This window comes from Salmo salar, chromosome 01 (genome assembly GCF_965601325.2).
Source record: "Salmo salar chromosome 01, fSalSal1, whole genome shotgun sequence".
NCBI lineage: Eukaryota > Metazoa > Chordata > Actinopteri > Salmoniformes > Salmonidae > Salmo > Salmo salar.
The window spans coordinates 140,280,080-140,423,846 of NC_138291.1; the positions used below are offsets into that span (position 1 = coordinate 140,280,080).

General features: G+C 43.2%; 7 protein-coding genes and 1 non-coding gene across 17 annotated transcripts; 5 read left to right on the forward strand and 3 right to left on the reverse strand.

The window, feature by feature from the left end:
- The first annotated feature begins 4,860 nt into the window (after positions 1–4,860).
- On the forward strand, positions 4,861–17,962 carry LOC106562309 (protein lin-54 homolog). Of its 2 annotated transcripts, none has more exons than XM_014127101.3 (14): positions 4,861–5,076; positions 7,323–8,090; positions 8,777–8,888; positions 9,118–9,230; positions 9,362–9,490; positions 10,170–10,362; positions 10,533–10,606; positions 10,743–10,931; positions 11,018–11,109; positions 12,154–12,225; positions 12,369–12,471; positions 12,676–12,813; positions 14,378–14,580; positions 16,659–17,962. In XM_014127101.3, exons 2-14 carry the CDS (start codon positions 7,356–7,358, stop codon positions 16,852–16,854), a joined length of 2,349 nt encoding a protein of 782 aa, XP_013982576.1. In that variant the 5' UTR covers positions 4,861–5,076; positions 7,323–7,355; the 3' UTR covers positions 16,855–17,962. The 2 variants fall into 2 exon arrangements, with proteins under 2 accessions (XP_013982576.1, XP_013982585.1); XM_014127110.3 differs by lacking the exon at positions 4,861–5,076 and adding an exon at positions 6,102–6,378.
- A 4,329-nt stretch (positions 17,963–22,291) lies between these two features.
- Positions 22,292–44,980, forward strand: LOC106562280 (protein transport protein Sec31A). 6 transcript variants are annotated; one of them, XM_014127057.3, is made up of 30 exons: positions 22,292–22,518; positions 23,210–23,289; positions 24,415–24,538; positions 25,059–25,257; positions 25,528–25,623; positions 25,804–25,944; positions 27,411–27,553; positions 27,918–28,017; positions 28,169–28,330; positions 28,549–28,701; positions 28,911–29,141; positions 29,224–29,298; positions 29,420–29,461; positions 30,121–30,582; positions 30,682–31,344; positions 31,823–31,913; positions 32,038–32,216; positions 32,489–32,615; positions 33,162–33,307; positions 33,425–33,598; positions 33,715–33,924; positions 35,965–36,069; positions 38,077–38,182; positions 38,948–39,250; positions 39,989–40,030; positions 40,976–41,034; positions 42,400–42,633; positions 42,827–42,946; positions 43,124–43,195; positions 43,347–44,980. In XM_014127057.3, exons 2-30 carry the CDS (start codon positions 23,211–23,213, stop codon positions 43,524–43,526), a joined length of 4,818 nt encoding a protein of 1,605 aa, XP_013982532.3. In that variant the 5' UTR covers positions 22,292–22,518; position 23,210; the 3' UTR covers positions 43,527–44,980. The 6 variants fall into 6 exon arrangements, with proteins under 6 accessions (XP_013982532.3, XP_013982541.3, XP_013982548.3 ...); XM_014127066.3 differs by lacking the exon at positions 39,989–40,030; XM_014127073.3 differs by lacking the exon at positions 35,965–36,069.
- Positions 44,981–45,519: 539 nt separating this feature from the next.
- On the forward strand, positions 45,520–49,583 carry LOC106562327 (stearoyl-CoA desaturase 5). Its single transcript, XM_014127132.3, has 5 exons — positions 45,520–45,766; positions 47,164–47,294; positions 48,054–48,259; positions 48,469–48,701; positions 48,934–49,583. Exons 1-5 carry the CDS (start codon positions 45,520–45,522, stop codon positions 49,155–49,157), a joined length of 1,041 nt encoding a protein of 346 aa, XP_013982607.1. The 3' UTR covers positions 49,158–49,583.
- A 10,877-nt stretch (positions 49,584–60,460) lies between these two features.
- LOC106562340 (transmembrane protein 150C) lies at positions 60,461–64,241 on the forward strand. 3 transcript variants are annotated; one of them, XM_045688808.2, is made up of 8 exons: positions 60,461–60,550; positions 61,510–61,591; positions 61,707–61,760; positions 61,846–61,878; positions 61,999–62,066; positions 62,402–62,529; positions 62,774–62,951; positions 63,195–64,241. In XM_045688808.2, exons 2-8 carry the CDS (start codon positions 61,518–61,520, stop codon positions 63,401–63,403), a joined length of 744 nt encoding a protein of 247 aa, XP_045544764.2. In that variant the 5' UTR covers positions 60,461–60,550; positions 61,510–61,517; the 3' UTR covers positions 63,404–64,241. The 3 variants fall into 3 exon arrangements, with proteins under 3 accessions (XP_045544764.2, XP_045544758.2, XP_045544756.2); XM_045688802.2 differs by having other exon boundaries at positions 60,491–60,746; XM_045688800.2 differs by lacking the exon at positions 60,461–60,550 and adding an exon at positions 60,837–61,327.
- A 156-nt stretch (positions 64,242–64,397) lies between these two features.
- On the reverse strand, positions 64,398–81,126 carry enoph (Enolase-phosphatase E1). Its single transcript, NM_001140080.1, is given in 6 exon segments — positions 64,398–65,300; positions 67,281–67,404; positions 68,799–68,931; positions 74,390–74,592; positions 76,608–76,709; positions 80,858–81,126. Coding segments are annotated over 6 exon segments (786 nt in total). The 5' UTR covers positions 80,942–81,126; the 3' UTR covers positions 64,398–65,160.
- A 4,575-nt stretch (positions 81,127–85,701) lies between these two features.
- LOC106562358 (heterogeneous nuclear ribonucleoprotein D-like) lies at positions 85,702–90,849 on the forward strand. 2 transcript variants are annotated; one of them, XR_001319017.3, is made up of 9 exons: positions 85,702–85,994; positions 86,727–86,895; positions 87,080–87,241; positions 87,455–87,586; positions 87,801–87,912; positions 88,134–88,295; positions 89,093–89,199; positions 89,634–89,737; positions 90,484–90,849. XR_001319017.3 is itself a non-coding variant. In XM_014127190.3 (8 exons), exons 1-7 carry the CDS (start codon positions 85,906–85,908, stop codon positions 89,161–89,163), a joined length of 897 nt encoding a protein of 298 aa, XP_013982665.1. In that variant the 5' UTR covers positions 85,705–85,905; the 3' UTR covers positions 89,164–89,199; positions 90,484–90,849. The 2 variants fall into 2 exon arrangements, 1 of the variants encoding a protein (XP_013982665.1); XM_014127190.3 differs by lacking the exon at positions 89,634–89,737 and having other exon boundaries at positions 85,705–85,994.
- Positions 90,850–99,443: 8,594 nt separating this feature from the next.
- On the reverse strand, positions 99,444–101,098 carry LOC123723736 (vesicle-associated membrane protein 8). Its single transcript, XM_014127231.2, has 3 exons — positions 100,885–101,098; positions 100,037–100,198; positions 99,444–99,838 (listed from the first exon to the last, which is right to left on the reverse strand). The coding sequence occupies exons 1-3, from the start codon at positions 100,885–100,887 to the stop codon at positions 99,695–99,697; spliced, it is 309 nt and encodes a 102-aa protein (XP_013982706.1). The 5' UTR covers positions 100,888–101,098; the 3' UTR covers positions 99,444–99,694.
- Positions 101,099–101,354: 256 nt separating this feature from the next.
- LOC106562364 (uncharacterized) lies at positions 101,355–102,711 on the reverse strand. The gene is made up of 5 exons (XR_014398439.1): positions 102,479–102,711; positions 102,202–102,343; positions 102,027–102,097; positions 101,850–101,946; positions 101,355–101,460 (listed from the first exon to the last, which is right to left on the reverse strand). It is a non-coding gene; the product is annotated as an uncharacterized LOC106562364 (transcript).
- Between the last annotated feature and the right edge of the window lie 41,056 nt (positions 102,712–143,767).

The window sequence follows — 143,767 nt, forward strand, 5'->3', positions numbered from 1 at the left end:
AACACTTAAATACACCATTTGCATAAGTATTCAGACCCTTTACTCAGTACTTTGTAGAAACACCTTTGGCAGCGATTATAGCATCAAGTCTTCTTGGGTATGGCACCACAAGCTTGGCACACCTTATTTGGGGAGTTTCTCCCATTCTTCTCTGCAGATCCTCTCGAGCTCGGTCAGGTAGGATGGGGAGTGTTGCTGCGCAGCTATTTTCAGGTTTCTCCAGAGATGTTCAATCGGGTTCAAGTCCGGGCTCTGGCTGGGCCACTCAAGGACATTCAGAGACTTGTCCCGAAGCCACTCCTGTGTGTCGTGGCTGTGTGCTTAGGTTGTTGTCCAGGTCTCTGGAGCAGGTTTTCATCAAGGATCTCTTAGTACTTTGCTCCGTTCCGCTTTGCCTCGATCCTGACTAGTCTCCCAGTCCCTGCTGTTGAAAAACATCCCGACAGCATGATGCTGCCACCACACTTCACCGTAGGGATGGTGCCAAGTTTCCTCCAGAAGTGACACTTGGCATTCATGCCAAAGAGTTCAATTTTAGCCCAGAGAATCTTGTTTCTCATGGTCTTAGAGTCTTTAGGTACCTTTTGGCAAACTCCAAGCGGGCTGTCATGTGCCTTTCACTGAGGAGTGACTTCTGTCTGGCCACACTACAATAAAGGCCTGATTGGTGGAGTGCTGAAGTGATGGTTGTCATTCTGGAAAGTTCTCCCATCTCCACAGAGGAACTCTATAGCTCTGTCAGAGTGAGCATCAGGGTCTTGGAGTCTTGGTGGTTCCAAACTTCTTCCATTTAAGAATGATGGAGGCCACTGTGTTCTTGGGGACCTTCAGTGCTGCAGAAATGTTTTGGTACCCTTCCCCAGATCGGTGCCTTGACACAATCCTGTCTCGGAGCTCTACGGACAATTCCTTCGACCTCATGGCTTGGTTTTTGCTCTGACATGCACTGTCAACTGTGGGATCTTATATAGACAGGTGTGTGCCTTTCCAAATCATGTCCAATTAATTGAATTTACCACAGGTGGACTCCAATCAAGTTGTAGAAACATCTCAATGGAAACAGGATGCACCTGAGCTCGAAAGGGTCTGAATACTTATGTAAATAAGGTTATTCTGTTTTTATTTTTTAGACATTTGCAAAAATGTCCAATTGCAATCCAACTCCACAACTGGGTTGGGAGAGACAAAGGTCGAGTCATACATCCTCTAAAACATTGCTTCATAACGCTTAACCCTGAAACTAACCGCACCAATGTGTCGGAGGAAACACCGTTCAACTGACTACCGAAGTCACCCTGCAGGCGCCGACCTGCCATAAGGAGTCGCTAGAGTGCGATGAGCCAAGTAAAGCCCCCCCGGCCAAACCCGGACGATGTTCGGCCAATTGCGCACTGCCCTATGGGACTTCCGGTCACAGCCGGTTGTAACACATCCTGGGATCGAAACCGGGTCTATAGTGACGCCTCAAGCACTGCCCTAGGCAAGACAGAAAAATGGCTGCCCCTACTAGAATAGTCCCAGTAAGCAAAATGACGTTGAAAAGACGTCTAAAATATGTATTTTTCCAGATGTTTAAGTCAGTGGAGGCTCCTGTGAGGAGGAAGGGGAGGACCATCCTCCTCAGTGAATTTCATAAATATAAAAACAGTAAAATATATAGAAAGTTATCCTTTTTAGATAAAACTATACCAAATATATTCACATGTCACCAAATAATTGATTAAAACACACTGTTTTGCAATAAAGGTCTACAGTAGCCTCAGCAGCACTCTGTAGGGTAGCACCATGGTGTAGCCGGAGGAAAGCTAGCTTCCTTCCTCCTCTGGGTAGATTGACTTCAATACAACAACAAAGAGACTCATGGTTCTCACCCCCTCCCATAAACGGAATGACTTCCGGAGGATGTCCTCCAACTTATCAAAGCTCATGCACTATGAAATTACATGTTGTCCACCCAATCAAAGGATCAGAGAATTAATCTAGGACTGAAAGCATAAGCTACAGCTAACTAGCACTGCACAGTGCATAAAATGTGGTGAGTAGTTGACTAAAAAAGAGAGAAAAACAACAGTTGAACAGATTTTAACCAATCAATTTCTTCAAAAATGAAGGAGAAGCAAGAAAGAGATGGAGCTTTGTAATTTTTTCTCTTTCATGTTCACTTACTTAGCTAGCAAATACAGCTAGCTAGTTTAGCCTACTCAAACACCTGGCTCAAACAGATGGATGCTATGTTAGCTAGCTGGCTATGACTATCCAACACAACACTGGAACTCTTCCAAGTCAAGGGAAGCTTTTGGTTTTACAAATGTATTGCCACTGGGGACTGCCAGTGTAACTGCTAAACTGCTTACTGACTGTACACTGTAACATTACTTCATGATTGTAGCGGGTTTACTAACGTGATAGTTCTGTTGGCTATGTTGACTATGACGTTACTTTAGCAAATATGGTGACAACGATGTAGGCTGTGTGCAGCGGTTATTATATGATTTGGCTTGGAAAGGTTTTTTCGCCTGGTCACATACAGCTGATGTATTTTGCATTGAAGTCCACAAGCTAAGGGAAAAGGTGAGAGGAGGATAGCGCATAGAGGCGAGAAGGAATACAACGTGGCTGCTATGAAAGTGAACTGTGTTTACGGGTGATCAGGGGAGTATTCATTCTGACGATTCTGTTGAAAAACGCTTATTAAACAGAACAAAATGGGGATAAACATACCAGAATTTTTCCAGTAGAAATGCTTGTTTGCAAATGTGGACTAATGATTACACCCTATATTAGCTAGATGCAGGCAGAGGGTGCACATTCAAGTGTTGAATGTGTCACTGTCTGTCCATGTGTCACTGTCTGTCACCTCTAAAAAAATTCTCGACCTGTGTGCACCTACGTTGTAAACTTTAATTCCTAGGCTAGGTTGTAGCAACCTCATGATGGGTATAGGGAAAATTTTAGTATCATGTAGTAGCCTAAACCTATCGATGTTAAATTGAACTGGGCGAATGGAATATGAATGACAGTCATCCAATATGCTGTAATAGAAATAAGGCCATGCTAATTAAAAAAAAAATCCTCCCTCATCTTAAACGTCAGTGACCGCCACTCGTTGAAGTTAAGTTCAGTTTAGGTTCTGAATGAAAGTTGCATTATTTTTATTTTCCAGACGTTGAAAATGCGTATTTTCCGGACCTTGAAATCAGGTTAATTTTCGGTTCTGAAAGAAAGTTGAAAAGACGTAATTGTTTGGGCCAAATCAAGACTGGTCCAAGCCAGACAAAATATTTTAAATGTTTTAATTTAATTTTAATCTCTTTTTTTTAACCCCGTTTTCTCCCCAATTTCGTGGCATCCAATTGGTAGTTACAGTGTTGTCTCATTGCTGCAACTCCCATACGGACTTGGGAGAGGTGAAGGTCGAGAGCCGTGCGTCCTCCGAAACACAACCGAACCAAGCCGCACTGCTTCTTGACACAGTGCCCACTTAACCCGGAAGCCAGCCGCACCAATGTGTCAGAGGAAACACTGTCTACCTGGCGACCGTGTCAGCATGCACTGCGCCCGGCCTGCCACAGGAGTCGCTAGTGCTCGATGGGGCAAGGACATCCCTGCCGGCCAAACCCTCTCCTAACCCAGACGATGGGGGGCAATTGTGTGCCGCACCATGGGTCTCGGATCGTTGCTGCGATGCGTCTCTCCAACAGCACCCTGGAGAGGCGCGCTGGGAATAGACGCACTAAATATGTTTGTGTCTCTGCCTTTAAATTGGGCACGGCTTATCACAGGACGTCATCAGCGGTCACCAAAAAACCCATATGCCACTGGTTGAAAGAAATTCTCATTGTTTTGGGGCAGAATTATGTGAGGTTTTATGTCTTGTTGGATGTGTGTCTTGGTCAATTTAGCTCAGAAAATCCGTCCTCGTCAATCTGCCGCCATAGGCGGCCGCCTAAACCTGCCTTATGAGCGGGCCGGCCCTGGGCCCATCTCTCTATCTCTGTCACAGGAGCAGTGTGGTACAAAGAGCCTGGAGGACCAACAGGGAAGAGAGGTCCCAGAGCCACAGTGTGAAATATGGGGTTATAGTGAATTCAGTGTTTGAGATTTAATGATTACATTAAGACTACTATATTTACATGTTGTCACATCAGCGGTTAAATGTGACCAAATACGTAATTGTTCCTTTATATTCCAAAATCTTTTATTTTTGTGCACTTGCTGAGGGTGTGTTCGTAAATTCACTTTAGAGTGACAGAGTGCGCTCAGAGTGCAGTCTGGGCATTCATAAATTCAGGGCATTGCCAAGATTGTACATTCCTAAATTCAGAGCGCTTCGCACACTGTACTCCCAAGCTGTCTAAAGTTGGCTAGCTTGCTAGCTACTTCCAGACACAAATAAATGAGAGAACACCTCACTCTGGCCATTTTACCAGGCCTAGGAGAGCTGGTTAGGCTGTTTTGATGTTATCCAGAGCGTTGGTTACCGTAACAGTGCTGCTGGCAACAATTTAATTAGCTTTTTTTGCCGACGTTTACCGACACCGGCTATATTCAACCGGTGTTCAGCGTTCATAAATGCATGTTATTCTGCGCTCTGGCACACTCAGACGACAGTTGTCTGAAATCGGAGTAGATGGCCACATTGAATTTACGAACACACCCTATAACGTTGGTGACTGTAAATGTGATGCTAGCAGCAATTGAATTACGTTTTTTGTCGACGTTTACTGAAACCCGTCATATTCAACGGGTATTGCGCATTCGTAAATTCATAAATGGCTCTGGCACACTCTGACAAGCGTGCTCAGGAATAGGAGTAGACAGCCAGAGTTAATTTACGAACGCACTCCTTTGTTGTAGCGCTATCGATGACGCGCGGTGTGGTTGTCAAGGAGGGCGTAACATTATTATGGGATGGTAGGGGTGAAATGGTGCTAGGCGCGGTATTTTGAACAATCGTCTACGTTTCTGTGGGTTTTACCGAGATGTTGCTCCGCCTGTACGGAACAGCGAAGGAGTGTGTGCGTTAACACGTTTCGTGTCACCAAAAGTGTTGCACCGAGGGGGAAAACAAGCCACGTAAGAATCTATTCGCTGTGTGAAAGGGGCAAAATAATGTTAGCCAACATGCTAATGAGTTAGCTGATGGCCAGGCTTGCTAGCTAACAGCTGATTATGTCCATTTGGCCAGTTAGCAGACAGCTAGCTAGCTGCATAGGAAGATACCTTATTCTAACTAGCTAACTTAGCATAGGACAACTGTTGTAGAAGCGATAGGAAGTTAGAAAACATGCATAGGCACATTATAACACATTTATTTACCATTCATTCAAATAAAGGTGACTATTATCAACGTTACATAGCTGCATTTGCTGATGTTTGAGAATGACATTGATTATTCAGACTAACTTTGTGTGATTTAATATTTAATGACATCACATGCATTACAAATGCAGCTTGTTTCCAGCACCCTGACAAATGGAGAGTAATGTTATGATTTCGTTCGCCCAGTTTGCAATTAGGGCTTAGCTTGCAGGGGGGTTTGCCACTGCAGTTATCCTGTCTATTCAATTTTGGCTAGCCGGAAAATACCCTCCTGGTCTGCTTACTGTCTGCTTGGTGAAATGGCTTGAAAGCAGCTGGGGCTTCGACTGTCAAATGGTCTGATTCTCGCCTCGGGCTTGGTTCCTCTAAGGTTGCTTTTTTCCCCAAGGAAGGTCATATCCCCCTTTTTATATAAAGGTTTCTGGGGTGTTGTTCTGTGACAAATGACTGTAAAAAGGGTTGTTCTACTGAAATTTGATTATTTTACATGTGAATATTTTTTTACCCAAAGCACAAAATAACAGTTCACCACAGATGATTACCATTGGACAATAATGTAGATGTATTATTCGTGTCGTTATTCACTGTGTAGTTTTACACAGAGTACCATGTAAATATTTACACGATAATATGGTTTGTAACGTTATGTGACAACGCGGAGTACTCTCTTAATATTAATGTGTTGCACTACCCGGTAATAATCAATTGCAAACGGTACCACCATTACTTCATTGGTAAACAAGATCCATGGCATGGGCGTTCATCTCCATTGCTATATCTTCCTCTCATCTCTTTAGTTAACTGATGACGAGGTGAAAATGGCGGATCTTTCGAAATCCAACCCCGGCCTGAAAATAGAAACGTAGCTAGCTAGCTGGTCGTTTTCATAGTGTTGCTCCTGTCACCAGTTTATGGTTTTGACAGGCTGCTTAGTTGAGAAAACAATAATCAGGCCCCAACATATATCTTATAGAAAATTGAGAAGATGAACATCGATACCCCGTAGTTTATCGACTTGTATAGTGTACCATCTGTCTTATTTGGAGTACGGCGGAGGTAGGACAAAGATTGTTATTCTCTTGGATGTCCGAAGCGGCCTAGCCAAGCTAGCTATGTTAGCTAGCTAACTAGCCATCAACACAATCGATGACATGTTAGTTAGATAGCTAGCTAAATTCTAATTTATAACGTTCGAAATCAGGTGGACTTTGTTGCAAAGTAAGCGTTTAATGTAGTATTGCAATCAAAGAGTTCGGGTCATAATGTCGTTACATAAACAAAAAAATGTGGTATTGTTCTTGGTGGCTGGCTACACTACCGCATTTAACTTAGCTATCCAACATTTCTAATGCTATTTAAACAGATAATTTATGATTATATATTTCTGTAACGTCAGATACTCGATGTTCCATTGCCTATGTGTGTACCAAACTTTTCATTTCTTATGAAATGCATCGCTGTCTTTTAAACTATTTGGTAGGATTTGCTCTTGAGTCTTGCGTTATTGATAGCAGATCTATGCATCTCAATATATTTACTGATGTCACGCACTACATGTTTTGGGTTGTATATGACAATGACATCCTTCAAATCAATAGTGATGGGTTTGCTCCTTCTCGTGTCGTTGTAGTAGTGTGTGTGTGCAACATCCACACCGTTATATGCAAACATCAACACATGTTCATATGCAGGAATTGGAAAAAGGTAATTCAGTTTTAGGCATCTCACTTTATTTAACTTTTTTTCTAGATATAAAATACTTTTGCAATTGTTCTTGGTTGCCTATCAATTGCTTCTTGGCACCAAGCAGGATCTAAAAACCTCTGGTTGGAAATGCATGTTTTGATTATATCCCAAAAGTTGCTGCAGCTATTTCTGTCGTTTTTTTTGTGTACTGGTACTTTCCTTGATATGAAAGGAAAGTACCAGAAAAGGTGTTTGATGCTTCTAATAAATTATTTGGACTGACATTCTAATGTACCCCGTTTTGTCTCCTGCAGCGACTGATTTGAGCTGAGTGTAAACCTGGAGACATGGATGTGGTGTCGCCAGAGCTGAACATCCTCCTCCCTGACGAGATAATGGACACCGAGGCCATCGTCATGGACGACGACCCCCCCGCCGAGTCCCCTACAGCCTCTGGCCAATCACAGCCCAGCGACGATGCACCAATCCCCATGGAAACAGATGTTCTCGCCGTCCCAGAGATCGTTAGCCTGTGTTCGGATGCCCCTCCGACCCAGCGGACCCAGGCCCTGACCACCTCCATCACCACAGACTCTACCCTCTGTAGCACCACCTCTGCCACTCAGCTCCTCCTCACCCCATCCATAGCTTCATCCTCCCCCCTTACCCTCCGAACCGCCACAGCCTCGACCCTCACCTCCACCACCAGCCCGGGCGGGGTCAGTCTCACCTCCGGGGGCTTACAGAAGCTCTCAGCCAGCCACCAGATCATTCTCAATAAGGTGGCCTCATCCCCGGGAGCAGACACCACCAGGTCCCCAGGCACCACCACTATCACTCCAGGGGGCCAGAAGTTCATGGTGACGGCCATAGGCAAGTCAGGCCAGTCTATTGTGCTGCAGCTGCCCCACACGGGCTCCAAGCCTGGCTCAGGTCAGGGGGAGGCCAAGGCCCACCCGCAGCATTTCAAGGTGCTGACAATAGGGGGGAGGACAGACCTGAAGCCAGTCATGGTGGGGCAGGCGGTCAGCTCGGCCAGTCAGGTGTCCACCCTGCAGGCCCAGCAGCTGAAGACTGTTCAGGTGAGACCTGACATTTTTGTAATTTTATTACATTTTTCTCCCCAATTTCGTGATATCCGATTGATAGTTAGTCTTGTTCCATCGCAGCAACTACTGTACGGACTTGGGAGAGGTGACGGTTGAGAGCCGTGCGTCATCCGGAACACGACCCTGCCAAGCCGCTCTGCTTCTCGACACAACGCTTGCTTAACCCGGAAGCCAGCCGCACCAATGTGTCGGAGGAAACGCCGTACACCTGGCAAGCGTGCACTGCGCTCGGCCCGCCACAGGAGTCACTAGAGCGCGATGGGACAAGGACAACCCGGCCGGCCAAACCCTCCCCTAACCCGGACGACGCTGGGCCAATTGTGCGCCGCCTCATGGGTCTCCCGGGTCGCGGCCGGCTGCGACACAGCCTGGGATCGAACCAGGATCTGTGGTGACACAGATTGCGATCCAGTGCCTTAGACCGCTGCGCCACTCGGGAGGCCCGAGGCCTGATTTGTTTACTTGTTTGTTGACCTGTTTACTTGTTTGTTGACCTGTTTGTCTGTGCTCAGCTGTGTACACATTTTGTATTGAGGAGATGAATTCAGCCACAGGTTACTTTTTTTGGAGGTTTGCTGGTGATTTGGCCAGCTTCATGTGTAGGTCTCTTCTTTGCTGTAGTTTGTACAGTGAAGGTCAATTAATGTATTTGCCAACAGATTGCAAAGAAAACGCAGGTGTCATCAGCTGGACCAATCAAGTTCATCATCACTAAAGCTGTCAACAACAAAGGTCTGACCGCCCAGACATCAGTATCCAATGTCATTACAGGTAATCACCATCACGTGTTTGTCGTATTGACCCCTTCATAGAGTTCATGCGTGGTTTGTAATGTGCCACACGCTCCGGGATAAGCTGTGTAATCATTGATTGTACAGCCCGAGTTATAACTGTGTCATAACCGCTTTGAGCCATAGAAATGTATGTAGAATTTCACCCCTGTCCCCGGTTCTGACCTCATCGTTGTGATTCTGTGCCCTCCCCCAACCCCACCTCCCAGGTCGAGTCCTGTCCACGAGCAGCCCAGTGACCTCCCCGCGGACCATCACTCTCTCTGAGACCCTCAGCTCCAGCAACAAGATTGCCATCTCCCCCCTCAAGTCACCTAGCAAAGTCAGACATGCTGCCACTCAATCCCTCTGACCCCACTTTGAGTGAGGGAGAGAGAAACCCATTGCAGTTTTCCCCATTTAGCATTTGGATTTCATGACTTAAACCGATACTGTTTTCTTTTTGTGTAACAGTTGACAGTGGTGTCGGTGGCCTCCCAGGTACCCAACTCCCCTCAGAAGTCAGTGTCTCTGCCGCTCAACATGGCCCACCTGGGACAGCAGATACTAGTACAACAGTCTACAGCCACCTCTCCAGCCAAGGTAGTCTCCAGCCATTCTACTGCATAGGTAAAACTAACCTCTCTAACAGTTTCTCTGGCCCTCTGGGACCCCAGCCTCAGGACTGCACATTTTTTTTGTTCTATTCAAGCACAGGATCACCTGATTCAACTAGCCAACTTATCACCGAAAAGTAGCCTTCCGGAACCGCTCATAGGAGCATGAGCCTAGTGTCCTGTCCATTACTCCCCCTGGACAGGACACTAGTCTATCGCAGGGCCATCTCCTTAATGCTGAGTGCCAAGCAGAGACGCATTGCTTCCTATCTTAACTTTGGTATGACTCGGGCCGGGGATCGTACTCCTAACCTTCCAATCTCAAGGTGGATACTCGCTACTATAACCTATTTATTGCCTTACCTGCTTACTCCGTTTGCACACACTGTATCTAGATTTTTCTATTGTGTTATTGACTGTACTTTTTGTTTATCCTATGTGTAACTCTTGTGTTGTTTTTTTTGTCGCACTGCTTTGCTTTATCTTGGCCAGGTCGCAGTTGTAAATGAGAACTTGTTCTCAACTGGCCTACCTGGTTAAATAAAGGTGAAATAAAAAAATACTCTAACCACAAGGCCGCCAAGTTAATCACCAAGCCCTTGATAATTTGAATCAGACATGCTGCTGCTGACCCTGACCATTTTTTCCCTCCTCTCTCCTCACAGCCCATGAAGCCGGTGCAGACTGTGACGGTGGGCGGCCCCCAGTTTAAGACCATCTTCCCCCTGTCCACCTCGTCCAACGTGCAGCAGATCCAGGTGCCAGGCAGCCGCTTCCACTACGTCAGGCTGGTCACTGCCACCACGGGCAGCAGCACGGGACAGGCCGGCAGCCACTGCACCAACTCATCCATGACCGGTAGGAGACAGACTCACCATCCATAGCATTTTGTGACATCTGTTGATGTAAAATTACGATTGATTGATTGACCATCCGTAGAGACTGGCAGAGGTAGTCTTTTAGGTCCAAACAGAGAAGCATTTACCATAGTGTGCTGGAATTTCATATGACCTCTCTTCCTTCCACAGCCAAGCCCATGGTGGTCAACACAGCCCAAGTCAGGATGTCTGTCCCCATCATCCCAGCACAGACCATGAAGCAGGTGAAACACACACATTACTTACAGATGGAATTGTTCCCCTACTCATTCATTCACTCGGCCACAACAGCTACAGACATGCACTCTCAATTAATGTAGTGTAATTTAACTAACCTTCATTACTCTCCCCCTCTCTCAGGTGGTGCCCAAGCCCCTGACGTCGTCGGGCCAGTTACTGACAACCCAGACCCAGCAGAGGTTGATCATGCCCGCCACGCCGCTGCCCCAGATCCAGCCCAACCTCACCAACCTACCCCCGGGCACCGTACTGGCGCCTGGGTCTGGGAACATGGGCTATGCTGTGCTGCCCGCACATTATGTCACGCAGGTATAGTGCTGGGTTGTATGTTAGAGGTATTTTAAACGTGTGTGTGTGTGTGTCCGTGTTCTCACGTCTCTCTTGCTTCCGTTCAGCTCCAACAGTCTGCGTATGTGACTTTGGCCAGCAGCTCTGGGTTCCCCACCCCTACAGGCATCCAGACTCAGGCCAGACTGCCTCTCAATGGGTGAGCACAGCAAAGCATCACAGTGGAAGTCTCCAACTGGATATGATCTGTGCTTTGATTGGAAAGAAGTCCTTGTCAGTAAAAATGCGGTTTGCGATCAAGCACCTTGTTTTAATGTTTGAAATGCTATGTTTATTTATTTACCGAGCTCCAAAAGTGAAATGACACTGACTATGAGGCTAAAATGTACTGTCAGCTTTAATTTGAGGGTATTTTCAAAATTACAATACTTTGTACCTAGTCCCTTCATTTTATGGGACCAAAGTATTGGGACAAATTCACTTATGTGCATTAAAGTAGTACAAAGTTCAGTATTTGTGGTCCCATATTCATAGCATGCAATGACTACATCAAGTGGGTGACTACAAATTTGTTAGATGCATTTGCTGTTTAATTTGGTTGTGTTCCAGATTTTTTTTTGGGCCCAATAGAAATGAATGGTAAATAATGTATTGTGCCATTTTGGAGTCACTTTTATTGGAAATAAGAGTAAAATGTTTCTAAACACTTCTACATGAATGTGGATGCTACCATGATTGCAGATAATCCTGAATGAATTGTGAATAATGATGATCATACCCACAACACATGCTAAACTCTCACCATTCCAATAACGGGAGATTGGCATATTTTTTGGGGGGGGTGTATGATTTTTGTGTGTAACTTTTTTGCTCTTCATTATTCAGGATTATCTGTAATCATGGTAGCATCCACATTCGTGTAGAAGTGTTTAGAAACATATTCTATTCTTACTTAGAATTTAGTCATTGTATCATTTCATATCCGAAGTGCTGGCGTACAGAGGCAAAACAACAACAGATTTGTCACTGTCCCAATACTTGTGGAGCTCACTGTATTTCATGTTTTGTTGTCACATACGCTGGATAGGTGCAGTGAAATGTTGTTTTACAGGGTCAGCCACAGTAGTACGGCGCCCCTGGAGCAAATTGGGCTTAAGTACCTTGCTCAAAGGCACATCGACAGATTGTTTGTCCACGTTGTTAATGCGCTGACTAATCATACGCGTATTCCTTCCTCCCACAGTTTATCAACATCAGACGCTGCCTCCAGACCACGGAAGCCCTGCAACTGCAACAAGTCGCAGTGTCTCAAACTGTATGTACTATAACTTACAGGGAACTCCAACCCACTCAACTGTGTAACAGAATTCCTGCTTTAAAAAAAGAAAAATCCTGTATTTAGAGTGTAGACGTCATGGAGATGGGCATAACCTCTGAATGTGGTCTTGCTCTCTGCAGGTACTGTGACTGCTTTGCCAACGGGGAGTTCTGTCAGAACTGTAACTGTACCAACTGCTTCAACAACCTGGAACACGAGACTGAGCGAGCTAAAGCCATCAAGGTGAGGAACGGGCCGCCACCACAAGACAAATCAGATTCGACTCTGTCACCTTATTTGTTTTGGTTTTTGTGTGGAGAAAAGCTTTGCGTGGCTAATGGGCCTTGATTAGTGTTATCATTTGGTCTTATGTTAAAAGTAACCATCAGTTGTATCTGACTACTTGTGTAAAGTGTTGTTTTAAAAGGGGTGTATTATTTCCCCCAGGCGTGTCTGGACCGTAACCCGGAGGCGTTCAAGCCGAAGATCGGTAAAGGTAAAGAGGGTGAGTCGGACCGCAGACACAGCAAAGGCTGCAACTGTAAACGCTCAGGATGCCTGAAGAACTACTGCGAGTGTTACGAGGTGGGCCTACATCTCTCTCTCTCTCACCAACACACATGTCCTTCTACGCGTGAATGTTAAAGTTGTATTCTCTACTGTTCTATTCCATCTTACTTTCACTTGTCCAATCTTTTGATATCACTGTAGATAAAAGGTAGGAAACGATGTGAAGACTAGGACTGTGGCGGTCATGACATTTTGTCAGCCTTTAACTGTCAAGCAAATAACTGCCGGTCTCACGGTAAATGACCGTTAATTAACATAAACACATTTAGCATCTCCTGGCTTCCACACATAGCCTAAAAGACACTGATGCAGACCTTTGGAACATCTACATTTTAAAAGTTGTAATGTTTTTTTTGGGGGGGGGGTCACATGAAAGGCATGCGCTCTGCTCTGTTTCTTGTGCAAGCTGCACACACTTCATCAGTCTCTCATTCACAATTTGACAAGCACTTGATAATATTCTCACCCATCAGACTATTCTTAATTGAATCTATTCTTATTTTTTAGTTAGAATTGTCCACAAAAAAAACATGGAGGTTGTTTTTAATATACCAGGTGGCTGTAAAGCAGATTTATGTGCTTAATTTTAAGAATTGAACAATAAATATAGCAGCACGAGAAAGCTGGGATCCTCTTTTAAATAGTGGCCAGTCAAAACTCTGTTTTCACACATAATTGCGCAATGGCTGCTTATAAGATCACATGTTTCACTAGGCTATGGGCTCTCCAACCCTGTTTCTGAGGTCCAGGTGATCCTATTCCGCTCAAACTGAATGCCAGGGCTCTCATGAAGTGTTTGGTTTGATTTTCGATGGCATTTGCATTGATGTCAGAGTGATTCGTTTTTTTAAATTTTTGTTTAACCTTTTATTGAACTAGGCAAGTCAGTTAAGAACAAATTCTTATTTACAATGACAGCCGATTCCGGCCAAACCTGGACGACGCTGGGCCAATTGTGTGCCGTCCAATGGGACTCCCAATCACGGCCAGATGTGATACAGCATGCTGTTTGCAACAAGGCACTTAAGTAATACTGCAAAAAAAGTGTCAAATAAATTAACATTTTGTCCTGAATACAAAGTGTTATTTTTGGGGTAAATCCAACAACACACTGCATATTTTCAAGCATGGTGGGTGGCTGCATCATTATGGGTATGCTTGTCATCGGCAAGGACTAGGTCGTTTTTAAGGATAAAAATGTGCGACGCCCTATGGGACTCCCAATCACGGCCGGATATGATATAGCCTGGGTAATGGAGTGATGAGTACCAGACCATTAGCAAGTTTGGTAGGCTACTAATGACCATCAGCGACATCAGTGCGCCTTGGAGAAGCCTGGTTATCGTGACTCAACGGTCACATGGAATTTGACTGTGACTCGTGACTGGCGATAACACGGTCACTGTAACAGGCCGGGTGAAAACCTTACTTGTCTGTGTGGGCGCATGACTTTTGTTCCAGCAAAGCAGTAAAACCAAGCTGTAACACACCTAATTCAGCTCATCGTTTTCGAGGGTAAGATTCCCCACCTGAAGTCATTGAGACACAGCCTTACTGTTTCTTCTTCTCTCTCTGCCAGGCCAAGATCATGTGCTCGTCTACCTGTAAGTGTGTTGGCTGTAAGAACTTTGAGGAGAGCCCTGAGAGGAAGACTCTGATGCACCTGGCCGACGCAGCTGAGGTCAGAGTTCAACAGCAGACGGCAGCCAAGACCAAGCTGTCGTCGCAGATCTCAGACCTGTTCACAAGGACCACCCCGGCCATCACCAGCGGAGGGGGGAGGTAAAGACTCCCTCTAGACTCACTCTCTCCAGCTTCACCTTTCTAGATTCACCCTCTCGCTTTCTAAGTTTACCAGTAAACTACCAGATTTTTGTTATCTTTCCAGGATTTTATGTAATCTATCGAAAAACAACATCTAGTGGCCCTTTTTGGTACTTCAGACTATCATAGTCTGTAATAGTCTCTGGCCCACTGTGTAGTTTTATCACATGTAAAATATATGAAATAAGATAATTACATACAGTACCAGTCAGAAGTTTGGACACATCTACTCATTCCATGTTTTTTTTCTTTGTTTTTACTATTTTCTACATTGTATAATAATAGTGAAGACATCAGAACTATGAAATAAGACAAATGGAATCATGTAGTAACCAAAAAAGTGTTAAACAAATCAAAATATATTTGAGATTCTTCAAATTAACCACCCTTTGCCTTGATGACAGCTTTGCACACGATTGGCATTCTCTCAACCAGCTTCATGAGGTAGTCACCTGGAATGCATTTAATTTAACAGGTGTGTCTTGTTAAAGTTTATTTGTGGAATTTCTTTCCTCCTTAATGGCTCAAGTGCAATCAGTTGTGTTGTGACAAGTTAGGGGTGGTATACAGAAAATAGCCCTATTTGGTAAAAGACCAAGTCCATATTATGGCAAGAACAGCTTGATTAAGCAAAGAGAAATAACAGTCCATCATTGCTTTAAGACATGAAGCTCAGTCAATCCGGAAAATGTCAAGAACTTTGAACGTTTCTTCAAGCGCAATCGTAAAAACCATCAAGTGCTATGATGAAACTGGCTCTCATGAGGACCGCCACAGGAAAGGAAGACAAGTTCATTAAATGACCAGCCTCAGAAATTGCAGCCCAAATAAATGCTTCACAGAGTTCAAGTAACAGACACATCTCAACATCAACTGTTCAGAGGAGACTGCGTGAATCAAGCCTTCATGGTCAAATTGCTGCAAAGAAACCACTACTAAAAGACACCAATAAGAAGAGACTTGCTTGGGCCAAGAAACACGAGCAATGGACATTAGACCGGTGGAAATCTGTCCTTTGGTCTGATGAGTCCAAATTTGAGATTTTGCTTCCAACCGCCGTGTCTTTGTGAGATGCAGAGTAGGTGAACGCATAATCTCCACATGTGTGGTTCCCACCGTGAAGCATGGAGGAGGAGGTGTGATGGTGCTTTGCTGGTGACACTGTCAGTGATTTTATTTAGAATTCAAGGCACACTTAACCAGCATGGCTACCACAGCATTCAGCGATATGCCATCCCATCTGGTTTGTGCTTAGTGGGACTATAATTTGCTTTTCAACAGGACATTGACCTAAAACACACCTCTAGGCTGTGTAAGGGCTATTTGACCAAGAAGGAGAGTGATGGAGTGCTGCATCAGATGACTTGGCCTCCACAATCACCCGACCTCCATCCAATTGAGATTGTTTGGGAGGAGTTGGACCACAGAGTGAAGGAAAAGTAGCCAGCAAGTGCTCAGCGTATGTGGGATCTCCTTCAAGACTGTTGGAAAAGCATTCCAGGTGACGCTGGTCGAGAGAATTCCAAAAGTGTGCAAATCTGTCATCAAGGCAAAGGGTGGCTACTTTGAAGAATATGAAATATATTTTAAAATGTTTAACACATTTTTGGTCACTCCATGATTCCATATGTGTTATTTCATCGTTTTGATGCCTTCACTATTATTCTACAATGTATAAAATAGTAAAGAAAAACCCTTGGAAGGAGTAGGTGTGTCCAAACTTTTGACTGGTACTGTGTGTGAAAATAATACTATATATGAATCCTTTTTTGGTTATTCCTGTATAAATTACCAAAGTTATTGCTATAGGTTTTCTCTTAATTTCCCAAATTACTGACGATTCTGGTAACTTTGGTAAATTACTGTTAGCTTTGCAACTTCTCACCCCCTCTCCTCCACCCATCCTCTCTAGATGTATTCTGTGTAGCCTCAACCCCTCTCGCCTCCCCCTCTTCAGCCTATCCTGCTTTGTACTCCCCCTTTATGTTGTGTATCTTGTGGTAGAACAGTGGCTGATATCATCCTCTCTCCACCAGGATGCCCTTTACATTTGTGACGAAGGAGGTGGCAGAGGCCACGTGTGAGTGTCTGCTGGAGCAGGCTGAGCAGGCAGAGCTGATCCAGCAGCCCCAGGCCACCGCAGAGAGGATGATCCTGGAGGAGTTTGGACGCTGCCTCATGAGGATCATCAGCTCAGCGGGCAAGACGGACTGTCCCTCCATCAACTGCTAGGCCAGGTCCATGGGTTCGCTGTCTGTATGTCTCTCACCCAGCCCAGTGAAAACTAGTGCTGGGAGACTAGAAGGGAATAGTGGCCTCCTCTCTCCCCCAGTTTGAGAGCTAAACATTAGGACTGGTGAGTGGTAGTGATCCTTGGTTTCTCTGCCTCCCGGGCTGGCTAGCTAGCCGCCCAGTCTCAGAGATGAGCAGTGGGTCTGGGAGATGAGGGGAGTCGGCCCTGGGCGCCATCTCTCTCGCCCACCCTCTGGGCAAAGCATTGGGAGAGGAGAGGACTGTCTGTCTGCTCCACTTACTGCTAGCCATGCCCATGTGCTTTCTCTCCCATCCCTATAGTGCTAGCATTGGATAGGGTGGAGAGTGGTGCACAGTCCCGTGTATTGTTAGCTAGCTAGACCCAGCCAGCACTAGGAGGCAAGGACAGTCCTGAGCACTGCTCACCGTTTACCCACCCTCATAGATCTAGTGTTGGGAGGACGTGAATTTCTCTGGAGCTGGTGCTTCTCCTTCACAGTTAGTGGGAATAGCCTTTGCATAGCCTTGGCTGAAGGAAGGGGCTGTCCCCATGCCCCCAGCCTCCATGAAAAAATAAGGATTGTGGGAGAGACTTGCCAGAGAAAGAGGTGCAAGGGGGAACAAACAAATGTTTGTTTTGGGAAGGGGTGTTGTTTTAGATAATAGGATTATTATTTTTTTTTTAATCTTTTTTTAATCAAATTTATTTTCTCCATCTTATTATGGCTCTGTTTGCATATGTCCCTTTCTTTCACCCTCTCCCTCTGTTTGAATCATTTCTGAGGGTTGTGGATGCAGACGAGGAAAGAAGGGTCACATTCTGCCTGCCTTCTACAGGTAGTAACCCAGGTTCTAATCATGATGGCCATCTCTCTACAGTAACTATCTTATTACTGTTACACACAATTTATTTTCCTCAACCTCTGTTTCAGCTTGTGCTCAGAGCTTTGCAAAATATCTAGGAACAACTAACACATTCCCACTGACTTTTATCACAGATTAGAATTCCATTTGCCATTTTTACATTTTTAAACAACTAAATAGTATGTATTTTGGTATGGGGGGGTTTGTTCAATCGGGGGGGGGGGGGGGGTACTGTTTCTGACACATTCATGTAGGGTAAGGTTTCACAATATCAAATCTAAGTTATTTGCGCTACTAAAGTGCTTATGGTACTCTAAATTAATTGTCAGGGTATGAAAGTTGTCCACTTTATTAGGGAAATATGAATATTGGATGCTAGGTGCCCCTATTATTATTTTTTTACTACTTTGTGAATATCAATTTGCCTCATTCCAAACGCATGGAGAACAGCCGCACGCACACGTTGGATAACCGTCAAGAACCAGCGGTAGATTGTTCGATTGGATAATTAATCTAGTCATAGTATGTCCGAAGCACTGCAACTATTTTAGCATTGCAGAGTGCCTTTATGCTACAGTAAGCTGTAGCTTTGTGCTTTACTAAGTCATCACGGATAACCAGGCAACACATGATTTGGCCTCTTGTGTGTCGCACTGTAACGCTACCCATCAAGTGTGTGTGTTCAACAGCCTTTGGGTAGTGTTTTGAATAAAGAAAGTGATGTTTTTAAGACCCTTTTGGGTCAGTTATTTCCCTACTCACAAAGCCAATCCCTTTCTATATGTGTTGAGTGTATTGGGACCGTGTGTTTTTAAAAATACTGTTATTAGTTATTGTAGCCTTATTTCCCCCCCAGGATACCTTTGCCTTACGTTCTCCACTCTGCTCAGGGCATTGAAGGACTTTTACTACGTTGTCTGTCTATTGTTCTTTCCTGCAATGTTATTGAAGACACACGTTTAAAAAAATAAAAAAATATATATATATATATGTACTTCCAAGCAGGCGTTTGACAAATGACCCTCGTCCAAACAGAGGGCCTTCATGTGTGTCATATTTTCCACCATAAGAGATGTTATACACCATCACACATGCTTTTCAAAGTTGTAATCATCCCTATGCACTGAAAACGTTGCTGGATGCTGAAGTATTACAAAATTGCTGTACAGCAGCATCAACAATTGGTCTGCGTGTTTGAATGACATGATGCATCCCAAATAGCTTTATTCATACTAGAAAATAAACATTTATCTGTGGCCTGTTCAGGTGGGTGCAATGTTACAGAACGTTCAGATAGAAATGGACCGTGTAGAAACGATACAATGGTATTTTAGGTAGAGGATTGGGATTCTATGCTCTGTTTTACATGTCTATCTGCAACATTTGTCTCACCTCATTGAATACACCCCTAGTGTCCGTTGTCATCCCACAAAGTGGGACATTTTCAAAGGGCTTCCAATAGAGGAGCACAACCAGAACCCTGTGATGGTGCTAAATTCACTACGTCAATCTGATGATGAAAGTTAGGGAATTATTTTTTTTAGATTGTCTTCTCACAAAGTGAGACATTTAACAGAATTAATCAATCAATAGCAATCAAGCTAAATTGTGCTCTGTTGGAAAACAGAAAAGTTTAACAAATCTAGATATTTCAGGAGAAACTTAATCTAACCCATGGAACTTGGTAGTAATAAATGTACACTAAACAAAACAATGGACCTTCTCATAATGTTTGCAATAACAGGCTTTTTTTTACTGAGGGAGTCTGTACTGAACTTAGTCTTTTTCGAGACTATACTGAAGTGATCTGTGTAAATCTGCACCTCCATGTTTCAAAGACCATTTGCAATGGCTCTGTAGTACTCTGCTGTATTCCGGGTTGGTTGATTGTATATGTTACGTGACCATTGCCTGTATTACTTTCTAGGTGAAATCAAGTTCATATTTTTTTATTTTTTTTACCGTTCTTGTAAACATCTTTCTGTCAAGAATGATTTATCTCACATTATCCTCATGATTATAACACAGTATCACACAGAATTAAAGTACTTTTTTATTTTCAGATTTAAAGATTTATATTCAGTAAAGCGTATGTAAGATGTTGACTGTAATGTAAGCGAAGTACGAAGCAAATTAAATTTATACATTTAAGTATGAATTTCTTTCTCAATTGGTACACTAAATTGCATTAATATTTTACAAACAAATGCATAAGCCTGTTGGATATTGTCAGATCTCTGATATATATATATATATATATATATACATTTTCTGATTTCAGATGTCAATGAAATCATTATTATTTATTTTTTACAGTGACATGAGGTTGATTTGCAAGCGATTTAAACCTACACATTAAAACTTCCTATACATTAACACTTTTGTAATTGAAACGCTATTATAGATGTCCATATTGTTGTCAGCAGACATCTTATTTAAGTCCTGCCTTTTCTCTTGTTTCTCCCACATTGCTTTGCGGTGTACATAAAAGGCGTGCGCAAATTACCACCACGAGGTCTGGTCATTTCACTTTGATTAATAGTACAGCGAAAATCTGGCAAGTCGTGTGACATCGATGAAAAAAATAAATTATATTGAAGAATGATTTGATAAAGAAATGACTTCGTCATTTGTTGGCGAGATGATGACTGGGTATTTGATGCAGATCTTGCAGTAAGTTGTCTTCAGTCCTCTAATAGTAAAGCTAGCTACTGCTAACATATGCTGATAGTAGCTCGCTATCTTTAGCCAGTGTTGACTATTGGCTATCAATATCAAAGATTCTTATCCCTTGTCCGATGATTTAAATCTTTGCTGTTCACATCATGAACCTCTGTGATTACATTTTTTTTTACAACTATGAGGACTCGTAACTAGCTTAAAATTGTTTAAGTCTAGACTGCACGTGGTCTGTAACTTGACCTATGCTTGACTCAAGAATGTTGTAACAATGTATCAATTTGTTGCCTTTTCTAGTGTCTTCCGATGCAATGTTGCAGGATGGATGACAAACTGATACGGGACACATGGTAAGATATCAAATTGGCTAGTCTGTCAAACAACTATAATTCTGAACAGTAATTTAAATTGCTTGAGGAAATCATGGAGTCCAACAGACCATTTTCCTTGTCCTATGATTCAAATCTGTATCTGCTGTTCACATCATGAACCAAAGTGATTATTATTACATTAATATGAGGACGTGCATGAGCCTATAATTGGTATTTTGACTAGCTTTGATTGTACTGTATTTTAAGCTTACATTTTGGTGCTGATCCAACAGAATACTGTTGGTGGTGGAAAGGATGTGACTTGGACCAGGAGGTCAGTTCAGTACTTTTCCCTGATACAACATGGAGGCCGTATAGATCATAGCAACTGTGGAGAGGCTCTTGATTTCTTCAGTGCTGTGCAGCAACTCACTCTGTGGGTATTGGCTGACAGCCGTGTTATAACAGAAGGTATACCAAAACTTTTATTTTTACCGCTCTAATTACGTTGGTAGCCAGTTTATAATAGCAATAAGGCACCTTGTGGGTTTGTGAGATATGGCCAATATACCAGTTACGGCTGTATCCAGGCACGTGGTATATTGGCCATATACCACACCCCCTTGTGATTTATTGCATAAGTATGATGCAGGTAATCCTATAGGGTAGATTATAATATGGATATGCGTTCACTCTGTTTTAATGATTACTACCAATCTGACCTAGTCTTCCAAGCCTGGGGGAGATTTTGTATTATTGAACTTGAATGAGGGTAGTGTCTTCAATGTTTCAGTTATATGGCCAGGTTATTGTGTCATTTTTATTTAGTATGCCGGCATGTTTAAAAATGGCTGTCAAAGGACATATCCCTATTCACACTAACCATGAGTTTCTGTTTTTCCCCAGGCTTCAGCAAGAAGAGTGCCCTGGAAGGTTTTGTGTTTTCCATGGTGACATTGTCTACAAAGATGGCACCTTGTGAAATTGCAGCACAAATTGATATAAGCATTTACTATCCCTTGTCCAATTCCAATAAATGTTTTGGGGGGAAAAACCCTACAAAGTATGTTCATTTGAATGACTGATCATTTCAGAAATGTGTGTGGTGTCTCACGTAGTGCTGTCTTGGCAATAGAACATTGAAATGACATTTTGAAGGTGAAGGTTACATGAACTCGATTGAAATGCATGTAGGGAAATTGATTAACCTGGTTGTTTTACTAGAATAGCTAAACCGTGGTAGCATGAAGTTGAGTGGTCAGGACCAAAGCTTGGATACCTAATGCTGTGCAATGAGAGGAAATTAAGATTCCATTACAATGATACTGAGGGATTTACTCACTTTATTCAGCGGTTGACATTTTGCCTGATGCAACAAAATGGAATGGGTTTTCAAATGTCAATGTATATCCTATAATGATGACACTTACGGCAGAGGGTGCACTCCCTAATGAAGTATGCAACCAATTTGTGTTCGCTACAAATAACATGTACAGTAGGGCTGCAATGAATTGAGTACATGTATGTGCTGTACGTAGGCCGTATGTACGACGTTCAAGCCGTTCACCGGAAGTGCCTGATGGAGGAGGAGATTATTGTGCCACGTTGATGGAGCCGAAGACCAGTGCGGACGTGGAATTTCATTGAATGTGCATTCTGCAGCGGAGAGCTGTCGGCTTGTTAATAAGTCTTGCACAGTAAGAAAAGGGAACTTGCACGAGTGATCAACGTTTTTGTCGCATATCGACTTGTGTATGTATGTGTTATAAGAGCGAACAGAACTGAGAAGGTAAGCACTTTTTGGATTAGCTAGATGTGTGACCCTGTTGGACAGTATTTCGCTTAGCTCTTCTAGCCATGTTGCTAGTTTCTAGCTGACGTATTACTCTATAAGTGTACTAGTTAGCTAGCTACTGAGTTCATTGTGTTAGGACATAAACCATTGATTTGCAGCTGTCGGTTTCCTTTTCTTACGAATCAAGTGCCACTATCAGAACCATAGTCTCCTTGAAAGGTACCGACGCATTTTTAGCATTAGCTTTGTGGCTTCTTTTAGCTAGCGTACCAGCAAAAAATGTAGGTTACTTTACTGCACAAACAACTTGTCTGTGTCATCTCCTTTGAATGGAAAGTTCCTTTTGTGTGACTTGGCTATCTATTCAGTAAAAATGGAACGGTAACTACACGAAATCCATTCAAAATGTCTGTTTCATTTGAATGCACCTTTGCCCTACCTACCCTATTTACAGCCATATAAATCTATACCCAGTTCAGATCCACCATATCCAGTCCCCTTATTCTGTATTTGTGCACGTTGATTATCAGACGTTAGCCTACACACCTGCTTCTGTATAAAGTGACTGTAGATGAAGAAGAGTGGTAAACTATTTTTAGGACCATTTCATTATCTATTGTGATCCATTGTTTCTGTGTGCTAGAAGCTTGATTAGTTCTTGCTTGGGTTGTTTTCTCCCCATCAGAATGAAGCTCAAAGAGATCAACCGCACGGCCATCCAGAGCTGGAGCCCAGCACAGCACCATCCTGTGTACCTGGCAGCAGGTATGTTTTCCTGTTTCGTACACTTCACTGAGAATCTCGGACATATTTAACAGTGGGAAGTAGGTATTTTCAGCATATGCGTTCTTTTGAAGGCCAAACTGGCCGCTCGTGTGCGTGGCCAAAGAGCTCTATTTTCATGTCATCCATAGCGCTGCCTGGAGTTTGCTAAACGGCATTGGCACTTGGATTGGAATCGGTGCAATAGTCATAAAAAAAAGGTATTTGGCCATGCACACCAGCGGTGTTCGACCTTCAAAGAACAATGCAGAAAATACCTAATCCCAACTGTAAAATATGGTGAAGGATCTTTGATATTATGGGGTTATTTTGCTTCCACTGGTCCTGGTGTCCTTGTTAAGGTCAACGGCATCATGAACTTGACCCAGTACCAGGACATTTTAGCCAAACACCTGGTTGCCTCTGCCAGAAGGCTGAAACTTGGCCTCACGTGAATCTTCCAGCAAGACAATACCCTAAGCACACAACAAAATCAACATTTTTCAATGGCCATCTGTCTCCGGGCTTAAACTCGATTGAAAACCTGTGGTTTGAATTCAAGAGGCCAGTCCATAAGCACAGACAAAGGATATGAAAGATCTGGAAAGATTCCATGTTGAGGAATGGTCTAAGATCCCTCCCACTGTTCTCCGATCTCATAAAACATTTTATAAAAAGGCACAGTATCGTTATCCTCGTAAGGGGAGGGTGCAGGAATATTGAAAACGGATCCAACCATTTTTAACCCTATTCCCCCCCCCCCCCCCCCAATTATTATTTGTTACACAAAATCAATTTCTCTGAGCAATTTTTTTACATCAAATATTATAATTTCCCAGAATGTCTTTGCATACAATATAGCTCAGTATTTGTGTTATTTATTTTAGACATTCTTTTTGGCTTATCATCAAGGGACCCCATAATTCAAGACCCCCAACTGTACATGTTGCACTGACATGGGGTCAATTCCCCAGATGAATTTCAGAAATGTTCGAGTCATAGTCTCGTCATGAGCTACAAAAGTTTTTGAATATCCTTGAAAACTGACTCGTTGAATATTTGTTGTTTGTACAGCTGTCCCGTTAGTGCGTCTACCTGTCTGTCTCACCTGTCTGTCTCTGTGTCCAGGTACGTCAGCCCAGCAGCTGGATGCCTCCTTCAGTACCTCCGCCTCTCTGGAGATCTTTGAGCTGGACCTGGCTGAGCCTTCTCTGGACATGAAGCTCCGCGGGGCATACTCCTCCTCTCACAGGTAGGGAAACCCTGCACTAGCCATAACCCAAACCCACTTTTATGTTTTATTTAACCTTTATTTAACTAGGCAAGTCAGTTAAGAACAAATTCTTATTTTCAATAACGGCCTAGGAACAGTGGGTTAACTGCCTTGTTCAGGGGCAGCTCGGGGATTCGATCTTGCAACCTTTCTGTTACTAGTCCAAGGCTCTAACCACTAGGCTACCTGCCGCCCCAAAAGATGCAGTGCCTTAGACCGCTGCGCCACTCGGGAGCCCCCATTCTTTCAACAGGATTCTTAGTAAATTATATTTCTTCAGATATCTCAGGTAGTATGGTAAACCCAGGCAGGGAATAGTAGTTGTGAAAACTGTAGTGGTTAAAATTCAAGTTACTGGAACAAACAACAAGTATAGTCAATCAACAAGGAGTGGTGAAGGGTTCTGACAAGGGTACAACAGCATCAGAGCAAGTCAACTCTTGGGTAGGTTTAGAAAACATACGTCATAGCTCAGACTGCTCTTATCACACCCAATCAGATACCACAAGCTGGCGTGGGGTCCCCACGGCATGGATGCACAGGGTCTCCCGTCTGGAGTGCTCATCGCAGGGGGAGAGAACGGCGACGTCATCCTTTACGACCCGGCCAAGATCATCGCTGGACACAGTGACGTTGTCATCGCTCAGAGTAACAAACACAGCGGGCCAGTCAGAGCCCTTGACGTCAACTCCTTCCAGGTAGGTACACCGTACTAACTGTAACTATGCTCTCACTAACCGCTTTGGCATTATACTGTTCTGTGCATAATATGCACGTTGAGATATTGCTCAACTCACTTGAGATCTTCTTTTGTTTTATTGGAATACTAACGTTTTCGTCTACTGCCCTTTGTTGACTGTTCCACCAACTTTGTCAAGTGTATCTCGTTGTGTTTGTTACTGTACTTACATTGTCACCCCATGTTAGCTAGTGATGATAATGCATTACTTCCATCTCCCCTTCCCCAGACCAACCTGGTGGCTTCAGGAGGTAATGAATCTGAGATCTACATCTGGGACCTGAACAACTTTGGCTCCCCGATGACACCAGGCCCTAAAACTCAGGTAAGACCCATAGCACCAAAACATGTCTCTGCATGGTTAACTAAGAAATCCATAAGTATTGACATTTTTACCTTTTTTTTTGGAGTGCTTTCCTTAAAAATGTTAATAGGTTATCTAGTCTACGAGGATCCAGCACCCAGGTAATTTGATAGAAGAGGAACATTTAAGTGTTTATTTCAGCCTCTAGAGGACATCAGCTGTGTGGCGTGGAACAGGCAGGTCCAACACATCCTGGCCTCGGCCAGCCCCAGCGGCCGCGCCTCTATCTGGGACCTCCGCAAGAATGACCTAATCATCAAAGTCAGCGACCATAGCAACAGGGTACGTACCGGAAAGCACGTCTGCTGTTTAGGGCTCAGTCTGCCACTTATGTACCCAGCAACAAGGTACCCAGCAACACACGTTTGTCCGTGTCTGGTCTGCTGTTAAAGCCTCAGTCTGTAATTTGTGACCACAAGAGATGGTACTCTCTATGCGTGTCTGTCTGCTGTTAAAGGCTTAGTCTGTCACTTTCATCTCCAGTTTAAAAGTCCTCTCCCGGGCCTGCAGCTTTCTGCAAACTGTTGGGGGGTGGGAAGTATTCCTAGCTCCTTCACTTAAAAGCTCGTCACTTTTTTGGGGGCGACAGACAGACAGACAGACAGACAGACAGACAGACAGACAGACAGACAGGATTGGCAACCGACTAGGTCTGAGGCTTTTGACATTAGTACAAACCAGGGGTTGGAAGAAATTATTTTCCAGAAATGTTATTTTTTTTCGTTTCGTTCCACTGTTTCCGACCAGCAAAATAAAGTTGTGAACTGGTTCCGATTTACATGGTTCCTTTTTTAAACCTCTGAAATATATAGATATTTATTTTTCCATTTACCTCGACATTTAAATGACTTCACCAATCAGTGTGGATAGAGAAGCTTGCTGTGGAGTGGGTAAGCGATTTTTAATCTCTATAGGAAAGTCGTTAAGAGCAAATTGTATTTTGCCATAACCGCATTGTTTAATAATAATGACAGACACACACACACACACACACTGTGCTGCCAGCCACAGTGTAGGGCGTGAGATGCAAAATACATTGAGGAGAAAGGATGGAGGAAGCTTGCCTTGAAGCGCTGAGAATCTTATTGAATCAGGCCCACTGAATTATACCTACGGAGGAGCAGCTTCTATGCAGGAACTTTGAATATCTTTCAACCTCAGCGTTTGTTTAACGTTGGACCAGAGCAAACGTTAGCTGACTAGCTTGTGTGTGCAGAGCAGCACTAGAATTAAAAACACTTTTTTTTTGTTGTAGTTAATAAATGCTGTGTGAAACGTGATAACTGTAGTATCCTTAACTAGCGTTGAAAAAGTAAATCCATTCTTCTCTAATTAAACACCTCTCCCTAATTTCTGAATTACGCTTGCAATGTCGTCAGTAGGCTACAGTAACCTGTGCTTCAGAGGGCAGGTGGCCTACATGTGCAGACACCGGCAAAGATTGGAATTCATTTCTGTGACAGTGAGGGCTTTGCATAGGAACTTTGTTGTGATTTTTGTGAAACTGAAAAAAAATGCCCGGATCATTGCTTTTAAATGAACGGTTCTGTTCCGGAACAGTATAGATCACTTTCGGTTCGGGTTCTGTTCCTCAAATCATAAATTTTTTTTCTGGTTTTCGGTTCTGTTCCCTGAACCGATTCCAACCCTTGGTACAAACATAGTATTAACACCACGTGACAGATGGGCAGAGAGAGAACCACACATTCATTATAATAAGTAAATTAATAGATAACTTGTGTGTTCAGATGCACTGCTCTGGGCTAGAGTGGAACCCTGAGGTAGCTACTCAGCTGGTGCTGGCCTCGGAGGATGACAGGATGCCAGTGATCCAGATCTGGGACCTGCGGTTTGCCACCTCCCCTCTCAAAGTCCTGGAGAACCACACACGGTAAATTACGACTTCAAATGAATCTGGTATCCAGTCTGGGGAAAAAGTCATGTCAAAACACTGACTGTCATGGTCCACACTTTTGTATTGAATGGAATCATGTTCAGCGGTTGAGGCTGAACTTTGTGAGAGAACCACGTAGGAATGTGGCTACGGTATGAATTTGTTCTTGGTTACTAGAGGTCTCTGGGAGATGGGGATGACGATCAGAGGAGTGATCATAACACGCTAATCTGGTGTGACGGCTAACAAAATAACGGCACACCCAAGACATGTCAGAACTAATTGCAAGTGTTCATTAGATCGAATGTGATCGGATTACATTATGCTAATTAAATCTGCGGGGGGTGTGTGTGTTCGTCAGGGGTGTCCTGGCCATCGCCTGGAGCTTGGCGGACCCTGAGCTGCTACTGAGCTGCGGGAAAGACAACAGAATCCTCTGCTGGAACCCCAACACCGCTGAGGTGAGTGTGTGTGGTCTCGCATACACAGAGCCGTTGTCTCTCTGCTATTCTTAGCATGGTCCCTAACTACAAACTACAGGACACTGCTAATAATTATCATTACGGAGACAGGAATGCCTTTCTGGTTACACGTCTGCTGTTTTACCTCCAGGTGCTGTATGAGCTGCCTACCAGTACCCAGTGGTGCTTTGACATCCAGTGGTGTCCCAGGAACCCAGCGGTGCTGTCGGCTGCAGCCTTCGACGGTCACATCAGCATCTACTCCATCATGGGGGGCAGCAGCCAGGCTTTCAGCCAGACACAGGCAGACACGGTGGGTAAACAGTTTCACATATGAACACTGTTGAGGTTGGAAACTGGCCTCCATGTTGGTTGTTTAGGGTTACATTCGCAGTTCCAACGAATTCTGAGATTTGGAGTAGAAACTCACTTCAATTTTAGCCCATCATTGGAGACACTTGATATGAATGAATACATAATCTGTAAAAAAAAGTGTTAATTTTGCCGCTCTGTGGCATGTCTATGTTCTAGATCAGCACGTCATTTGGCAATATGGATCCGTTTGGGATGGGACAGACCCTGCCCCCCCTGCAGCTTTCCCAGCCCTCGCCCGCCTCCACCACCATCACCCCCCTCAAAAAGCCCCCCAAGTGGATCCGCAGGCCAGTGGGGGCCTCCTTCGCTGTGAGTCACTATCTTCTCTGCCTTCATCTCTTTGCTATGTTTGTCAAGTCGTATTCATGGGCGTATGATGTACAGTGTGTCACTCAGCAGTATCATCTCTCCTCCTGGCAACTCTTTGCTGCTGGTTCCTGTGTCTCTCACTATAGATATTCTATCGATATGTTGAAATGGTGCTAATAAGTTCATTCCCCCCCCCCCCCCCAATCCAGTTTGGTGGTAAGCTGGTGTCGTTGGAGAACATCAAGCCCAACCCCCAGCAGCCTCAGCAGCCCACGGCCCATGTGGTTCACATTAGTCAGGTGATTACGGAGACGACCTTCCTGGAGCGTTCTGCCCAGCTGCAGGCCACACTGGCTGCAGGCAGCTTCATTGTCTTCTGTCAGGAGAAGATGGACTCTGCCCAGAACGAGTTTGAGAAGACCGTCTGGTCCTTCCTGAAGGTAAGTATAGGGACTTGTATTGTTAAAACATAAGCTTGTTTCTTGCTGGTCTTTTCCTACCAATGTTAAATTGTGTTTTCAGGTGAACTTTGAGAATGACGCCCGTGGAAAATACCTGGAGCTTCTGGGATACAAGAAGGAGGAGCTAGCAGCAAAGGTGAGGTTTGAAATGAACCGTCACTGAATGTCCTCAGGCCTTGTCAGTCTGTTGTCTGTCTGGTCCTAATGCTGTCTGTCAGCCTGGTTTAATTCTGCTGGGGTTGTTCGTTTGTTCACAGATTGCAGCAGCATTAGAGGGAGAACCTATTCAGCCCGAGGAGGTAAGGACTTTGTGTGTGTGGAAGAAACATAATTCCTTATTTGTGACAATTCGATGAACAACATTGAATACGGTTCAGTATGCGGTAAAGATGATGGTAATGCAGAGCAAATATATCTGCTCATTCACTCTCTGTAGCTTTGGTCTCATTGCTCAAACAGGGAAGTGGTAGGGGCATTGGGAAAGTGTCCAACTTGACTAACTCTAGGTTTCACAATACAGTTGTTTATTTGAAGTAAGAAAGGATGCGTTTCTTATTCACGCGCTGAAAGTCGTTGAATTGCTTTCCTGACTTTTGTCATAGATCATCATTGAATATGATTTGGAGAACTTCACCTCACATATTTCAATTGTACATATATATTTTTTTTATCTGCAAGACAATGCTATTTTCTCATCAAATTCTTAATGCTATTGTACTGTTAAAAGTAAAGGATATTTTGTGACATTGCTTAACCCGGGCTCAACGGTAACGGTACTAATAGCTCAATGGACACAATCAATGACATTTTATGAATATTGTTGGGTTTCCAACATGTCAGTGATTCTGTTGATAATTTATCTACGACTCTCGATTGAATGGCTCTATCTGCTGAACTCTGTGTGAATCTGGCTCTCCTCTCCTACTCCTTTCCCCTCCTGCTGTATGAATGTATGCAGCCCGCCCCTGCTCCTGCCCCCACCTCTGAGCCTGAGGCTGGACCAGAACCAGAGGTAGTGCCCTTTCCCGCTCCCCAGCTCAACACGGAGCCTGAGGTCCTTCCTCCCGTGCCTGAGGCTGCTGCTGTTGAACCCACCCCCGAACCGCCGCTTGAGCCCGCCCTCCAACCCGGACCCCAGCCAGAGCTTGCCCCCCCACCCAGCGGTGACCTTTCAGCTTCTGATCCTATGCCTGTCCTCCAATCGGAGCCTGCCCTTACTCTTGACCTTAGCGCAGAACCCCAGCTTCTTGCTCCCGTTGCTCTCCTGCCAGAGTCTGACCCTGCTCTGGCCCCCCCAGCTCTGGCCCCCCCAGCTGAGCTGCAGCAAGCACCCATGTTTGATCCCACTGCCTCCTTTACCCTCCAGCCTCCAACAGAGTTCAACCAAGTGAACTCACTGCCTGTATCTGAATTTGACCAGGTAGCTTTGCAGCATGTATTAGAATTTGACCCGGTGGCCTTGCAGCCTGTATTTCAGTTCAACCAAGTTGACTTACAGCCTGTTTCTGCGTTCAACCAGGTGGACTTACAGGCTGTATCCGACCTCACCAACCTGCAGCCAGTACCCGGCTTCGACCCAACGTCAACAATGCCCAGTCTGCAGTCGGCAGTCCAGCTGGACCTGGCTCCTCCTGTCCCCACCTTGCAGCCTCTAGCAGACCCTGGACTCCCGCCTGCAGATGCATTTGACCTCATCGCTGCTACAAACCTCCAGCCAGCAGCGGAACTGGAACTCACACCTGCTCCGGAACCAGAAGCGGAAGATCCATTTGACCTCATCGCTGCTGCAAACCTCCAGCCAGCAGCGGAACTGGAACTCACACCTGCTCCGGAACCAGAAGCGGAAGATCCATTTGACCTCATCGCTGCTGCAAACCTCCAGCCAGCAGCGGAACTGGAACTCACACCTGCTCCGGAAACAGAAGCGGAAGATCCATTTGACCTCATCGCTGCTGCAAACCTCCAGCCAGCAGCGGAACTGGAACTCACACCTGCTCCGGAACCAGAAGCGGAAGATCCATTTGACCTCATCGCTGCTGCAAATCTCCAGCCAGCAGTGGAACTGGAACTCACACCTGCTCCGGAACCATTGGCAGCAGAAGCAGACCTGACAGAGGCCCTTGGAGCTGAGGCCATCGCCCAGGAAGAGATGCCAGTAGACGAAGAGATTCCTCTGGAGGAGGTACCTTCTTCTCATCCCGTCAGTCCATCCCAGAGAAAGAGAGTGGCACATCGTACTGTTATTGCTTTGTCGTTATCGTTGTTAATGGCTAAAACTGTAAACCTATTACATTGGTGATGCTATGTCATTATATTGCTCCGGTTATGTTGTGACATTGCTTTCACATAGTGTCTCATCTCTAACTATAATTAACTCGCCCAATTTTCTTTTATCCCCCTATTTTCCTTCAACTTCCTCTTCCTCTCTGGGGTAGACTCACACCTGTTCATTTTGTTTCCCTTTGCTGTTTTATGGTTACATGTAAAGCTCGGAGTAGATGGTATAGCGGTACGGAACAACAATTGTTTTGCGTCGTTATGCTTCCGAGTAAATCTCCCGTTGACCTCAGCAGATTTACGCAGTAGTTTGAATTGTACTGAAACTCCAGCGACGGTCTCGGTCAAATAACATTGATCAACTCTCCTCTCTGGTCTGTCAGGAGGCAGCTCCACCAGTAGAGGCAGAGGCCAGTCTGCCAGGGGAGACGCCAGCTCCAGTCCCAGAGGGCATTAAACTCCGCGTCAGTCAAGGTAAACATCCGTTGATATCACTCTGAATCTCTATTTGGAGTCGTTCACAGTTTAGGTTGACTGCGTGCTGCTGTTTTTTGGTCAAAGTTTTACAAAGCAAACAGTTGTTGGTTTGTCCCGTCAGGCGTGGATGGCCTGATCACCCAGGCCCTGCTGACGGGGGACTTCCAGGGCGCAGTGGACCTCTGTCTCCATGACAACCGCATGGCTGACAGCATCATCCTGGCCATCGCCGGAGGGGCGGAGCTTCTGGAGAAAACACAGAGGAAGTACTTCACCAAGACTCACAGCAAGATCACCAAGGTAACCCAGCACTGGTCGCTGCAAGATCACCGAGGTAACGAGCACCACGATGTCAGTCAGTGTCATGGTCATGTGATCAGGTAGTGGTTGATCTGTGGTATTGGCTACTGTTCTGCTACTGGTTTACTGTCAGTGTATCCTCCTGCAGCTGATCGGTGGGGTTGACGAACTGGCAGAGGGACGTGGACAGTATTGGTTATGGCCGTATTAGTTCTCACAGCTGATCAGAGGGAGGTCTACGGTATTGATGATGTAGTTTTTTTGATTAACAGCTGATCAGTGCGGTGGTGATGAGGGACTGGCGTGACATGCTGCAGACCTGTGAGCTGCAGAACTGGAAGGAGGCTCTGGCTGCAGTCATGACCTACGCTCAGCCAGAGGAGTTCTCCTCTCTGTGTGGTAGGAACTGACACACTTCCTCTCTCCCTCTATCACGCACTCTCCCTTAAAGCCAATTTATGCTTGCTCCTGCATCGCCGTGCGCGTTTCCCAGATGTTGTAACATTGCGGAGGGATCCGTATAGCTTCGCATTGACATGATTGGTTGGGGGCGGGAGGTCCTGTATAAACACCAGCTCACTTCCTTCATAACAGCTCTGCTCAGCGACGTGCAAGAAGTATGAATGCCCTGACTTCTGCAGAGGCCGGATCACAGTAAATGCTGTACGGTCACAGTAAATGCTGTACGGTCACAGTAAATGCTGTACGGTCACAGTAAATGCTGTACGGTCACAGTAAATGCTGTACGGTCACAGTAAATGCTGTACGGTCACAGTAAATGCTGTACGGATTGACCATGCAGGGCCTTTTACTGTCTCTTAGCCTTTCACACTCTCCCTCACTGGCCTTCGCTTTCAACGTTTCTTTCCATTTCTGTCGCGTTTGCTGCCGTGTGAACAAGTTGGGATGTGAATTTTGAACCCAACTGTGCTGCTGTCTCTGTAGACCTGCTGGGCTGCAGACTGGAGGCTGTGGAGGACAGCACGCTGCAGGCTCAGGCTTGTCTTTGTTACATCTGCGCTGGCAACGTGGAGAAACTGGTGACCTGCTGGACCAGAGCACAGGACAGACACTGCCCTCTCTCTCTGCAGGTACGCCGGTGTGTGTGGAGTGTGTACAACCGTTTTGTGTGTGTGTGGCTGCCTTCGTCTCTCTCAAGACATGGTTGTGTGTGGGTCTAACTCTATGTAATGTTTGTATTGCGGCAGGACCTGGTCGAGAAGGTGGTGGTGCTCCGCAAGGCGGTAGAGCAGAACCAGGAGTCTGGTCCCTCTGCTGTGGGGCTTCTACTGGGAGAGAGGATGAGTCAGTATGCCAGCCTGCTGGCCTCCCAGGGCAGCCTCACCAACGCCATCGCATACCTGCCCCAGAACACAGAGCAGGTCAATGATACACACGATACGTTTCCCCCACAATCTGCCTCGGTTTACTCGTTCAGAACCGGAACGTAATGTCCGTTCTACCTCTTCTAATTCGCCGCTATTTCCTCCACCGCCAGGTTGCGGTGCAGCAGCTGCGTGACCGTCTCAGCAGAGCTCTGGGTCAACAGGCTCCTGCTGTAGCCCAACCCCAACTCCCATCCCCCCAGCCCACAGCTGCCCAGCCCAGGCAGCCCTTCACCCCTGCCCAGCCTTCTATGGTGTCCCAGCAGCCCGCTCCAGCCCCGGTGCCTGCCGCTGCCCCCGCACCGCAACAGTATTACCAGCCGGTAAGTGACAGTCACTCACACAGCCTCCTCATTAGCCCCTAAGTGGTTGATGATCCTCTCTTGATTCTGACGCTGTTCTGGGTGCCCTTTTGGTCTTGTTCCTACGTGTTGTGTGGCCGACGGCCGCTGACTCTGGTGTTGAGTAGAGGTCGACCGTTTATGATTTTAACGCCGATACCGATTATTGGAGGCCCATATATATATATATATATATATATATGACAATTACAACAGTACTGAATGAACACTAATTTTAACTTAATATAAAACATCAATAAAATCATTTTAGCCTCAAATAAATAATGAAACATGTTCAATTTGGTTTAAATAATGCAAAAACAAAGTGTTGGAGAAGAAAGTAAAAGTGCAATATGTGCAATGTAAAAAAGCTAACGTTTAAGTTCCTTGCTCAGATGAGAACATGAGAACATATGAAAGCTGGTGGTTCCTTTTAACATGAACCTTTGATTATTGGATGTTCTTATAGGCACTTTAGCATTGCCAGTGTAACAGTATAGCTTCCGTCCCTCTCCTCGCTCCTACCTGGGCTCGAACCAGGAACACGTCGACAACAGCCACCCTCGAAACATCGTTACCCATCGCTCCACAAAAGCCGCGGCCCTTGCAGAGCAAGGGGAACAACTACTTCAAGGTCTCAGAGCGAGTGACGTCACCGATTTGAAACGCTATTAGCGCGCACCCCGCTAACTAGCTAGCCATTTCACATCGGTTTCAGCAGCCTAATCTCGGGAGTTGATAGGCTTGAAGTCATAAACAGCTCAATGCTTGAAGCACAGTGAAGAGCTGCTGGCAAAATGCAGGAAAGTGCTGTTTGAATGAATGCTTACGAGCCTGCTGCTGCCTACCATCGCTCAGTCAGACTGCTCTATCAAATCATAGACTTAATTATAATAACACAGAAATACGAGCATTAGGTCATTAATATGGTCGAATCCGGAAACTATCATCTCGAAAACAAAACGTTTATTCTTTCAGTGAAATACGGAACCGTTCCGTATTTTATCTAACAGGTGGCATCCCTAAGTCTAAATATTGCTGTTACATTGTACAACCTTCAGTGTTATGTCATAATTATGTACAATTCTGGCAAATTAATTACGGTCTTTGTTAGGAGTAAATGGTCTTCACACAGTTCGCAACGAGCCAGGCGACCCAAACTGCTGCATATACCCTGACTGCTTGCACGGAACGCAAGAGAAGTGACACAATTTCCATTGTTAAAAGAAAGTAATGTTAGTAGGCAATATTAACTAAATATGCAGGTTTAAAAATATATACTTGTGTATTGATTTTAAAGAAAGGCATTGATGTTTATAGTTAGGTACATTGGTGCAACGACATAACTTTTTTTGTGAATGCGCTTGTTAAATCATCACCCATTTGGCGAAGTAGGCTATGATTCAATGATAAATTAACAGGCACCGCATCGATTATATGCAACGCAGGACACGTTAGATAAACTAGTAATATCATCAGCCATGTGTAGTTAACTAGTGATTATGTTAAGATTATTATTTATTTTTATAAGATCAGTTTAATGCTAGCTAGCAACTTTCCTTGGCTTCTTGCTGCCCTCGCGTAACAGGTAGTCAGCCTGCCATGCAGGCTCCTCGTGGAGTGCAATGTAAGGCAGGTGGTTAGAGCGTTGGACTAGTAACCGGAAGGTTGCAAGATCGAATCCCTGAGCTGACAAGGTAAAAATCTGTCGTTCTGCCCCTGAACAAGGCAGTTAACCCACCGTTCCTAGGCCGTCATTGAAAATAAGAATTTGTTCTTCACTGACTTGTCTAGTTAAATAAAGGTTAAAAAAATGTATCGGCCACAATCGGTGTAAAAAATGCCGATTACCGATTTGTAATGGAAACTTGAAATCGGCCCTAATTAATCGGCCATTCCGATTTTAATCGGTCGACCTCTAGTGTTGAGCTGGGGTTGTTTTTGTCGGGGCTCCTCCATTGTGTGTTCATCATTGGTCTGTGTGTGTACCATGCGGTCTGTGTGTATGTGTGTGTTCTCCAGGTGAGGTCTGCCTCTACAGTTACCTCCTGGAGTAACCAAACTCCCACAGCTCTCCCCAGTGTCCCTCCTCCTCCTCATCTAGGCCCTGCCACCACAGAGCCCCAGGTCCCCCCCACACCACACACACACACACACTAGCCCTGACGATGGCTGTGCCCACCACACACACACACACACACGTGTACCACACCAGCAACTGTGCTTCAGCTTTTTGGGCTTATGTTCAATATTCCACAATCTTGACTAACTCCTCAATCTAATTCTAGCAGCTAAATAAACACACGTTGAAATATTTTCCCTGCTTTCTTTGCCGGTCACTACCTGCTGTAGTTAGTACCAGTAGCTTTCCTTCCTAACTCTTTTCCCTGGATGTTTAATACGATCTTTCCTCTGGTTGACTGTCGTCCCATTTTGGTTTGGCCGGTTGACAATGAATTGATTAATTACATTGATTCAAATGGGATTTAAACCAATGAATTGATTTTCCAGTGGTCTCGTTACGAAGGTTTTTTTCTTGTTGGACATGCTGTTCTACTATGGGTCAATGCGTTGCTACTCTCTTCTGTTGCAAGCGCTTCTCTTGCTATTGTGGTACGACGTAGACCTGACACGTATACCAAGCACAGGGTCACAGCCATGTACCCCTGACCTCTCACCTCAGGGTCACTGCCATGTACCCCTGACCTCTCACCTCAGGGTCACAGCCATGTACCCCTGACCTCTCACCTCAGGGTCACTGAACCCCCCCCACTACTGCATGACCCTAGTCTGTCTCTCTACCTGACCCTTTACCTCCACAGTCACAGCTCCAACCCCCGTTGTCGTACATCAGACAGCGCGGCGGCTTTCTGCGCCGCTCCTTGCAACACGCGTCATATCATCATGACGCCACCCCCTGTTCCCATGGTCCCCACACCAGCTGGTCACTTACTGTGGCTGCTGTAGTATGCATGTCACCCTGTTGATAGCCCAACCCACCCTGGATGCATGTCACCCTGTTGATAGCCCAACCCACCCTGGATGCATGTCACCCTGTTGATAGCCCAACCCACCCTGGATGCATGTCACCCTGTTGATAGCCCAACCCACCCTGGATGCATGTGTGGTTTGTCATGCATGTCCGTGTGGAACACCTGATCCAACCGTATTTCTTAATTCTGGTCCTGGCGACCCAAAGGGTTTGTGTTTTTGCCCTAGTACTACACAGCTAATTCAAATGATCAACTCATCATCAAGCTTAAATGATTTTTAAATTAGGTGTGTATTGCAAAAACAATGAAGTGCATCCCTTTGTGTCCCCAGGACCAGGATTTAAGAAGCACTGCTCTGTCTCTTTCTTCAGTCCTGTTTGTCTCTTGTTTCTGATTCACTCACAGCTCTTGTGTTACACCATTTTGTACATCTATCTAGTTGTCTTGAATATAACTGCCCAGTGTTTCCCCCCCAAAAAAATTCTATGAAATATTACCTATAATAACTTGCAATATGAGTCAAATATTTTTCCCCCGACTAATTGTAATTATGTTGAAATGCAGCTTTTATGTGTTTGCAATGGTGTGGGCATATATCGGTCATAAAAAATATTCATGCAAGTAGACCGCTGATTGGCCAGATAATTCTGCTCTAGACCACTGATTGGCCAGTTCATCCTCCTTGGGGAGATGACATGTTCTATGAGGAAATGGCAAGCATTTTTGGAACGGTCTGAGGTGGGTTTTGAAGTTAAAAAATAAAAATCTCCAATTTATGCTTTAGCCACATATGAGTATAAATACAAAAACACAGTCAAAAACAGTATTTGGATATGACTTAACAGAATATGAACTTTTAAAAGTGAGCTTATTACTGGGCAGTTAATTTAAGATCTGTGAAGGGGAGTGAACAAGACCTGAAGAGAGGGAGATTCTCTCGAATGAAACCCAGCCCTTGTCGTGGTTATGATCCTGGCTGCTTCCCAAATGGAAGCTTATTCCTTATATAATGCACTTTATAGGCCAGGGAATAAGGTTCTGTTAAAGAATAGTGCAATATATAGGGATTAGGCTGCCATTTGGAATGCAGCCCTTGAGTCTGTGATGTCATCTTTTGTGTCTGTCCTGTCGATCATTGCAGGTTCAGCCAACACCCCCCATGTATGGGATGCCTCCCTCTGGGCCAGCTGCTCCCCCAGCCTCCTCGTCTGCTGCATACCCCCCCATGTACTCACATCAGTACCAGCGTAAGTGTCTCAAACATCACTACCACTTCCAGGTTATAGGTACTCTCTTCTTCGTGTAGGAGGAAAATGGCAGCCTGAACACCTAGAAGTGTCTGCTGCCACCAACCGGTTTGGAGTATACACTGTGTAGCTTCAAGAGCTAATCGTGGCTTCGCACATACAGATGGGAAAGGGGGATACCTAGTCAGTTGTACAGCTGAAATGTGTCTTCCGCATTTAACCCAACCCCTCTGAATCAGAGGTGCGGTACAGATTCTAGCCTTGGGTATTCTATATACAGTTAGTCTGACTTCCATGACCCTTTTTCTCAATTTAAATCATCAAGCATTTTGTGGCGGAGAATGTTTGCCTAGTGTTCTCTCTTTCGAAAGTTCTTTGCTAATTAGCTCGGCCTTGAGCGTTCTATGGCCATTTTTCTAAACCTGAAATATCGCCCTTAATTGAGAATGAGAATGTTTTGCTGTTTACTCTATCTCTGCATGATGTCCCGTTCTGAATAACAAATCTTTCATGCCTGATTAGTCTATCTAGAAACGCCTACATACTTTTGAATGAAGTTCTAACAAAGTTGAAGCATTTGTCTGTAACGTTACCCAATTGTAATTATTAACAGAGGAAATGCTTCCGTTTCACTTTTCCTGAACTGCTAAGAGTTAGAATGCATGTTACTACTGCTAAAGGACCCCAGAGGGCACTGTTCCAGTTAGTCTTTTTAACGGAACGACGTGACTAATGCATGCTGTTCTCTCTCCTGTGAACCCCCAGCCTACCCTCCGGCCAGCCAGTACAACCGTGGCACTGGTGGCCCAGCTATCTATTCACCTCTCCAGTACTCTGCTCCTCCTCCTCCTCCCTCCTTCTCTTCCTCCTCACCCCAAGCCCCAGCCCCAGGCTTCATGCCCCAATACACCCAACAACCCCTCTACCCACCTCCTTCCATGGGCCAGCCTGTGTCCTCCGCTCCTCCTTTCTCTCCTCCTCCGCTGTCATCTGGAGCGTCTTTCCAACATGGCGGACCGGGTTCGCCTGCCTCGTACATGCCGCCGCTCCCACCAACCGGATCCTCAGGTACACAGCCTGATCCGGCCTCTGGGAGAACAGGTGTGACTGGATCTGTTCCAGGATCCACACTACAATAAACCCTCAGAAAGAAGCAGTGTATCCGACCTGTATTCTAAAGTGGTGTGCTAGTGTGGGTATTGAAACATAGACATAGTTCTGTTTGAATGGCCGGGGCCAAATGTGGACAGGGAATGTCAAGTGTAGGGTCAGAGAACAGTATAGGAAGCTAATGGCGGATATTGAACTGGTCTGAATGGAGTAAGTGACCGAAAGCAGCTGTTTAGACGGTGTCCAACTGTAAGGGCATAGCGGAGTCAGTGTGTGTGTTATCTGCTTAGTGAGCACAGTGCAGCCGAGCACAGACGGCCTTCAGATTTGTCAACGGCTGCTGCTGTTCCAAGCCTCTTTCTCGCACCTCTCTCTCCCTGGGCGGGGAAAGTGGAGGTAGCAATTCTCAGCTGAGACACTGTTACTCCTCTGAAATATGGTGGTTCCTTATTAACAGGGTCTTTTTTTGGGGGGGGGGGCCAAATTGTGTGAGGGGTGTTAATGTTATTAGCGTAAGCGCATTGTTAAATGAAATGGGACTTTATTAGTTGTAAACATTTACAGGTACAGTAACACTCACTAACGACACACGAGTATGCTGTTATTAGTTCCCTAGCTATCAACTTCATTAGCATCTCTCACATCTGCTCTGTTGGCTCGGTGAAGTGTTCTAGAGTGTATTTCTTTCGTCCACAGAGGGATATAATCCAGACACTACCTGTTTCATGGAAGGTGAAGGTGAATTGAAAAACCGCTCCACTACCTTATACAATTAATTACTGCCTGTAAATGACCGTCACCGGCCTGACCAGATCATACTAATCAATTTAATCAAAGCCCTCAAAAGCGCTCGCCAATATCCCTGATGATCGACAATGTGATGCATTGCCGCTTCTGTTTTCAGGTGAATGTTCAATCAAAGAATCTGCAGCAATTTCTAAAACCAGCTCATTTTAACGGGCGCTATCGCATAATCAACTTTTTCATAGACCTGAAGTACCGAGGACATAATCATCATCATCGTAGCTGTTGATTAGAAAAGGTAAACATGAGTGTCAGTTGGTTGACCCAGATGTGTGGCGCTCTGGGCAGGAGCGTAAGCGGGAATGATTGGGTTGGTAAGTTAGTCAGATTGGTTTGATTCGGAGCTTTGCTTGGCTATCTAGGGCAGGCAATATCCTGATGAAAATGGCAGGCAGGAGGATCATGGTGATTATATTTAGGGGTTAGCCCAGGCTACGCTGCACTCAAATACCAATACATTTAGCCTGAAAGACCTGTTTTGGTCATTTGCTCAAATGGCAAGAAAATGATCTAACCGTGGCAGGTAGCCTAGCGGTTAAGAGCGTTTGGCCAGGAACCGAAAGGTTGCTGGTTCGAATCGCCGGGCCGACTAGGTGAAAAATATATTGATGTGCCCTAATTGCACCTGTAAGTACCTCTGGATAAGATGGTCTGCTAAAGGACAAAAAAACAAACATACTTTGCTCATTGTCGTGCTGATGCCGTATGAAATGTGTTGCGCTGTGAGTAGTCTAGGTGCCAGTCGATCTCTGGTTGTTCATCTTGCCCAGCTAGAGTTAGCAAGGCTAGCTAACAATGTAGCACGTGTGAGTGCAGAGACCGTGGCACCCAGACTGTAGTGAAGAGGCGGGTGTGTGATGGGTTTCTGTTTGTCAACAGGCCCTCAGAATGGCTGGAACGACCCGCCTAACCTGAACAGAGTGCCAAAGAAGAAGAAGGTGAGACCTATCGCACAATCAATTACACTTATACATTGTCATGCTGTGGTCACTGAACCTTGCTCTATAGTTCTCCAGGACACAGGAGCTGTTGAAAAAAAAAAAAAAACATTTAAATGGAAAATCTACATAGGCCTACAGCTGCCAATTATCAGCAACCATCAATCCTGTGTTCCAAGTTTATCATTTTAAAAGGCTAGTTGATCATTAGAAAACCCTTTTGCAATTATATTTGCACAGCTGAAAACTGTTGTCCTGATTAAAGAAGCAATAAAACTGGCCTTATTTAGACTAGTTGAGTATCTAGAGGATCAGCATTTGTGGGTTTGATTACAGCCTCAAAATGGCCCGAAACAAAACTTTCTTCTGAAACTTGTCAGTCTATTCTTGTTCTGAGAAATTAAGGCTATTCCATGCAAGAAACTGAAGATCTCGTACAACACTGTGTGCTACGCCTCACAAGTCCTCAACTGGCAGCTTCATTAAATAGTACCCGCAAAACACCAGTCTCAATGTCAACAGTGAAGAGGCGACTCGGGGATGCTGGCCTTCTAGGCAGAGTCGCAAAGAAAAATCCATATCTCAGACTGGCCAATAAAAAGAAAAGATGGGCAAAAGAACACAGACACTGGACAGAGGAACTCTGCCTAGAAGGCCAGCATCCCGGAGTCGCCTCTTCACTGTTGACGTTGAGACTGGTGTTTTGCGGGTACTATTTAATGAAGCTGCCAGTTGAGGACTTGTGAGGCGTCTGTTTCTCAAACTAGACACTAATGTACTTGTCCTCTTGCTCAGTTGTGCACCGGGCCTCCCACTCCTCTTTCTGTTCTGGTTAGAGCCAGTTTGCGCTGTTCTGTGAAGGGAATAGTACACACCACCACAGAAAGCACTGAGCTAGGCTGCATTTTGGATCTGCCTTACTCAAGAAAACGAAAAAGAGACTGTTTGTATGCATCTTTATTAATTCAATGATATACATTTTTATTTACATAGTTTGCAAACTAATGTGACCCGTATTAATGACAAAATAACATGCAAAAAGTAAATACATTTTTATATATATGTATATATATTTTTTTATTACAGCCTGTAATCGAACCCACAAAAATATATATATATTTTTTTAATGTGGGGCTCAAAACAGGTGGGGCTCTGCCTTATCTTGGCAAAGGAGAAATTCCTCACTAACACGGATGTAAACAAATGTGTGCACAAAATATGAGAGATGTAAGCATTTTGTGCGTGTGGAACATTTCTGCTATCTTTTGATATCAGCTCATGAAACATGGGACCAACACTTTACATGTTGTGTTTATATTTTTGTTCAGTGTACATTACACACTCACGCTCTTTCCACTGTTGCAGGTTCCAGAGAACTACACGCCTCCTTCCCCCATCACGGCCCCCATCTTTTCTCCCCTCGGTGCCGGGGACCCCCAGCAGCCCCCCTACATGCCTCCAGGCCAGGCCCAGAACCAGGTCCCCTACCAGGGCATGCAGCAGCAGATGGCCTCCCCACCCATGAACCCTGGCATGCTCAAGACGCGTGGAGGAAGTGTGGAGGGAGCGCCCGGAGCCCCGACTGGAGATGTCATACAGGTGCTGGTCTAGTCCTACATAAAATTGGTCAATTCCTCATTGAAATTATGAGAAACATATTGCTAGTGGATTACATTACTGGTAGTGCAATATGGCCTCAAAGCTCTTAACGTGGTACAATTGCAACTTAGAAAGCGCCACAACAATACCTAAGAGGTAGTCTAAAACCCATGTGCTGTGGTTAACCTTCCAGCCGCTGCAGTCCATCCCTGCTGAGAAGATCACTATGAAGCCCATCCCTGATGAGCACCTGGTCCTGAAAAACACCTTTGAGGGCCTCATCCACAAGTGCTTGGCTGCTGCCACCGATCCTGTGAGTGCGGCGTGTCTATCGAGTCAGATTAGCTACGGAGTTCATACATCGTCACGTACAACTACTTTTCCTTAAGTTATGTCATTAGTGTAAAATTGTTCACACTTCTTCTTCAAACACTCCCTCAGCTTAGGGCTGTTGACATGCGTGTCTCATCGTATTTTTCTCTCCCCACAGCAAACCAAGAGGAAGCTGGATGACGCCAACAAACGCCTTGAGGCTCTCTACGACAAGCTACGAGAGCAGACAGTGAGTTGGAACAATTCTGCGTTGTCACAATTCAAACATTTCGGGTTAGAATGTTGCATATCATTTTGAGACGTGCACTTACACTGCACATCTCTCTCAATTTCTCTTTCTCACGCTTTCTCTCTCTCAACCTCTCTCTGTTTCCCTCTAGCTCTCCCCAGCCATCGTAGGGGGCCTGCACAACATGGTGCAGTGCATCGAGTCTCGATCCTACGTGGAGAGCCTCAACATCCACACACACATAGTGAGCAGCAGCAACTTCAGCGAGACGTCTGCCTTCATGCCTGTGCTCAAGGTGGTGCTGACACAAGCCAACAAACTGGGGGTCTGAGCAGGAGAGACCCTCCCCCACTCCTCAGAGTCTGAGGTGAGATGGAGAAGGATTGGTCAGAGATGATGTCATAAGAGGCCAGGAAGTAGACGTAGGGAGCCAGGTGTTTTAATCAGTGGGAGTTCCATGTGGCTCCCAGTGCAGATATTACACTTCCTGTAGAATCATTAGATTTTATGACATAACTGTCCGATCCTTCTTCATCCCATTCCGGACTCGAGAGACCCCTCCCCCCTTCTCTTTTACAACTCAAACACAAGCCATGCCACCAGTATCACTACAGTATAGTAAACACATGCGGGACATAAGACCAAGATGTATTGATATTGCCAGTCTTATCGTTGTGACTGGGATAATATGTTAAAAAGCCAAACAACCCAGTTTTGAGGATCATATTTTGTTTTTAGAATATTTTTTTTCGTTCTGTTTTATTTTCTTGTTCATTTTTAGTGTAATCATGATTTTCAGACAGAGCAGAGTGCAATGGGGGTTGCTCCCCTTTTAACCAGAGACTGTACTTTAAAACACAGAAACCAGAGACTGTACTTTAAAACACAGAAACCAGAGACTGTACTTTAAAACACAGAAACCAGAGACTGTACTTTAAAACACAGAAACCAGAGACTGTACTTTAAAACACAGAAACCAGAGACTGTACTTTAAAACACAGAAACCAGAGACTGTACTTTAAAACACAGAAACCAGAGACTGTACTTTAAAACACAGGAGGAATGCATGCTAAGATAATAATATGCCAGGGATCATCGTCAGACTGTTTTAATTGGGTATTATTGTCAGGTTTAATAAAGAGGGAACTAGCTTTTTATAATGGTCTTCATGCCACGAATTTCATGCCACAGCGTCCATTTTCTTTCCCTCAGTTCTTGTCTTCAGTATGATTTAGGCTTTTGATTAAACAGTATTTGTCTCTTCATCCCGGTAAGATCAGAAATACACTTATGTTGCAAATGGGACATTTTAAAATCGACAACATGCAATATTTTCAATAAATAGTATTTATTTAAAACCTGCTGCTTCATTGTTTTAATATCAGTTGCTTTCAGATGTTACTAATTCATGTTTGTCATAAACAGCTTGGGTGTCATGTTTTAATAGACTAATTGTCTTTCCGTTTACAAATACTGGCCAATTTAGTTGGTACTGAACATTTAACTAATCTGATACTGGATGCAGTGTCTGAATGCAATGCGAGTGTGTTGGAACGGAGAATGAAACGTATGTGTTTTGACTGTCTAGATCCATCGTCAGCCTTGACCTTTAGGGAGTTTTTAGTATCTTGAATTTGTAATGTTCTTATGTATTTACAAAATAGAGTCACTATTAGCTTTTATAACAATCTCTGCCTGCCCTCCCTCATATGCACTAGGCCTAATATGTATGTACATTAGATTTAACTATGTAAAATGTTAAAAAATAAATGCTTTCACAAATCATGTGCAGTCTGATCTTTTTCCTCAGATCTCCAATATTCTATCATGATACATTAGGCTACTGTAACGTGTCGAGCCTGTACAGATCGACTTACACTCACAGAATATTTTCACACAACACCTACTTTAATCGTCTTGTGGCAAATATGCTCTTCTACAGACAGTCCCGTTGCTTGAAAACCTTTCGGTAAAAAGCTAAACTGTACAAGATCAGTTATTTTCCTGGATCATCATCCTTGCACTCAGCTGGTCCTGATTCCACGTGTTCTTACATCAGGACCACCTCAGCTGCGCCACTGCAGCTCCCGTGCGCGCCACACTAGGGCTTTCAACGCTCTCAGCCAGCGCACCTCCTCATCCTCACTGGCATTGAGGTCAGAGCAGAGGAAGGCGAGAGATCCGTGTGTGTGAGCTTTTACCTGGAAATGTATTCGTTTTTGCTACATAGTTTGTGACTTTATATTTTCCATTGAGGTAACTTCGTTTTAGCCAGTCGAACTGATCATAGGCCATATTCCCATATTGCGCATTGTGCTGTGGAGATGGTGAGTGTTCCGGACGCAGTTGTTCTTCAGGATGGGGAGACTGTAGTCGAGGAGCCAATGGGACCTAAGGACTGGAGCGAGATGGCGATGGAAGCTCCGTGTCGGGCTGGAGATGAGAAGGCTGACCGGTGGCGGTCTCTGGGAATCGTATGGAGAAACGTTATCCTCATGGCCCTTCTGCACATCGGGGCGGTGTATTCCATCCTTGTTATCCCCAGAGCGAAGCCCCTTACCTGGGTCTGGTGTAAGTCTGATCTGCCGGAGATAACTTGCCGTGTGGAGGCTACCACTCATAGCGTGCTTGTGCAACTTCTGGAAATTACCATTGTAGTCGGTCGGTGCAAGCGGATGCCACTGAATACGTGATGAGATGCATGTTATATGTAGTCTACCCGACTCCCAAAGTGTATGCTATTTATGTTAAAACATTTATGAGTAAACAAAGGAGATGCCAGCACTATAAATAATGATCAATATTGCGCTTGTGAATTGAATTACACCTTAATGCGCCTGTGAATTTAATTTGACCTTAAAAAGGCATAGTGTTTTTTCAATGTTATAGAGCAGAGTGGCCTGTCTTAGTCTGTAACCATCAACTATTTTAGAGACAGTAATTCCTCTGATTTCATAACTAGGAAGGTATTGTCATATTAGACGTTTAATGCACGTAAGCTAATATGTAGATTTTTTAGAGTACATATATTTTTTTGCTGTGAGAGCTTTCAGTGAGATAATTGAGATGACAACTGAACATCTTGAACAGATTGTTCCTTCAAGATGTAGTGGCGTCAAGTACGCACCATGTCAGAAACAGCAGGCATCTTGTTTTATAAGGGTTTCTAAATTAAACCTGTTTAAACGACAAAGTGAGAAAGTGTGTTGATGACCTAAAACATGAATATATGGTAGGTAATATCCGAAACGAATTAAAAAGAATAATTTAAAATCAAGTGTTATCATCTACCAAATGACCATGTTATAATTATTAGCTACATCATAATTTTGAGCTATTAAGACATTAATTGAGGGATAACCATAATCTGTCGTTTGTTTATTTTCTTGGAAGACGTTGATGCTGGACCATGTCCAGTCACAGTGTGTCCGGCCATGTACGGGAAGTGTCTGTGCCACTCTGGGCGGGTGTTTACCATGCCCCAGTCAGCCAGTCATCACAGTGATGCACTGTTCCTGGAATCAATTCCACAGAGACATCAGATGGCACAGCTCTCCAAGTGGAACCCTTTTCATTAGTCTAGTCATTAATCGTTTGAACAGGGGGGCAGGGGGGGGGGGGACACTATTTATAGCTGCACAGCCTCCGGTCTATGACCCCTCATTATTCAAAAGCACCTTTTTTTTGTGAACTGGGTGCCAAACAGGGAGATTTGGATGAGCATAAACTCTCAGCCTGGTATCCACCTGTAACATTTACTAACCTGCTCGCCCTGCTGCTATCCTGGACCTCTTGCAAAGAGATTTCATCTCAGTGAGACTAACCCAGATAGATGAATGTCAAATAAAAGAGAGGAATGTGTTTTTTAAAGATGAAACTGTTGTGTGTTCAGGAGGGTGTTCACCTATATGTTTATTCATATATATATTTTTTTAATGAATGTCGTGTCTTCTGGTGTGTTGTTGCAGCCTACGTGTGTTTCATCGTGACAGCCCTGGGGGTGACAGCAGGGGCCCATCGGCTGTGGAGCCACCGCTCCTACAGGGCCAAGCTTCCTCTCAGAGTCTTCCTCGCAGCCGCCAACTCCATGGCCTTCCAGGTTAGTTCATGTCCTCCATCCCTCTCTCTCCCTCCGTACTGTTGACATCCCCCTGAAGATATTTGTTAATTAGTTCAGGTGGGAGTCACTCATTAGAGAACCTTCATAAAGCACAGGGGATGTATATACAACTTCAATGTAGTATCGTATTGCTGGTCTTTCTGCCCTTTCAGACACATAAAAGACATCTGCGTTTTTTGAAATACATTTCTAAAACAGGTAGATATTGTTTCATTTCTGAACTTCTACAAATCAAAAGCTATTTCTTCCAAAGTCTCTCTGCGGCTCTGTTGCGTCATGTCAGCATTACCTCTGAGGAAAGGACCAAAACACAACCCAACAGACAAACTGGCAGCTATAAACCTGAGCTGAGTTTCATCCCTCTGGAACACATGACCCCATTTGATCTGAGTTTCAGGTTAATGAATCTAATTAAGTGGCTGACCGTTGTGCTCTCAGTCTCCTCCCAGGACCTGAAATATATTACACCACTGGTTTCTAAAGCAGGGAAACAATGGCTGCTGTGGGAAGTCTCCTGGACAGAAAGAATAGTGGTGTCGTCATGACTACCCAGGTGCACTGCGAGAGACTTTTCTAGAATAACAAACTGTAGATGATGTCATGTCTCTCTTCCACAAATAAATCATGAATGTCCACCAGAAACTGAATGTCCTCTTTATGTAAAACTTGCCTGAATGCAGGATTCAAAATGTTCACTTCGCCCATTTTCACCCATCGTTTTCCTCCTCTCTTCCCCAGAATGACATCTATGAGTGGGCGAGAGACCACCGTGTGCACCACAAGTTCTCAGAGACAGATGCAGACCCCCACAATGCAACACGAGGCTTTTTCTTCGCTCACATTGGCTGGCTGTTTGTGCGTAAACACCGCGATGTCATCGAGAAGGGAAAAAAGCTGGACGTCACTGATCTCTTGGCTGACCCCGTGGTCCAGTTCCAGAGAAGGTGGGTCCACTGCCCCATTTCACATTGACCCTTAGCTCTAGCCCTGTTTGATTGACCAGCACACAACACCCTAACTCTGCACTTGTTTTACTGTAAGTTGAATACAGATATCACAAGTTACTCTGAATACGAGCTAAGATATACTCTCCTCTCCTCTCTTCCCTCTCTACTCCTCTCACCCCCTCTTCCTTTCTACTATTTCATCCCAGGTATTATAAGACCTCAGTCCTGATCATGTGCTTCCTGGTTCCCACTGTGGTTCCCTGGTACTTTTGGGGTGAGACACTGTGGAACTCCTACTTCCTGGCATCCATCTTGCGTTACACGGTCTCGCTCAACGTCACCTGGCTGGTGAACAGCGCCGCCCACATGTACGGGAACCGGCCGTACGACCAGAACATCAGCCCCCGCGAGAACCGCTGGGTCACCTTCGGAGCCATCGGTGAGTCTGGCTATGACCTGTTATAACTCCTATACAATGTCTTATACTGTAGTGACTGATAATGTTGCTGTATCTAGGGTCACTCTTCATTACTGCTTTGACTTGTCTGATATATTGTCTGATATTGTACGATTCAGATGAATGGACTGAAATGACTGGAACTGTATGCAAAATAATACATATGACATTTGTACTTCCACTCCCCACCTATCCCCTATACACATACTCCTAGGTGAGGGTTTCCATAACTTCCACCACACTTTCCCCTTTGACTACTCTACCAGTGAGTTCGGCCTGCGCTTCAACCCCACCACCTGTTTTATCGATCTCATGTGCTGGATGGGCCTAGCCAGCAACCGCAAGAAAGCCTCCGTGGAAACAATACAGTCCAGGAAACTAAGGACAGGGGATGGGAGCTACGGAGCGGTCAACAGCACACAAGATAAAGAAGCATGAGTGGTGGTTCTCACTGAACCAAGTTGTGGTTGAGAAGTCCACGGTGAGACGTCAATATATTCTTAGACCGCCACTGCATTATGATTTATCATCATGTTTCGTCTGCTATATTTTGTACTTTGTTCTTTTGGATCCCCAAATTGTACATTATGTTCTGACACAAAGGTGTAGTTTTTGACTCACTGGTTAGTTAATCCAAGGTTTAGTCTGGAAACCAAGACAACCAGACACCTTTTGAAATCAGAAAATCAAATCCTAGCATTGTTACTTACCTGTTGCATGAGCTTCCACAAGCCAGGCTCTGCAGTACATTACTATGTGGAGAAGGGTTTCTAGTGCAGGGTGACTGGTGGGGAGACATTATAAAAGATGACTCCTGCATTCAGGATACACATGCTGTTTATTGTCAACGTTTTGGTTGTCGCGTCTTGAAAAAGGTCACAGACCGAAACGTGGACGGTAAATGTCAGTCACGTGTAGAGGTAATGGTGTATGGGAGTTAACTTTAATATGTTTCGACATGTTTACCAGAACGGGACGTAAGGGAGAGAGGAGAGGTCTCTTGTTTCCTGTTCATGGTCCCTGGAGAGTTCCCTCTAGCGTGGAAACTCACGTAACCTGTACCAAGTCCCCACCCCCCTTCAATCCTTCATCACATCGAGATGACCTTAGGCGGTGTGAAATAGGGCCGCTGGTTGCGGGGAATGTTTATTTTATTCCCTTGCCTTACCATCAATCAGAATGTATCGCCTGTGATGTATAACTTCTCTGTTTCCCTCCACGTTCAGCTTGTCTGCGAGACACAGACATGCGGAATAAAGCAACGTCTAAGTAGACGTCTGAGAAGCAGATAGATGACTGAGGAGGTCAGATAGATGACTGAGGAGGTCAGATAGATGACTGAGGAGGTCAGATAGATGAGAGGTCAGATAGATGACTGAGGAGGTCAGATAGATGACTGAGGAGGTCAGATAGATGACTGAGGAGGTCAGATAGATGACTGAGGAGGTCAGATAGATGACTGAGGAGTCAGATAGATGACTGAGGAGTCAGATAGATGACTGAGGAGGTCAGATAGATGACTGAGGAGGTCAGATAGATGACTGAGGAGGTCAGATAGATGACTGAGGAGGTCAGATAGATGACTGAGGAGGTCAGATAGATGACTGAGGAGGTCAGATAGATGACTGAGGAGGTCAGATAGATGACTGAGGAGGTCAGATAGATGACTGAGGAGTCAGATAGATGACTGAGGAGGTCAGATAGATGACTGAGGAGTCAGATAGATGACTGAGGAGTCAGATAGATGACTGAGGAGGTCAGATAGATGACTGAGGAGGTCAGATAGATGACTGAGGAGGTCAGATAGATGACTGAGGAGGTCAGATAGATGACTGAGGAGGTCAGATAGATGACTGAGGAGGTCAGATAGATGACTGAGGAGGTCAGATAGATGACTGAGGAGTCAGACTGAGTGGATGAGGTCTCTGACTGATTCAGTCTTTAATGATCATAGTTCACCTCTATGCTTTCAGAGAATCTAACGGACCGTGGAAGAAGTGGCGGGTAGATGTTCAATATATCAGTCAAAGCAAGGCCGCACTGCAGCTTCCATGGCGACGAATTAGTAGTTTAAAAAACGCTCACAGGAACATTTCAGCGTTATCTACTCACTATGCTGAAAGTTCAGTCTCCATATTTACACCACACGACACCACTACTCTCAGGTATACAACAGAAGTCTGTCGCTCATGATGTAGTGGGAGCGATTCAGATTTGAATTCAATACAAGACAGAACATGAGAAAAAGACATGAGGTACGAGAGCATGTACTGAACTTTGATCTATCCCTTTGATGAATTGATGATCTATCTATTTGATCTATCCCTTTGATGAATTGATGATCTATCTATTTGATCTATCCCTTTGATGAATTGATTCCACTCTATTATTATGTTATGTTATGAGAGATAACATTACCATAGGACTTTTATTACTACTGTGCTTTATAGTATTGTTGAGAGATGAGCTCGTCTGTTATATGCCTGTGTTTTCCTCCCCCAGTGACTGTATTTGTTTCTATTCTGTACCTGTCTTGTGTGGGTTATATGCTGTGTCGATATCAATAGCCTATATATTTCTGGTTTAGTTGTTTAGTTCTTATTGGACACACACATACAGTTGTGTTTAGCTAAACTTGTAGGGACACACAATTGATTCCCATTCAAAATCCTATTTTCTCTAACCCCCAACTCTAAACTGAACCCTAAATCTAACCCTTACCCTAACCTTAACCCGAAAACCTAACCCCTAACCCTAAACCCCTAGAAATAGCCTTTTTCCTTATGGGGACTAACAAAATGTTCCCTGTTGGTCAATTATTTTCTTAGTTTACTATTCTTGTGGGGACCCCTGGTTAAACTCTCTCACACACACACACACACACTCGTATAACTAACCTTGTGGAGACACACAATTCAGCCCCATTCAAAATCATATTTTCCCTAAACCCCTAACTTTACCATAATCCCAAAACCTAGCCCTAAACCTAGCTCCTAACCCTAACACTAATTCTAAACTTAACCCTAAACCCTCTAGAAATAGCATTTGACCTTGTGGGGACTAATAAAATATCACCAGTTGGTCAAATGTGAATTAGTTTACTATTCTTGTGGGGACCAGATAAGTAAACACGTCCAGAGGACGGTGGAGTTTCCTTTGTAAATGACTGGATCCGGCTGAGAGGATACATATGATTAAACTGATGTGTGGGTAACTGAATGTCTATAGTATATCATCGTGCCATTATTATAGCTAAGATACATTATTTAATGCAAATGCTTTATGTGTGTGTTTGTTGACTTTGTGCCATGCTTTGGAGAGGGCTTTTTCAATAACCAACTATAGTATAGGGGAGAGTGGGGTAAGTTGAGCCATTTTTGACATTCAGCATCACTCCATCAAGGGAAATATAGTATTGTTTCTAACAAAGATACCTATATACACTGAGTGTACAAAACATTATGAACACCTGCTCTTTCCATGACATAGACTGACCAGGTGAAAGATATGATTCCTAATTCCCTAATCCCTAATTTAACACTTGTTAAATCCACTTCAATCAGTGTAGATGAAGGGGAGGAGACAGGTTAAAGAAGTATTTTAAGCCTTGAGACATTTGAGACATGGATTATGTATGTGTGCCATTCAGAAAAATGTAAGTGCCTTTGAACAGGGTTTGGTTGTAGGTGCCAGGCGCACAGGTTTGTGTCAAGAACTGCAACACTGCAGGGTTTTTCATGCTCAACAGTTCCCCGTGTATATCAAGAATGGTCCACCACCCAAATGACATCAAGCCAACTTGACACAACTGGGGGAAGTACTGGAGTCAACATGGGCCAGCATCTGTGGAACGCTTTGACACCTTGTAGTGTCCATGCCCTAATGAATTGAGGCTGTTCTGAGGGCAAAAGTGGGGTAAGGATATTGTGTATCCTTGGAAAAATAAGAATTCATTCTAAACAGTTTTGAAAGCAAAGCTTGTCCAAAAAAAAAGTGGTATCTTGACACAACCTACCCCGGGTATGAGGTAAGTTGAGCCGCGGGACAGGGTAAATTAAGCCGTCTACAAACTTCTGTAATGAATGAAATATGACCACTACCTTTTTAAAACCATTGTCTTTTAATCATTTTAAGCAGATTTGAACACAGGCTAAACACTTAACAAACACTTTGTACCTAAAAAAAAAACACTTAACATCAGGCCCTGTTGTTACCTCATATCCCAGTGATAATGTCTTGCGTTACGCCTGGGAACAAAACATTTCAATTGGCTCAACTAGCCATTGGCTCAACTTACCCCATAGCCATTGGCTCAATTTACCCCATAGCCATTAGCTCAACTTACTCCAAGGCAAACATTTTCATGCTGGTTTAAGACCTCATATTGAAGCTTATAGAGACCCTAACTGATGTATAGAACAATGTTTAAATGATCTACTTTGCTTTAGATACACGCATAATTAAACCTCTAACACAATAAATTCATTTGACCTGGTGAAAATGTGTTTTTTGGACCTAACTTGCTCACCACTTTTTCCATTTGGTTTCTTCCTTCAGACTTCATGAAACGATGACCTCTTCCTAAACATTGTGTCCAATGATACATTTTGTGTATGGTTTTCGAGAACTTTAAAGCAAATCTCCCCCGTGTTTATGTTTATTGTCTGGAAAAGCAGCTGATGTCCCTACCAAGTCCTCTGAGGATGGAGGAACGTTTGTGTGCATTTTCTTTTTCATTTCAAGTACAGGATCTATTATGGTTTTACTCTATAGCCATTGGCAACATGCCAACATAACACGATTCCATTATAATAGCCTAGTATGCATTAGCATAATTGAATACAGCAGAAACCCACATACTTGGGAGACGCACCACAGCAGAGCAGCTCCAAGTGGCCTGCTCTCAGGTCACACAGGCTATAGTGTAGGATAGGGCAGCTTGCATGCTGGAAACAAGAGGCGTATTGCTATTACTCTTTCCTACGGAGCATGGAAAAGATGTGTCACGGGGTTAAGGTGTCAATGCATTACATTCAATGGGAAAAGACGTGGCACAGGGTTAAGGTGTCAATGCATTACATTCAATGGGAAAAGACGTGGCACAGGGTTAAGGTGTCAATGCATTACATTCAATGGGAAAAGACGTGTCCCGGGGTTGACGCGTCAATACATTGCATTCAATGGGAAAAGATCAGTGTGACAGGGTTGACATATGTCAATACATTTATATTCAATGGGAAGAGTGCCACAAGGATGATGCTTATGTCAATCCATTCCAGTCAATGGGAAAAGACGAGTGTCAACAAATTGATGCTTATGTCAATAAATTCCAGTCAATGGAAAAATATGAAAAGATGACTCACAGACAGACATACATGTCTCTCTCTCGCTCTATTCTCTAATCCCCCTCTACCTCCCTTCTCTCTCCTCTTTGATTCCATCTGTCTCTTTCTCTCTAGCTCCTCTTTACCTCCCTCCCCCTTCTTGTACCACCTATCTTTCCCTGCTTCTCTGTTTTTCTTTCTCTCTTTGTCTCTCTCTTCCATCTCTCTCTTATCTCTTTTTCCCCTCCCTCCTCGACCCTCTCATCTCTCTCTCCCTACTCTGTCAGTTGACTCTCTCTCCCCTCCCTCCTTCACCCTCTCCATTTCTCTCCCCTCTCTCCCCCCTTCTCTCTCTCCTTCCTCCCCCCTCCATTATCTCTCCCTCCTTCATTCCATCGCTGCACCTCTTCTCATCTCTCTCTCCATCTCCCTCCTCTCTCTCCCACCTCCAGACAGGACATTGACGCATAAGTCAATACATTGCAATTAAGGCAAAAAGGTTGGTGATACAGCTTCAATTGATAAATTGGTGAAAAACTCAGACAGACAGAGACCGACAGGCAGACAGATCGGTAGACAGAAAGACAGGCAGGCAAAGGCTGACAGATACACAGACAGACAGAAATGCAGGCAGACAGACAGGCAGACCGAAAGAAAGACGGACACAGACAGTTACCAGTTTCGAGTCAATCTAAACTAATGTGAACAATATCCTCTTCAGAATTAATTCTAAGAAGGCTCTTAGCTTCTAGAACTGCAAGACCATTGTGTCCAATGGAGGTCAAAAATGCTATTGGGTTGATTGACTTCAAATTCCATATACCAGGTCATGACGATACCCTGGTCACAAATATGAAAATTTGAGAAGATTCAACCGCTTCAAGTCTTTACGTTAAGAATTGACTGTCTTACAGAGGACAGAAGACAGTGTTTTTGTGAAACTTCAGGGAGAGTTTAAAGCACCATGTTGAGGATGAATTAAGCCATTTCCTGTTGCCACAGTAAGCTGCGCCTCAACACAGGGCATCCCTATAAAGTCGCAATGGGTTGTGCGGAAGGACGGTTAGCTAGCGCAATTGCAGACCACGGGTGCGTCATGGTTATATGAGGGCTGTAGGAAATGCTTTCCTCTATGGAAGAAAGGCCTTGTTCTCTTGGGAACAAAGTTTTCACTGTTGAAGAGTTCATTTCACATGGTCAGGCTTGCAAAAATATACATCCCACACTCATGGTTATGGGCTTAAAAAATAAGACAACGGTACCATGTCAAATATAGAGTTGAAATGTATTCAATTATGAGTTTTCATCCCAATATTACACATCATATACACATCACAGAAGACTGAAATATAACAAAACCGTTCAACATAGAAACACCGGATTTTCATCAGTCTTTATTCATTATGAAAAATATGAATAACATTCCACCCATGAAGCCAAAGAGGGCGCTTTTGGTCATTGACTGCAGGAAAGGGCTACATAGGGTTATGTGTAGGGTTAGTGGACAAGAAGTTAGGGTTATGTCTAGGGCTAGGGTTGAGACAAAATGTAGAGATGAGGCAAATGTTTAGGGTTAGGGTTGAAGCATAAGGTTTGAGCAAGTAGTAGATATGAAGCTAGGTTTAGGGTTGATCTAAACTAAAGTAGCAGGCGTTAAATAAATGCCTGAGCGAGGTTGAATATAGGGGAAAAGGAAGCTAGGTTGAATATAGGGGAAAAGGAAGCTAGGTTGAATATAGGGGAAAAGGAAGCTAGGTTGAATATAGGGGAAAAGGAAGCTAGGTTGAATATAGGGGAAAGGGAAGCTAGGTTGAATATAGGGGAAAAGGAAGCTAGGTTGAATATAGGGGAAAAGGAAGCTAGGTTGAATATAGGGGAAAAGGAAGCTAGGTTGAATATAGGGGAAAAGGAAGCTAGGTTGAATATAGGGGAAAAGGAAGCTAGGTTGAATATAGGGGAAAATGAAGCTAGGTTGAATATAGGGGAAAAGGAAGCTACGTTGAATATAGGGGAAAAGGAAGCTAGGTTGAATATAAGGGAAAAGGAAGCTACGTTGAATATAGGGGAAAAGGAAGCTAGGTTGAATATAGGGGAAAAGGAAGCTAGGTTGAATATAGGGGAAAAGGAAGCTAGGTTGAATATAGGGGAAAAGGAAGCTAGGTTGAATATAAGGGAAAAGGAAGCTAGGTTGAATATAGGGGAAAAGGAAGCTAGGTTGAATATAGGGGAAAAGGAAGCTAGGTTGAATACAGGGGAAAAGGAAGCTAGGTTGAATATAGGGGAAAAGGAAGCTAGGTTGAATATAGGGGAAAAGGAAGCTAGGATGAATATAGGGGAAAAGGAAGCTAGGTTGAATATAGGGGAAAAGGAAGCTAGGTTGAATATAGGGGAAAAGGAAGCTAGGTTGAATATAGGGGAAAAGGAAGCTAGGTTGAATATAAGGGAAAAGGAAGCTAGGTTGAATATAGGGGAAAAGGAAGCTAGGTTGAATATAAGGGAAAAGGAAGCTAGGTTGAATATAGGGGAAAAGGAAGCTAGGTTGAATATAGGGGAAAAGGAAGCTAGGTTGAATATAGGGGAAAAGGAAGCTAGGTTGAATATAAGGGAAAAGGAAGCTAGGTTGAATATAGGGGAAAAGGAAGCTAGGATGAATATAGGGAAAAAGGAAGCTAAAATGAATATAAGGGAAAAGGAAGCTAGGTTGAATATAGGGGAAAAGGAAGCTAGGTTGAATATAAGGGAAAAGGAAGCTAGGTTGAATATAGGGGAAAAGGAAGCTAGGTTGAATATAGGGGAAAAGGAAGCTAGGTTGAATATAAGGGAAAAGGAAGCTAGGTTGAATATAGGGGAAAAGGAAGCTAGGTTGAATATAGGGGAAAAGGAAGCTAGGTTGAATATAGGGGAAAAGGAAGCTAGGTTGAATATAGGGGAAAAGGAAGCTAGGTTGAATATAGGGGAAAAGGAAGCGAGGTTGAATATAGGGGAAAAGGAAGCTAGGTTGAATATAGGGGAAAAGGAAGCTAGGTTGAATATAGGGGAAAAGGAAGCTAGGTTGAATATAGGGGAAAAGGAAGCTAGGTTGAATATAAGGGAAAAGGAAGCTAGGTTGAATATAGGGGAAAAGGAAGCTAGGATGAATATAGGGAAAAAGGAAGCTAAAATGAATATAAGGGAAAAGGAAGCTAGGTTGAATATAGGGGAAAAGGAAGCTAGGTTGAATATAAGGGAAAAGGAAGCTAGGTTGAATATAGGGGAAAAGGAAGCTAGGTTGAATATAGGGGAAAAGGAAGCTAGGTTGAATATAAGGGAAAAGGAAGCTAGGTTGAATATAGGGGAAAAGGAAGCTAGGTTGAATATAGGGGAAAAGGAAGCTAGGTTGAATATAGGGGAAAAGGAAGCTAGGTTGAATATAGGGGAAAAGGAAGCTAGGTTGAATATAAGGGAAAAGGAAGCTAGGTTGAATATAGGGGAAAAGGAAGCTAGGATGAATATAGGGAAAAAGGAAGCTAAAATGAATATAAGGGAAAAGGAAGCTAGGTTGAATATAGGGGAAAAGGAAGCTAGGTTGAATATAAGGGAAAAGGAAGCTAGGTTGAATATAGGGGAAAAGGAAGCTAGGTTGAATATAGGGGAAAAGGAAGCTAGGTTGAATATAAGGGAAAAGGAAGCTAGGTTGAATATAGGGGAAAAGGAAGCTAGGTTGAATATAGGGGAAAAGGAAGCTAGGTTGAATATAGGGGAAAAGGAAGCTAGGTTGAATATAGGGGAAAAGGAAGCGAGGTTGAATATAGGGGAAAAGGAAGCTAGGTTGAATATACTACATCCCTGAAAACGGTCTGCCTGTCTATCTGTCGGTGTCTGCCTGTTGGTCAGTTGATCTGTCTGTCTGCGTCTTTCTGTCTATCTGCCTGTCTGTCTGCCTACCTGCTTCTGTCTGTCTGCCTGCCTGTCTGTGAGTTTTTCACCAATTTATCCATTGCAGCTGTATCACCCAACGTTTTTGACTGGAATGCAACATCTTGACTTGTGCGCGAATACTCTTGATGCATATTTATGTGTCAAATATCCTGTCTGTAGAGGTGGGAGAGAGGAGGGAGAGGGAAAGAGAGATGAAAAGATGGGGAGGGAAAGAAAGGAGAGAGAATGTAGGGAGAGAGAGAAGAGAGAGAGAAGGGGGAGTGAGAGGGGGAGAAAGGGAGAGGGTGAAGGAGGGAAGAGAAAGAAGGGAGGGGAGAGAGAGTCAACAGAGAGGTGGAAGAGGGGAGGGAGAGAGATATGAGGGAGGGGGAGAGAGAGAAGAGGTAGGAGAAAGAGAGAGATAAAAGAGAGAGAGAAAGGAGGAGGGCGAGAGAAAGGGGGAGAGGGTGTAAGAAGGGGAAGGGAGAGAAGAGGAGGGGGGATAAAGAGGAGGTAGAGAGAAAGAGATGGAGGGAGGCAAAGAGGAGATAGAACGAGTGTATGTAGGGATGTGTGTATTGACATAACCATCAGTTGGTTGACGCTCATCTTTCCCCATTGAATGCAATGTACTGAGATAAGCGTCAACCTTGTGACACTCTTATTTCCCCAGTGAATGCAATGTACTGAGATAAGCGTCAACCTTGTGACACTCTTATTTTCCCCATTGAATGCAATGTACTGAGATAAGCGTCAACCTTGTGACACTCTTATTTCCCCATTGAATGCAATGTACTGAGATAAGCGTTTTTTCCCATTGACTACAAATTATTGCTGAGCAATTAACCAAAATGTAGGTTATTTTTAGTAGGTGATTTTGTCAGACAGCATAGGCAGCAGCTCTATAGAGATGAGATGATGACTTGCGCAACAACTTAAATATTTGATCAAAGTAAAGTAATGTGAAAAGATGATGGTTAATAAGTGATAAGTAGTAATGGGCAGTCACTACCATCATGGGACTTTTATTAATTGTTGTATTCTGTGTTGTTACAGCATTCAACCCACATAATGCATTTAATGTTTCTTTTTTAACAATTGAACCGACCTCAAAAAGCACTAATCGCTCCGTACTACTGTAAATGTATTGACATAAGCGTCTATCCTGTGACACACATCTTTTTCCATTGAATGGAATGTATTGACGTCACAGGATGTTGGTGGCAATTTAATTGGGGAGGACGGGCTTGCGGTAATGACTGGAGCAGCATCAGTGGAATGGTATCAAATACATCAAACACATGGTTTCCAGGTGTTTGATGCCATTCCATCTGCTCGGTTCCGGACATTGTTATGAGCCATTCTCCCCTCAGCAGCATCCTGTGATTAACATAAGCATCAATTGGTTGAGAGACATCTTTTCTCATTGAATGCAATGTATTGACATAAGCATTAATTGGTTGACGCTCATCTTTTCCCATTGGCACCGCAAAGCCTGCTGGAAGCATAACCAGTTGACATAAGCATCAATTGGTTGAGGCCTAACTTTTTGCAAAAACGTGATGGGATGACATTTTGAAGCAGATAATGGGCTGATAACAGAGAGAGGATCACCCATGACCTGGTGCATGTTGGGGACTGCACTTTCTATCTCACTCAAATCAAATCAAATTTATTTTTATATAGCCCTTCGTACATCAGCTGATATCTCAAAGTGCTGTACAGAAACCCAGCCTAAAACCCCAAACAGCAAGCAAAGCATGTGAAAGAAGCACGGTGGCTAGGAAAAACTCCCTAGAAAGGCCAAAAACCTAGGAAGAAACCTAATCTTTGGATTTAGTGCTCTCTAGCACGTGTTTATCCGACGCCAACGTTTTGTCTTGGTGGCGGTCCAGATTGGCCTTGATTGCAACGTCCACGAATTTTTATACTTTTTTTGGAACCAATCATAGACATATATGTTTGGTTCAGATTTGGTCCGGTTTCAACGTTCCTAGATGTCCGGTCCGGACCGACTTGTATTTGGCCCAAACATAGACATCTATAATTTATTCAGATTTGGTCCAGTCCTGACCGGCCTTGATTTGGCCCAAACATAGACGTCTATGATTGGTTCAGATTTGGTCCAATCATAGACATCTGTTTTTCATAAGTTTGGACAGCACAGTACAGGACAGTACATTACAGTTATGAAAAGTAGAGTATAGTACAGTAGAGTACAGTACAGTTCAATAAAGAAAAGTATAGTTCAGTACAGTTCAATAAAGAAAAGTAAAGTATAGTTCAGTAGAGTACAGTACAGTATAATGTACTGTATTTTACCCTAATGTACTCTACTGAACTAAACTGTATTCTACTGCTATAAACTTTACCGTACAGTACTCTACTGAACTGTGTCGTACTGTAGCGTGCTGTTATACATTGTGAAATTTAGCCTAGACATCTATAATTCGTTCAGATTTGGTCTGGTCTGGCCAAATGTGTACTTATTTGGGTGCGGAGCTCATTAGAATAATACCCAGCATGCTCTGCAAGTGTTTGTTTTTACATGTTGGTCATTCAGCAGACGTTTTTATCCACAGCGACTTACAGTCAGTGCATCCAAATAAGGTAGACCTCTTTTCAACTTTCATTCAGAACCAAAAATGAACCTTATTTCGACATCTGGAAAATACTTCCAAAAGACGTCTTTTCAACGTAATTTTTCTCACTGGGGACTATGACTGAAAACAAAAACTGCGTGTTTCAGTCAAATATGAAATGAGAAGACATAATATAAATCCAACAGGCGCCGGCTGACAACGAGGTATTTCATGTTTGTGGCTGACGATTAAAAAGAGAGACCGATCATATTGGGATTGGTGAAGCCAGTTAGTGAAGGTATCCTCCATTTTATAGGTTGTGGGGAACAATAAAAGAAAACATTTGTCTGGGAAATTGAACTGTTGTCACTCACCTACATGTGAAGCTGTCTGTTGTGGAAGCATCCTGTCAGAAATGACAGAACAGCATATTGACAGAGTGTTACATTCCAATTCCCAGCACACCAGCAATAGAATGAAAAGCGTTGCATGTTAGCTACGTCGTTTTTATTCAAGGCTATGCCCGAGACAAACACATTCACCATTTATCTCTGCCTCTAAAGATACATGCACCTGTCTGTATGTCAGTTAATTCAAGGCTATTATAAGTGCAATTATTTATGACCGCTTTACGAGAACTAATTATTGTAGCAGCTAGCAGGCTATTGGAGTAGGCTACTAGCCCTAGCAGTTCAGTCCTCTCCAATGGAAGCCTACTGCGGAAGAGGTGACTGCAGTCTTACGTTGTAAAATTCAGGGAACAACGCATCATTGTTTTTCTGACTTTGTCTTGGTCTCACTATTCGTAAGTGTGGCATCTGAACAGCATTCATTCTCTATTTTGAGTTACAGTAATTCCCTCAAACACATCTCAGGATAGGTTCCACCCGTTTTGCCTCAGTTGGTTCTAAAACAGTCCTAACTCCTTCATTTCCTATCTTACCGTTGACAGACAGTGGAGATGTTTGAAACTGTCTTTGTATACAGGAGACACCATGAGGAAGTGCAGTCCTTGGACGTTTCTCCCTTCCATGTACTCTCTCTTCACAGCTGCTGGACTCTGGGTTGTGTAAGTACACTTTTTTATGTTTTTTTTTTTTAAACACGATGTTTTTGCTATCTCACACACCATTTGGCTTTACAGCTGTGTGTGACATTAACAAAATGGTCATCATTGGTTGCAGGTATTTCATAGCTGTTGAAGATGAGAAGATAACACCCCTGAGTTCAGAATACAAGTAAGGACTATTAATAACGTAGCAATATGATATTCCAGTTATCATCACGCACCAGTTTCTAAATAGTACATGTATTTTTTCACAGGCGATCTGGCCCTAAATCCCCTCCATATATAAGGTACAGTACACACACCCTATACTAGTGCCAACCTTACTGGTTTCTAATCTTTACCTAGGTTTTGTGATTCCTGTCAATACAATTGTATCCCTCTCTCCCCATCTTCCCCCCCTCTCTCAGCATTGCAGGCAATGCTCCCCCGGCCAGCTGTGTATTTAGCCAGGTCATGAACCTGGCTGCCTTCGTAGGTAAGACTGACGCATGTTCTTCTGTTTATCTCCTGTATGAACATGGAAACATAGTCAACGTTGACCACTGAACCAAAAATAAATGGCAGGATAGAGACACTAATAGAAACAACGGGATGTACATTATAAAATGGGGAAGTGCTATCTATTGCTTGGCATGCATTTAGTCAGTAGTTCCAATGGCAGACCATGTAGTGCTCATTACAAACAGTTGTTGAGGATGTTAGTATTGAGTTGGAACAAAAGCCTGCACATCCTGTGGGTTCCCAGGACCAGGAATGAAATGGTTAGAGACCAGACCAGAGATAGATCCCTTATGGGTCTTCTCCTTTCAGGGTTCATCATTGGTGTCCTCAGATACCTGCAGCTGAAGCCCCAGGTCCACAAACCCTGGCTCAACATCAGCAGTCTGGTGGCTCTGTCCCTGGCCTGCTTCGGCATGACACTGGTGGGAAATTTCCAGGTAGGAGTCACTGACCCTGTTCTAGACACTTCCCCCTATCTCATAGACTGTCACTGGACTACTTCGTAGGAGTCTGACACAACTCCTAGCCCAGACCCAAGACATTTGGGAACCACTGGTAAAATAGCCAAAAAACCTCAACCTGGTTTGCAGTGATAATCAGATGTTTGCCAGAGGTTGTAAGGTCACAGTAAACATGAAACAGATAAGAGCCATGTCTGTTTTGTCTTTGTGTCTGGTCCAGTTATCAAATGACGAGGAGCTCCACAACATTGGGACGTCCATGACGTTTGGCCTGGGAACGTTGTTCTGCTGGGTTCAATCTGTCATCACCCTGAAAGTCAACCTTAGGAACGAGGGTCGGAGGGCAGGCATCCCTCGCTTCCTGTTGTCTGGGGCCATCACCGCCTGCATGCTGCTCTGTATCCTTCCTCTGGCTTTGGCTTGCACCAGGGACTCACTCTTGTCACTTAGCAGACGCTTTTACAAAGTTATTTACCACACAGTTAGTATAATATTATGGGTCTGTGGGCTGGCTACAGCTGTAGAGGTGGAAACCTTGCTTTCACTTATTCAACAGTTCGATCAGTGTTTACCTCAAAGGAGGAAGCTAGGAATTTTGTTGTGTTTTGTATAGTGTTTGATCCTCAACTCCCCCGGTTCAGACTTTGTCCTGATGGCGCAGCGTCTTCACATGCATGCTGCGCGAGCGCAGTGGGCGCTGGTCATGTTCTTTCTGAGCTTCCTCGCAACCTTCGCCATCGAGTTCAGACACTGCCACTTTGAGATCGTCTGCACCGACAACCGCGACCCGCCTCTCAGCCTGTCAGAAACCTTCTCGGAGGTGTCCGAGTACCAGTCGGACCAGCTATAGAGCGGCTCTGGGGGACAGAACCAGCTATAGAGCTTTGGAGTACTACAAAACAGTTAAGTTGCCTGTGGTTGGGGAGGGGGGGGGGAATGTACAAATGAACATGAAGTCTTTATGGGGTCAAGGGCTCCAGTGGGTCTCTGTTAGTTACTGAAGAAGAGTTAGTCTCACTACGGCATGTCTGCCTGTTTGAACGTAATAACCAGTGAATGACTGTCTTACTACTACTACTACTACTGTACGTCGAGGTGATCTTTCAAAAGCAAACAAACTCTTTCCATGAGCAACTTTTGTCATCATCAGCAGGGGTGTTCACTAAAAGATGCTAAACAATTTCATTGAAGATATATGAACATGGTTGTTTATCATGTAGCTGTGAGTTGTAGAACTCATGTCTCAGATTAAATAGTGACACCATACCTCACTGACTTTCAGATGAATGTAGCTAAGTCCTCAAAATGTGGGAGTCATCACCCTCTCCCATTTGATTCTACCCAACTTCCTCTACCGACATGAGGTGTTCTGCTGCGTTCGCTCTCTTTCCTGTCTACCTCTATTTTCAACCTGACTTAAGACAGACCGTTTGAGGAAGTCTCAGCCCCTCTGAAGATTAGTACAGTAGTATTACTTTTTAGGTCATCACCCAGGTACAATGATGCCATTTTGAACCATATCACTGTTGCTCCCATTAAACACAAGTCATGGGAATCTTTTTCAGTGTTCTCTCCATTGCATGTGATTTAGTACAACAATTGGCTTTGTCATTCGAGCATAACTGACACATGCATCTCAGTGTTGTACTGCTGTTTGTTAGAACATTAAATGATTTTTTACAATAAAACATGTCTTTGCATTCTGATTAATGACCTGTACAGGATTGGGCTATACTCAACATGCTTCACAATGGAAACAAAAACAGTACAGAAATGTAATACTCAAACTTCCAAGTTCAATCAGCATGATTTTGAACCACATTAGTTAAATACAAATAAAGTGATCAACTTAAATATGGTTTTTATTTAAAATGCTTAAAAAAAAGGTGAAAGAAACCCTGGGAGGTCCCTTAAAACGTGCAGTCTGCAGACTGGTACGACTCTTAGTGCCCACCCTGTGTGTAGCCTAGATACCCGACTGTTTCTGTGTTCAACAACGCTACACTGTTACCTGGCTAAGACAATGACATGTTGGCTAGAGCAGAAACAGACTGGCACCCAGGCTCCCCTTTTAGTGCATTCCCAAAATCCTTGGATCAATGGCCGACTCTCCCATTCCCCTCCCCTTGGACAAACAGTTCTCATGAGTGGCCCAGTTCAATTTCGGTTAGTAGCTTCTTCCCTTAGCCCACTCCCCTTCAGAGTCTGAAAGGACCAGATAGGGGAAAGCAATAGCTCTACCTGGCTCTCCAATAGGCTTAAAGGAGCGTCAATCACTTTGCTTTTACCATTCCAGTCCTTTGATAAGACCCAAGGGGCAGCAGGTGCTAGGGGAAAAGGCTAGGGAACTTGATTGAACAGGGCTAGTAAGTGTACTCCCTCTCTCTAGCGGTGTTCCGATTCTCTCCCAAGTGTACACTCATTACTCCCCCATGTATTTAAAAACAAAAAGGTGTTAGATATGGAGAAACCTCCCATGCGTACACTTATCCAGTACCTTTACATCCACAGGGGGGGGGGGGGGGGGGGGTCAATGAGTGCACACTTTGGGGAGGAAAAGGGCAGAATTCGAACGGCAGCATTTCTCCCCTCCCCTCCCCTCCAGTGTTACACGCGGCCCATCACTTCCAGTTGGCTGAAAGTTGTAATGAGGTTATAGTGTGACCTCTCCTCCTCCGTCAGCTCCATGTTCCCCGGCCGCACCACCACCGCCACGTTCACACCCGCATCCTCCGCTGCCTTGGCCTCTGCAGGGAAGAACAAAAACAAATATCCTCCTCTCGATCATGTTCCCTGAGACACACTAGGATCCCAGTACAGCAGGCTCACCCAGGTCCCAGTAACGGTGTAACAGAGGCCCTAACCCTTGGTTGTAAGCTAACATTCTACACAAAGGAAGGTAGAACATTAAGGTGATTGTGGGGCCAGCCGTGTGGCTCTCCACGCGATGGCATCTGCTTCGCCTCAGGTTAGAGTGACCACATTTAAAAATACCCAAATCGATGAGTTTGGGGGACATTCGCACCCCTCCACTAATGTAGCCCATTGAATATCATTATACAAAACACATCCTCCAACGTCTGCCTATGAAATTAGTATTTGTAATACCCTCAAACACCAAGTCAGGCTGCCTGATATCTAAAATGGACAATTCTCCACGTTTTATGGTGAAATAGCCAAACTGCATGCCAATCATTTGATCTCAAATCGGTTTCATGGGAATATTCATTTAGATCTTGAATTACTATTTTGTGAGAAAATGAGAGAAGATGGTGTTAAACTATATAGCCTTCCTGTTTCCTATTTTTTTTCTCCAATCAAAATCCCATTCTGCTTGTGGCGTACGCGGTGGAGTTGACCGCATTCGATAAAAAAAATAAAAAAAAGTATTATTCAGCTAACCATTCTAAAGTCTCAAGAAATTAGTAACAGTAACGTTATACTATGCGATTATATTTGGTTGTTATATAGAATACTAATTCAACCTTATAATCTTCCGAGACATTGATTCAGCTTTGATCCAACTTTACTAGATGAGCACGACTGTAAGATGTGGCCGAGTGACACTACTCCTGCAGCACTACACCCCTTCTCCCGCTGCACTGAATGAGCCAACTGAAGCACACCTAGCCTACTCTTTTGGTGATGAAAAAAAGACATCACATGTGGCTGTTTTAGGAAAATCTGGGAATGTGTGGCCAAGGAAACATTTCTGGTTGGTCTCAGGGAATATAAAACAGTTAGGAAGGTAGACTTAAAAACGGGATTGAGTGAAGTAGTACAAAATATGATGAATGAGCAACTAATGAGCATAGAGAGCCTCACAAGTTTGACGAAGTCACCTTATAGCCCATCTTTCAGTCTAATACGGCTGTTAACTTACTCTTCATCAGCTTTTTGTAAGTAGTTAGGCCTAACTGTCCTCTCCCAGTTTAGCTGGAATTTAGCCAGAAAGGATTTGAGAAATGTCATTGGTTGACATTGGCCTGTGTCTCGTCTTGCACAGAATATCAGATCTGAACAACGATTGGAGAAGTGTTCAACACCCCTGTACCAAATCCTAATGATATAGGCCTACATATTTTCATAAGTCTAACTGTAAGAGACCAGTTTGAATGAAAAAATGGGACAAAACATTTAAAAAAAAATAAAAAATGAAATTTGTTTGAATTTGTTGATAAATTGCGGGACATGATAGTCTAGTTGCGGGATGGGGAACAAAGGGCCAAACTGCTGGACTGTCCCGCGCAATCCGGGACATGTAGTCGCCATACCTCAGGGGGAGGCTCGCACTCTGATGCAGTACAGCATATAGCTCTAACACTGTACTGATTTAACGCCGATACAACAGCCTTTCCAAGTGCTATTCTGCACTAAAGCAGGGCTAGCTACATGGCCTCAGTTATGAAAATCTGGAAAACGTATCCTCTTCCTTCATGTTACCCAGTAGGTTATTGAGAACATGCGTGTCCATAAAACAGTCCATAACATAGGAAAATAAATACAAATTAAAATATGCCCATTTGACATTCTATAAGCAGCATATGGGTTGTTGTAATTCAGGACAAGCCCTTTGACAAGCAAGTGGGAAATTCCACGGTGGAATTCAGGCATAGCTAAGGTTGGCAAAGCTTCTGAGGCTGATCCTGCTAGGTGGAAAGGTTCTGGCTCAAACAACATGTAAAGAGCATTCACCATTGAACTCATTTGCCTGCTACAACACTTACCCCGTGTGATATCTGTAAGGAACATGATTTCTTCAGACAGGCAGCCCATTCTCTCCGCAATTCTCTCATAGCTTTTACTTTCTACTTTAGCGCCTATGTTGGTGTCGAAGTGGCCATCAAATAGCTGAAAGGATAGAGACAATCTGAAGTTAGCTGGGAGTAGGACTACAAAATTCCGGTAACTTTCCCAAAAATTCCAATGTTTTCCAGAAATCCTGGTTGGAGAATTCCCCAATTTCCTGCTTATTCCCTCCTGATTCAAGGAATCTTCCAACTGGGATTTCTGGAAAACCTGGATATTTTGGGAAAGTCACTGGAATTTTGCAACCCTAGCCAGGAGTGTATTACAATTAGGGATGTGACAAATTAACAATTTTCCTTAACGTTTAAAGTGTTATTTTCTCTCGATTAAATAAGATTTTTTTTTTAATTGCATGAGAATTCACAAGGCAAAATATTGTGCTGCATATGACTGCTAGGGGGAAATGCAGTTCCATCTACCGCAGTCATGGCTACTCCGTCCCTTATCAGTGCTTTCAGGTCTGTTGTTGGTGGGCCTGCTATGCTGCCAGCGCCAGGTTGGGTCTTACACTGCGTCCCTTTCAGATGGTTAAGCATTGCACCTGTACTACAATTACTTTAGGCCTACCCCAATTCCACAGCGCAAAGTTCGCATTTCACCACCTTCTCATAGTATTGCAATATAGGATGCTGCCGTCGCTTGGCTTTCTCTGCCATTTTCCCAATGACGGCGACGTAGTGGTGGAGAGTCGACTCCAAAAGAATCAATTCCTTGACAGCTTGCACATCCACTCCCAGTTTCAACTCCTATTTCTGAGTGTCAAGACTCAGTATTTTTGGAACGGAGACTGATTTGTTGCCGTACTTCCGAGAACACAAAACATCTTTCATAGCAAGCTAGCAAGGGAAAGAGAGGGGAGGGGCCCAGTATAGGCAGGTCAACCACCAGGCAGACAGTCAGAACCGTGCACTAGACCCATCTATTGGTAATTAAATGCTGTATCTCACAATCTCTTGGCTTGCATGTGTCTCGCAACTTCAGTAAAGCAGGGCCTATCATAAATGAATAAGCATGGATATTGTACACACAACAGACCGAAGACTGAACACACTCGCATCATGAGTAAAGAGAAAGAGCAGGCGAGCCAGCGCGAGGGGAGGGGCCAGGAAGCGTGCGCACGTGTCTTGGTAATCTGTATCTCGCATATTCACCAAAGTAGTCTAAAGTTCCTCTTCCTCCCTGGTTTCATTTAAATTACACAACTTTCTCCAGGCCTTTATAACCTATCGTCTAGTTAGGCTATAACACGGAAAATAAAATAACTGCACTGTGATTTTACTTTTGTGAGAAACACCCCCCACACACATTGTTTTCGGTTGACTTTTTCTAAACGTTAACAATCCCAACTGCGTTTTAAATATTCACACCCCTAATTACAATGAACCAGAGAGATCAGTGCGTGTTCTAAACAGTTTATAAAGAGAAGAGTTTCTTACGTCAAGGACGTCTCCCTCTACAGAGTATCCAAACAGTAGTTTCTGGGCTTCAACGCTGCCAGAGGAGTAGATATAGACCTTCAGGCCCTGCCGTCTCCACCTTCTGATGGATGGAACCACGTCCTGGTACACCCTGGTTCACACACACACACATTAGTAATACTGTCTGGATGAGTCATCAAGGACTCCAGACAATGAAGGTTTGAAGGTGACATTTGGAATAAATGCAGGAGTACAATAGGACTTGATCCTCTCACAGGTCGTTTAGAAACCATTAGCATTAATACCACTACATAAAGACTAAACACAACCTGTAGATCTACATTCCTGCAGGGGAGAGAAAAAAAATTAAATACAAAAAAAATATATAAATAAAAAAAATAAAAAAATATAAAAAAAATCGGATCTTGCAATCTGTGCACACATACAGTTGTGGCCAAATATATTGGCACCCTTGCACTTCCCTTAAATAATTCCCCATTTCTTCTACAATAAGTTGAACTGGAAAATAAACCGGTGACATATGGCAACGTAGTATAGAGCGTATCCACACATCATTTTACATAAAGATATGGGCTCATTCAGTTCAAAAGTGTTGCACCGTTTCCATTACTCAAATGACAGGCTGGGAAGAATCTATCCAAATTTCAACCAAGTGTTTGTGATTCCGCGACTGTTTTGGTCACGCCAATCTCTGAGGGGGTTTGTTACATATGTGAAATCTGCTCACGGCAATTTAAGTTGCCATGTAGGCTACTTGATCATAATGTTGGCCTACCATCAAAAACAATGGAGAAAATGCATCCCATAACATTTTAACATGGAAATAGCTGTTCTATCATTCAGCCTACAGTAGCAGCCAATGTGTGGTGTTCAATGTAGGCCTACATTCCATCAGACTTTTGAAAATAAACATGCATTAACCTGTTTATCCACATTTCCTTCAGACAAGGTGACTGAAAATGTTGTGTTTGATGCTAGAAACAACTTTACAAATTAAAAATGCATTATTCCCATACCATAATTACAGAGAATCAGACAAATGATGCTACCCTCTGCCTATTGGCTACTTAGCTCATTCAACCCGGTCTCAAAAAAAAATCTCTTTACCTGACTAGCTTTTCAAAGATGTCTAGAAATTTATACGTTTTGTACTCTTGTAGGAAGCAATCACTCCCTTATTAGACTACAAATTATCTATAACTAATAACTCACTAACTAGCGAAGGATATGAACAAAATTTGCACACATGGCTACATGCAGCTCTCGCTTTAATCTCAAAACAAGCTCATCTACTCATGACCGCTCATGCTGTAAACACAGTCCAACTCAAAGTAAATGGCACAGATCCATATATGGCAATATTCTATTTGCATATAGGCCTACTGCAGCTCTGATTGTTTATGCCGCACCGGTCTGTGTACACTAGAGTACGGGCGGTGTCGTGTGTGTCAATGCAATAGAATCCTACTCTGATGCGTTCTGCCTACAACAAAATTGTTAGCAAAGTTTGTTTTGTTTCGGTATGTTGCATTGAAAGTGGCTAATATTGCGTTGATTCTATCACAATTGCCACAGTAAAGGGAAACGTTGATAGAGTTAACAAGGAAAACTCTAGAACAGTGGTCACCAACCTTTTCTGAGTCAAAATACAAGCCAAGATCTACCACTCGGATATTTTTTATTTAAACATGACTTAAAAAAAAAACATAACCCTATGCAACATTAACTAATTAAAAACAGAACTGTAACAATTAGGTTTGTGCAGTAAGCTATAGGCCCAATACATTATCACCACATATTGACTTTGCTTGAATTGCCCTGCCAATGCATTGTTGGTCGTGTCATTTTTAGGCTATATGATCACACCTGTAATAGATCGGTTGTTGTATTACTTGTGAAGCACAGCTGAGTGAGCATACATTTAAATAATTAGCTTTTTATTAAAAAAAAATATTGGGCTGATGGTCAGTCAGTGGAGGGAGAGAGCATTAGACTGAGGGTCCGCCTCTCAACATCTCTCCCTTACCAAAAAGGGACACCGTCTTCCAGCTGATGGCGAAACTCGAGTCGCACCACATCATTTTTTGCCTCATGCACAAATTCAAGTTGTTACTCCTATGAACAGAGAAAGTGAAATATTCCTTGAGCCACTAATAATAACAACGCAAGCCTATAGATACATTTTCCTACTCATTAATTTCTGCTACAGTGCTTGTTGTAGCGATGAGTTGAAATAGGAAGAACGCACATATTATTGCTTATAAAAGTGTTGAACACAAAGTGTTGACAGTGCTGAGTAAGAACTTAAACATGAACTCACTCATAAAAACAGCAGCTCTTTGCTGTATTCGTTGACAGTCTCTAGTCATGGTTTTAAACAGTTTGAAATCTCAGAGTAGCAACTTCTCTGTAGCTCTCTTATGTCTGCTACGTTACAGCAGACACGGTAATCTGAACCATCTGTTTGGCCAGCATTAGGCCTATAGTGCACTTGATTTGCTCTCTGGGCCCGCCGGGAAGGCAGAGTTTGTACCTTCAGACACATGAAATGGTTCAAAATTGCAACAGTTCACCTACCCGGCTAGCAGAGCAGCTGAATCGGGCGCACCTACCGCCAACAGCCCGAGACGAATAAAACAACAAAAAAGGAACACAAGGCTTTATCGTTAAGTCTTTTACAGAAATGTTTGGGGATCGACTAGGAATGCCTTGGAGATCAGTCGATCGTGATTGACTGGTTGGTGACCACTGCTCTCGAAAGTTTAGTGAAGTTCAATCTCATTCTTGTCCCTGTGGGCTAATATTTCTGCGCAGCAGTCTCGGGCTACTGCAGTTTAGAGGGAACATTGCACGTGACTATTAAACAATCTGAATCCGATTGAATTGGAAGTCGGTTTCTCCCGGTTCTGGGAGCCTGGGGATGCACATCTTTGTTTTTGCCCTAGCGCCAGCACACTCGATTTAACTTACCAACTTATTAGCCTCTGATTGTAGTCGGTGTGTTGGATGCTGGGGCGCGTATATGCACCCCTCCGGGTCCCTGGGACTGAGATTGGGGGACGCTGTCGTAGGCCAAACATGGTAAGAGTTGCTAAGAAAGAACATTCTCTAAGGCATTCTTAAAATGTCAGCAGTGGTGCTGTAATTACCCCTTCATTACTATTATGGTTATTACTTATTGCCCCTTCATGGGGCGGCAGGTAGCCTAGTGGTTAGAGTGTTGTACTAGTAACTGAAAGGTTGCAAGATCGAATCCCCGAGCTGACAAGGTGAAAATCTGTCGTTCTGCCCCTGAACAAAGCAGTTAACCCACTGTTCCTGAGCCGTCATTGAAAATAAGAATTTGTTAACTGACTTGCCTAGTTAAATAAAGGTAAAATAAAAATATTATGGTCATTACTTACTGCCCCTTCATTACTATTATGGTTATTACTTATTGCCATTGTTTTTTTTGTGCAATTTTTGTATGATGCCTTGGTGGGATGGGTGAGGGATGTATTATTTTTACAAATAAAGTATTTTTTTCTAAAGACAATAACTTTGGGTCTCCACACCTTGTTCTTGGAATTTAAACATTGCAAAACTAATTTAAATTTTTGTTAATGAAAAAAATAAATAAAACAAGTGCCATGGACAAAATGATTGCCACTCCAGAGGTAGTACTTAGTTGCACAGCCTTTGGCCAAGATAACTGCCGACAAATCCTTCTTTCAGACAGCTGCACCTTTAGAACTGGCAATTTGTCACTCTTCAGCAGCAAAGCAACCCAACAGCATTATCAAACCTCACCCATGTTTGATTGTAGGGAGGGTGTTATTTTCTTTGAATGCTTCATTTGGTCATTGGTAAACATAGGAAGACCCCACTGCTGAAGGAGACAAGAAAGCCTAGTAGAACTTCTCAAAAACCCAACTAAACAAGCCCAAATCCTAGGAAACTGTTCGGTGGATCATTGAAACAAAATTAGAGATCTTTGGCTATACAGATCAATGACGACCAAATGAAGCATTCAATGAAAATAACATCCTCCCTACAATCAAACATGGGGGGAGGTTTGATAATGCTGTGGGGTTGCTTGCTGGGACTCCCTAAAAACACACCACTTCGATACAGCTACAACCGGAAGCGGCTTTTCATAGCCGGTTAGGAGAACCTTTTCGCTAACCCTAATTCTCCTAACCTTCTGCGTAAGTCACTTCCGGTCGTAGCTGTATCGAAGTGGTGTGTTTTTTAGGGAATCTCATGCTTAGCTGCCTCTGGTACTGGGGGCCTTGAACGTGCGCAATGCATCATGAAATCAGCAGATTATCAGGTGTTTGAGTCTAACGTTCAACCCTGTGTCCAAAAACTTGGTCTCCAATGAAGGTTGTGGTTCTTACAGCATGACAACTCCAAACACACATCAAAAAGCACCAAGTAATGATTCAAGAAGAAAACGCTAAACTGTTCTGGAGTGATGTAAATCCGAAGTGAAGCGAAGAGATGTAAATCCCATCCAAAACCTATGGTGAGATCTGAAAACAGTAGTTGGTCAAGGGAACCCCTAAAACATTAAAGCAGTTTGCTGCTGAAGAGTGGCCCAAATTGCCAGTAGAAAGGTACAGCAAGCTCATTGATGGCTATAAGAACCAAAGGCTGTGAATGTCTGTAACTAACAAGTTTGCCAAAAGGCACCTAAAGACTCTCACACCATGAGAAACAAGATTCTCATGATGAAACCAAGATTGAACTCTTTGGCCTCAATGCCAAGCGTCACCTCTGGAGGAAACCTGGCAGCATCCCTACGGCAATACATGGTGGTGGCAGCATCATGTTGTGGGGATGTTTTTCAGCAGCAGGGACTGGGAGACTAGTCAGGATTGAGGCAAAGATGAATGGATCAAAAAACAGAGAGGTCCTTGATGAAAACTTGGCCAGAGTGCTCAGGACCACAGACTGGGGTGAAGGTTCACCTTCCAATAGGACAACAACCCGAAGCACACAGCCAAGACAACGCAGGAGTGGCTTCGGGACAAGTCTCTGAATGTCCTTGAGTGGCCCAGCCAGAGCCCGGACTTGAACCCGATCGAACATCTCTGGAGATAACTGAAAATAGCTGTGCAAGCAACGCTTCCCATCCAACCTGACAGAGCTTGAGAGAACTGCAGAGAAACTCACCAAATACAGGTGTGCCAAGCTTGTAGTGTCATACCCAAGAAGACTCGAGGCTGTAATCACTGCCAAAGGTGCTTCAACAAAGTAGTGAGTAAAGAGTGAATACTTACATAAATGTGATATTTCCGTATTTTGTTGATAAATTAGCCAAAACTTCTAAAAACCTATTTTTGCTTTGTCATTTTGGGGTGTGTCGATTGATGAGGGAAAAAAACGATTTAATCAATTTTAGAATAAGGTTGTAACGTTACAAAATGTGGAAAAAGTCAAGGGGTCTGAATACTTTCCGAAGGCACTGTATTTGGCCGGAACTGTATCTGTCTTATGCTAACCATGAAATTATGTCTATGGGATATTTGCACTAAAATCGATTTAGGATTCATCCGTCATACAGTACATTTAGTGCAATAGAAGGAAAACTTCTTGCTACTTACTCGCCTTTGATTCTCCCAGCAGCATAGGCCGCCCTCCACATGTGTCCCTGCAGCTGTTTCAGGGCCGTGGTCTTCCTGTCCGAAGCCATCTGCCACAGCACGTTGTCCACCACCTCCCTGATGGCTTTCTCCTCGTCCGTGTGCCCAGACTGGTCCAGGGCGTGCTGCGCACATGCTCGGTTCAGACGCAGGTCCTCCTCAACCTAACATGAAAGGGTCAGCACAGGGTCAAGGGTTAATCAGAGTCATGTTCATTAGGGAGCAGGGTTGGAATTAACCATTGACAACTCTTGTTGTTATCGAATGTTGAAGACAGACAGGTCTTGGCCGACGGGAAACTGTTCATTCCAGTAAATTAGATATTATGGTAGCCGCCACGCTATTATGAGAACTTATCACTGTTCTGCATTGTGCAAATCAATAAGCTCATTGGAGGAGGAGAGAACTCATTAGCTCCATTCACAGACCTGGCTGCATCCCTTATTGAAGAACCCAATGTTGTTACAGAATTTACTGTAGTCAAGTGTTTCTCGGATGTAGATAGCTTTACACCAGGGAGGGACTGGCAAAGAACTTCCTGCAGTAGGTCTGCTAGACTTCAGCAGCCAGTGAATGTGAGTGCAGCTCTGAACGCTTGTCTCGTCGCTTGCACTCATGTCATCCGATTTGACAGGACGCAGGGCACTTAACGCCGGCAGCTAATCAAATACACCCATTAATCTTTGACCTACATAGCTAAACTCAGCAAAAAAAGAAACGTCCCTTTTTCAGGAGCCTGTCTTTTAAACACCGTTTCCCATGCTTGTTCAATGAACCATAAACAACTAATGAACATGCACCTGTGGAACGGTCGTTAAGACACTAACAGCTTACAGACGGTAGGCAATTAAGGTCACAGTTATGAAAACTTAGGACACTAAAGAGGCCTTTCTACTGACTCTGAAAAAAGGGTCCCTGCTCATCTATGTGAATGTGAGACTCCTAAGACAGCGCTACAGGGAGACAGGACGGACAGCTGATTGTCCTCGCAGTGGCAGACCACGTGTAACACCACCCGCACAGGATCGGTACACCCGAACATCACACCTGCGGGACAGGTACAGGATGACAACAACAACTGCCCAAGTTACACCAGGAACACACAATGCCTCCATCAGTGCTCAGACTGTCCGCAATAGGCTGAGAGAGGCTGGACTGAGGGATTGTAGGCCTGTTGTAAGGCAGGCCCTCACCAGACATCACAAAAAGTGCTCTTCACTGACGAGTCATGGTTTGTCTCACCAGGGGTGATGGTCAGATTCGCCTTTATTGTCGAGGAATGAGCGTTACACCGAGGCCTGTATTCTGGAGCGTGATCGATTTGGAGGTGGAGGGTCTGTCATGGTCTGGGGCGGTGTGTCACAGCATCATCAGACTGAGCTTGTCGTCATTGCAGGCAATCTCAACACTGTGCGTTACAGGGAAGACATCCTCCTTCCTCATGTGGTACCCTTCCTGCAGGCTCATCCTGACATGACCCAGCCATACTGCTCGTTCTGTGCGTGATTTCCTACAAGAGAGGAACGTCAGTGTTCTGCCATGGCCAGCAAAGAGCCCAGATCTCAATCCCATTGAGCACGTCTGGGACCTGTTGGATCGAAGGGTGAGGGCTAGGGCCATTCCCCCCAGAAATGTCCGGGAACTTGCAGGTGTCTTGGTGGAAGAGTGGGGTAACATCTCACAGCAAGAACAGGCAAATCTGGTGCAGTCCATGAGGAGGAGATGCACTGCAGTACTTAATGCAGCTGGTGGCCACACCCAATACCGACTGTTACTTTGATTTTGACCCCCCCCCCCTTTGCTCAGGAACACATTATTCCATTTCTGTTAGTCACATGTCTGTGGAACTTGTTCAGTTTATGTCGCAGTTGTTGAATCTTGTTATGTTCATACAAATATTTACACGTTAAGTTTGCTGAAAATAACCGCAGTAGACGTTTCTTTTTTTGCTGAGTTTATATATTTGGGCTAAACCCAAACCCACTGTAGATACCCTGAACTGCTGATTCATTTAATGTACTAATCTGAGGCATACCACATAAGCAATCATTAACAGGCTCAACAAAGAACAAGGTATATGTTTCCACCCAGAATGTATGCATGGGTGTTGCATATTCTGTCTGTGTGCAGTCACTGCTAACTGCTCATCATTGTCCACAGTTTTCAGAAAACCAGTTACCTGTTTCTTCAGGAGATGCACATCTTGTTTGCATTCATCTTCTTCCCAATGCGCAGACAGATGTTCTTCAAGATGATCTTTGATGTATGGGAATAAAATGTCCTACAGGAGAAAATAGCACCGTTAGCAAATAGCTAGCTAGCTGTCATTCATTACCTTGTGTGCACCATTCGACCCCCTTGTTCATGGATGTTGAAAAGACATTGAAATTTGGTCTTTCCACCCTGTCCTTGATTTCAAGGTCTACAGACGTTTTTGGACGTCTATAATTGGTTCAGATTTGGACCGGACCAAATCTGAACCAATCAGACGTCCATCTTTCACAAGTTTGGAGAGCACAGTACAGCAGAGCATAGTACAGTTGAGTATAGTTCAGTACAATACAGTAGAGCAGCTTAGCATAAAATACAGTATAATGTACTATATTGTACGGAATTAATCTACTGTGCTCTACTGTACTTAGCTCAAATTTAGATACCTTTAATTATTTTATTTATTTATTAATAAGCTGGGTCTGAAGGGCAATCCATAGCGAAAGCTTGCGAGATATCACCAAACCTGTTGCTTTACCCGTTTTAGCAGCACGTGCCCAGTGTTGGGGATGCTACCCCCACCCCCTCCAATCTAATTGAAAGATTCCTAAGCTGTGCACTCACATGGCACGCTTTCACATCTAGACAGGTAAACAGACTGCCTGCAATCATACCAAATCCTGCCTGTGGTTCACGAGCACTAGCCAGAGGCTGTGATATACATTGATGTTATATTATTGACTGCATCAAATCGATGTAAAGCAAGCAAGCTATGCTAACGGTGTTAATTTTAGCAGCTATTTTATATTTAGTCTTAAATTAACTTAGTCTTCGTCACCGTTTGATAATTTCATCCTTCGTTAGTTTTAGTTCAGACGACTAAACCTCTGGACAATGTCTCGCTTTAGTCAGCCATTTTAGGTCACAATATAGTCTGTGCATTTTTTTCTATTAAATAATGAATATTTAGGCAACCTCTAACTTCCATCATGTGCACATTCAGATAGGCCTAGATGGACAAGGCTACTATCCCCTTTTATACCTTAGCTGGCAACATTGATATTGTGGCAGATTGTAACCAATGCCAGCCATAATTAACCATGTTGGGTATAAAGCCTACAGGTAAACAATTTACAACTCTGATTTTCTCCCCATCATAACCATCAAGGGGTTAAATAAGTGGTTTCCTTGAAAAATGGGAGAATTTTTGCTTTCCAAAAATGCCAGAAGTATTACTGTACTACTAATAAAAAAAATAAACAAATATTCATTTTTCCCATTGGAAAAAAAGCAACCGCAACTCGCTTTTGTCGACTGTGGCACGAGAGTGGCCACACAGATGAATGCAAATATAGCCTACTTTAAAGTAAGAGCGAGAGAGTGTAAACATTGTTTCTAGTTGAGGTTAGTTACAAGTCAAGTGTCTTGGCTTCAGAGCAGTTCAAAAGATTGACGAGTAACTGAAGTGACCACCTGGGAGCTGTTCGGGAGACCACGCAACTGAATTTTTTTTAAATTCTGCCAATGAGAGGATTGCATGAAATATTCTGCATGCATGAAAGTTTAGGAATAGACAAAACAGATGAAAAGGAGCTTCATGTCAAATTGATTGTCCATTACTGTCACATGGAATTTGTCTCATCACATTTTTTGTCAAATAAAATGAAGTTATTAGTAATAGTTTGTCAAGAAAAATAGGTTGATGAGTAGTTGTTGATGAAATTAACACTACACCAGCCAACTACCTAGCTAGCAAGGATAATTGTGGCCATTTTCCCCCGCACTTCCTGTCCTTTTCTACAACAAATCAATTTAGATTAAACAGCCTACCTGCTGTTTGCAGTCTACTCCTCATTAAAGTAACATATTTCCGTCATTTTAATTCCATTTTGCATTCCACTTCATCAGCTAGACTACATATGGTCCAGACTGCTAGACTGCAACTCCAGTCCTCGGGGGCCTGATTGGTGACACACTTTTGCACCAGCCCCAACTAACACACCTGATTCTAATTATAAACTAATGATCTTCAGGTTTAGAATGTAATTAGTTTAGTCAGCTGCATTTGCTAAGGATGGGGAAAAAGTGTGACACCACTCCGGCCCCCGAGGACTTGTGTTGCCAAATCCCTGCTCCAACTGTACTGTCGCTTTGACAACAAGCGGCATTTTATTTTGTGTTGCACATCATAACTACATTCAAAAGTGTGTCAAATATGTCATCGTATTACCTGCTCGTCGAACATCTCGTTCCAAAATCATGGGCATTAATAACGGAGTTGGTCCTCCTGTTGCTGCTATAACTGCCTCCACTCTTCTGGGAAGGCTTTCCACTAGGTTTTGGAACATTGCTGCGGGGACTTGCTTCCATTCAGCCACAAGAGCATTAGTGAGGTCGGGCACTGATGTTGCGCGATTAGGCCTGGCTCGCAGTTGGCATTCCAATTCATCCCAAAGGTGTTTGATGGCGTTGACGTCAGGGCTTCCACACCGATCTCTACAAACCATTTCTGTATAGACCTCACTTTGTGCATGGGGGCATTGTCATATTGAAACAGGAAAGGCCCTTCCCAAACTGTTGCCACAAAGTTGGAAGCACAGAATCATCTAGAATGTAATTGTATGCTGTAGATTTAAGATTTCCTTTCACTAGAACTAAGGGGCCTAGCCCGAACCATGAAAAACAGCCCCAGACCATTATCCCTCCTCCACCAAACTTTACAGTTGGCACTATGCATTGGGGCAGGTAGCGTTCTCCTGGCATCCGCCAAACCCAGATTCATCCGTCGGACTGTCAGATGGTGAAGCATCACTCCAAAGAACGTGTTCTCCCTGCTCCAGAGTCCAATGGCGGCAAGCTTTACACCCTTCCGGCTGATGCTTGGCATTGTGATCTTAGGCTTGTGTGCAGTTGCTCGGCCATGGAAACTCCTTGCAAGAAACTCCCGAAAAGCTTTGTGCTGACATTGCTTCCAGTGGCAGTCTGGAACTTGGTAGTGAGTGTAGCATCCGAGGACAGATGTTTTCTGAGCGCTATGCGCTTCAGCGGTCCCATTCTGTGAGTTTGTGTAGCCTACCACTTTTCTGCTGAGCCGTTGTTGATTCTAGACGTTTCCACTTTACAATAACAGCACTTACAGTTGACCGGGGCAGCTCTAACAGGGCAGACATTTGAATCGGTGTCGACGTACGTACGCACGTGTGTGTGTGAGATATACACACACACACACACACACTTGTATGTAGCAATATCATATAAATAATTGTATTTAATTCAGACAAAGCCTTTTAAATTGTAAAAAAGAAAAATAGGCCTATTTTTTTGTTCAAAGAAATGTATACTCTCGCAAGTAATCAAATACTGACATCCGTTCGGATATTCGATTAACCATACCCATCTGTAATGCAAACGACGTCTACCAATTACAGATAGCGTCCAACACGGGACACGTGCTGCTAAAACAGGTACAGTCATTGGCCGAGTACTAATCTTGCACACTTCTATGCAATGCACAAAGACCAAACATTACTGTTTAAATAACTGTATTTGCGGTTGTAACTGTATGTGACGGCAAGTTTTGTAGGGCTGTAAGGTACTGTCCAAACTTGAGACATAGACATCCAGTCCAGCCCAACCAAATTTGCTATTGTTTGGGGGCAGAGCTCATTAGAATAATACCCAGCATATTTTGCAAGTGTTCCTTTTCACATGTACATTTTGGGCTTTTAGCAGACGTTCTTATCCAGAGCAACTTAGTCAGTGCATTCAACTAAGGTAGATAAACAACCACATATCACAGTTAAAGAAAAACTTTTCTGTAACCATTACTGAGAATGAAAGTTCAGACAAACAACATGATCACTGACCGTTTCAAAGCTTTTGAAAAAGCTGTGACAGATGGAGTAATAAATATTCCATACTGAAATCTTCAGCTTGTTCCATTTTCCTACTTAAATTGGAATACAAAAATAATGTGATAATGCTTTCTTAATTGACATGTATATAAGTGAATGTGTACGGTTGAAATTTGGCTATAGAAAATATTTATTTTCAATTTCCATTCAGAACCGAAAATTAACCAAATTCCAACGTCTGGACAAGACGTATTTTCAACGTCATTTTGCTCATTGGGTAGCAATCGGTCTAGCAAAGAATGTAACTTGCGAGCTTCAATACACACCTCAAATGCCATATATTAGTCTCAGCATGTTGTCCTACCTTTACAAACGTTATTGGTGTCGTGGTTCCTTCAATATCCAGCAAAAGTGCGGTAGTGTTTGCAGGGATTGAAACCGTAGCCATGTTTCTGTCTAAATCCGCCTAGTATAGCGATTGTTAGCTTAGCTATCTACTCAGCTATCCAGGTTGGAAAAATACGGTATCCAACCTAAGAGAGAGGAAAACCAATTCCTTTCCAAGTCGTGTTAGGTTCCTTTTCAATTAGCTAATGTTGGATAGTGGAGGCTCGTCACGTCAGCAGACATGTAACAGCCAGACAGACTCATTTGAACGTTCCCAACACATGGAGCGTACATAATAATAGCCGAGTGCCCAGGAAGTGTTCTGCGTCTTTGGTATCTTCTTCTTTTATGAGGCTTAACGGCAGTTGGTATCCAATAAATGTTGCATTACCGCCACCTACTAGACTGGAGTATAACTCCCTTATACTTTGCTTGAATATAAATTAACAAATAACCTACCATCTAACATTACACACACACACACACACACACACACACACACACACACACACACACACACACACACACACACACACACACACACACACACACACACACACACAAAATACCACCCTACTCCATTATTCAAATCTATTTATTCCTACTTCAAGCCAACAACCTGAAAGGGTTGGACACCACCACTTAACACACCTTGTAACTCCTCTGATGACAAGTCTCGCACACTCAAATACCTCTCTACAGCTGCCACCACAACCTCAATTTTCAGCGACCTACGTTCCATTCCTGCAGTACAGTTGATAATCATTGCTAGAAATGCAAAAAATCCAATCTTACTGAAACATCTACAGTTGAAGTCGGAAGTATACATACACTTACGTTTGAGTCATTAAAACTCATTTTTCAACCACTCCACAAATTTCTTGTTAAGAAACTATAGTTTTGGCAAGTCTGTTAGGACATCTACTGTGTGCATGATACAAGTAATTTTCCCAACAATTGTTTACAGACAGATAATTTCACTTATAATTCACTGTATCACAATTCCAGTGGGTCAGAAGTTTACATACACTAAGTTGACTGTGCCTTTAAACAGCTTGGAAAATTCCAGAAAATGATGTCATGGCTTTAGAAGCTTCTGATAGGTTAATTGACATAATTTGAGTCAACTGGAGGTTTACCTGTGGATGTATTTCAAGGCCTACCTTCAAACTCAGCACCTCTTTGCTTGACATCATGGAAAAATCAAACGATATCAGCCAAGACCTCAGAAAAACAATTGTAGACCTCCACAAGTCTGGTTCATCCATGGGAGCAATTTCCAAATGCCTGAAGGTACCACGTTAATCTGTACAAACAATAATACGCAAGTATAAACACCATGGGACCACGCATCCGTCGTACCGCTCAGGAAGGAGACGCGTTCTGTCTCCTAGAGATGAACGTACTTTGGTGCGAAAAGTGCAAATCAATCCCAGAACAACAGCAAAGGACCGTGAGAAGATGCTGGAGGAAACCGTTACAAAAGTATCTATATCCACTGTAAAACGAGTCCTATATCGACATAACCTAAAAGACCGCTCAGCAAGGAAGAAGCCACTTCCAAAATCGCCATAAAGAAGACAGACTACGGTTTGCAACTGCACAAGGGGACAAAGATCAAACTTATTGGAGAAATGTCCTCTGGTCTGATGAAACAAAAATAGAACTGTTTGGCCATAATGACCATCTTTATATTTGGTGGACAAAGGGGAAGGCTTGCAAGTCGAAGAACACCATCCCAACTGTGAAGCACGGGGGTGGCAGCATCATGTTGTGGGGGTGCTTTGCTGCAGGAGGGACTGGTGCACTTCACAAAATAGATGGCATCATGAGCAAGGAAAATTATGTGGATATATTGAAGCAACATCTCAAGACATCAGTCAGGAAGTTAAAGCTTGGTTGCAAATGGGTCTTCCAAATGGACAATGACCCCCAAGCATACTTCCAAAGTTGTGGCAAAATGGCTTAAGGACAACAAAGCCAAGGTATTGGAGTGGCCATCACAAAGGCCTGAACTCAATCCTATAGAAAATATGTGGGCAGAACTGAAAAAGCGTGTGCAAGCAAGGAGGCCTACAAACCTGATTCAGTTACACCAGCTCGACGACCGTTAGACCCGATGACGTGTTTCTACGCATGAGTTTAGCAAGCCAACGTCGCCATGACATCGCCTACAAGTGTGATTGGGGTTTTCTATTGGATGAACAGTTTTAGCCTATCTTCATACTGTACTGTATTTATTGGTACTTGTATGAGGTCAAAGCGCATGTGAGGTCTGAAAATAACCAGTAGATGGCGACAGAAATGCTTGCTTTGGCTATCTCCAGCTGTGCAGGTACTGTATCTCCAACTGTGCTGCTCCATGGTGCTGCTCCTGGAGAAATATTACAGTATCTGTCTCTGGCTGTTGCAGAGATGTTTGAAACCTCTTTTCAGTTTCTTTGGTGTATGTTAAATGTTGATTACAATGGAAATCATATGCAGCATTTCATTTTGACACAACAAAAAAGGGCATTTACTGTGCGACAATTTTACCACAAAACCTCTATTTTGCCAAAATCTGAGATTTTAAAATAAATTGCATTTGATAAAATGAAGAAATATTAAAATCAGGAAGTTGTTTGTAATGATGATGATCTACGATCAGCTTTAACATTCCCAATCATAACCATAGTCCTTTACGTAAAAACTCAAAGCTGAGGTCGGACCAGTGCTTGTAGTAAAGATCACAGCGCCTCCCCCACTGAGAACGGTTGTGATTTGATTTATTAGGATCCCCATTAGCCAACGCCAATGGAGACAGCTAGTTTTACTGAGGTCTGACATAACAAAAAAAAACATTACAAACAAGACTTTACAATTTACATACATTTAAAAACATGAACATGTAGTGTGTGTGTGTGTGTGTGTGCGCATCTATCAGTTCCACATACATGTCAATACATACACACAACAAGTAGGTCACATGGGGGAGAGGCATTGTGCTGTGAGGTGTTGTTTTATTTGTTTTTTGTAACCAGGTTTGCTGTTCATTTGTTCTATATAAGAAGGGAGTTCCATGCACTCATTGCTCTGTATAATACTGTACGTTTCCTTGAATTTGTTCTGGACCTGCGGACTGGTGGCATGTCTAGTGGGGTAAGTGTGTGTGTCAGTGCTTTGCGTAAGTCTACCATGCAAACAATTAGACATTTCCAACACATTAATGGTTCTTATAAAAACAAGAAGTGACACAGTTAGTCCGACCTCAAGTCTTAGACAAGAGCGACTGGTATGCATAGTATTCATGTTCGTCCTCTGATTACAATGAAGAGCAAGATGTGCTGCTCATTTCTGGACCAGCTGCAGCTTAACTAGGTCTTTCTTTGCAGCACTTGACCATATGACTGGACAATAATCAAGATCAGATAGAACTAGAGCCTGCAGGACTTGCTTTGTGGGGTGTGGTGTCAAAAAATCAGAGCATCTCTTTATTACGGACAGATCTCTCCACATCTTTACAACCATTGAATCTATATGTTTTGACTATGACTGTTTACAATCTAAGGTAACACCAAGTAATTTAGTCTCCTCAACTTGTTCAACAGCCACACCATTCATTACCCGATTCAGCTGAGGTCTAGAACTTAGGGAATAATTTGTACCAAATACATTGCTCTTAGTGTTAGAGATGTTCAGGACCAGTTTATTTCTGGCCACCCATTCCAAAACAGACTGCAACTCTTTGTTAAGGGTTTCAGTGATGTCATTAGCTGGTGTTGCTGATGGTTGAATCATCAGCATACATGGACACACATGCTTTGTTTAATGCCAGTGGCATGTAATTTTTTTAAATAGAAAAGAGTAGACGGCCTACTGGTACACCCCACTTTACATGTTTGACATTAGAGAAGCTTCCATTAAAGAAAACCATCTGTTCTTTTAGATAGATAGTTCTGAATCCACGATATGGCAAAGGTTGAAAAGTCATAAAACATACGTTTTCTCAACAAATTGTCAATAATATCAAAGGCTGCACTGAAATCTAACAGTACAGCTCCCACAATCTTCTTATTATGCATTTCTTTCAACCAATCATCTGTCATTTGTGTCAGTGCAGTATGTGTTTGAGTGCCCTTCACAAGCATGCTGAAAGTCTCTTGTTGATTTGTTTATGGAGAAGTAGCATTGTGTAGTAGCATTTTTTCCCAACAGTTTGCTAAGAGCTGGCAGCAAGCTGATAGGTCTGCTGTTAGTGCCTCTTTACCACTCTTGGGTAGCAGAATGACTTTGGCTTCCCTCCAGGCCTGAGGACAGACTTTCCTCTAGGCTCATTTTAAAGACATGACAGACAGGAGTCAGATACCATCCTCAGTAGCTTTCCATCTAAGTTGTCAATGCCAGGTTGTCACTATTGATCAATAAGAATCGTTTTTCCACCTCTCCCACACTAACTTTACAAAATTCAAACTTGCAGTGCTTTTCTTTCTTTTTTTAGAGTGAGTGACTAGTTACCACACCCACAAAGTCAAACATTGTCTATATCGTAGAAATGTATGAACACCAAAAATAGCTTTTTTACATTTTTATTTAATTTTAGGCCTAATGTTAGCAGTGTGGCTAAGGTTATGTTTAAAATAAGATTCTAAGAACATACATTGTGGAAATAGGCAAGGTTTAGGCATAATTAGGACTTTGCGGCTGGGGTAACTAGTGATGACACGCTGATGTCGCGTTCAAGTAATAGTCGGAACTAGGAAACTCTATTTCCGACTTGCCAACTTGTTGTAGTTATACACGTGCCGCGTTCAACGATACACACCAAGTCGGAAATGTCCGCGTTTCCTAGTTCCAACTAGCATTTGAACGAGGCATGAGCCCCCGCAAACAAACCACATCATCTGCGTCATTCCCCGCCACCCTGGCCGCCCTAGATGTCAGCCATTTTACATAGCAATCGCGACTGAATTCGTCCCAAAAAGTAGCTAGCAATCAGGCCTAAATACAAATTTATATTTACAGCTGACAACCGCCTGAAGTGAAAAAATGGAAACCGAAGGCCAAGTTGACTTCAGCACAGACGAGTTTCCAGAGGGCTCCAAGATAAACGCAAGCAAAAACCAGCAGGATGACGGGTAAGCGACTAACCAGCTAACGTTAGACAAGTAACATTACAGTAGCTAACTTACTTTTACACGTAACTAGCTACTGTTATTTTGCCAGCTGGAGACAAGTAGTTCACGTTATTGGAGTGGCAACAAGCCAAAGTATGCTAGCTAGCTAACGTTAGTCCCTGTTGTGATCGTGCATAGCTAGCTAACTTGTTAACTATCTAACCAGCGCGTCATATCTGGCCAAGTTGGCTGACGACGTTAACTTGACTAACCAAGTTGTCACCGCGATATTTATAACTTCTGAAAAGCATTGATTTCTATTATCAGATTGTCATTGGTGTAACGTTAGTGTTAATGGTCTTGTTGGTTATTGCCTCACTTTTGTTCCTTCTCATACACTAAGTTACTGCTGGTTTAGAATCCTGACATATACAATAATAAACCTGTCCTGAGCATACACTCCGAGACTAGAATCAGAAGTGTGACGAAGTTCACTGTTCAGGATACAGTGACAAAGCTGTTGCCTTTATAGTTAACCTTTCTAGACAGCTTTAATCATTTAGGCCTAATCAGCTTGCAGGTGACAGCTATCAAAGCTTGATCTAATGTAAATATGTCATAGTTAGTGACTCAGCTTGTTAGGGAGGTAACTTCAAGATTATTTTAGTCTGAAATCTGTGTCAGTAGCAGTAAGGATGTAGTTATGACTGTCGGATGTCGCCTTTATTAGTCTCCTTCATTCTCCATTCACAGCAAGATGTTCATCGGAGGGCTCAGTTGGGACACCAGCAAAACGGACCTCATGGATTACCTGTCGAAGTTTGGAGAGGTTCTAGACTGCACCATCAAAACAGACCTGATGACGGGCCGGTCCCGGGGCTTCGGCTTTGTCCTCTTCAAAGATGCAGAGAGCGTAGACAGGGTAGGCACTAGAGCAGACTGAGCACAGGACAGGGCATGATGCCTCTTCTTGTCTTGTTTTCTTAATTCTGCACAGATGTGAAATAACTAGATAGGTTTGAAGACATACATAGTTGGCATCCACTCACTTCACTTGAACAATCGCACGCACACCCTGTTTCACTGACACTTTGTCCTGTGTGCAGGTTTTGGAGCTGAAGGAGCACAAGCTGGACGGGAAGCTGATCGACCCAAAGAGGGCCAAAGCCATGAAGGGGAAAGAGCCGCCCAAGAAGGTGTTTGTCGGAGGCCTCAGCCCAGACACCCCGGAGGAGGAGATCAGGGAATACTTTGGAGCTTTTGGAGATGTGAGAGAATGCTTGTACTGTCCAATATATTCATGTTTTATATACTGTAGACCCATGCTTTTAGGAAGTTGTATGTCCACTGAGCGATAGAGCTGATGCTATTGTATGATCAACTATCCTCTTCACGTGGTACAAAGACTGGGCGATTTGCAGAATGTTATGATTATTGTCTTCATAGCAGCTAACTGAGAGAAACTCTTGTGTTGTTTCCAGATTGACAGCGTCGAGCTTCCCATGGACACCAAAACCAATGAGCGACGTGGTTTCTGCTTCGTGACCTACTGTGAGGAGATCCCTGTCCAGAAGTTGTTGGAGTGCAGATACCACCAAGTCGGGGGCGGAAAGGTAGCTGGAGTCCGCTTATTCACAGTGAACCCTGTTACCCATCTTGCGCTGATAGGCAAAGCTATTCTTTCTATGCTATTTAACCAACTTAGTTTAGATGGTGATTTTGAAGAATTATGTTTGCAGTCAAATAACATGCGACTGTAGGTTCTTCAAGAAAATGTCAGCACTGTTTTTCAGACGTGTTTTGGTTCCTGGTGTGTTTTCTCTGCAGTGTGAAATCAAAGTGGCCCAACCCAAAGAAGTGTACAGACAGCAGCAACAACACAGAGGAGAGAGGGGGGGCTACGGTGGAGGCGGAGGATACAGGGGCCGGGGAAGAGGAGGTATGTACAGCTACATCTAGCCTATGGCACTGAAGAATGCACATCAGAAGAATCCGTTTAAATTCAATCAACTTTATTCTTCCACAAGGGAATTTCTTGTGTGGCATTTGACACATGCAACAATGACAGTGCTGATGACCGAAGAAAATCAAGACCTACAAATGTCTTTGAAACTACAATACATACATGTCACACTAAACCTTTCCATTGTCTCTGTGCAGGTCAGAGTAGCTACAACCAGGGTTACAACAGCTACTACGGCCAGAACTATGGTAGCTACGGCAACGGATACAACCAGGGATACAATGGCTACACAGGCTATGACTACTCTGGCTACAACTATAATAGTTATGGTTATGGACAGGGATACGACGACTACAATGGTAAGCTACACTATTGATGGCAACTATCGAAACAAGCAGTGCCTTTCAGCCCCCAGCAACAACTCTTGTACCTATAGCTAAGACAACAGGTGGAAAAAATGTCTTCTTGTATGTACTCAATAGCTCTGGAAAAAATAAAACTGATGTCTGTAATGCTGCCTGCCTTGGGTCTCTTTGCTCTGGTGCATGTTTGGGAGGGGTCCTCCATATCCAGGCAGTGCACTTTGTTATTTTATAGGGAACACTTGCAACATTAATGATCATTGAGCCCATATACAGTTCTATAAGATTACGTTTGTATGGCACACACTTCTTAAGAGTACTTGTAGTTCAATTCCTGGGTATATAGAGTAAAGCACACCTTAATGTACAGAGTCTCTTTAGCACATTTGAGTTGTTTTGTCACGTACACCAAATAGGCGCAGTGAAATGTACAGGGTCAGCCATAGTAGTATGGTATTGACCTTTCGGTTACTGGCCTAATGCTCGAACCGCTATGCTACCTGCTGCCCAATCTTGACACATGATTGTGCATCTCAGTACTGTTTCAAAAACATTCCATTTGAAAGTCCAAGAAAAAAAATATCAATTAGGTACACAAACACTACATCCTACTGATTTATTTATCATTTCTTGCTGCCATTTACCCCATAAAGGAAAGTGAACTTAAACTCCCATGTCAACTGAACTCCAATTGATAACACCTTGATAGGATTTCCTCCTGCAACTGTTTTGTTTCTGAAGTTCTCCTGTGACCCTCAATCTTCCTGACCTCTAACCCTTGACCTTTCCCATAGGCCAGCAGAGCAGCTATGGGAAGGCCTCTCGAGAGGTCACAACCCACCAGAACAACTACCAGCCTTACTGAGCTGATCTAATCCAACAAGACCTGCTTAGACCTCTGGTAAGACCACACTCTCACCGTCACATTAGGCCTGACCTAAAAAAAACTTAAAGATCAATAGACACTAAACAATTACTTTAAAACCTATCAAGAGAGAAAGCAAGTGGTTTCTATTACCATGCCCCCCCCCCCCCCCCCTCCCCGTTCTGACAGATAAATCTAAAGAGTCATGTCTATAGATCTTTAATTGAAAAAAATGCTTCTGTAGCGGTTTGCCTTTTTTATTAAGCTCTCCAGAAAAAACGTAAGCGTTTTTCTGTAGATTGTCCTTTTTTCCCTTGCTTTTTAACAGGTGTTCATAAGGAAATAACATAAAGAGACTTGATAGCATTGTTAACAGGTAAAGTACTGCTAAGGGTACAGAGTAAGGACCTATCCTAAGTTTTCCTTTTCTTTTCCTAACTCTGATGTTGTACCTTGTTTGTACCTGCCAGCGGGGACTTCATTGCAGGCCGTGTGTCGCCTGACCACGACAATCTCTGGGCGTCGCACATAGCGGGCAGAGAGCACGGCATGCACAAGAAAACGCTGTCCTGCGGTATGGTCTCTTCACACTTCCTGTAACCAGCGATTTTTAAACAAAAAGAAACATAAGAAAAAGGACAAATTAATCTCTTTTTCAGTTTAAGTGTTTGCTTTAACGATTTGTCAAATTGATTTTTTTACAGGATATTAATATGAAACAGTAAAAAATGTACCTTGACTTGTATTTGTGTATTGTCTTAATTTTAGTGGTCTTGTGTTTCAGTTCTGGAGCTTCAGTGGTTTTTTTGTTTTTTTTCTATAATGAACCCCTTTCTTAAACTCAATGCTTGCTTTTTCTTTATAGCCCTTAGAGAACTTCACTTGATAAACACAACTTTTTTTTAAACTTAGGTGTTAAAGATCATATGTAAACCAGCTTTATGATGCCATAAAAAGCTGACGACTCAAAATGTAATATTTGAGCCATTTGTGTAGCTGGCTTGAAACTTCCACCAAATGTTTTACCTTTTTATAGTTTAGATATGGTCATGTTTGGGCTTGCTCCTTAATGGTGAAATTGAGCCACCAATTCATTGGAGCTGAAGCTTTTGCTGGCCGGTGAGCTGTTACAGAACCTTGGTGAAGCTGCGAGTTCTACATATGATCTTTAAAACGGAATGGAGAGAAACAAACTATTAATAGTTTAAAGTTGACAGCACAAGCAGAAGTTAAACAGTGAAACATGGACGTGCAAGGTTCACTGTGCCTTACAGAGCTCCAGAGTTGGTAACACCTACTGTGTTGTGTCCTTGTTTGCAGACGGACTGGGCTGGCTGGTGGACTGGAGAATGACCCTGTACCCATGTGGCAGCATTGGGGGATGAATCCTATCCTCTCCTCAGATCAGCTCATGTTTTAAACACCAGAATCCTCTTCCTGAGATGAAGCTGTCATGAAAACATGCAGCGCTTCTGACTTTGTAAATAGCGAGGTTGACAGTTTTTGGGTTCTTGTCCCCCCCCACTTCCCTTCATCTTGTACTGTGCTGAGGTTGTAGGTCTAGGTTTCATCATGATTTAATGTGTTCTTATTACGTTGATTTAACTTAGCCTGTTTTCTGTTTTAAACTTGGATTTTTCTGCAGTGTTTTGGATAAAGGTATTATTAAAGAGGGTACAAAACAGATGTGCTTGACTTTGCACTTGATATTCTGTTCTGCATTTCATAACACCAAACCATAGCTGCTGCTCTAGTCTTTGACTTGAACATTAGGCTTGTAGGTACGACTTCAGCCTAGGTGCAACAATCATTACACATGAAATAATATTTTGATTCACACATTTTTGTACTGAGTTTATCATGAGAATAAACACTGCCTTGTTTTTCTAGGATGTCATAGTTTATAGACATCCGTGCATGGAACCTGTCAGTTGGATGACAACTCTCCTGTCATCCAAACTGTTATGACCGCAGTGCGTTTCAAAACATATCATTAATTACATTTGTGCTATTTTGGTTTTAAGAGGTCTAGAAAAATGAGCACCTCCCTCAAGCTAGTTCCTCCATTTTATACATGACGCCATTTATGTTTACGTCGCTAGCAAGAAAGCAAGTTGTCAACTGCCGGTATCTTGCAAAATATACTAGAAGAAGTAGGACCGTCGGTAATAGTCAGCGAAACCAGAAGGATTGGTCATCCGTGGTGCCTAATATTTGTTTTGTGTCTGGTCTTTAGCAAGATAATGTTACTAACCTGGGGGGGAAATATAACGATTTCCAATTCGAAAGCAATTCAGACAGACGAAACAGAAGCACGATAGCAGCAGATCAGCTAGTTATTTGTGCAACACCAACATGTCGGAGGGTCTTGAAACCCGAGAAGATCCAACTGTGGAGAAAATTGAGGAGGACGGACAGGCTAGCAGCGTGGAGCAGACACCAACTGCTGCAGAGAGCGGTCAGTCAGGACAATCCAAGGGATCAAAGATTGATGCCAGCAAAAACGAAGATGAGGGGTGACAGACCGCTAGCCAACGTTGGATAACTGATGTTCCCTATATTGCTAGTTAGCTCAGCGTTGAATAAGTGACAAGTAGCTATTTTCTTGAATACTTTTGGCATTTCCTCGCATCGTTGAGTAACTTCTATGAGGAATAACTTTTTTTTAAATGCCAGTACCTAGCTAGCTAAAACTCACCTTAGGGTAGATCAGGTAACTATTGTGGATGTCTCATCCATCAGCTCTCAGGCGACGGTGCTTGTTGGATGTAGAGTTGTGTAATGTGAGAAATGGATGGAGAAATGATATGTGTAGATTGCTATTAGTTACATCCGTCACCACATAATAAACGAGAATAGAAACAACGTGTTGAAAATTCCAAATTGTTTGCATAGTCAACTTACAGCACTGACACACACTTACCTCACCAGACAGGCCACCAGGGATGTTTTCACAGTCCCCAGGTCCAGAACAAATTCAAGGGAAAGTACAGTATTATACAGAGCCATGAGTGCATGGAACTCCCATCTTATATAGAACAAATGAACAGCAAAGCTGGTTACAAAAAACAAATAAAGCAACATCCCAAAGCAAGATTCTTCTCCCCCATGTGACCTACTTGTGTGTGTGTGTGTAACTGATAGATGAGCACACACACACACTACATGTTAATATTTTTAAATGTATGTCAATTGTAAAGTCTTGTTTGTAATGTATTTTTCGTTATATGCCGGACCCTAGTAAGACTAGCTGTCACCATTGGTGTTGGCTAATGAGCATCCTAATAAATAAAATGTAAGAAATCCTTTACATCTTGTAAAAGCTGCTGTACACCATTATCCAAGGATGCTCTTGCTAATTATCATAATCCAAGACTGGCTGTGTTCCCTCTAATGTAATGGCTTCAACTCCTTTCTTCCTTTCCTTCTTTCCCACTGATGGGTGAAAGGAAAGCAGATGAGAAAGGGAATTGGAACACAGCCAGAGTCCTTGTGTTGGGAATTGGTATTCAGAATTTAACATGTTTGTATCTGCACTATCTTTAAATGCAGGAAAATGTGTGTTGGTCTGAGCTGGGACACAACAAAGAAGGATTTGAAGGCTTACTTCAAGTTTGGGGAGGTGGTAGACTGCACCCTGAAGCTTGACCCCATGACAGGTCGGTCTCGGGGGTTTGGCTTTGTCCTGTTCAAAGCAGCTGACAGCGTTGATAAGGTATTCCTGATTGTATATGTTGTGAATATGGCATGGCAGCAATGGGATGTGAATCTTTTCTGCCCAATCAGTTTCTTTATTATAATTTTTCCATAAGCTGAATGGGAAGGTGATCGACCCTAAGAAGGCCAAGGCCATGAAGAACAAGGAGCCAAACATGAAGGTCTTTGTAGGTCTTTCTCCAGACACCCCCGAGGAGAAGATCAGGGAATACTTTGGTAGCTTTGGAGAGGTAGGCTACAGTAGACTTAGATTTGACATGGCCTTCCCTGTAGCTCAGTTGGTAGAGCATGGTGTTTGCAACGCCAGGGTTATGGGTTCGATTCCCACGGGGGGCCAGCACAGAAAGAAAAAAAAAAAAATGTATGAAATGTATGCATTCACTACTGTAAGTCGCTCTGGATAAGAGCGTCTGCTAAATGACTAAAATGTAAATGTAATGTTCTTCAGAGAGTGTGCTCGCCTGGGTGCCATTCTGAACGATTGAATCAGATCAGTGCAAAGCAATTACCTGAAAGAGCTGATGTTTACTCTTTGTTTTCTCGCGGCCTGTGTGTACAAGTCGACCAAAACATTCAATCCTAGTTGAACAATGTATTATTATATTCCTGAGTTCTCTGTGTGAAAAGGTGGAGTCCATTGAGCTCCCCATGGAAACCAAAAGCAACCAGAGACGGGGCTTCTGCTTCTTCACCTTTCAAAGAGGAGGAGCGAGTGAAGATGATTGTGGAGAGAAAGTACCACAGTATAGGATTAAGTAAGGTACTGTACAGTACATCATGGCTTCCCTTGGGGGTGTACCTGTGGATGTATTTCAAGGCCTACCTTCAAACTCAGTGCCTCTTTGCTTGACATCATGGGAAAAATATATAAAATCCACCAAGACCTCAGAAAAAAATTTGTTGACCCCCACAAGTCTGGTTCATCCTTGGGAGCAATTTCCAAACGCCTGAAGGTACCACATTCATCTGTACAGGGGCGAAAATCTGATATCAACTTTGGAGGGGACAATTACATGAAATTTGCTCAAGAGCAATTCCTGAGGGGGACACCAAAAGTAGTGCTGTAACACATAGCCTACATTGTAATATGGTAAATGTATATTGAGGAACCAAAGAAATAAGGTGTTTGCCGTACTCCTAACTACCGGTACCCAAAACTACACAACAGCAATACCATTGCCTTTAACAAATCTTAGTTCAGTCAACAGTTTAAGTTGAGAGTGGGGGTATCCATGGCATTTTCCAATTATGTTCCTACTTTACAAGTAAAAAAAATTGAGAACCTTTCATAATGTTGCCAAACAAAGACTCAACAAACTTACCTGAGACTCCCTGTCTCTGCCAGTCTGTCCCTGCATATCTGTCCCCAACTCTGCTGTCTGTGTGCCATCTGTTGCCTGCTCTGCCTAATGACATCATTGTGAAACATTTCCATTAGAATTTCATTTCTTTCTTATGAACATTTTATCAACTAGTCTTTGAGATATTAGGCTACTAGGGTTCTTACTTTGCGTTTTGGTGTACTGAAAAATACTCTGATGTCCGTCTTTTATTTTTCTGCCATTTTTCTACCTGGCTGGCTGGCTACACACACACACAGTGTGTAGGTTATTTACAGTAGGAGATGGGCTTCTATCATCTTATCTTTTATCATTCTATTTGGGCTTCGATCTAAAAGGTAGCTAGCAAATGTGAAACGGATTAAACTGACAAGAGTTGACAGCTGTATGAGTTCACCATTTACACAACATATGCTGCAACCTTTTGTAATTTTAATAGTTTGTTTCATATTGGCTGGCTTCCAACAATAGCTGAATTTGCAAAGCTAGCGAGCACCAATTCAGTTTCAGTGGTGTTTGCTATAATCTTTGCTACCCGGGTTAAATAAAGGTGAAATAAAATAAATAAATAAATAAAAGTTCCCTTGCGACAATTTAGCTTTTGCAACGAGACCATTAAATATATTTAAGACAATGGTAGAAGAGAGTGTAGTTCTGTTCAGTTTGGATTTCAGTTTATCGCTAACCTTATCACAGGGACTTTGAAGCACTAACTTACATCATCTGCATGCTGATCTTGGAATAAATTGACGATAGCAAAGATTCCATCTTTGACGACGCCACATAAATGGAATAGGTACTAGCTAGTTTAATAGTTAATATTTGCGCGCTAGCTCTGCATATTCAGCTAGTGTGTGTGCGCGATTGACTGGATTAACCTCATGTCAGTTATGTGCATTGAGTGCCTTTCAGACAGTAGATACGACCTCTCTGTTACCTAGCAAGCTAAGGAACTGGCAGTGGATCAAACCATTGTGAGGCAAAGAGTGGGGGGGTCGCAATCTTTTGAAACTTAAAAACGCGCTATTAAGTGTCTATAATCAGCACAATTGCTTTCATTGCGTATTATTAATATTATTTAAATTACATAGTTATGTTTCAGTGATATATTGGGGGGGACAAATCATATTTTTCCCAGGATGGGGGGGTCGTGTCCCCCCCGCCCCCCCCGGGATTTCCGCCCCTGCATCTGTACAAACAATAGTACGCAAGTATAAACACCATGGGACCACGCAGCCATCATACCGCTCAGGAAGGAGACGCGTTCTGTCTCCTAGACATGAATGTACTTTGGTGTGAAAAGTGCAAAGGACCTTGTGAAGATGCTGGTACAAAAGTATCTATATCCACAGTAAAACGAGTCCTATATCGACATAACCTGAAATAACCTGCTCAGCAAGGAAGAAGCCACTGCTCCAAAACTGCCATAAAAAAGCCAGACTATGGTTTGCAACTGCACATGGGGACAAAGATCAAATTTTTTGGAGAAATGTCCTCTGGTCTGATGAAACAAAAATAGAACTGTTTAGCCATAATGACCATCGTTATGTTTGGAGGAAAAAGGGGAACGCTTGCAGCATCATGTTGTGGGGTGCTTTGCTGCAGGAGGGACTGGTGCACTTCACAAAATAGATGGCATCATGAGGATGGAACTTATGTGGATATATTGAAGCAACATCTCAAGTCATCAGTCAGGAAGTTAAAGCTTGGTCACAAATGGGTCTTCCAAATGGACATTGACCTTCCAAAGTTGTGGCAAAATGGCTTAAGGACAACAAAGTCAAGGTTTTGGAGTGGCCATCACAAAGCCCTGACCTCAATCCTATAGAAAATATGAGGTAGAAAAATGTTGTGGATATATTGAAGCAACATCTCAAGACATCAGTCAGGAAGTTAAAGCTTGGTCGCAAATGGGTCTTCCAAATGGACAATGACCCCAAGCATACTTTTAAAGTTGTGGCAAAATGACTTAAGGACAACAAAGTCAAGGTATTGGAGTGGCCATCACAAAGTCCTGACCTCAATCCTATAGAAAATGTGTGGGCAGAACTGAAAAAGCGTGTGCGAGCAAGAAGGCCTACATACCTGACTCAGTTACACCAGCTCTGTCAGGATGAATGGGCCAAAATTCACCCAATATATTGTGGGAAGCTTGTGGAAGGCTACCCGAAACATTTGACCCAAGTTAAACAATTTAAAGGCAATGCTACCAAATACTAATTGAGCGTATGTAAACTTCTGACCCACTGTGAATGTGATGAAAGAAATAAAAGCTGAAAGAAATAATTCTCTCTACTATTATTCTGACATTTCACATTCTTAAAATAAAGTGGTGATCCTAACTGACCTAAGACGGGGAATTTTTACTAGGATTAAATGTCAGGAATTGTGAAAAACTGAGTTTAAATGTTTACTTTATCATTTTGTGGTATTGTGTGTAGATTGATGAGGGAAAAAAACAATTTAATACATTTTAGAATAAGGCTGTAACGTAACAAAATGTTGAAAAAGTCAAGAGGTCTGAATACTTTCCGAATACACTGTATGTATACAAGATTCGATAATATTCCGAAATGCATCAGAAAAAAATTAAATACATTTATCTGGAATTGAATTTGAAATAGATGTATTTTTGTTTTTGAAGAAGTGTGAACTGTTTGGTACGTTATGCTTTACCCTTGGACAGTACACTCACCGGCAAGTTTATTAGGTACACCACCCTGTTCACGAAAATTGATAAGTGGCTGTAGCTTGCTATATAAAGCAGGCATCGAGGCATTCAGTTACTGTTTGATTGAACGATAGAATGGGCAAAACGAGTGACCTAAGCGACTTTGAGCGTGGTACGATAATCGGTGCCAGGTATGCGAGATCCAGTATCTCAGAAATGCCACCTGGGCTTTTCACACACGACAGTGTCTAGGGTTTACTGAGAGTGGTGCGACAAACAAAAAACATCCAGTCAGCGGAGGTCCTGTGGGTGAAAACAGTTCATTGATGAGAGAGGATGAAGGAAAATGGCAAGAATCGTGCAAGCTAACAGGCGGACCACAAACAAATAATGTCACAGTACAACAGTGGTGTGCAGAATGACATCTCGGAACGCACAACTTGTCGATCCTTGTCACGGATGGGTTATTGCAGCAGATGACCACACCGGATTCCAGTGGGCACGCGATCACTAACGCTGGACAATTGAGTGGAAAACATTGTCTGCTCCGACGATTCCTGGTTCTTGTTGTGTCATGCTGATGGCAGAGTCAGGATTTGGTGTAAGCAGCATGAGTCCATGGACCCATCCTGCCTGGTGTCAACGGTATAGGCTGGTGGCATTGATGTACTGGTGTAGGGAATGTTTTTCTGGCACAAGTTAGGTCCTTTGATACCAATTGAGCAACAAACGTTTTTGACACCTTGTAGAATCAATTTCCCAAAGAATTCAGGCTGTTCTGGTGGCAAAGTGGGGTCCGGCCAGGTACTAGATGGATGTACCTAATAAACTGGTCGGTGAGTGTAACTCATTGTTACTGGAGTGTAACTACACGGTAATGGAGTGAACTATTGTAGTGAACTATTATGGCTGCCAGAGGTGGCCACCATTAACAAATATGAAAATCATCCAGTTTAAGGAATTCAATACACCTTTATACTGTGGGATGAGGCCCCTAAACTGTAATGTTAGTGGTGAGAAATGTTCTAAACTCAGCAAGAAAAGAAAGGTCCCTTTTTCAGGACCCTGTTTTTCAAACATAATGTGTAAAAATTCAAATAACTTGACAGATCTTCATTGTAAAGGTTTTAAACACTGTTTCCCATGCTTGTTCAATGAACCATAAACAATTAATGAACATGCATCTGTGGAACGGTCGTTAAGACACTAACAGCTTACAGATGTTAGGCAATTAAGGTCACAGTTATGAAAACTTAGGACACTAAAGAGGCCTTTCTACTGACTCTGAAAAACACCAAAAGAAAGATGCCCAGGGTCCCTGCTCATCTGCGTGAACGTGCCTTAGGCATGCTGCAAGGAGGCATGAGGACTGCAGATGTGGCCAGGGCAATAAATTGCAATGTCCGTACTGTGAGACGCCTAAGACAGCGCTACAGGGAGACAGGACGGACAGCTGATCGTCCTCGCAGTGGCAGACCATGTGTAACAACACCTGCACAGGATCGGTACATCCGAACATCACACCTGCGGGACAGGTACAGGATGGCAACAACAACTGCCCAAGTTACACCAGGAATGCACAACCCCTCCATCAGTGCTCAGACTGTCCGCAATAGGCTAAGAGAGGTTGGACTGAGGGCTTGTAGGCCTGTGTAAGGCAGGTCATCACCAGATATCACAGGCAACAAGGTTGCCTATGGGCACAAACCCACCGTCGCTGGAGCAGACAGGACTGGCAAAAAGTGCTTTTCACTGACGAGTCACGGTTCTGTCTCACCAGGGGTGATGGCCGGATTCGCGAATATCGTCGAAGGAATGAGCGTTACACCGAGGCCTGTACTCTGGAGCGGGATCGATTTGGAGGTGGAGGTCCGTCATGGTCTGGGGCGGTGTGTCACAGCATCATCGGACTGAGCTTGTTGACATTGCAGACAATCTCAACGCTGTGCGTTACAGGGAAGACATCCTCCTCCCTCATGTGGTACCCTTCCTGCAGGCTCATCCTGACATGACCCTCAAGCATGACAATGCCACCAGCCGTACTGCTCGTTCTGTACGTGATTTCCTGCAAGACAGGAATGTCAGTGTTCTGCCATGGCCAGCGAAGAGCCCAGAACTCAATCCCATTGAGCACGTCTGGGACCTGTTGGATTGGAGTGTGAGGCCTAGGGCCATTCCCCCCAGAAATGTCTGAGAACTTGCCTTGATGGAAGAGTGGGGTAACATCTCACAGCAAGAACTGGCAAATCTGGTGCAGTCCATGAGGAGGAGATGCACTGCAGTACTTAATGCAGCTGGTGGCCACACCAGATACTGACTGTTACCTTTGATTTTGACCCACCCTATGTTTAGGGACACATTATTCCATTTCTGTTAGTCAAATGTCTGTGGAACTTGTTCAGTTTATGTCTCAGTTGTTGAATCTTGTTATGTTCATACAAATATTTACACATGTTAAGTTTGCTGAAAATAAACGCCGTTGTCAGTGAGGACGTTTCTTTTTTTGCTGAGTTTATATTGTGTATTTTTTTATATAAAAATAGACAAAAAAACATAATGAAATGTATCTTATTAAATATCAAATGAACAGATCCATATAATCGAAAAACAAGCAAACAAATTCCAGGAAGCTTATTTACAGAAGTCATAATGTGAAATGATATTTTGTCACGTTACTATGCACAATCCACCTTGAATCCGCCTTGGAGGAGACTAAAATAAAATTCAAAACATGACTCGGTGATCGTGGTTCGTCCTTTTCCTCGTGTTGATAATGTAGTACTGTAGGAGTCTGTGAGGGGAATTAACTGGGGATGACACCTGTAGCAAACAGGATGATGAGGATGAGGATGATCAGAACGATCACTCCGATGATGATCATCATCTTGGCGTTCTTCCACCAGTACTTCCGGGCTACCCGCGTGGATGTCCTCTGAAAGGAGTCTGCCTGAAAATGGGAGGAAATTATGGAAGGTTAACTCGAATATAATTGTGTTTCAAGTAAGCTAAAGCAGAAACAGACAGGAAAGCAAATGCAGCTTGGCTGTTTAAAGCCATTCTCCACACTACAGGAACCGCACTTCCTTATCACCTTGCCAGGATAAGAAAAAAAAAAAAACACAATTGTCTTTTTTATAATACTTACGGTTGCTTGTAGGTCATGTGTCTTGTCAACCAAGTCATCTAACCTCTCTCCCCTCTCCAGCACTTTGTTAATGTTGTCTTTGAGTATAACTTTGACTTCGTTGACTTGGCCCTGCACCGAGTCCAGCTTAGAGGAGGCTGGCTGTTGAGAACTGTAGTCAGCCTACAGAGAGGAGGAGGAAGGGGAGAGAATCTTCTCTGAATAACATCAACATATTAGGTATGACATACTGTGTAAACATTGTCGTCAGAATAACATGACACGTATCATTACTGTAGGATAACTATTTTTATGACCAATTTCACCACAGATCATCACATAGAAGGAAATGGAAAACCTGCATTTGTTCACAGTGTGGAAATTTGCATCTGACTTAGCAATGATAACAGTAGCAACATTAAGAGGACTCGTCAATATCAATTAACTTAAACAAAATGTGCAAAATATAGGAGCCAATACATGATGGGGCAGAATGCAATTCCATGCAATTCCAGGACATATCATATGAACATACTGTATCTGAAAGCAGGGCCAAGTGGATATTGCTTTAGCGCTCAGCCTCAACCATTCCTTTATTGACACTCTCCTGACAAAGAAAATCCTCCTCACAGCTAGGTCACCGATTTGTTTAGTCCAAAAGCTTCTTGCAATGTTACGAGATCACTGGACTCTCAGACATTTACTTACACATGCAAGTCACATGTAAATAATTGTATTCACAGTCTGTTGTTCCTAGTCTCCGAGGCTTTAACCATTCATGCGCTGCTCACCCTAGTGCTAACAGTTCAGATCATTAGTGTGCCCTCAAGGCCTCACAACCTCCACTTGACAAAAGTCAAAATACTTACCATGTCAGAATAGTACAACAAAATGAATATACATCCACAACCACTTCAGAGGGTAAAGGTTTCACAAGGACGTTTTATCCAGACTGACTACAAGCATAGTAAATAAAGTCGAGACGGGTAAAGTCTGTTTCAAGCAGCTGCAGGTTGAGACACAGGTTTCACACAGCGCTTCCCCTCCCTGTAGTTACACATTAACTACTGCTGCTGCACTGGAGCGCTACCATTGGCCCAACGTTAGTCACTCATCTCTTTACATAGAACTAGGAGTAGTAGAAAAGACATTGCTCTTAAACCCACCCCATGAAGATCTTCATAACGTTATATATTTCTATGGCACACCCAATATTGCACGTAGAGCACTTCAGATAGAAACAGGAAATCTGACTGAGAGATGATGTGATAATAAGAATGTATGTCATGTTGTTCTGACTAGGAATTCTCATTCTACTAATTCTATGTGTCTTTAGGACATACCATCAGCTGTCCAAGCACCTGATGCAGGTCAGAGCTGAATTCATACGGCTGGGCAAAGGCCGCTTTCTTTATCAGGGGGCTGTTAGCAAAGAAACTGCAGATCTGGAAGGCAATAAGAAGTGAAGTCGCTTGCTACATAAGCTACACCTGATTTCCATGGCTGGTCACGTTCAGAGCTTTCTGTTCAAACCAGGAAGAGCAGGGCATACACTATATTTATGGAAATAAGCTCTGCTCTTGTTCTTTTAAAGAGACAGATTTGATCTAATTGTTTTGGCATGCTTAAGTGTTACTGTTTAGGTATCACAGGATGGTTTAGAATGAATTGTATAACTTAGTGACTTCTGTAAAGAGGGTATAACTTGAAGAAAATAAAGAAACAATTTCTTTGGCCATCAAACAGTACCAGTACCCTATGTCTTGTGGTGGAGTCTGCCATTGTAACTCGTTATGTAAGCCACTACAGTATAAGATTGTACATGTAAACTGACCTGGTTAAGGAATTCATGGGCCCTCCTGGACTCATAGCTGAGCTCTGTGACACAGACGTAGGACACTCCACCCTCTGACAGGATGTGGTATCTGAACCTGATTGTTAAAACAAACACATTATGGCCAGCACATGGAATTACATTTGCAATGATGTAGTTTAGTAATAGTTCTCTCACCCATCCAATTGTATGGACCTTCGATACAGAGCTCCAAAAGGAAGAGGTCTCAGAAAACTCAGTGCTGCGTCCTACAACCCAAAAATGCATCTACAGTTGTGTTAGGAATAATCCCCCCACCCCCCCCCCCCCCCCACACACACACACACACACACACTGACACACACTAGCCTACCTGAAACCTTCCACCTCTGAGAGCAAGATCAGCAAGGATGATGTTGCTTCTTTCTACACAGCAATACACTATTGGCATGGTCTTTGGTTGATTACAAAAAGTCAAAATACTCATCTGTGCTGCAGTGTTCTTGTAGGTAAATCTGTCATTTGAGGAGAGTAAATATTGCTTGGTTAATCACAAATGAATTTATGATACGCTAAACTCATATGTTGCATTGGTTTGCAGCAATTTCACTTTGTTGCTACGGTTATCTTTGTCCATCTGATGACCCTACCTGTGTAGCCTGCGCGCTTGTCACTGTTACTTTGTAACAATTTATTCAATATAATCTAGCTAGGCCTATGTTGGATTCAAAAGCATATGTAAAAGCACAACGTTAGCTAGTTTAAAACAGAACTAGTAACATACATTTAGTTAGCTAGCAAAATGGCTGGACCGTTCCGTTTCCAAGGGGACGTTAGAATGACACGAGATTCGAAGACAGATCCATCATAAGGTTGATCAACAGCTGGATGCATGCACATCATATCATGGCCAGCAGCCGGCGCTATTTTTATTTTGTGTTTTTGTATTTTATTTCATCTTTATTTAACTATGCAAGTCAGTTAAGAACAAATTCTTATTTACAATGACGGCCTACAAAAAGACAAAAGGCCTCCTGCGGGAACGGGGCCTGGGATGAAAAAATCTAAAATAAATACAATATAAATATAGGACAAAACACACATCACAAGAATAGAGACAACACAACACTACATAAAGAGAGACCTAAAGACAACAACATAGCAAGGCAGCTACACATGACATGGGAGCAACAACATGGTAGCAGCACAAAACATGGTACAAACATTATTCGGCACAGACAACAGCACAAGGGCAAGAACAATACATCACACGAAGCAGTAAGAGTGTCCATGATTGAGTCTTTGAATGAAGAGACTGAGATAAAACTGTCCAGTTTGAGTGTTTGTTGCAGCTCGTTCCAGTCGCTAGCTGCAGCGAACTGAAAAGAGAAGCGACCCAGGGATGTGTGTGCTTTGGGGACCTTTAAACAGAATGTGACTGGCAGAACGGTTATTGTATGTGGAGGATGAGGGCTGCAGTAGGTATCTCAGATATGGGGGAGTGAGGCCTAAGAGGGTTTTATAAATAAGCATCAACCAGTGGGTCTTGCGACGGGTATACAGAGATTATCAGTTTACAGAGTAGGATAGAGTGCAGTGATGTGTCCTATATGCAGTGAACTTGAAACGGTCGCCTACTGTAGATGTATAAATGTAATAATCATTCATCAATAGTATGTATGGCACCTGTTTCCGTTCTAACCTCAAATCCAACTCAAGCTTTTGATTGAAGCGCTTGTTTAACCAACTGAAGACGAATCCCAGGGGCAACAGGTCCAGTGTGAAACCACCTCAACATGACTGAACTCTTTGTGCACTATAAGCTGTTGTGAAGACGGGTATGGTTATGTTGTGAGGAGAGGTCACCTCCAAGGCTGTAGTGGCTCTCGTGGAGCTGGTCAGGAACACGGTTAAGAAGATCGGTTACGTTCATTCCTCCAAAGGTACAGTTATTCACAGAGCAGAGTTAGCCTCAGCCGAGGTAACAGACTGTTTATGCATTTCGCAATGGTACATCTTTGCAAGACAGCATCGGTCCACAATTTAATTTGAAAATAGAGTAAATTGGTTTCTAGTGATAGCCTACATCACGAGGTCAATGTGTACGTGAAAGTGACAGTAATGTAAGGCGGCTGTGTCTTCCAGGGTTGGACTGTAAGAGGTGGAACTGTTTCCTCCGGGGTTTGACTGTAAGAGGAAACTGTGTCACTGTCTTTCTCTATTTGACAACTGTCTCCTATACTGCATGGTTTGACCTCAGTGGCGATTTTAGCATGTAAATCTTGGTGGGGCAAAAAAATACCAAAATGGGATGCATGCCAGCAAGCCACTACACAACACGACACTAAACAATACATTAATTACACTATAACGGTGACAAACGGTGCCCACAAACTGTTAGGGCCTACATAAAGCTGTCTGGCAGCGAAACAGATCATTCAGCCTTATTTACTGACCTTTAAAAAAACATAGCTGATATGGCTGACTTGCTTAAACAAATGTGGCTTCTAATGACAATTGAGATGTACAAACTATGATATAAGGGGACGACAAGCGGATAAGAGGCAATCCGTGATTTCGATTAAGACATTAATGAGCGATCTAGGACAGACGTAGTCAATATAACTATTTGTTTAGCACTTTTGAAATGTACAGCGATAGAATTCAGAACATGGGCCATTCTTACAGTGTTCTCCCTGTACACCAAGTCAGAACCGTAGGATAAATAATGAGGGCACATAAGCAGACAATGAAAGCTCTTACAATATTCGATGATTACATTTCTCTAAAACAGGTTATAGGCTACATGTGCACCACCAAGTCAGAACAGTAGGCGAAATTAAGAGGGGTAAATAGACCAAATTATTAGGGTGAGGCTCATGGGCTACTATCATCTTACTACACAACATACTTGTGTATTACTTTCTTAGCTACAGTATACATATCTCCCTGGCATATTACAACATTTATGCAGCAGTATACAATACATTTTTGGGCACACCATGTTGTACTGTGCTCACTTGAACAGGAAGGTGGAGTGGCGGTCCTTCGTGGGCAAATTTTGTCATCAAACTTTGTCATTTGGCCAGTCTTGAGACAACATTTTGAACAGAAATGCAATGGTTCATTGGATCAGTCTAAAAATTTTGCACATAAACTGCTGCCATCTAGTGGCCAAAATCAAAATTTCGCCTGTGCTGGAATATACATTATGGCCTTTCTCTTGCCTTTCAAAGATGATGGTACAAAGAAATACACAAGAACGGTTGGTTTTTTCTTTGTATTACCTTCTACCAGATCTATTGTGTTATATTCTCCTACATTCCTTTCACATTTCCACAAACTTTAAAGTGTTTCCTTTCAAATGGTACCAAGAATATAACTCTACCCTACTGAGGCCATTTGCCCAGAGTGGATTTGCCATACATAGATTTTTTTCAGCATTAAAAATCTTCAGCATTAAAAATGTATTAAAAGATGATCTTTTAATTAAATCTCTCCTTTGTGTCCTCATGTTCACATTAATTTGATGTGTTCTATCATCATTTATAATGCTTATTGCTTCTGCATTGCTTTACGTTACAGACAAGTATATATTATACACATATATTTTATTTTAGACATTAGAAAAACATATTTTTGTGCATTTTGGATTTCCTACATTTACTTACTGTACAGACAAGTAGATTTTATACACATATTTAGATTTTAATTTTAATTTTCGGTCTTCCCTGTGGCTCAGTTGGTAGAGCATGGTGTTTGCAATGCCAGCATGGTGTGTGCAACGCCAGGGTTGTGGGTTTGATTCCCACGGTGGGCCAGTACAAAAATGTTTTATGCATTCACTACTGTAAGTTGCTCTGGATAAGAGCATCTGCTAAATGACTGTAATGTGAAATGAATATGCATATCCTTGCTTCAGGGCCTGAGTTACAGGCAGTTAGATTTGGGTATGTCATTTTGGGTGAAAATTGAAAAAAAGGGGAGGATCCTTAAATAAGCAAGTCAGCCATATCAGCTATGTTTTTTAAAAAGGCAGTAAATGAGGCTGAACGAACAATGAAATAGCTGCCAGACAAGGCTCCGCTGATTGTCAGGTGTAGCAGTGGTAAGGTGTTGGGACTGCTGTTGGGACAATTTTATGTAGGCCCTAACAGTTTGTGGGCACCGTTTGTCACCGTTATAGTGCAATGAATGTATTGTTTAGTGTTGTGTTGTGTTGTGTAGTGGCTTTACTGGAATGCATCTAAAAAAATGTTTTTGCCCCACCAAGATTTACATGCTAAAATCGCCACTGATAATATTTAATAACCGTGGCTTATGAGTCAACCTGCGCAGTAGCAACCAATGTGATAATGGCTTGGGTTATTCATATCACTACACTGTATTTATTTTATTATTTTATTGAATGTTTTTCAGGTTATAAAACGTTTTGAATTCAATGCACTAAATTTTGTATCTCTAAATGCCAATGGTTTACGAAACATAACTAAAGGAAAAGCACTTTTTTATTTTGTTAACACTAATGCAGATTTCATTCTACTCCAGGAGACTCACTCCTACGATTCAGATTCTAGTTTGGTCACACCCTGATCTGTTTCACCTGTGTTTGTGATTGCCTTCACCCACCTCCAGGTGTCTCCTGTTTTCCCCATTAGTACCCGGTATATTTATCCCTGTGTTTCCTGCCTCTCTGTCCCAGTTGGTCTTGTATTGCCAAGTCAACCAGCATTTCTCCTAGCTCCTATTTTTCCCAGTCTCTGTTTTTTTCCTAGCCCTCCTGTTTTGTTTTGTTTTATAGTATTTTTATTTTTAGCCCTCCTGGTTTTGACCCTTGCCTGCCCTGATGCCGAATCCACCTGCCTGACCACTCTGCCTGTTCTGACCTCGAGCCTGTCTATCCCCTTGTACTGTTTGGACTCGGACCTGTTCACTAAACCCTTGCCTGTCCTGACCTCGAGCCTGCCTATCCCCTGGTACTGTTTGGACTCAAACCTGGTTTATGAACTCTCGCCTGTCCCCGACCTGCCTTTTGCCTACCCCTTTTGGTACAATAAATATCAGAGCTCAACCATCTGCCTCCTGTGTCTGCATTTGGGTCTCACCTTGTGCCCTTATAAGTTTTTGGAAATCACAATGGGGAAATACTGTTAATTATAGTCACGGGTCTAGCCACTCAGCTGGTTATATGATATTGCTTCATAACTTTAGAGGTGATATTTCAGAGTCTTGTGTGTCCAAAGATGGGAGATGGGTTATATTGATCTCCAAACTAGATGTTTTTTTTTCATATGCAATGTGTATGGGTACAATTCTCACACCTCAAATAATACTTTATTTTTGGATCTTGCTGATAAGCTTACTGAGCTACAAAACAAGTATACACATGCATGGCTTATAACAGCCAGGGTGTTTCTTTAATACAAACTTAAACGATTATACCTGGTGTAATAGGTCAATGATGGTCAGATCCAGAATTGATTTGTTTCTCATTTCTACGCCACTTTTACAGTATGTACAAGAAGTAAGTCAGAAACTTGCTCCTTTGATTGATCATAAAAGGATATTTTTGAAGTTGGAATGTTCTGAAAAATCCAGTGGCATTTGAGGATACCGGAAACTTAATAATTCACTTCTAAATGATCCAGTTCTTTATGCTCTTGTTAAAGACAAGAGCGTAAAGAACTTGATCATAGACTTATTTAATTCAGATGATTTAGAACCAAAGTATGGAAGTAACTGGGAAATATTTCATATTTAAGGTAAGATCTATCGCCATTACACTCAGTAAGGAACTATAGAAGCAAAAATGTTTGAAAGACAATGAGCTTATGAATAAATTGAATGTTCTTTTAGAAAAGGCTACCCTTTCAGCAAAGGAAGAAACAGATTTGAATACATCTCGAATAGAACTAGATCAAATCTACATTGATTTAGCTAAAGGGGCCTTTATTAGATTTAGAGCAAAATGGGTTGAGGAGGGTGAGAAAAACACAAGCTGTTTTTTTGCTCTTGAAAAAAGAAACTATAAGACCAAATCTCTTTCTGCCTTAAATATTGACAACACCTTGTGTAAAGACCCTATGAGCATCACTAGCTTTGTGTATTCTTTCTATGACAATGGGTATACATTTAATGGGATTGAATGGGAACATTTTATGAAACATGTCCATGGTCATGTTCCAATTATTTCTGATGAGTTCAAGTCCATATGTGAAGATTAGTTTCCTTTAGTGGAAATTAGAGATGCGCTTAAATCTATGAAGAAGAGCAAAGCACCTGGAACAGATGGTCTTTCTGCAGAATGTTATTTACACTTTTGGGAACATTTAGAGGGACCAGTATTCAACATGTTCCAAGAATGCCTAGCTAAGGGTGAAATTCTTACTACGAAGGGTTATTTCCTTAATACCGAAACTTGATAAAGATCCCCTTTTCATAGATAATAATGTAATAGGTATCCAATTAAATGCATATTATAAATTGATTACTTTAGCGTATGTTAATAGACTTACAATGGGCCTAAACCACCTTATTCATGATAGGTTGCCACATCAGCTGTAACATTGGGTTCGTTTTAGACTTGATTATTTATGTTGATTCAATTGACTCAGAGGCTATTATTTTATTCCTCGACTTTTGTATAACTGAACACAAATTCCTAATACAGTTGTAGTACACTTTTGGTTTCAGGACTAGCTTTGTGTCTGTTATCAATATGTTTTATAATGATATTAATAGTTATATTATGATTAATCTTAACACATCTAAAATATTTAATATTCACCGTAGTGTACGTCAGGGTTGCCCTATTTCAACTTTCTGATTCCTTTTAGTTGTAGAATTACTATATATTAGGATTTTAAACAACCCTGAATTAAGAGGTATTTCAATATTTGGAAAATGAATACAAATATCTCAATTAGCAGACGACACAGCTCTGTTTCTAAAAGACAAGGATCAAGTTGCTATTGCACTTAATATTATCAAATCATTCTCTTCAGCGTCTGGTCTGTAACTTTACTTAAATAAATGTGAAATATTCGCCATAAATAACTCAAATTACCAATCTGTTGAGAATATTCCAGTGAAAGATCATGTGAAATATTTAGGGGTGCACATGGCGAAAAACCATATTGTCCATCAACATCTCAATTTCTCTCAGAGATTAAAGAAAACAAAATCCATCTTTAATAACTGGCTCCAGCCTGACCTCTCTATTATTGGAAGGGTTTTATTGTCCAAAGCAGAGGGTCTGTCACGTTTTGTCTACCCTGCTCTATCCCTATCTGTAGCTGATCAAACCAGCAAGGAAATCAACAAAACTTCCCTAGACTTTATATGGAAAAATAAACAACACAAACTTAAGAAGTCTGTAATATCAAACCAAAGAGCTGATGGTGGGCTTGAAGTACTAGACTTCATTGATATCAACAATACCTTTAAAAATATGTATGCTTTGCTCTGAATCTATATGGTACTTCATTCCCTGTCATATTTTTATGAAACCGTTCTCCAGCCAAATTACCCATCAAACTGTTCAAATTTCATGAACAAGCCCTTTTAGCCTGGAAACACTTATGTCCACAACTTCTCCCCACACAAGGCACTTCTGTGGAACAACAAAGATATCGTTGTTAAAAACAAGTCTTTGTCCTTCCCTAAGTGCTTTGAAAGAAATATTATATTTGTGCTTGATTTATTTGATAAAGAAGGAAATATACTCTCTTATAGAAAGTTCTTACAAACATCTAACTTCCCAATACATTCAAAATAATTTAATTCTATACGCAAAGCAATACCTTCAGGACTTACTCAATTAATGAAATCGAATCTGTGCTTTGGAGAACATAGATGCACAAATTAAGATAGATGCACAATTTATGTTAGAAGGTTGCCCTCTGCTGGATAAGAAATGTAATAATACATTCTTAAGAGAGCCTTTAAACTCCGAAAACAAGATCTCTCCTAGAGAGAAAATCTTTTGGAATGCATATATTACTGAAATTGAATGAAAGAAAGCTTGGTTGCTCCCTCACAAATTTTGTATATCAAATAAAGTAAAATAAATTCACTTTACAATTGTGCACAAAATATACCCTTGCAATAACTTGTCTAAATTAATGAACATAGTGGACATATGCCTTTTCTGTGGTAAAGAAGGGGAAACAATTATACACATTTTTTATGAGTGTGACTCTGTGAAGTTATTTTGGAGCGAGATAAGTATCTACATTTATTATTTCATTAATGAGACCCATGTATGTACAATGAAATATGTAATATGTTATTATTTCAAATGAAAACTACGGAATTTGTCATTCATTTCTTCATTCTCTCTGGTAAATATTATATACGCAAAAACAAATATTAGAAATCTGTCCCCAAATGCAATATATTTTTATTTGAAATCCAATATTTCATTAAAAACAAATAACAAAAAGCCACCGTATTCCCCAGGTGGTAAAGGTAGGCAATAACACGTCTGCCACGTTGATCCTCAACACTGGGGCCGCTCAGGGGTCCGTGCTTAGTCCCCTCCTGTACTCCCTGTTTACCCACGACTGTGTGGCCAACCACGACTCCAACGCCATCATTAAGTTTGCTGACTACACAACAGCCTCATTATCGACAATGATGAGACAGCCTATAGGGAGGAGGTCAGAGACCTGGCAGTGTGGTGCCAGGACAACAACCTCTCCCTGAATGTGAGCAAGACAAAGGAGCTGATTGTGGACTAGGCCCCCATTAACATCGACGGGGCTGTAGTGGGGCAAGTCGAGAGTTTAAAGTTCCTTGGTGTCCACACCACCAACAAACTACCATTGTCCAAACACATCAAGACAGTCGTGAAGATGGCACGACAACACGTTTTCCCCCTCAGGAGACTGCAAAGATTAGGCATGGGTCCCCAGATCCTCAAAAAGTTATACAGCTACACAATCGAGAGCATCCTGACCGGTGGCATCATCGCCTGGCATGGCAACTGCTCGGCATCTGACCGTAAGGCGATACAGAGGGTAGTGCGTACGGCCCAGTACATCACTGGGGCCAAGCTTCCTGCCATCCAGGACCTATATTTATTTTATTTGTATTTAACCTTTATTTAACTAGGCAAGTCAGTTAAGAACGATTTCTTATTTACAATGACGGCCTACCCTGGCCAAACCCGGACGACACTGGGCCAGTTGGTCGCCGCCCTATGGGACTCCCAATCACGTCCGGATGTGATACAGCCGGCTGTGATTGATATATACTAGGCAGTGTCAGAGGAAAGCCCAAAAAATTGTCAAAGACTCCAGTCACCCAAGTCATAGACTGTTCTCTCTGCTACCGCACGGCAAGTGGTACCGGAGCGCCAAGTCTAGGATCAAAAGCTCCTTAACAGCTTCTCCCCCAAGCCATAAGACTGCTGAACAATTAATCAAATGGCCATCCGGACTATTTGCATTGACCCCCCCCCCCCCAAATTTGTTTTTACACTGCTGCTACTCGCTGTTCATTATCTATGCATAGTCACTTTACCCCTACCTACATGAACAAATTACCTCGACTAACCTGTACCCCCGCACAGTGACTCGGTACCTGTACCCCCTGTATATAGCCTTGTTATTGTTATTTTTTGGGGGTGACTTTTAATTATGTTTTACTTGACTTTATTTGGTAAATATTTTGAACTGCATTGTTGGTTAAGGGCTTGTAAGTAAGCATTTCACGGTAAGGTCTACACCTGTTGTATTCGTGACAAATAAAGTTTGATTTGAACTCCCATAGGTTTGTACATTTGTAACCCCTGACCTTATTTTATTGTAGGTGCTTTAACTTTTGAAACTCAAATCATGTGTAGTGATTTTATTATTTTACTTGAATGTTATTTTATGTTTCTTCAGAGAAAATATACGTGTAGTGATGTCCTATGGTTTTTTCCTGTTATTGTATTATAATTTGAAATGTAATAAAAATACAGAGTTTCAAACCCCCCAAAAATTATAAAGAATGAATGATAATGGCTTGGGTCATTTTTGCTTGTTTTTGCTATTCTCAAAATAGCATTTTAGAGTTTTTAAATTGTAGCCTATAGAAATGCAGTAGTCTAAATGAGCTTAAACGCTTAAAAAATGTATAGGATGGGAAGACCCCCCCCCCCAAGTCCGGACCTCACCAAAACCCAGACCCTAGCGATGGCCCTACCAGCAGAGATTATTGTTACACACTTATTACTTATGCCTCGAGAAAAGTGAAAGGCACAATATTGTCACGTCCTGGCCAGTATAAGGGTTAATTGTTATTGTAGTTTGGTCAGGACGTGGCAGAGGGTATTTGTTTTATGTGGTCCGGGGTGGTGTTTTGGTAAAAGGGTGTTTGATTTAGTATTTCCGGGTTTATGGTCTATGTTTATGTATTTCTATGTGTAGTCTAGTAAGTGTGTTTCTATGTGGAGTTAATTGGGGTGGACTTCCAATTGAAGGCAGCTGTGTGGTGTTGCCTTTGATTGGAAGTCGTATATTAGTTGGGTGTGTTTGTCTGTGTGTTTGTGGGAAATTGTTCTGTGTTTAGCCTTGTGCCTTGCCAGACTGTCAGTGGATCGTTCGTTCTCTTGTTTGTTGTTTTTGTGTTCGTTTTGATTTAATAAATGTTCAAAATGAACAAACACAGTCCTGCTGCATTTTGGTCCTCCTTCACCGACGATACCCGTGACAAATATTCACCATCACCGCACATTGACTCTGTACTGGGTCCAAACGCCCTTGGCTATCTGCTCTGTTTTTTTTTGCGGTCGATAAAACGTTGATCTGACGGGGGGGTCCTACTCCTATTTGTCCACTCCAAAGTCACGAAATCTCCACTTCAGTCCATCAAATGTGAAAATTGTCCAGTCTGTTCCTCAAAGCAAGCTCGACCTGATACACTAAAAGGGTCTTCTTTCTTGCACGAGGTTTCAACCAATTGAAATCTCTGTAACATAAAGCTGTGTCACAACAAATATTATTGGTGTAAATTCACTAACGTTGCCATTGTTCTTAATAAGAGCATTATATTCTGCAGCAGCAGAGACAACATCAAGCTTTATGTGAAAAAGTAATTGCCCCCTAAACCTAATAACTGGTTGTGCCACCCTCAGCAGCAGCAACTGCAATCAAGTGTTTGCGATAACTGGCAATGAGACTTTCACATCGCAGTGGAGGAATTTTGGCCCACTCTTCTTTGCAGAATTGTTTTAATTCAGCCACATTGGAGGGTTTTCGAGCATGAACCACCTTTTTAAGGTCACACCACAGCATCTCAATTGGATTCAAGTCCAGACTTTGACAAGGTCACTCCAAAACCTTCATTTTGTTTTTTTAAAGCCATTCAGAGGTGGACTTGCTGGTGTGTTTTGGATCATTGTCCTGCTGCAGAATCCAAGTGCGCTTCAGCTTGAGGCCACGAACTGATGGCCGGACATTCTCCTTCAGGATTTTATTGTAGAGAGCAGAATTCATGGTTCCATCAATCACAGCAAGTCGTCCAGGTCCTGAACCAGCAAAGCAGCCCCAGACCATCACATTACCACCACCATATTTGAATGTTGGTATGATGTTCTTTTTCTGAAATGCTGTGTTACTTTTACACCAGATATAACGGGACGCACACCTTCCAAAAAGTTTGACTTTTGTCTCGTCAGTCCACAGAATATTTTCCCAAAAGTCTTGGGGATCATCAAGATGTTTTTTGCTAAAAGTGAGACGAGCCTTTGATATTTTTGATCAGCAGTGGTTTTCGCCTTGGAACTGCCATGGATGCCATTTTTGCCCAATCTCTTTCTTATGGTTGAGTCATGAGCACTGACCTTTGAGGCAAGTGAGGCCTGCAGTTCATTAGATGTTGTGGGTTCTTTTGTAACCTCTTGGTTGAGTCGTCGCTGCGCTCTTGGGGTAATTTTGGTAGGCCGGCCACTCCTGGGAAGGTTCACCACTGTTCCAAAATGTTCTCCATTTGTGGATAATGGCTCTCACCGTGGTTCGCTGGTGTCCCAAAGCTTTAGAAATGGTTTTGTAACCCTTTCCAGACTGATAGATGTCAATTACTTTGTTTCTCATCTATTCCTGAATTTCTTTGGATCGCGGCATGATGTCTTGCTTTTTGAGATCTTTTGGCCTACTTCACTTTGTCAGACAGGTTCTATTTAAGTGATTTCTTGATTCAACAGGTCTGGCAGTAATCAGGCCTGGGTGTGGCTAGTGAAATTGAACTCAGCTTTGCAAAAAATGTGATTAAGTCACAGTAAATTTATGATTTAACAAGGGGGGGCAATTACTTTGATACATAGGGCCATGAAGGTTCAGATAGCTTTTTTACCTTAATAAATAAAATCGTCACTTAAAAACTGCATTTTGTGTTTTCTTGGGTTATCTTTGTGTAATATTTAAAAAATTTGACGATCTGAAACATTTAAGTGTGACAAATGTGCAAAAAAATAAGAAATCAGGAGGGGGGCAAATACTTTTTCACAGCACTGTATATATATATATATATATATATATATATATATATTTTTTTTTTTTTTTTCAAATAACCAAAGCCTGTGCGATGTATGTCCCAACCCTGTGAACATTGCAACATTGGTTTGAGGTGTCTAGGTCACATGGTCAATTAGATATTTAATTTTAAGTGACTTTGTATAAATATAGATATAAAAAAGGCATGCGCTATTTCTTGCTGAAGTGCTAAAGTGCTAAAATATAATTCACAAGTGATAGACTAATATTGTCACCTATCAGACTATTCTTAATTTCATATCGTCTTTACATTTAATAAATAATATATGCGTGAAATGTGTTTTGATTTAGAATGGACCATTATCGTGCACCTGTCTTGAAACGGGCAGGGGAAAACAATACATGTAATCTTTGCACTTAAATAGCGAATGGAGCACGTTTTCCCCGTGGTTCATTTTCATGCCAGCCAGGTAGAGTATACTCCTGTTAAAGAGAAGCAATGTGCTTAATATTAGTAAAGTCGAGAAATAAATATAGTAGGCCTAGCCTATATAAAGCTGATGTGATCCTCCTCTTTTTAATCAAGGCCATCACTCCTTTTTCTCACACAATTGCATAGCCTTTAGAAATGTTGTGCAACATGAGCTCATGGGCCCTCATGAAGTGTTTGATTAGATTTTCGATTACATTTGAATTGATGTCAGAGTGATTAGAGGGACAATAGAGTGCTGAGTACCAGGCAGTTGGCAAGTTTGGTAGGCTAATAATGACCATCAGCAGCATCAGAGCTTGGAGAAGCCTAATTACCATGACTAAACAGTCACTTGGAATTTGCCTGCCATCATGACTCATGACCGCTGGTGTGGCGGCAATACGATCACTGCAACAGCCCTAGGGACACAGTATAGCCTATTATCGTTTAGACAGGACTTTGAAATATCTTCATGCCTAGTATAAAAACCTCCAGGCTTCCATCACAAGAGTCAATTACGTTCGAAAAAATGTACAATTACAGGGGCCAATTTGGAAAAACAAATCAATCCTGTGTGAATCGTCCTCTGGAATAACACACATGCTTGGATAATAATTACATAACCAACGTCTCTAGTAATACCTGTCCGAATAGGGCTATAACATGGCATTGGCAAAGAATAGTCTAATCAGCAATGTTCCCTCTAATTTTGTTTGGCACTGAGTACATTTCAGGTCTGCTGATCGCAAACTTGAACATTGTGAAAATGCTGTGCAACTTCCAGCGTGCATTTACTGTGAACACTGAGGCAGTACCAGCTTTAAGTTACAGTTTTAACAGTGGCCAAGTAGGCTACTGTGGCTATTTGATCATAATGTAGGCCTACCAGAGTGGCCTACCATCAAAAACAATGGAGAAAATGTGTTGCATAACATTTTAACATGCAGGGCTTGACATTAACCTGTTTATCCACTTGTCATTCAGACAAGGAGGTGACTGAAAATGTTGTTGTGTTGTTTGATGCAAACCACTTTACAAAATAAAATGCATTATTATGCTACCCTCTGCCTATTGGCTACTTAGCTTATTCAAGCCTGTATCAAAATACAACATTGCCACTTTAAGACACAAAAAGCTCTTTGTCAGACCCGCTTTTCAAAGATGACTGGCACAGATCCATATATGGCAATTGTCTATTTGCATATAGGCCTACTGCAGCTCTGATTGGTTATGCTGCAGTACAGGCTGAGTCGTGCGTGTCAATGCAATAAAATCCTACTCTGATGCGTTCTGCCTACAACAAAATCACTTGCATAGTTTTACATACTAAGTCTCGCATAGTTCGTTTTGTTTCGGTATGTTGCATTGAAAGTGGCTAATATTGCGTTGACTCAATCATAATACCCACAGTAATGGGAAACATTGATAGTGTTAACTAAGTGGGAAAACTCTAGAAAGTTGAGTAAAATTCAGTCTCGTGCTTCTCTGCGCGTGCCGATATTTCATCACCCCATGGGATCCGTCAAGGCTGCGCACAACAGAAATATCACTGAAATATTGTAGTTCCTACACATCACCTTCTATATTCAAAGAAAATAGGCTTTTTATAGTCCTAAGTTGATGAGCTAATGGCAGGGCCGGCCCACTCATTCGACAGGATTAGGTGGATGCCTATGGCGGCAGATTGACGAGGGCTGCATTTTATGAGCTAAACTGACCATGACTCACCTCCAACAACACATAAAACAGGGACGGAAAATATTTATCTTGTCCATTCCCAGCGCACCTCTCCTAGGTGCTGTTGGAGAGATGCAGAGCTCCACCAATGTTATGTCAAAAACAGAATCTAACAAAGCCTTTAGCAGAAAGTGTATGTGGCCTTTTCTGTAGCCTACAGGCTGGAGAGAAAATGTATGACAATGTAATTAGACTGAAACTTTTTACATCATGCAGGTTTCTCCGATCAAGTAGCCTAACATAAATGGCGCCCAATCAAATAAAGAATGCATTGACATGTTAACAAACATCATAGCCTATCTTATCCTAAATACAAGACAGGTCAAATTAAAATGGACAATATGGAATGTACAATCAGGCTACTCACAACTGCTGTCCAGGAGTTTCATCCCGTTGTCTCGCCCTGACCTGAGAGAGCCGTTTTTCTCTGTTTGGTTAGGTCAGGGTGTGATATGGGGTGGGCATTCTATGTGTTGTATGTCTATGTTCTTTTTTCCATTGATTGGCCGAGTATGGTTTCCAATCAGAGGCAGCTGTCATTCGTTGTCTCTGATTGGGAATCATACTTAGGCAGCCCTTTTTCCCACAGTCAGTTGTGGGATCTTGTCTTTGTTTGGTTGCATGTATTTTTTGCACGACGAAGCTTTTCGTTCGTTGTGCTGTTTATTGTTTTTTGCTGGTTCACCTTTAAAATAAAATATGATGAACCCAACTCACGCTGCGCCTTGGTCTACCCATAACGACGAACGTCACACCCGTGGGCTCAATTGTCATGATCATTGGCTTCAATTTTTGACGAGTTGATGATAGTGAAAAAGAAAATATTTCTGCATTTCCTGTGTAAACACATTACAAATAGGCTCAGGATAACTCCTCCTGATAAAGTTGGGTAGCTGATATTCAGAGCTTAAATAGCCATATTAATAAGTCTCAGGAATCAGGTCTAATAAAGCCAATGCAATGACCTGTCTTACAAACGGTGGGCCTACTACATGGATGGGCATTTATAAAATTCCATTGGGGGCCGACATGGTAGGCTATAGCTCAGTACGCAGGGGCCGATGCCTTTTGGACATAATTTTTTGGTGCATGCCTTGATTTCCACGTCCACGGACGTTGGTTTTTGATCATATCCGAACCATATCTGAACCAATTATAGACGTCTATGTTTGGTTCCGATTTGGTCCGGTCTGGATCAGCCTTGATTTGGCCCAAACATAGACATCTATAAATTATGTCTTTCCATCTTTCATTCAGAATTTAATTTGAACCTAACTTCAACATCTGGAAAATAGCCAATATTTTCGTCTCGCCTAGGGCAGCAGAATGGCCCGGACTGGCCCTGCTTCCTAGTAAGACTCTGCAATAATAAGGTGTGTGTGTGCATCCATTTCAGCGTGTTTTGGGAGTGGAGCAAGAGTGGAATCCTTCGACTCCAACCACAGGAGTTGGAGTTGACTCCAAAAATCCTGCAGTCATCCAACACTAGTGAGAAGTGTGGTAGCAATTCTATAGGAAGAGAGAAACGGCAGATTATTTTAAACAACACTTTATTATAAGATTTGCAAAAATGGAGAATCAATCATCCACTCAACAGTGCATAGTTGAAAGCTCAACGAAAAGTTCTCAGCTTTGATAGAGAAGCACATCCTTTTTGTATATGTGGCAGTCAGCAGATAGTATGTAAAAGGCAATTAGTTGTCTGTGCAGATTTAAGATAGCACGAGGTTGTTAGCCCGAGGGCTCAACTGTCTAACTGCATTCACAACAGAAAACACTATAATGTGCTCCTTTCTGGAAGTTTCCATACATGTGACTTTCTATAGATATTAAACCCACAGGATGTCACATGCTGCGGTCGCTCCCAAACGGACCTTAGCTATACGCCCAGTCTTATGACTAAGTCCCACAAAGACAAGTTTGTATCAGGTTAAAAAAACACTAGCATATAACAAGAGACTATTCTTTAAGCAGTAAAACACAGGATAGCATGACTATTTATTTAATTTTACATTACATTTCGTCCCTTTTGAGACTAAGTCTCAAACCTTATAGAAAATGACTTACAAGCATTTTCATTAAACAAGCATTAACATGAGGAAAAAGAGGGAAAAGGAAAGACTTTCTTACACTTAGTACATTACAATTGTAAATTACTTCCGTTGTCATTGAGTTTCAACCCTTCACATAGTGCAATTGCAATTCACTCTCAGAAGGGGGAAAGGAACATATGAATTTAAACATCACTACATACTTTATCACCACACACAAGGTAATCACTTCGTTGAGACTGTCCATATTACCACAGGGTCACTATGATGGTAGGTGTCATTATCCGTGTATGTAGGTGGCAGGGAAGTCAGGCGCAGGAGAAAACAGAGTGGTTTAAAAAATTGAATATTTATTTCCAAAACCAACGTAGAAAAGAATCCGGGTAAAACAATAACCCGTCGCACACCGATATAGAAACAACACGTACATAACAAACAAACAATCACCGACAGAGAAATGAGGGGAATCAGAGGGTTAAATACACAACATATAATTACTGGGATATGAAACAGGTGTGTAAAGAGACCAGACAAAACCAATGGAAAATGAAAAACTGGTCAATGGTGGCTAGAAGGCCGGTGACGTCGACCGCCGAACACCACCCGAACAAGGAGGGGCATCAACTTCAGTAGAAGTCGTGACAGTACCCCCCCCTGACGCGCGGCTCCAGCAGTGCGTCGACACCGGCCTCGGGGACGACCCGGAGGGCGAGGCGCCGGGCGATCCGGATGGAGACGATGGAACTCGCTCAGCATGGAAGGATCTAACACGTCCTCCACCGGAACCCAGCATCTCTCCTCCGGACCGTACCCCTCCCAGTCCACGAGGTACTGAAGACCCCTCGCCCGACATCTCGAATCCAGGATGGATCGAACGGAGTACGCCGGGGCCCCCTCAATGTCCAGAGGGGGCGGAGGAACCTCCCGCACCTCGGCCTCCTGGAGCGGGCCAGCCACCACCGGCCTGAGGAGAGACACATGGAACGAGGGGTTAATGCGGTAATTGGGGGGAAGCATTAACCTATAACATACCTCGTTCAATCTCCTCAGGACTTTAAACGGCCCCACAAACCGCGGACTCAGCTTCCGGCAGGGCAGGCGGAGGGGCAGGTTTCGGGTCGAGAGCCAGACCCTGTCCCCCGGTGCAAACACCGGGGCCTCACTGCGGCGACGGTCTGCACCAGCTTTTTGACGTCGTACGGCGCGCTGAAGGCGGACGTGAGCTGCGTCCCAGGTCTCCTCCGCGCGCCGGAACCAGTGGTCCACCGCAGGAGCCTCGGTCTGGCTCTGATGCCAAGGGGCCAGAACCGGCTGATAACCTAACACACACTGAAACGGAGTGAGGTTAGTGGAGGAGTGGCGGAGCGAGTTCTGAGCCATCTCTGCCCAGAGCACAAACTCCGCCCACTCCCCCGGCCGATCCTGGCAATAAGACCTCAGAAACCTACCCACATCCTGATTAACTCTCTCCACCTGCCCGTTACTTTCGGGGTGAAAACCCGAGGTAAGGCTAACCGAGACCCCCAGACGTTCCATGAACGCCTTCCAAACCCTTGACGTGAACTGGGGCCCTCGATCAGACACTATATCCTCAGGCACCCCGTAGTGCCGAAAGACGTGTGTAAACAGAGCCTCCGCCATCTGTAGGGCCGTAGGGAGACCGGGCAAAGGGTGGAGACGACAGGACTTAGAAAAGCGATCCACAACGACCAGGATCGTGGTGTTACCTTGTGATGGTGGAAGATCGGTTATAAAATCCACCGACAAGTGCGACCACGGCCGCTGTGGAACGGGTAACGGTTGTCTAGGAGCCTTGCACTGGGCGCACACCGAGCAGGAGGAAACATAAACCCTCACGTCCTTAGCTAAGGTGGGCCACCAGTATTTCCCACTAAGACAGCGCATTGTCCGACCAATCCCAGGATGACCAGAGGAGGGTGACGTGTGAGCCCAGTAGATCAATCGGTCGCGGACAGCGGACGGAACGGAGTAAATCAGAATGTCATCGATATACACCACTACACCCTGCCCGTGCAGGTCCCTGAAAATCTCATCGACAAAAGATTGGAAGACTGATGGAGCATTTTTTAACCCATACGGCATGACAAGGTACTCATAATGCCCTGAGGTGGTACTAAATGCTGTCTTCCACTCGTCTCCATCTCGGATACGCACCAGGTTATACGCACTCCTGAGATCCAGTTTTGTGAAGAAGAAGCGCCGTGCATTAATTTAATCACCGGGGCGATCAGAGGTAGCGGGTAACTGTACCCCACTGTAATTTTATTAAGACCTCGATAATCAATGCACGGTCGCAGACCCCCATCCTTCTTCTTCACAAAAAAGAAACTCGAGGAGACGGGTGAGATGGAGGGCCTAATGTATCCTTGACGCAGGGATTCGGAAACATATGTCTCCATAGCCACCGTCTCCGCTTGCGACAGGGGATACACGTGACTCTTGGGAAGTGCAGCGTCTGCCATGAGATTTATCGCACAATCCCCCTGTTGATGAGGTGGTAATTGAGTCGCCTTCTTTTTACAGAAGGCGAGAGCCAAATCGGCATATTCAGGGGGAATGTGCACGGTGGAGACCTGGTCTGGACTTTCCACCGTAGTAGCACCAACGGAAACCCCTACACACCTACCTGAGCACTCTCGCGACCACCCCGTAAGAGCCCTCTGTGGCCAAGAAAAAGTGGGGTTATGACTAGTTAACCAGGGAAGACCCAGCACCACCGGATACGCAGGAGTGTCGATAAGGAAAATACTAATTTTCTCCTTGTGACCCCCCTGCGTAACCATAGTCAATGGAGCCGTGGCCTCCCTAATCAACCCTGACCCTAATGGTCGACTATCTAAGGTGTGAATGGGAAAAGGTACTTTCACCGGTACAATAGGGATCCCTAAACTATGAGCCAACGTTTGATCAATAAAGTTCCCAGCCGCGCCTGAATCTACTAGTGCCTTATGCTGGGAATGAGGGGAAAAAAAATCAGGAAAAGTGACAGTCACAAATATATGAGCAACAGAGGGCTCTGGATGAGAATGGTGCCTACTCACCTGGGGTGGCGCCAGAGCGCCCTGCCTGTTACCTCGATTCCCAGAAGAACCTGCCCGGCACCGACCAGCAGGGCCTTAACTCTACCTTGGGAGCACCATTCATATACCCCCATCCCCCTGTGGGCATGGACATGCTGCACTATTAACTCAATGTTTTTACCTTGGTGTTATGGATTATCATTGTCTTCATCAGACATGTAATCAGACAGGAAATAAATCAGGTAAATTGGGTTCTGGGCGCCTCCTTCAGGGGTCAGTAATGACATGGCAAGAATAGTCTCAATGGCTTTGCTGCACAATTTCTTAACAGGTGTCGGAGTCGACTATAATAAGCATTATTGTAAAAAAAAGTAACTAAGCCATAAATCAACCAATGATATATTGTAGCTCCCATAACACCAAATAATAACCCATCCAAACCAATTTCAATCATTGTCTGGTTGGTGATCTTTTGCGAGATCACCACTGAGCTCTTTCAGATGCTCCACAGATGCTAGTCCACTTATATAGTTATAACCATACTAAAACATGCTCAAGTCAATTGTGCTCTATCATCCAGAAAGAAATATGTATTAATGCATTTTAACATTAGAATTCTGATAACATGGTAAAACAAAACCCCTACTATCAATGTTATACAACCCAAATTTAGAATGACAGTCTTCAATGCTCCACGTTGAGTCTATCACTCAAATTCAAGACCCTCAACTTAGCACACATTGACACGGTTAAAATGTACATTTACAAACAGTATATTCATCTTATATTCCCAACATTAACTATTCTCATCACTTCTGATAATTACAGATTGGTACAGTGGGGGAAAAAAGTATTTGATCCCCTGCTGATTTTGTACTTTTGCCCACTGACAAAGAAAGGATCAGTCTATAATTTTAATGGTAGGTTTATTTGAACAGTGAAAGACAGAATAACAACAAAAATATCCAGAAAAACGCATGTCCAAAATGTTATAAATTGATTTGCATTTTAATGAGGGAAATAAGTATTTGACCCCCTTTCAATCAGAAAGATTTCTGGCTCCCAGGTGTCTTTTATACAGGTAACGAGCTGAGATTAGGAGCATACTCTTAAAGGGAGTGCTCCTAACCACAGCTTGTTACCTGTAAAAAAGACACCTGTCCACAGAAGCAATCAATCAATCAGATTCCAAACTCTCCACCATTGCCAAGACCAAAGAGCTCTCCAAGGATGTCAGGGACAAGATTGTAGACCTACACAAGGCAGGAATGGGCTACAAGACCATCGCCAAGCAGCTTGGTGAGAAGGTGACAACATTTGGTGGGATTATTCGCAAATGGAAGAAACACAAAAGAACTGTCAATCTCCCTCGGCCTGGGGCTCCACGCAAGATCTCACCTCGTGGAGTTGCAATGATCATGAGAACGGTGAGGAATCAGCCCAGAACTACACGGGAGGATCTTGTCAATGATCTCAAGGCAGCTGGGACCATAGTCACCAAGAAAACAATTCGTAACACACTACGCCGTGAAGGACTGAAATCCTGCAGCGCCCGCAATCCTGCTCAAGAATACATATACATGCCCGTCTGAAGTTTTCCAATGAACATCTGAATGATTCAGAGGACAACTGGTGAAAGTGTTGTGGTCAGATGAGACCAAAATGGAGCTCTTTGACATCAACTCAACTCGCCGTGTTTGGAGGAGGAGGAATGCTGCCTATGACCCCAAGAACACCATCTCCACCGACAAACATGGAGATGGAAACATTATGCTTTGGGGGTGTTTTTCTGCTAAGGGGACAGGACAACTTCACCGCATCAAAGGGACGATGGACGGGGCCATGTCCCGTCAAATCTTGGGTGAGAACCTCCTTCCCTCAGCCAGGGCATTGAAAATGGGTCGTGGATGGGTGTTCCAGCATGACAATGACCCAAAACACACGGCCAAGGCAACAAAGGAGTGGCTCAAGAAGAAGCACATTAAGGTCCTGGAGTGGCCTAGCCAGTCTCCAGACCTTAATCCTATAGAAAATCTGTGGAAGGAGCTGAAGGTTCGAGTTGCCAAACGTCAGCCTCGAAACCTTAATGACTTGGAGAAGATCTGCAAAGAGGAGTGGGACAAAATCCCTCCTGAGATGTGTGCAAACCTGGTGGCCAACTACAAGAAACGTCTGACCTCTGTGATTGCCAACAGGGGTTTTGCCACCAAGTACTAAGTCATGTTTTGCAGAGGGGTCAAATACTTATTTCCCTCATTAAAAGGCAAATCATTTTATAACATTTTTGACATGCGTTTTTCTGGATTTTGTTGTTGTTATTCTGTCTCTCACTGTTCAAATAAACCTACTATTAAAATTATAGACTGATCATTTCTTTGTAAGTGGGCAAACGTACAAAATCAGCAGGGGATGAAATACTTTTTCACCCCACTGTATCTCAATGCATTCTTAGTCTAAATTACAATACATTTCGCAGTGTGCAGACCTCCACAATCAACCTGATACCCCAAATAAACAATTACGGGCACGGTTGACCAACCCCTAAATATGTTATCTCTTGTATCGCTGGTTGTACTTACCCATATGATGCCTTGTGACCCTGCTCTACCAAATAGTTTACTAATGTGGTGATGTTTGGCATGAGTTTCTTTGTCTTTTTACGCCAATAAGTCACTACATACTGTATCAACACAGAACCCTTAAATGTACACCATTTAGTGATTGTTTAAATGCGTCAAGATACAAAGTTTGACTATTTGTTAACCTCATTCGTGCTCTCGCCCATATATACTGCCAATTTTAATATGTTACCCCCGCAATATCCATGTTAATAACAGGTTTCAAACCTGCAATCAAAACATATGTACACATTTTATCAATATACTCGTAAACCTAAGCTGTGTTCAAATACCCATACTAATATACTATATACTACATGTTTAGTGAGTATATACTTCATACTATTAGTTTATTTTAGTATACTGTAAACAAATGGTAACCTTTCAGTTGAGCTTTGCATGTCTACCGGAAGTTGATGCTGTTGCTATGCAGCCTCTTGCTAGCTTGTTAGCATAACAAATGACTAGTTAGACATTTTACAACCTTGGGTGTTTTGGAAATTCAGACTGTTCAGAGCGCACACTGCCCGCTCTGGCCAAAGAGCAGGGTTGATCCAAGGTCTCTGACGTAACAAAGGCAGTCAAGCACCCATTCTAACATGCTAAAGTTGGCTAGCTTGCTAGCTACTTCTAGACACAAATAAGAGAACACATCCTCACTCTTACCATTCTACTCACCCTAACAGAGCTGGTAAGGCTTTTTCCATGTTATCCAAAACATTGGTGACTAACTGTGCTGCTGGCAAGAATTGAATTGCGTTATTTTCCCCCAACGTTTACTGACACGGGCCATATTCAACGGTGTTGAGAGTTTGTAAATGTATCAGTTATTCTGCGCTCTGGTACATTCAGACAAGAGTGTTCTGAAATCTGAGCAGATAGCCAGAGCGAATTTACAAAGCACTCATTTTAACAATGCCCATTGAAAACGGACAATGACAATAATATTTAGCTAAGGCAAGAGTGACGTGAATAATCAAGTCAATAAATGTTGGGTAGTTGAATTGTAACGGCTGTTGCAGGGAGTAGACCAAGGCGCAGCTTGTTGAGTGCTCATCATATATTTATTGTACTGAGAACACATAAACAAAGAAACAAAAACCGACAGCCAAACAGTTCTGTCAGGTTAGCAACACTAAACAGAAATTAACCACCCACAAAACCCAAAGGAAAACAGGCTGCCTAAGTATGGCTCCCAATCAGAGACAACGATATACAGCTGTCCCTGATTGAGAACCATACCTGGCCAAAACAAAGAAATACAAAACATAGAAAAAAGGACATAGAATGCCCACCCTAGTCACATCCTGGCCTAACCAAAACAGAGAACAAAAACCTCTCTATGGCCAGGGCATGACATGAATAGCATATAGTTCATATACTGGAAGATTTGATATATTAGTAGCCAGCTAACGTTAGGCAGCTAGCTAACATGAACTCAGCAAAAAAAGAAACGTCCCCTTTTCAGGACCCTGTCTTTCAAAGATAATTCATAAAAATACAAATAACTTAACAGATCTTCATTGTAAAGGGTTTAAACACTGTTTCCCATGCCTGTTCAATGAACCATAAACAATTAATGAACATGCACCTGTGGAATGGTCGTTAAGACACTAACAGCTTACAGACGGTAGGCAATTAACCTGTTGGGGATAGGGGACAGTATTTGCACGGCCGGATAAAAAACGTACCCGATTTAATCTGGTTACTACTCCTGCCCAGTAACTAGAATATGCATATAATTAGTAGATTTGGATAGAAAACACTCTAAAGTTTCTAAAACTGTTTGAATGGTGTCTGTGAGTATAACAGAACTCATATGGCAGTCAAAACCCTGAGACAAATCCTAACAGGAAGTGGAAATCTGATGTATGGAATCACTTCAAAGCCTTTGCCATTGAAACACAAAGGGACTTATTAATCATTTAGCACTTCCTAAGGCTTCCACTAGATGTCAACAGTCTTTACAAAGTGGTTTGAGTCTTCTATGGTAGAAACTGACCCAAAGAGAGGCTTGGGAAGTTGGTCACAGGGGGAGGGCCATTACTACTATGACGCGGGCGCCCATGGGAACCCTTTTGTTCCGAAACGTTTAGTAAGACAATGCAATCGTCCGCCTTGAATATTATTGAAGCTCTGGTTGAAAAAGGCCCTAAAGATTTATGTTATACAACGTTTGACATGTTTGAACGAACGTAAATATATATTTTTTGCACATTCGTGACGACAAGTCCCGCGCGCTTCAGTACATTATGAGTAGCCTTCGGAACGCGCTAATAAGAAGGAACTATTGGGACATAAATTATTAACTTTTTCGAACAAAACTACATTTGTTGTGGACCTGGGATTCCTGGAAGTGCCTTCTGATGAAGATAATCAAAGGTAAGGGAATATTTACAATAGTATATTTGATTTTAGATGGTTCCAAGATGGCGCTAACATGAATCGCCTAGCCTATTTTTCTGAGCATACCACGTCAATTATTGCAAAGTGTGATTTCCCAGTAAAGTTATTTTTAAATCTGGCAATGCAGTTGCATTCACGAGATGTTTATCTATAATTCTTTGAATGACAGTATTACATTTTAACCTCTTACATCTAGACGTTCCGCTAGCGGAACACCTGCTCCAATATCCAATGATGGGCGTGGCGCGAAATACAAACTCCTCTAAAATCCGAAAACTTCCATTTTTCAAACATATGACTATTTTACAGCATTTTAAAGACTAGACTCTCGTTAATCTAACCACACTGTCCGATTTCAAAAAGGCTTTACAGCGAAAGCAAAACATTAGATTATGTCAGCAGAGTACCCAGCCAGAAATAATCAGACACCCATTTTTCAAGCTAGCATATAATGTCACAAAAAACAAAACCACAGCTAAATGCAGCACGAACCTTTGATGATCTTCATCAGATGACAACCCTAGGACATTATGTTATACACTGCTCAAAAAAATAAAGGGAACACTAAAATAACACATCCTAGATCTGAATGAATGAAATAATCTTATTAAATACTTTTTTCTTTACATAGTTGAATGTGCTGACAACAAAATCACACAAAAATAATCAATGGAAATCCAATTTATCAACCCATGGAGGTCTGGATTTGGAGTTACACACTCAAAATTAAAGTGGAAAACCACACTACAGGCTGATCCAACTTTGATGTAATGTCCTTAAAACAAGTCAAAATGAGACTCAGTAGTGTGTGTGGCCTCCACGTGCCTGTATGACCTCCCTACAACGCCTGGGCATGCTCCTGATGAGGTGGCGGATGGTCTCCTGAGGGATCTCCTCCCAGACCTGGACTAAAGCATCCGCCAACTCCTGGACAGTCTGTGGTGCAACGTGGCGTTGGTGGATGGAGCGAGACATGATGTCACAGATGTGTTCAATTGGATTCAGGTCTGGGGAACGGGCGGGCCAGTCCATAGCATCAATGCCTTCCTCTTGCAGGAACTGCTGATACACTCCAGCCACATGAGGTCTAGCATTGTCTTGCATTAGGAGGAACCCAGGGCCAACCGCACCAGCATATGGTCTCACAAGGGGTCTGAGGATCTCATCTCGGTACCTAATGGCAGTCAGGCTACCTCTGGTGAGCACATGGAGGGCTGTGCGGCCCCCCAAAGAAATGCCACCCCACACCATGACTGACCCACCGCCAAACCGGTCATGCTGGAGGATGTTGCAGGCAGCAGAACGTTCTCCACGGCGTCTCCAGACTCTGTCACGTCTGTCACGTGCTCAGTGTGAACCTGCTTTCATCTGTGAAGAGCACAAGGCGCCAGTGGCGAATTTGCCAATCTTGGTGTTCTCTGGCAAATGCCAAACGTCCTGCACGGTGTTGGGCTGTAAGCACAACCCCCACCTGTGGACGTCGGGCCCTCATACCACCCTCATGGAGTGTGTTTCTGACGGTTTGAGCAGACACATGCACATTTGTGGCCTGCTGGAGGTCATTTTGCAGGGCTCTGGCAGTGCTTCTCCTGCTCCTCCTTGCACAAAGGCGGAGGTAGTGGTCCTGCTGCTGGGTTGTTGCCCTCCTATGGCCTCCTCCACGTCTCCTGATGTACTGGCCTGTCTCCTGGTAGCGCCTCCATGCTCTGGACACTACACTGACAGACACAGCAAAACTTCTTGCCACAGCTCGCATTGATGTGCCATCCTGGATGAGCTGCACTACCTGAGCCACTTGTGTGGGTTGTAGACTCCGTCTCATGCTACCACTAGAGTGAAAGCACCCCCAGCATTCAAAAGTGACCAAAACATCAGCCAGGAAACATAGGAACTGAGAAGTGGTCTTTGGTCACCACCTGCAGAACCACTCCTTTATTGGGGGTGTCTTGCTAATTGCCTATAATTTCCACCTGTTGTCTATTCCATTTGCACAACAGCATGTGAAATGTATTGTCAATCAGTGTTGCTTCCTAAGTGGACAGTTTGATTTCACAGAAGTGTGATTGACTTGGAGTTACATTGTGTTGTTTAAGTGTTCCCTTTATTTTTTTGAGCAGTATACAATGCATGCATGTTTTGTTCAATCAAGTTCATATTTATATCAAAAACCTGCTTTTTTACATTAGCATGTGACGTTCAGAACTAGCATACCCCCCGCAAACATCCGGTGAATTTACTAAATTACTCACGATAAACCTTCACAAAAAACATAACAATTATTTTAAGAATTATAGATACAGAACTCCTCTATGCACTCGATATGTCCGATTTTAAAATAGCTTTTCGGTGAAAGCACATTTTTGCAATATTCTCAGTAGATAGCCCAGCCATCACGGCTAGCCATTTAGACACCAACCAAGTTTAGCCCTGACCAAACTCCGATTTACTATTACAAAAGTTTGATTACCTTTGTTGTCTTCATCAGAATGCACTCCCAGGACTGCTACTTCAATAACAAATGTTGGTTTGGTCCAAAATAATCCATCGTTATATCCAAATAGCGGCGTTTTGTTCGTGCGTTCAAGACACTATCCGAAGTGTAAATAAGGGTCACGAGCATGGCGCAATTCGTGACAAAAGATTTCTAAATATTCCATTACCGTACTTCGAAGCATGTCAACCGCTGTTTAAAATCAATTTTTATGCCATTTTTCTCGTAAAAAAGCGATAATATTCCGACCGGGAATCTGCGTTTAGGTAAACAGACGAAAGAAAACAAAGCATTCTGTCGACGCGGGCACGAGCCTGAGTCTCACAGTACTGTAACCAGCCACTACCCAAACGCGCTACTTTTTTTCAACCAGAGCCTGCAAAGCCACGATTCAGCTTTTTGCCGCCTTCTGAGAGCCCATGGGAGCCGTAGGAAGTGTCACGTAACAGCAGAGATCCTCTGTAATGGATAGAGATAATCAAGAAGGGCAAGAAATTGTCAGACAGGCCACTTCCTGCATGGAATCTTCTCAGGTTTTGGCCTGCCAAATGAGTTCTGTTATACTCACAGACACCATTCAAACAGTTTTAGAAACTTTGGAGTGTTTTCTATCCAAAGCTAATAATTATATGCATATTCTAGTTTCTGGGCAGGAGTAATAATCAGATTAAATCGGGTACGTTTTTTATCCGGCTGTGAAAATACTGCCCCCTAGCCATAACAGGTTAACAATGTTTTCGAATAGTAATTTTGTAAATTGTAGCGCTGATTCACCGGAAGCATTTGAGGGAAAATATTTTCTGAACGTCACGCGCCGATGTAAAATGAACTTTATCGAACAGAAAATGCATGTATTGTATAACCTAATGTCCTAGGAGTGTCATCTGATGAAGATCATCAAAGGTTAGTGCTGCATTTAGCTGTGTTTTGGGTATTTGTGATGCATGCTAGTTGCTTGGAAAATGGCAGTGTGATTTTTTTTGGCAGGGTACTCTCCTAACATAATCTAATGTTTTGCTTTTGCTGTAAAGCCTTTTTGAAATCAGACAACGTGGTTCGATTCAGGAGAGGTGTATCTATAAAATGGTGTAAAATAGTCATATGTTTGAGAAATTGAAGTTATAGCATTTATGAGGTTTTGTATTTCGTGCGACGCGATTCCACTGGCTGTTGACTAGGGTCAAGCGTCCCACGTTTCCAGACAGGTTAAGGTCACAGTTATGAAAACTTAGGACATTAAAGAGGCCTTTCTACTGACTCTGAAAAACACCAAAAGAAAGATGCCCAGGGTCCCTGCTCATCTGCGTGAACGTGCCTTAGGCATGCTGCAAGGAGGCATGAGGGCTGCAGATGTGGCCAGGGCAATAAATTGCAATGTCCGTACTGTGAGACGCCTAAGACAGTGCTACTGTGAGACAGGACGGACAGCTGATCGTCCTCGCAGTGGCAGACCATGTGTAACAACACCTGCACAGGATCGGTACATCCAAACACCACACCTGTGGGACAGGTACAGGATGGCAACAACAACTGCCCGAGTTACACCAGGAACGTACAATCCCTCCATCAGTGCATAGACTGTCCGCAATAGGCTGAGAGAGGCTGGACTGAGGGCTTGTAGGCCTGTTGTAAGGCAGGTCCTCACCAGACATCACCGGCAACAACGTTGGACCAGACAGGACTGGCAAAAAAGTGCTCTTCTCTGACGAGTCGCGGTTTTGTCTCACCAGGGTTGATGGTCGGATTTGCGTTTATTGTCGAAGGAATGAGCGTTACACTGAGGCTTGCACTCTGGAGCGGGATTGATTTGGAGGGTCCGTCATGATCTGGGGCGGTGTGTCACAGCATCATCGGACTGAGCTTGTTGTCATTGCAGGCAATCTCAATGCTGTGCGTTACAGGGAAGACATCCTCCTCCCTCATGTGGTACCCTTCCTGCAGGCTCATCCTGACATGACCCTCCAGCATGACAATGCCACCAGCCATACTGCTCGTTCTGTGCGTGATTTCCTGCAAGACAGCTTCGTTGTCCTGAGTGTGCACAACCCTGCCAGGACCTAGGATCAAGGGAGACACTAAAGTGTTTTAGTACTATATCTCTTGACACAATGATGAAAATAATCATGGCCTCTAAACCTTCAAGCTGCATACTGGACCCTATTCCAACTAAACTACTGAAAGAGCTGCTTTCTGTGCTTGGCCCTCCTATGTTGAACATAATAAACGGCTCTCTATCCACTGGATGTGTACCAAACTCACTAAAAGTGGCAGTAATAAAGCCTCTCTTGAAAAAGCCAAATCTTGACCCAGAAATTATAAAAAACTATTGGCCTATATCAAATCTTCCATTCCTCTCAAAAATTTTAGAAAAAGCTGTTGCACAGCAACTCACTGCCTTCCTGAAAACAAACAATGTATACGAAACGCTTCAGTCTGGTTTTAGACCCCATCATAGCACTGAGACTGCACTTGTGAAGGTGGTAAATTACCTTTTAATGACATCAGACCGAGGCTCTGCATCTGTCCTCGTGCTCCTAGATCTTAGTGCTGCTTTTGATACCATCGATCACCACATTCTTTTGGAGAGATTGGAAACCCAAATTGGTCTACATGGACAAGTTCTGGCCTGGTTTAGATCTTATCTGTCGGAAAGATATCAGTTTGTCTCTGTGAATGGTTTGTCCACTGTCAAATCAACTGTAAATTTCGGTGTTCCTCAAGGTTCCGTTTTAGGACCACTATTGTTTTCACTATATATATTTTACCTCTTGGGGATGTCATTCAAAAACATAATGTTAAATTTCACTGCTATGCGGATGACACACAGCTGTACATTTCAATGAAACATGGTGAAGCCCCAAAATTGCCCTCGCTAGAAGCCTGTGTCTCAGACATAAGGAAGAGGATGGCTGCAAACGTTCTACTTTTAAACTCGGACAAAACAGAGATGCTTGTTCTAGGTCCCAAGAAACAAAGAGATCTTCTGTTGAATCTGAAAATTAATCTGGATGGTTGTACAGTCGTCTCAAATAAAACTGTGAAGGACCTCGGCGTTACTCTGGACCCTGATCTCTCTTTTGAAGAACATATCAAGACTGTTTCAAGGACAGCTTTTTTCCATCTACGTAACATTGCAAAAATCAGAAACTTTCTGTCCAAAAATTACGCCGAAAAATGTATCCATGCCTTTGTTACTTCTAGGTTGGACTACTGCAATGCTCTACTTTCCGGCTATCCGGATAAAGCACTAAATAAACTTCAGTTAGTGCTAAATACGGCTGCTAGAATCCTGACTAGAACCAAAAAATGTGATCATATTACTCCAGTGCTAGCCTCCCTACACTGGCTTCCTGTTAAGGCAAGGGCTGATTTCAAGGTTTTACTGCTAACCTACAAAGCATTACATGGGCTTGCTCCTACCTATCGTTCCGATTTGGTCCTGCCGTACATACCTACACGTACGCTACGGTCACAAGACGCGGGCCTCCTAATTGTTCCTAGAATTTCTAAGCAAACAGCTGGAGGCAGGGCTTTCTCCTATAGAGCTCCATTTTTATGGAATAGTCTGCCTACCCATGTGAGAGACGCAGACTCAGTCTCAACCTTTAAGTCTTTACTGAAGACATATCTCTTCAGTAGGTCCTATGATTAAGTGCTGTCTGGCCCAGGGGTGTGAAGGTGAACGGAAAGGCTGGAGCAACGAACTGCCCTTGTTGTCTCTGCCTGGCCGGTTCCCCTCTTTCCACTGGGATTCTCTGCCTCTACCCCTATTACAGGGGCTGAGTCACTGGCTTACTGGTGTTCTTCCATGCCGTCCCTGGGAAGGGTGCATCACTTGAGTGGGTTGAGTCACTGATGTGGTCTTCCTGTCTGGGTTGGCGTCCCCCTTGGGTTGTGCCGTGGCGGAGAGCTTTGTGGGCTATACTCGGCCTTGTCCCAGGATGGTATGTTGGTGGTTGGAGATATCCCTCCGTGGTGTGGGGGCTGTGCTTTGGCAAAGTGAGTGGGGTTATATCCTACCTGTTTTGCCCTGTCCAGGGGTTTCATCAGATGGGGCCACAGTGTCTCCTGAACCCTCCTGTCTCAGCCTCCAGTATTTATGCTGCAGTAGTTTGTGTCAGGGGGCTAGGGTCAGTCTGTCACATCTGGAGTATTTCTCTTGTCTTTTCCGGTGTCCTGTGTGAATTTAAATATGCTCTCTCTAATTCTCTCTTTCTCTTTTTCTTTCTTTCTCTCTCTCGGAGGACCTGAGCCCTAGGACCATGCCTCAGGACTACCTGGCTTGATGACTCCTTGCTGTCCCCAGTTCACCTGGCCGTGCTGCTGCTCCAGTTCCAAATGTTCTGCCTGCAGCTATGGAACCCTGAACTGTTCACCGGACGTGCTACCTGTCCCAGACCTGCTGTTTTCAACTCTCTAGAGACAGCAGGAGCGGTAGAGATACTCTCAAAGATCGGCTATGAAAAAGCCAACTGACACTTACTCTGGTGTTACTGACTTGTTGCACCCTCGACAACTACTATGATTATTATTATTTGACCATGCTGGTCATTTATGAACATTTGAACATCTTGGCCATGTGCTGTTATAATCTCCACCTGGCACAGCCAGAAGAGGACTGGCCATCCCTCATAGCCTGGTTCCTCTCTAGGTTTCTTCCTAGGTTTTGGCCTTTCTAGGGAGTTTTTCCTAGCCACCGTGCTTCTACACCTGCATTGCTTGCTGTTTGGGGTTTTAGGCTGGGTTTCTGTACAGTACTTTGAGATATCAGCTGATGTAAGAAGGGCTATATAAATAAATTTGATTTGATTTGATTTGAATGACAGTGTTCTGCCATGGCCAGCGAAGAGACCGGATCTCAATCCCATTGAGCATGTCTGGGACCTGTTGGATTGGAGGGTGAGGGCTAGGGCCATTCCCCGCAGAAATGTCTGGGAACTTGCAGGTGCCTTGGTGGAAGAGTGGGGTAACATCTCACAGCAAGAACTGGCAAATCTGGTGAAGTCCATGAGGAGGAGATGCACTGCTGTACTTAATACAGCTGGTGGCCACACAAGATACTGACTGTTACTTTTGATTTTGAGCCCCCCCTTTGTTCAGGGACACATTATTCTATTTATGTTAGTCACATGGCTGTGGAACTTGTTCAGTTTATGTCTCAGTTGTTGAATCTTGTTATGTTCATACAAATATTTCCACATGTTAAGTTTGCTGAAAATATATATGCAGTTGACAGTGAGAGGACATTTCTTTTTTTGCTGAGTTTATTTTTCCGGTACATACTGCTGTAATGATATGCTACACGGTTCATAAGGATAGAGTAACTAACAAATTGTCATAATTAGCCATAGCAACCAATATTTTTGCACTGATTAAAGTATTTTGTTTTTTGTCGGGATTTTGTCCTCAGATGGAAGGATGAAAATAGTATAAATGTACTTATTAAAATAGCATGCAGAACGCATCACATGTATTACAAGCATATGCAATTTGGGTGAAAGTGCAGTGATTGGACAGTGCCCTTACAAAAAAATATTGCAGTTAGAGTGCAGTATAACTGCAGTATGCTGCAAATGCTGCATCCAAAATACCACAGTCGACTGCAGTTTCTTCACTTTTACTGCAGTTTTAAAACTGCAATCTTTTTTTGTTATGGTGAAAATTCTATATGTTGCTCTTGACCCGTGTCACTGGCTATTTTGACACCGTGATTCTGGAGCTCCGGGGCTGGGCCAGCTAGCCCTGGGCTAAGGAGGCTCTTAGCCCTGGGCTAAGGTGCAGCGTGAACGCGCCTTTTGTTGTTTAGTCAAGGAACTGGTGTAGAGAAATTGCCCTGAAACAGTAGCTCAGCCTTCTGTTGACTACAGGGACAGGACATTTCAGGACAGATTATATAAACATAACTTTGACTGACCAGGTATCAAATCTATTATACTTCACCTCCTTTGACCTCCTGAACGGCCCCAATAGCTGATGGGCATCACCTCAAGGAATCCAATTTATGTCAATAATGTGACCGACTGATGACTGACTAGTTTTGAACCTGGGTCAACTGTGCACCACAAGACTGTGTTAGCTCACCGAGCTAAAGCCTCTGACAATCACATGCATTACTCCACAGTCTATGTTCAGTAGATTCCTAACCGCCCCTCGTCCTCTCTTATCTGGCTTCAGTCTGTTAGCCCTCTGAGCTAAAGCCTCTGAAAATCACCTGCAGTAGTTCAGCTCTGTTCAGTACATTCCTAAATCCCCCCTCCCCTCTCCTGCCTGTCCCCAGTCTGAAGCCTGCTCCAGGGGATGGTGTGGTGATGACCAACCCATCTAAACATCACCAGGACCATCTGAACGGGGAGCTGGACCGGCTGACTGGCCTTCTGCCCTTCTCCCAAGAGGTCAGGGGTCGACTGGACAAACTGACCGTCCTCAGGCTCAGCGTGGGATATCTCAAGGTCAAGAGCTTCTTCCATGGTGAGTGGTCTACGGAAGTGCACACACACACACAGGCACACACACACACACAGGCACACACACCCACACACACACACACACACACACACACACACACACACACACACACACACACACACACACACACACACACACACACACACACCACACACACACACACACACAGAACCATACACACACCACAATGTATCTCTAAACTCACTGTTGGAAAGTAATTAGGCTATGAACATGCTCTACATTCATTACATTTGCAGGTTATTTTTATGTCCGCCAGAAGTGTGAAGTGGAGAGTATAGATTACCATAGACAACGAGGAATGTGTGTGTGTGTGTATCGCTACATTGCCACTGACAGTTGAGGGTGTCGGAAGGAACTATTTCCCTGTTTGACCACTAGGTGTTATGGGTATTATGACACCTCCATTGTGGGGCTCTAAGTGGTAACGATGAGTCGAAATCCACTTAGCCTAATTATTGTTTTCTGGCACATTCTTTATTTACTTTCGCGTGTTTCCTATAGCCCATAGCCAGCCATGGAGTCATGGTGCATAGGCTATTTACTATGCTTTGATTGACGTTTGAACAGCAAGTGTTGACTAGTTCATAAAAGGTGTCGAACTCACTGAATAAAGTTGATCTCCTACACTACCATTCAAAAGTTTGGGGTCACTTAGAAATGTCCTTGTTTTTGAAAGAAAAGCAAAAAAAATTGTCCATTAAAATAACATCAAATTGTTCCGAAATACAGTGTAGACATTGTTCATGTTGTAAATGACTATTGTAGCTGGAAACGGCTGTTTTTTAATGGAATATCTACATAGGCGTACAGAGGCCCATTATCAGCAACCATCACTCCTGTGTTCCAATGGCACGTTGTGTTAGCTAATCCAAGTTTATCATTTTAAAAGGCTAATTGATCATTAGAAAACCCTTTTGCAATTATGTTAGCCCATCTGAAAACTGTTGTCCTGATTAAAGAAGCAATAAAACTGGCCTTCTTTAGACTAGTTGAGTATCTGGAGCATCAGCATTTGTGAGTTCGATTACAGGCTCAAAATGGTCAGCAACAATGCACTTTCTTCTGAAACTCGTCAGTCTAATCTTGTTCTGAGAAATGAAGGCTATGCCATGTGAGAAATTGCCAAGAAACTGAAGATCTCGTACAACGCTGTGTACGACTTCCTTCACAGAACAGCGCAAACTGTCTTAAAAAAGGTTTAATGTTCTTCACTTAGTAAATAGTCCTGTTTATAGGCCTAGATGATATCCAAAATAATACAAAAAAATACACTGAATTCATACATTTTCAGTAATGAAATTGTAGTTTCTACTCAATACCACAACTCATTTTACCAATCTGGGGGGTAAAGTATTAAATGAGTTCGCTGTGTATTTCAGATGGAATCAAGGCATTAGAATGTAACTGAGGCAACTAAAATAGAGCATGTTAATAATGGTATATTCTCTAGATTGACATAACATTTTGTTTGGAAAAAGACCCCAGTCTTACCCAACCCACTGCTGTGGCACATAGATGCCATTTTGGTTTGGGATTGTTACGAGAGTCAGCCTAATCCTTTGAAGGCTTCTTTTCTTTTTGTCACATTTGGATGAAGGTTGTTGTTTTCTCCTCAAACAACCCCTTCTTTCTCCACACTCTCTTTCTTTTTATTCCTCCTCTCTCCCTTTCTCTCTACTGTCCTTTTGTTTTTCTTCCTATACCCTTTGTCTCTGTCTCTCTCTCTCTTTTGTTAATTTGGATCTCGTTAGTAACTAAACACTGATACACTGATAGACAAGGAAAGTCACAAACATTTAAAATACAATGATATACAAACAATGCAACAAAAAAAATAATACAAACAATACAACAACAAAATTATATATGTCATTTTGCTGTTTGCTTGAGTAATTGGAGATGGAAGGGAGTTCCATGTGTGATTATGTCACGATGTGCGCAACTGGTTGAAGGTAAGTCAGGTGCAGGAGAGCAGAGATGGGTGATAACAGGAGCACTTTATTCATGCCCAAGGTAAACAGCGATAACGCCCAAAGTACACAAACGGTACAATAAACAAAACACACGGGTCAAACACATACCTGGCGCAAACCAGCCTGATGCGAACCACACGTAACAAACAAACAATTCCACACACAGACATGGGGGGAACAGAGGGTAATATACATTTAGACAGATGAGGGAATGTGAACCAGGTGTGAGGAAAACCAAGACAAAACAAATGGAAAATGAAAGGTGGAGCGGCGATGGCTACAAGACCGGTGACGTCGACCGCCGAACGCCACCCGAACAAGGAGAGGGACCGACTTCGTCGGAAGTCGTGACAGTAACCCCCCCCCTTGACGCGCGGCTCCAGCAGCGCGCCGACACCGGCCTCGGGGACGACCCGGAGGGCGAGGTGCAGGGTGATCCGGACGAAGACGGTGGAACTCCCACAGCATAGAAGGGTCCAAAATGTCCTCCACCGGGACCCAGCAGCTCTCCTCCGGACCGTACCCCTCCCAGTCCATGAGGTACTGAAGGCCCCTCGCCCGACACCTCGAATCCAGTATGGAGTGAACGGAGTACGCCGGGGCTCCCTCGATGTCTAAAGGGGGTGGAGAAACCTCCCGCACCTCAGACTCCTGGAGCGGGCCAGCCACCACCGGCCTGAGGAGAGACACATGGAGTGAGGGGTTAATACGGTAATCGGGGGGAAGCTGTAACCGGTAACTAACCTCGTTCAGTCTCCTCAGGACTTTAAATGGCCCCACAAACCGCGGCCCCAGCTTCCAGCAGGGCAGGCGGAGGGGCAGATTTCGGGTCGAGAGCCAGACCCGGTCCCCCGGTGCGAACACCGGAGACTCACTGCGGTGACGGTCTGCGCTGGCCCTCTGGCATAGCACGGCTCGCTGGAGGTGAACATGGGCGGCGTCCCACGTCTCCGTGCGCCTGAACCAGTCGTCCACCACAGGACCCTCAGTCTGACTCTGATGCCAAGGCGCCAGAACCGGCTGGTACCCCAGTACGCACTGGAAAGGGGAGAGGCTAGTAGAGGAGTGGCGCAGCGAGTTCTGAGCCATCTCGGCCCAGGGCACGAACGCCACCCACTCCCCCGGCCGGTCCTGGCAATAAGACCGCAGAAACCTACCCACATCCTGGTTCACTCTCTCCACTTTATTCATGCCCAAGGAAAACAGCGATAACGCCCGAAGTACACAAATGGTACAATAAACAAAACACATGGGTCAAACATATACTGGCGCAAACCAGCCTGATGCGAACCACACGTAACAAACAAACAATTCCACACACAGACATGGGGGGAACAGAGGGTAATATACATTTAGACAGATGAGGGAATGTGAACCAGGTGTGAGGAAAACCAAGACAAAACAAATGGAAAATGAAAGGTGGAGCGGCGATGGCTAGAAGACCGGTGACGTCGACCGCCGAACGCCGCACGAACAAGGAGAGGGACCAACTTCGGTGGAAGTCGTGACAGATTATGGCTATGTATAAAACTGAGTGTTACGGTGAATTCGTTTTGGACTGAGAACTGTGAAGAGACCCCTGGTGGCATGTCTTGTGGGGTATCTGAGCTGAATGTTATTTGATTATGCAGACAATCTGGCATTTTTGTCACAGTAATATTTCTCATAAAAACTAGAAGAGAAACAGTTAATCTCTTGATAAGGGAATAATATGTTCAAAGGTAAATGATTAAAGAATCCAACCCTGTCACATAACCAATTAGTAGTTATATAACATGTATAATGAATAATTAAAGTACTAATCAAAAGGCCCATAAGGTCTAGAAGAGGCCCGGGGCAAAAATTAAATGTGTGTGTGTGTGTATTAGTGGGCCTAAGAAAACAACAAGTAGACTGTGATTGACCCGACTGCTGAGGAACATGGAGTAACTTAGAGAAGAAAGGGAGTGACCCTCAAGGTCCCTCTAATCTCGGGGGAAAGGAACAGGCGCTGTTGCACCTTCTTCACCACATTGTCTGTGTGGGTGGATGCCGAGGAACTTGAAGCTTTCCACCTTCTCCACTGCGGTCCCGTCGATGTGGATGGGGGGGTGCTCCCTCTGCTGTTTCCTGAAGTCCACGATCAGCTCCTTTGTTTTGTTGACATTGGGTGAGAAGTTATTTTCCTGGCACCACACTCCCAGGGCCCTCACCTCCTCCATGTAGGCTGTCTCGTCATTGTTGGTAATCAGGCCTACTACTGTTGTGTCGTCTGCAAACTTTAGTAGGCCTGATTACCAACAATGACGAGAGTCTCTTAGGTACTGTTATCAAGCTGCTGAGCATTGCTGTTGATGGAGGAGGCAGGGTGAGACAGGGGGAGGTATCAAGAGGGGGAGGTCAGGGGGAGGAGTCCTAGAAGCTCTGAAGCACAGTGGCACAAAATGCGGGCTCTTGACAAGGGTGTGTGTATGTGTTGTGAGTGTGTGTTTCTGTGTGTGGATGGGAGTGGGGGGGCTTTCCAGCGTCTAGGTGATAGCGAAACTAACAAACATCAACATGTCAGACCAGTCACATGGGATGATGACGCCATATTCTGTAGCGGTTATCGTAGTCCTACAGCTTTCTACCTCCACTGTAGCCACAACAACACAGGCAGCTACTGTATGGAGACTCAGGCCTCTTGATACTGACATACAGCTGCCAACATGCAGCTAGTTCCCCAGTCAACTAGTCAGTCACAGAGCAGGATGTGTTGTAGAGTTTATATGTGTTCTTAGAGTGAAGAATCCTATCTGGAGATAAGTACTCTGCAACTCAAACGTTCACTCAAATCTCCCATTGACATCAATGCATGACTTGTGTGAGAACCTGTGTGAGAGAAATTCAAGTTTCCAGCCTACTGAGAATGGCTAAGTCCATGGACATATCTGAAATGGCACCTTATGGTCTGGCCAAAAGTAGTGCCATAGAAAGAGTTTTATCGAGGATCTGAACACTGAAATATAGCGAGAGATGGCGAGACGAGAGAGAGAGAGAGAGAGAGAGAGAGAGAGAGAGAGAGAGAGAGAGAGAGAGAGAGAGAGAGAGAGAGAGAGAGAGAGAGAGAGAGAGAGAGAGAGGGAAAAGTGGAGAGATAGAGAGGGGGAGACAGAGAGCGAAAAGGTCTGAGGTAGAGAAAGACAGGGAAAGAGAGAGAATGCAGGAGAGACTGACTCCCTCCATCTGGAGGAGCATTAGATCAGGCCTCTCTGATACATCTCCCCACTGTTCCAATCCCCTCTGCTGAGCAGCTGTACCTTTGCACCGTATGTCATCCTGTAACAACATATTATCTATCCGTCTCCAGCCTAACATGCAAATCTCACCGGCCACGTTGCAAGCGCGAGTGTTGCAAAATAAATGTACGAGCGTGAACGAGCGTCTGCGTAGCCAAGCTCTAAAATAGAACAAGTCCCCTCCTTATTGGATATCAAGAAGACAAACGAGGAAAGATTCATTAATGTTAACTAAATGAAAACTAACTAGGTTTCCATTTTTATCCGTGATTTAATTGTTGGAGTAGAGAAACACAAGGTTTTGTTTGACTCCGGGTCAAAAGTCTACAAAGAACCAGCTAAAAAGAGGGCAATATGCATGTCAGGTGTTAATCTCCCAGGACAAACTAGCTAGCTAGATACATGTAAATTTAATGTTTCATGTGTGTTTCGACATGCCCCCAAATGAATATAGTTGGTTCACAGTTGATTTTGATATTTTAACCGGCATGTTATGGTCGGGTCTGGTGTAGATGGACAAAATCATCATGCGCACATTGGCGCTCACGCCTGGCGGGTGTAGTCAGCATGCAACTCTGTTTACATCTGTACCTATGTAAAGCCTGGCGGGTGTAGTCAGCATGCAACTCTGTTTACATCTGTACCTATGTAAAGCCTGGCGGGTGTAGTCAGCATGCAACTCTGTTTACATCTGTACCTATGTAAAGCCTGGCGGGTGTAGTCAGCATGCAAGGCTCCGTATCTGTACGCGTGATAAATAAGATACATAACAAATATTATGTATACGCGCCAATTTAATTCCACTAAATTATGCAAATGAACCTTTAGACCGATAAGCATGACCAGTCAAATGAAGTTCCATAGACTGGTATTTCCACCAAGGAATAAGCAAAAAAGCATTATTTCACAATGGGATTTTTTCTTCTTCTCCTGGGAAATTGGCTGGTGCTAGTTTTATTTATCAGCTTTTCAAAAAAAATGTATAAGCCAAACGCCGGCTATTACAGGCTAAAGGTTGTGTGTGTGTGTGTGTGTGTGTGTGTGTGTGTGTGTGTGTGTGTGTGTGCGTGTGCGTGCACGTGCACATGCAATAGTGGTGTAATAGGGATATCTGTGCCAGTTTATAGTTAATCAAGCTATTCATTATCAGAATGGCTCGAGGGGTTCTGGAACACACACACAGTGACACACTGTTAGAATGTCTGACAGGACAAGCTATTGTCGGTTACCTCATTTTGTTCTTCTCTTACCACTGAATCCTAACCTCAGAGCTGTCTCTGTAACGCAAACCTTTTTCCCTCAAATCTTCCATTGCATGATCAATGAGTGATTTAAATGAAAGTCTTGAGTTAAAGCACATGCACAAATCTCAAGTCAAGAGTCAGCCCTCCATGTTGAGTGTTTGTTCCTCTGAGTTTAGGTGCAGCTCTTGATGTTCTGTATGTTCTGTATGGTTAGTGGTTGTGTAGTGCCCATGTCTTTGTCCTGTTGTCTGTCTGTCAGAGGTGGCTGAAGCCTGGCTGTCTGTTGTCTGTCTGACAGGATGATTCCCTTCCAGGGAGAGGAGAACAAAGAGACTTAATAGAGAGGTGAATTTTTCTGACCCAGATTTGGTTGTGTGTGTGTGTGTGTGTGTGTGTGTGTGTGTGTGTGTGTGTGTGTGTGTGTGTGTGTGTGTGTGTGTGTGTGTGTGTGTGTGTGTGTGTGTGTGTGTGTGTGTGTGTGTGTGTGTGTGTGTGTGTGTGTGTGTCTGGGCCTCTTTATCGCCCCTGTATGTGTGTGTGTTGTTCTGTAGTAATTGCTAGTGCTGGACCATATGGCCTAAAAATCATATCTACATTTTTTCAAACTTATGGGCGATTCACGATATATACAGTATCTTGATTTTTTTAAAACGTTCTCTAAATAAGCGTTGTTGTACAATTTAAAGGTCAAATACTTTTTATTTATGTTTATTTAACCTTTATTTAACTAGGAAAGACAGTTAAGAACAAATTCTTGTTTACAATGACGGCCTACCAAAAGGCAAAAGGCCTCCTTCAGGGACGGGGGCTGGGATAAAATTTGTTTTAATATAGGACAAAACATACATCACGACAAGAGAGACAACACAACACTACATAAAGAGAGACCTAAGACAACAACATAGCATGGCAGCAACACATGACAGCACAGCATGGTAGAAACACAACATGACAACAACATGGCAGCAGAGCAACATTTTTATTTATTTTTATTTCACCTTTATTTAACCAGGTAGGCCAGTTGAGAACAAGTTCTCATTTACAACAGCGACCTGGCCAAGATAAAGCAAAGCAGTGCAACTGTCACGCCCTGGCCATAGAGAGGGTTTTATTCTCTATTTTGTTAGGCCAGGGTGTGACTAGGGTGGGCATTCTATGTCCTTTTTTCTAAGTTTTGTATTTCTTTGTTTTGGCCGGGTATGGTTCTCAATCAGGGACAGCTGTATATCGTTGTCTCTGATTGGGAGCCATACTTAGGCAGCCTATTTGCCTTTGGGTTTTGTGGGTGGTTAATTTCTGTTTAGTGTTGCTTACCTGACAGAACTGTTTGGCTGTCGGTTTTTGTTTCTTTGTTTATGTGTTCTCAGTACAATAAATACATGATGAGCACTCAACACGCTGTGCCTTGGTCTACTCCCTGCAACAGCCGTTACAGAACCACCCACCAAAAGAAGACCAAGCAGCGTGGATTGGAGCACTCTTTCTCTTTACCTGTGTGCACCTACGTTGTAAACTTTAATTCATAAGCTAGGTTGTAGCAACCTCATGATGGGTATAGTGAAAATTTGAGTATCATGTAGTAGCCTAAACTTATCGATGTGACATTGAACTGGATGAATGGAATATGAATGACAGTCACCCAATATGCTGTATTAGAAATAAGGTCATGCTCATAAAAAACATG

Coding starts and splice junctions, on each gene's coding strand:
- LOC106562358 (XM_014127190.3), top strand. CDS start 85,906: ATGGAAACCGAAGGCCAAGTTGACTTCAGCACAGACGAGTTTCCAGAG. Junction 87,242..87,454: donor ACTTTGGAGCTTTTGGAGAT/GTGAGAGAATGC, acceptor TGTTGTTTCCAG/ATTGACAGCGTCGAGCTTCC. Junction 87,587..87,800: donor ACCAAGTCGGGGGCGGAAAG/GTAGCTGGAGTC, acceptor TTTTCTCTGCAG/TGTGAAATCAAAGTGGCCCA.
- LOC106562327 (XM_014127132.3), top strand. CDS start 45,520: ATGGTGAGTGTTCCGGACGCAGTTGTTCTTCAGGATGGGGAGACTGTA. Junction 45,767..47,163: donor GCCCCTTACCTGGGTCTGGT/GTAAGTCTGATC, acceptor GTGTTGTTGCAG/CCTACGTGTGTTTCATCGTG. Junction 48,260..48,468: donor GTGGTCCAGTTCCAGAGAAG/GTGGGTCCACTG, acceptor ATTTCATCCCAG/GTATTATAAGACCTCAGTCC.
- LOC123723736 (XM_014127231.2), bottom strand. Junction 99,839..100,036: donor CACATGACCTACAAGCAACC/GTAAGTATTATA, acceptor TCCCATTTTCAG/GCAGACTCCTTTCAGAGGAC.
- LOC106562280 (XM_014127057.3), top strand. CDS start 23,211: ATGAAGCTCAAAGAGATCAACCGCACGGCCATCCAGAGCTGGAGCCCA. Junction 29,142..29,223: donor CCGTCTGGTCCTTCCTGAAG/GTAAGTATAGGG, acceptor TTGTGTTTTCAG/GTGAACTTTGAGAATGACGC. Junction 31,914..32,037: donor TAAACTCCGCGTCAGTCAAG/GTAAACATCCGT, acceptor TTGTCCCGTCAG/GCGTGGATGGCCTGATCACC.
- LOC106562340 (XM_045688808.2), top strand. CDS start 61,518: ATGAGGAAGTGCAGTCCTTGGACGTTTCTCCCTTCCATGTACTCTCTC. Junction 61,592..61,706: donor GCTGCTGGACTCTGGGTTGT/GTAAGTACACTT, acceptor CATTGGTTGCAG/GTATTTCATAGCTGTTGAAG. Junction 61,761..61,845: donor CCCCTGAGTTCAGAATACAA/GTAAGGACTATT, acceptor ATTTTTTCACAG/GCGATCTGGCCCTAAATCCC.
- LOC106562309 (XM_014127101.3), top strand. CDS start 7,356: ATGGATGTGGTGTCGCCAGAGCTGAACATCCTCCTCCCTGACGAGATA. Junction 10,363..10,532: donor CACCAACTCATCCATGACCG/GTAGGAGACAGA, acceptor TTCCTTCCACAG/CCAAGCCCATGGTGGTCAAC. Junction 12,472..12,675: donor AGCGAGCTAAAGCCATCAAG/GTGAGGAACGGG, acceptor TATTTCCCCCAG/GCGTGTCTGGACCGTAACCC.